General features: G+C 37.3%; 13 protein-coding genes and 3 non-coding genes across 26 annotated transcripts; 13 read left to right on the top strand and 3 right to left on the bottom strand.

The window, feature by feature from the left end:
• The first annotated feature begins 1,145 nt into the window (after positions 1 to 1,145).
• LOC111776237 (uncharacterized) lies at positions 1,146 to 5,649 on the top strand. 2 transcript variants are annotated; one of them, XM_087118268.1, is made up of 6 exons: positions 1,146 to 1,406; positions 2,693 to 2,905; positions 3,137 to 3,232; positions 3,829 to 3,974; positions 4,312 to 4,531; positions 4,673 to 5,301. In XM_087118268.1, the coding sequence occupies exons 1-6, from the start codon at positions 1,272 to 1,274 to the stop codon at positions 4,730 to 4,732; spliced, it is 870 nt and encodes a 289-aa protein (XP_086974394.1). In that variant the 5' UTR covers positions 1,146 to 1,271; the 3' UTR covers positions 4,733 to 5,301. The 2 variants fall into 2 exon arrangements, with proteins under 2 accessions (XP_086974394.1, XP_086974393.1); XM_087118267.1 differs by lacking the exon at positions 4,673 to 5,301 and adding an exon at positions 5,308 to 5,649 and having other exon boundaries at positions 1,149 to 1,406.
• Positions 5,650 to 6,690: 1,041 nt separating this feature from the next.
• On the top strand, positions 6,691 to 18,934 carry LOC111811385 (DNA repair protein XRCC4). 3 transcript variants are annotated; one of them, XM_087117940.1, is made up of 5 exons: positions 6,691 to 6,911; positions 6,997 to 7,139; positions 15,143 to 15,271; positions 15,960 to 16,082; positions 17,893 to 18,419. In XM_087117940.1, the coding sequence occupies exons 1-5, from the start codon at positions 6,761 to 6,763 to the stop codon at positions 18,040 to 18,042; spliced, it is 696 nt and encodes a 231-aa protein (XP_086974066.1). In that variant the 5' UTR covers positions 6,691 to 6,760; the 3' UTR covers positions 18,043 to 18,419. The 3 variants fall into 3 exon arrangements, with proteins under 3 accessions (XP_086974066.1, XP_023553968.1, XP_023553967.1); XM_023698199.2 differs by lacking the exon at positions 17,893 to 18,419 and adding an exon at positions 18,539 to 18,934 and having other exon boundaries at positions 6,696 to 6,911; XM_023698200.2 differs by lacking the exons at positions 15,143 to 15,271; positions 17,893 to 18,419 and adding an exon at positions 18,539 to 18,934 and having other exon boundaries at positions 6,694 to 6,911.
• Positions 18,935 to 24,230: 5,296 nt separating this feature from the next.
• LOC111776226 (7-deoxyloganetin glucosyltransferase) lies at positions 24,231 to 25,990 on the top strand. Its single transcript, XM_023655623.2, has 2 exons — positions 24,231 to 24,831; positions 24,915 to 25,990. The coding sequence occupies exons 1-2, from the start codon at positions 24,321 to 24,323 to the stop codon at positions 25,820 to 25,822; spliced, it is 1,419 nt and encodes a 472-aa protein (XP_023511391.1). The 5' UTR covers positions 24,231 to 24,320; the 3' UTR covers positions 25,823 to 25,990.
• A 2,458-nt stretch (positions 25,991 to 28,448) lies between these two features.
• Positions 28,449 to 28,520, top strand: TRNAM-CAU (transfer RNA methionine (anticodon CAU)). Its single transcript has one exon. It is a non-coding gene; the product is annotated as a tRNA-Met (tRNA).
• A 190-nt stretch (positions 28,521 to 28,710) lies between these two features.
• Positions 28,711 to 28,782, top strand: TRNAM-CAU (transfer RNA methionine (anticodon CAU)). Its single transcript has one exon. It is a non-coding gene; the product is annotated as a tRNA-Met (tRNA).
• Positions 28,783 to 28,972: 190 nt separating this feature from the next.
• TRNAM-CAU (transfer RNA methionine (anticodon CAU)) lies at positions 28,973 to 29,044 on the top strand. Its single transcript has one exon. It is a non-coding gene; the product is annotated as a tRNA-Met (tRNA).
• An 870-nt stretch (positions 29,045 to 29,914) lies between these two features.
• LOC111776227 (AP-2 complex subunit mu) lies at positions 29,915 to 37,321 on the top strand. Its single transcript, XM_023655624.2, has 13 exons — positions 29,915 to 30,186; positions 31,037 to 31,214; positions 31,422 to 31,512; positions 31,682 to 31,776; positions 32,081 to 32,170; positions 32,245 to 32,293; positions 32,369 to 32,507; positions 34,233 to 34,349; positions 35,492 to 35,582; positions 35,664 to 35,806; positions 36,259 to 36,373; positions 36,645 to 36,689; positions 36,881 to 37,321. Exons 1-13 carry the CDS (start codon positions 30,104 to 30,106, stop codon positions 36,959 to 36,961), a joined length of 1,317 nt encoding a protein of 438 aa, XP_023511392.1. The 5' UTR covers positions 29,915 to 30,103; the 3' UTR covers positions 36,962 to 37,321.
• A 1,462-nt stretch (positions 37,322 to 38,783) lies between these two features.
• On the top strand, positions 38,784 to 41,491 carry LOC111811132 (uncharacterized). Its single transcript, XM_023697872.2, has 2 exons — positions 38,784 to 39,159; positions 40,708 to 41,491. Exons 1-2 carry the CDS (start codon positions 38,962 to 38,964, stop codon positions 40,942 to 40,944), a joined length of 435 nt encoding a protein of 144 aa, XP_023553640.1. The 5' UTR covers positions 38,784 to 38,961; the 3' UTR covers positions 40,945 to 41,491.
• Positions 41,492 to 42,852: 1,361 nt separating this feature from the next.
• On the top strand, positions 42,853 to 47,051 carry LOC111776305 (ferredoxin C 2, chloroplastic). 3 transcript variants are annotated; one of them, XM_087117993.1, is made up of 7 exons: positions 42,853 to 43,181; positions 43,521 to 43,584; positions 44,138 to 44,226; positions 45,139 to 45,207; positions 45,556 to 45,600; positions 45,710 to 45,798; positions 46,730 to 47,051. In XM_087117993.1, the coding sequence occupies exons 1-6, from the start codon at positions 42,924 to 42,926 to the stop codon at positions 45,752 to 45,754; spliced, it is 570 nt and encodes a 189-aa protein (XP_086974119.1). In that variant the 5' UTR covers positions 42,853 to 42,923; the 3' UTR covers positions 45,755 to 45,798; positions 46,730 to 47,051. The 3 variants fall into 3 exon arrangements, with proteins under 3 accessions (XP_086974119.1, XP_023511496.1, XP_023511495.1); XM_023655728.2 differs by having other exon boundaries at positions 46,719 to 47,051; XM_023655727.2 differs by lacking the exon at positions 46,730 to 47,051 and having other exon boundaries at positions 45,710 to 46,015.
• A 1,269-nt stretch (positions 47,052 to 48,320) lies between these two features.
• On the bottom strand, positions 48,321 to 50,718 carry LOC111811156 (protein LOL1). Of its 2 annotated transcripts, none has more exons than XM_087117994.1 (6): positions 50,534 to 50,718; positions 49,958 to 50,153; positions 49,417 to 49,530; positions 49,225 to 49,338; positions 48,890 to 48,999; positions 48,321 to 48,700 (listed from the first exon to the last, which is right to left on the bottom strand). In XM_087117994.1, exons 2-6 carry the CDS (start codon positions 50,019 to 50,021, stop codon positions 48,668 to 48,670), a joined length of 435 nt encoding a protein of 144 aa, XP_086974120.1. In that variant the 5' UTR covers positions 50,022 to 50,153; positions 50,534 to 50,718; the 3' UTR covers positions 48,321 to 48,667. The 2 variants fall into 2 exon arrangements, with proteins under 2 accessions (XP_086974120.1, XP_023553673.1); XM_023697905.2 differs by lacking the exon at positions 50,534 to 50,718 and adding an exon at positions 50,311 to 50,521.
• Positions 50,719 to 59,010: 8,292 nt separating this feature from the next.
• On the bottom strand, positions 59,011 to 61,903 carry LOC111776297 (plant intracellular Ras-group-related LRR protein 5). Its single transcript, XM_023655719.2, has 3 exons — positions 61,304 to 61,903; positions 59,334 to 60,250; positions 59,011 to 59,261 (listed from the first exon to the last, which is right to left on the bottom strand). Exons 1-3 carry the CDS (start codon positions 61,836 to 61,838, stop codon positions 59,106 to 59,108), a joined length of 1,608 nt encoding a protein of 535 aa, XP_023511487.2. The 5' UTR covers positions 61,839 to 61,903; the 3' UTR covers positions 59,011 to 59,105.
• A 3,977-nt stretch (positions 61,904 to 65,880) lies between these two features.
• On the top strand, positions 65,881 to 68,979 carry LOC111811366 (aluminum-activated malate transporter 12-like). Its single transcript, XM_023698176.2, has 6 exons — positions 65,881 to 66,317; positions 66,416 to 66,556; positions 66,636 to 66,908; positions 67,754 to 67,875; positions 67,955 to 68,098; positions 68,175 to 68,979. Exons 1-6 carry the CDS (start codon positions 66,074 to 66,076, stop codon positions 68,808 to 68,810), a joined length of 1,560 nt encoding a protein of 519 aa, XP_023553944.1. The 5' UTR covers positions 65,881 to 66,073; the 3' UTR covers positions 68,811 to 68,979.
• A 408-nt stretch (positions 68,980 to 69,387) lies between these two features.
• On the bottom strand, positions 69,388 to 76,453 carry LOC111811509 (transcription initiation factor TFIID subunit 4b). 5 transcript variants are annotated; one of them, XM_023698396.2, is made up of 16 exons: positions 76,388 to 76,453; positions 76,195 to 76,277; positions 75,821 to 75,963; positions 75,612 to 75,720; positions 74,349 to 74,866; positions 73,870 to 73,965; positions 72,857 to 73,732; positions 72,287 to 72,408; positions 72,070 to 72,157; positions 71,845 to 71,980; positions 71,660 to 71,715; positions 71,528 to 71,584; positions 71,277 to 71,417; positions 70,815 to 70,880; positions 70,476 to 70,713; positions 69,388 to 70,085 (listed from the first exon to the last, which is right to left on the bottom strand). In XM_023698396.2, the coding sequence occupies exons 3-16, from the start codon at positions 75,857 to 75,859 to the stop codon at positions 69,913 to 69,915; spliced, it is 2,715 nt and encodes a 904-aa protein (XP_023554164.2). In that variant the 5' UTR covers positions 75,860 to 75,963; positions 76,195 to 76,277; positions 76,388 to 76,453; the 3' UTR covers positions 69,388 to 69,912. The 5 variants fall into 5 exon arrangements, with proteins under 5 accessions (XP_023554164.2, XP_023554166.2, XP_086974196.1 ...); XM_023698398.2 differs by having other exon boundaries at positions 70,821 to 70,880; XM_087118070.1 differs by having other exon boundaries at positions 76,195 to 76,289; positions 76,388 to 76,405.
• Positions 76,454 to 82,051: 5,598 nt separating this feature from the next.
• Positions 82,052 to 84,744, top strand: LOC111776247 (NAC domain-containing protein 71). The gene is made up of 4 exons (XM_023655649.2): positions 82,052 to 82,466; positions 83,661 to 83,938; positions 84,005 to 84,313; positions 84,396 to 84,744. The coding sequence occupies exons 1-4, from the start codon at positions 82,310 to 82,312 to the stop codon at positions 84,591 to 84,593; spliced, it is 942 nt and encodes a 313-aa protein (XP_023511417.2). The 5' UTR covers positions 82,052 to 82,309; the 3' UTR covers positions 84,594 to 84,744.
• Positions 84,745 to 86,189: 1,445 nt separating this feature from the next.
• Positions 86,190 to 91,077, top strand: LOC111776309 (protein ABCI7, chloroplastic). The gene is made up of 3 exons (XM_023655734.2): positions 86,190 to 87,139; positions 88,899 to 89,158; positions 90,500 to 91,077. Exons 1-3 carry the CDS (start codon positions 86,240 to 86,242, stop codon positions 90,819 to 90,821), a joined length of 1,482 nt encoding a protein of 493 aa, XP_023511502.2. The 5' UTR covers positions 86,190 to 86,239; the 3' UTR covers positions 90,822 to 91,077.
• A 6,313-nt stretch (positions 91,078 to 97,390) lies between these two features.
• On the top strand, positions 97,391 to 103,898 carry LOC111811924 (7,8-epoxymelianol synthase CYP88A154). Its single transcript, XM_023698989.2, has 8 exons — positions 97,391 to 97,654; positions 98,518 to 98,998; positions 101,108 to 101,374; positions 101,901 to 101,996; positions 102,087 to 102,165; positions 102,259 to 102,365; positions 103,271 to 103,395; positions 103,490 to 103,898. The coding sequence occupies exons 1-8, from the start codon at positions 97,431 to 97,433 to the stop codon at positions 103,581 to 103,583; spliced, it is 1,473 nt and encodes a 490-aa protein (XP_023554757.2). The 5' UTR covers positions 97,391 to 97,430; the 3' UTR covers positions 103,584 to 103,898.
• The last annotated feature ends 1,698 nt before the right edge of the window (positions 103,899 to 105,596 follow it).

The following is a 105,596-nucleotide window of genomic DNA, read 5'->3' as shown; positions in this document are numbered from 1 at the left end:
TTTTCAATTAGGTTCGGGTCACCATTCGAAGTAGTTTTTTTTTTCTTCGTACCATCCACTTTCACCTCCGTCGTGTTTAATGTTGCTTTACTTTAGTCATCTATAGCATACGTGCTTTGACAATATATATTTTATACATAGTAAATATGTTATTTGCTACTCACTGAATTAACGTGTTTATCCTGATATATTTTAATAATTAAGATTCATATGTCTCTTCATCTGAAACGGACAATTAAACCATCACTTTTGGATCGATGTCATCTTTAAACAGAAAAAAATAACACTCGTGGATCAATGTCCCCTTCAAATAAGAAAAAAAAAATCCATTAAAAGCAAGTGCACTCCTTAACTAAGCCACTGTCTATGAGTCACCGGCTCATTCTTCAACAGGCACGCAGTCAGAGGCCTAGTCTCCTCCCGCTGCTTGGAAGCTTATAGTTTCATGTTTTACTTCACTCCCCGATGGGAGTTCTTTTCACTATCGGTCACCCATGAGTATTTAACCTTGTAAGGTGGTCCTTGCTGATTCACATGGGATTCCACGTGCCCCATGCTACTCAGGTCAGAGCGTAAGCCAATGATGCTTTCGGCTACTGGACTCTCGCCATCTAGGGTGCAGCACTCCACCGCTTCGCCTAGCAGCACGACGCTTGTATTGCTCTCCCACAATCCCGTTTTCACGGTTTAGGCTGCTCCTATTTCACTCGCCGCTGGTATTTTTTGTGTTTTTTTTTACAGCAAAATAGAATTATCATATTACATAATGAGAAAAAATCCGACCAAAATAATATTTTACTAGTCGCAATATGAAAAGCTTCCATAAACTAATATAAAACAATAATCTTATCTAACAATTTTAATTAATTAATTTTTGTTTGTTGATAATATTAATTAATTTTAAGAAAAAATCCAAAATTATTTATTTTAATATAATTCTCTACCTACCTCAACGACATTGATTGAAAAACATTATTTTTTAATTTTATTTTCTATTCAAATAATGGAAGAGTAAATAATAATTCAAACAAAAAAACAAAATAAAATTAAAAAGGAAAAATTGCACACGTCTCTATTACGGCGTCGTTTAGTACAACTCGACGGATTAAAGCGAGTGTGCGGCGTATTTGCTTACGTGTTGAACCCGGCAGCTCTCACGTAACCTTCAAAGCCGCCTCTCCCATGGCTGCCACTGCCACTTCCTTCCGGTGTTTTAAAATTGGCTCTTCTTCCAATCAATCCATCATTGCCCATCCAAGAGACAGAATCAGATGGATTCTGGAGGGATTCTCGGTTTCCAATACGGCATAGTTCAGGCTCCGCTTGGACCTGATATCTCCGGTCCTGAGCTTGTTGCTGCGGTCGCCAATGCCGGCGGACTCGGTCTTCTCAGATCCCCCGATTGGGTAACTTACTGTCTATTATTCCTTATTGTTCAATTAGTTTTGTTGGAAATGAATGTAATCTGTTGTTGCGAAGCATCATCATCTGAGTTTCTCGTTTTGTAATGGATTCTGCTATTGATTGTTCGATCATATGTATGTCGTCGTCGGATTTTGGAACTTTTAACTGTCGATTAGTTTTATAGATTGGCGTTTTCTGATTTTTGCAACTGCTTATTGATTGTTTTTAAAGGAATGCGGACAATTTGGTGGTGATTTGTTGTGAAATTTTGGAGGAGTGTTGGGTTTAATGGGGACTTAGTCCGGGGAATCGATTATGTGAGTGAACAGTTGAAATATTGACGTTGTCTATCTGTTCATGTGGGCACTTTGTATTTGTTATGAATGTAAAGATTTCATTGAAACCTTCTTTTCCTTCGTTCTTTTATTAGTCTAGAAATTGTTTATAAAATTTGAGTATCAACGTGAGATCCCACATTGGGAGAAGAACGAAACATTCTTTATAAGGGTGTGAAAACCTCTCCCTAGTAGACGTGTTTTAAAAACCATGGAGGGAAAGCCCAAAAGGGAAAACCCAAAGAGGACAATATCTGCTAGCGGTGGGCTTGGGCTGTTACAGTTGGTATTAGAGCCAGGCACCGAGCGGTGTGTCGCCGAGGACACTGGGCTACGAAGGGGGTTCCCACATCGATTGGAGAAGGGAACGAGTGCTAGTGAGGACGCAACATTCTTTATAAGGGGGCTCCGAAAGGGGGTAGATTGTGTGATTCCACATCAGTTGGGGAGGAGAACGAAGCATTCTTTATAAGGGTGTGGAAACCTCTCCCTAGCAGTCGCGTTTTAAAAACCTTAAGGGAAAGCCCAAAGAGGACAATATCGGCTTAGCGGTGGGCTTGGGCTTGGGCTTGGGCTTGGGCTTGGGCTGTTACAATCAGTTTCATAACCATTTAGTCTTTGTTGCCGAAGAGCTAATGTGCTGCAGTATTTAGCTTATGTTTCTACTTTGTGCAATGGTTTTGAGATTTTAGCCAAATTTTAAAAAATCAATCAAATTTCTGGGAACTACATGTTTTTGGTTTGTGAATCTTGCTTTGATCTAAAAAATATATGCATGTATTCTGCACTGAACAGGCTTATCTTCTTATATTGAAAACATACAGTAAATTGATGATCAAATATAATGTCAAAAGGTGTATAGCTTGCTTCTCTTTTGTCCCAACTATTTATTTACATCTTTTCCTGTTTTCCACTCTAACCGAGTAGCATGGAGCTCATTTTATACGTACCAGGAATCGCCTGATTATGTACGAGAATTGATACGGAAGACCCGAGCATTAACAGATAAACCATTTGGAGTAGGTGTAATTTTAGCATTTCCCCATGAGCAAAATCTAAAGGCCATATTAGATGAGAAAGTAGCAGTTCTGCAAGTTTACTGGGGAGAATGTTCAAAGGCTCTTGTGGACCAAGCTCATTCTGCTGGGGTGAAAATTATTCCACAAGTGAGTGTTTTCTTGCAAATCACATCAACAATGCGCGGCCACACGACCCAATTCAAGTAGATTTTTTCATTTTATTATTAAACTTATTATTGTTCCAAGAATTTTTATGCGCATGGATGTGGAAGCGTTATCTGAAATCACCTTCAGGTGGTTCATTATTATGTTCTATGACGTTATCGGTCCTCTGTTCATATTGTGGTATGTTACAATTTTTAAAAACTACTTTTGCAGGTTGGGAGCGTCGAAGAAGCAAGCAAAGCAGTTGATGTTGGTGTTGATGCAATAATCGTGCAAGGTCGGGAAGCGGGAGGGCATGTTATTGGTCAAGTATAGACCTTCTTCTTCCCAGAAAACTTATTTAATTTGTGGTGCTATTGTGTTTGTTTCTAGGCTTCTTCCATCATAGTTTCTTTTTCATTTGCTAAATCGCTCGTGGGCTATGTTTTTGCACGGTTCTTCTCCTTCGGAAAAAACTTCTCTAAATTACTAGAAAATTAAAGGAAAAGCATCTGTTTCTCAATTCATTAAGAAACTGTTGTCGTAGTTCAGGTATCTCCTGACTTACCTGCTCCAAGTTCATCGTTCGAAGGGTATCGAGTTTGAAATCCCCTTGGAGAGAACTAGATTTTTTAATATTAATCTTTATCATAAAAGTATTTGGACATTCTTCCTTTTTGACATTAATCATGCATATACATTTCGATTACTTGCTACTCTTCTTCTTTAAATTTCACTATATTGTATGAACTGCTGGTGTTTTTATTTGTTGCTTCCAGTCAGTGATACTCATTTGGATCATGTTTTCATTAGTCATGTTCTTCACCTCTCTTCACATTTGTATTTCAACTATATCGTAACTTTTCTCAAATCATTATTTGAAAAAATGAAAATAGTCTACAGAAGTTTGACTTGATTCTTTACAGGAAGGTTTGATTTCCATCTTACCAAGGGTAGTTGATATTGTTGGGAATGAAGATATACCTATAATTGCAGCTGGTGGTATTTCAGATTCTCGAGGTTATGTTGCTGCCCTGGCCCTGGGCGCTCGTGGTGTCTGCCTCGGAACTAGGTTAGAAAAAGCTGAACTATGTCTGTTCGACTCGGAAAACATGTTTTTAAAAGTTGGCTGATCCATGCTACAAAATGGTGCTCAATTCGAAACAATACCCGGTATCGAAAATAGAATACTGTCGCACGTTCAGAGGCAGAAAGCCTTTTTTTCTTTGGTGTAATCCAAAAGTTGCTGTTATCCTTGCTATATCATATAATCTAATAACAAAACATGTCTCATAAATTTTAGATAGTATCACCATTGATCTTTTGCATCTTCTGAGACTTAAATTTTACTTTTTAAATGTTTGTTGTGAGAGTAATTTGAGTACGAAGAACTAAATGAAATATTGCAGATTTGTTGCTACTGAAGAAAGCCATGCTCACCCTGCATACAAGAGGAAGTTGGTAGAACTGGACGCAACTGATTATACGAACATTTTTGGGCGTGCAAGATGGCCCGGCGCACCCCAGCGTGTTCTACAGACACCCTTTTACGATGATTGGAAGTCGCTTCCTGCCAACGAAAACGAAAGCAATCAGCCTGTCATTGGCCGCTCAACAATTAATGGCTTGGTGAGCTCCCCCACCTTATTTCTTTTCTACTTAAACAGATGCATAAAAGAGATATTTATCTTCCATGATGTGAGATCCCACCTCGGTTAGGGAGGAAAACGAAGCATTCTTTTTAAGGGTGTGGAAATCTCTCCCTTGCAGATGTATTTTAAAAACCTTGAGGGGAAGCCCGAAACGAAAAGCCCAAGGAGGACAATATAGGTTAGCGGTGGGCTTGGACCTTTACAAATGGTATTAGAGCCAAGTTTTGGGCGTCAACGAGGAGGCTAAACCCCAAACTGGGGGTGGACACAAGGTAGTGTGTCAGCGAGGAGGCTAAGCCCTGAAGCGGGTGGACACGAGGCAGTATGCCAGCAAGGAGAAGGGAAGTAGTGAGGGTGGATTGGAGGGTCCCACATCGATTGGAGAAGAGAACGAGTGTCAGCAAGCATGTTGAGCCCTGAATGGGTGGATTATGAGATCTCACATTGGTTGAGGAGGAGAACGAAACATTCTTTATAAGGATGTGGAAACCTCTCCCTAGCAAGCTTGTTTTAAAAACCTTGAGGGGAAGCCCGAAAGAGAAAGTCTAATGAGAACAATATCTGCTAGCGGTGGACTGTTACACAGACATACATTAAAAAAATTAAAAAAAAAAGTTAGCTGCCATTTATTCTTCATGCTTGAAGAAACTCTGCAGTACTAAATATTTATGTTGAAAGTGAAGAAGTTAAGGATCTTCTCTTGTTCTTCTCTACATTAACATTCTTCATTTAATACATTCATGCTCGGAACAGGACATAGATGTACGGCGCTTCGCAGGAACCGTGCCAAACGCAACGACAAAAGGCGACATCGAGAGCATGGCAATGTATGCGGGGCAAGGAGTAGGACTAATCAAGGAGATACTACCAGCAGGAGAAGTGGTAAGAAAGCTGGTTGAAGGTGCTCAACATCTGATCCAAACACATTTGAGTAGTTTTGTTCATAAAGATTGATGCTCAGAGCTGCAATATTTTTTGTTTCCTGAAAGAAATAAGTTCAAAAATCCATATGTAGATGTAGATGAATGTCTGAAAAATTGAGCTTCACAAGTTAAATAAAAGTAGTAACTGGGATTTGCTGTTTTGTTCGCATCAGTATCAGTGCCATTTCAGGTCCTTATATCTTTAAAGCTTGTCTGGATTGATATCTTTTATGTTATTAAGGTCGTTTTTGTTGTGTTTTTGGGTATCTGTTCTTTGTGGACATGTGAAATTGATAGATTATGCCTAAGCTCCAAAGCTAAAACACATTATTCCCATAGATATTCCTCTTAGTCAGGTCGAATATTTCGTTTAATCGAGTTGTAATTATATAGTATATAACAAGAACTAAACACGAAGGTTAAAATTTGATATAAACAACTTTGCATTTAAAACGGCTTTAAATTTAAAACCGAATAACTCATCACTTCACACACTGATTATTTAATTTTACGTCCCAAATAATTGTATTTTACTAACTAAACAATTTTTACTGATTTAGTTAAAAAAAACTTTATTGTGTCATCGATTTTTTGCATAGTTCAATGAATTATTTTGTTTTTATCTTTCGTTTCTATTATGAGCTAAATTTCTACAATCAGAAGGCAAGTCTTCCTCTGTTATTTGTAAAAATTCGTGTCTAGCATTCAGAATTTAATGGGTCCGATATTCTCATTATGTTGCCTACTCCTCACTTCTCAAAAGCAAAGGTTATCTCCATAAACTAACACGAGTCATTCCAACATGTTTTATTTTTACTCGCATACATCCCAATAAAATTTATTAGAGATCACCAACATAGACCATAGCGTTGTTGTGGCTGAGTCTCTGAGAACGAAAGTGCATCTTGTTGATATAGATAATGACTTTCAATTATTTTAATTTCTTAGCTATGTGATCCTCAATATCGCTCTCACTCGGATGTGGTATCAGTTAATTCATGTACCACTCATTTACTTAGGTAACACAAATTTATTCTTAAAAAAACTTATTAAGATAAAGGTATTAAATTCATTTTTCGTTAATATTTTTACATGTTCATAGATTCGATATCGAAATAAGACATGAATATAATATAAATAAGTTTTTTAGCTTATTAAATTTTATTTAGTAATTTTAATATATATACTTTAATTTGTTGATTTTGTTTTTAAATATCTTGCACCCCACCTTGACTTTTAGCAACCTTCCTCCATTAGCCTCTTCAGAGACGAAGAAAAGCGCCATGGACGCGATCAGACACACATGCCTGAAGCTTCAAGTACCAACCGACGCGCAACCGGACGGAAGAGTCTCCATCTTCGTTAAAGGCACTTGGTATCCGCACCGCTTCGATCTCTCCATCACCGACGGCCTCAACGCTTGGACGTGCCATGGTGCCATTTCTAAAACCAGCACTGGATTAATTCTTCTTAGTTTCCTTCTTATTTCTATGTTTGACCTTGAATTTGTGCTGTACAGCGACGGAGGACGAGGTTCGGTTGCGCGCTGAACAATGGGACCAAGAACCGTCGGACTATGTGTCCTTGGCCGAGCGCTATTTAGGGTTTCAGCAGCCTGATTCGGTCTATGGCTTTGCCGATGTTGGAAATGGGGACAAGAGGGTTTGTGCTATTTCGATTTCATATCCTTATTTGTTTTTTTTTTTTTATCCCTTAGTCGATACTGAAGGGGAAATCGAAGATTTATCAGGCTTTAGGAAGAAACCATAGCTTCTCAATTTGACTTCAAATTCGCCTCTCTGAATGCCTTTATTGTTGTTGAAGAGTAATTGAATGGAAATTTGGCTGAATAGTTTTAGCTTCTAGGTTTACTAGTGAGTTATCAACAATTTGGCAATGGACTATTGAAAAAACAAATATTTTTTTTTTTGATAATGTAGGTGCAAAATAACCTTCCTAAGCACCATTAGGAGAAAGTAGGTTGTGACCCTCACATGTCAAGACAGACGAGGGGCGACCCTCAAGTGGCACCCATCCTTTCACGTGAAGGCTAAGATTGAAAAGTGTCATGATGCATGCGACGAAGGAGGACGGTGCATCATCTAACACACCAAGAGTGTGCACTGAAGCTAAGCCAAGCATATGCAAAATTCGAGAGAAAGAGGCAACACAAATGTCAAAGACAAACTTGAAAAGGGCTTGGTAGAGTCCTAGGCCATGACCTCAGAAGTCAGAGTTTCAGTCGATATAAAAGATAAAAGCTCACCAGATTTGATGTTAATCGGATACTCGACGGACTATGCACGAGGCTGTATGTCCATTCGTCAGAATGATGTTTACTCAAGAAAGATTGGAAATGTCTCAAAATGTACTATAGGGGGAGGCATGATGTCAGCTCTCCACCACCCCTGGGCCCTGTGGCCTAAGTGAGCTACCCTGTGGCACATGCGTGTGTCACAGTGAGGGCGGGCGTTTCGAGACGAATGTTTTGGGCAACTTTCTTTGAAATGGGGTTTTCAAAGACAATACTGGACAACACGAGGTGTCGGTATTGCACCCCAATCCATGTGTTGGAGGTTAGATTACGAACCCATTATTCAGAACGAATGTTGTAAATGTTCTAACATGGACACGGGAGAGTCCAATGCCCGATAAGAACTTGGATGGATTGATGTTTGGGATGTCCCGATGAGATGAGACGATGCATTGAGAGACCTTGGCCTCGAGTAGAGGCAAGGTCGAGTCAGATGACTTGGCCTAGTGTAGAGGCAAGTTAGTTGTGTCGCAGATGATTGAACATGCACGCGCAGGTGGCATGTGTGGCCGGACAAGTTTGGATTTCGCACAAGTGATGTTCGGTTGGTGAAGACAAACCTCGCCTAAAGTCTGACAAAGTCGCAAAGGCGCGCAAAAAATATATATGGGGTTTGGGTTCCCCTCAAGGCTGGTTGTGAGCGTGTCAAGATCACGACGCCGCACGGTTGAAAAAGTACGATTGTGACAGTTGGTATCAGAGCCACACTTTGTGTGTCTAAGTCAAACAAGACAAAGAACTCGAGGGCCGAATGAAGACTTTGCAAGTGCGTCGCGAGTGCCAGATTGGGCAGGACAGTTGTGAGTCAGAATCAAGAATTGCTTTATGGGTCAAAAGCTGGAGTCCTTGAGGAGGAGTCTTACTCGTCAATGGAGCACAAACCAAGTTTATTTGCCGAAGGCTTGGGAGTTCAAATGGGCAGACAGTGAACCAGAAGGTCTACCAGGTCGGTGGCTTCGAAAGAGCCATTCGTATTAGAGAATAATGCCAATGGTTACAAGCGAAGAAACTGGGGTCAAATGAGACATGCGCCGATTGAGTGCCAAATATGCACAACAAAAGTCCATATGGGTGGATGATGTTGCTACATAGAGACAACTAAGTTAAATGGGGGAAAGCCTGAGAGAATGGGTTGCTCACTTCGTAGAAGTGCTCTAAGAAGCACACATGTGTTCCTTGAGCCATTACCTCGTGCCCAAGGAGGATGACTTTACAAGAGTGTTGAGACCAGCATTCGCTTGAGAGGAGAGCATCAGGCTGAACGTGGGCAACACAGTAAAACGAAGCTACAGCAAGACTAGAGAAGTGTCAGTGCAACGTTTGCCACATGAAGGTGGCTAGTTGAGAAGTTGGTTAAAGTGTAGTGCCAACACAGGACTGAGTTACAAGCTTCTAAACTTTGCTTCCAAAAAGGGGTTGTGGCCTAATAAGAGAATGTTGAGTTACGGATCTCTATGCAACTCAGAGAATACGACGGTTTGGGCCATGATAGCTACGTTTGGGGTGCACTCCCTCTAGCTCAGGAGAGAAATACCGATGCTAGTTTTTGTCATGGTTTGTCTGGTGAGTCTAGGACCGAGTCCGAAAAGTAGGCGAAGTTAGGTCCATGGAGGGATAGCCCACATCCTTTGGGCAAGTTGTGTTTTGCCGTACTTATGCTGCGAGTCTCGGAGACCGAGAGAAGATCCAATAGTAGGATATCCCATAAGTAGTGCGCAAGTTTCTGTATTCATTCTGAAAACACGAGCAAATCAGCGGGTCGAGTGAACAACCAGTTCGATGTTCGAGTCGTCATTGGGACGATACCGAGATTAAGTGGGGAGAATGTCACAATCGACGATACGATTGTGCTCCCAAGAAAGTCATTGAGGACGATGACTAGGTAAATGGGGGTGAGTGTCAAACCTAACTAAGAGAAAGTAGGTTATGATCCCCACATGCCAAGAAAGACAAAAGGCGATACTCAAGTGATGCCAATCCGGCCACGTGAGGACCAAGATTGAGAAGTGTCATGATGTGACCGAGGAGGACAGTGCATCATCCAACACACCAAGAGTGTGCATTGAAGCTAAGTCGAGGCATATGCAAAGTTCGAGAGAATGAGGCGATACGAGTATTGTAGACAAGCTCGAAGAGGGTCGAGTAGGGCCCCAGGCCATAACCTCAAAAGTCAGAGTTTCAATATGAGTTTCGGCATGCAGCTTAGGAATTAAGTCCGTCAATATGAAAGATGAAAGCTCACCAAATTTGGTGTCTATCGAATACTCGACGGACTATGCACGAGACCGTATGTTTGCTCGCCAAAATGACGTTTACTTGAGAAGGATTGAAAATGACTCAAAATGTACTATAGGGAGAGGCATGTTGTCAGCTCTCTAGTACCCTTAAGCCTTGTGGCCTAAGCAAGCTACCATGTGGCACATGCGTGTGTCACAGTGAGGGCGAGCATTTCAAGACGAGTGTCTCAAACGACTTCTTTTGAAATGCATTTTTCAAGAATAGTACAAGACGGCACGGGTGTGCTGATATTACGCCCCAACCCATGTGTTGGAGGTTGGATAATGCACCCGTTATCCGAAACGGATGCCGTAAATGAAGCATGGACACGAGAGAGTCCAATGGCCGATAAGAACCTGGATGGATGGATGTTTGGGATGTCCCGATGAGATGAGACGATGAGATGCAATGTTGCATTAAAAGACCTTGGCCCCGAGTAGAGGCAAGGTCGAGCCAAATGATTTGGCCTAGTGTAGAGGCAAGTTGATTGTGTTGCAGGTGATTAAACATGCACGCGAAAGTGACATGTGTGGTTGAACAAGTTTGGATTCTGCACAAGTGACGTTCGATTGACGAATACAAACCTCGTCTAAGGTCTGACAAAGCCGTAAAGCCGGACAAAAAGTATATATGGGGTTGGGTTTTCCTAAGGCTGGTCCTGAGTGTGTCAAGATCATGATGCCACACGGTTGAAAAAGTACGACCGTGACACTTGGCATAACAAAAAGTGAGAACTTTTGTTGAAGCACTATTTTTTTCCTTTAAATCATAGAGATTACACAATTAGATGACATGTGTACTATGTGTTTATGTCACAATCGTACATTTTCAACCATACAACTCATGATCTTGACATACTCATGACAATTCTTAAGAGGAACCCAAGTTCCATACACATTTTTTGTCCATCTTTGTTGCTTCGTTGGACCTTAGGCGAAGGTTGTCTTCGTCAACTGAACACAACTTGTACGGAATCTAAGCTTGTTTGGCCACACATGCCATCCATGGGTACATGTTCAATCATCTGCGACTCCATTCGACTTGCCTTTACACTAGACCAAGCCATTAGGCTTGACCTTTCCTTTACTCAGGGCCAAGGTCTTTCACATGCGACACTGCATCTCAACTTGTCATCTTAATTTCCAATTAACACGATCCACATACCTTGATGCCATCCTAAGTCTTGGGATGTCATCAACTATCAAAACTCACTCATACATGTCCATCGAGAATGAACCCATGTATCGTTCATATTATCGGGGCTTCCCGAAAATCCATCCATCCGAGTTCTATCGAGGCATTGGACCCTCCAATGTCCATGTCAAATCATTTTCGGACTCCATATCGAATAGCGGGTGCATATACCAACCTTTGGCACATGGGCGGGGGTGCGTTCTTGGCACACCCATGACGTCCAACATTGTCCTTGAAAGATCCATTTTAAAGGAAATCGCCTAAGATACTCGTCCACAATGTTCGCCCTCACTGTGACACACGTATGATACTCGTCCACATGGGCGGGGGTCTAGGGGTGGTGGAGAGTTGACACCATGTTTTCCTCTTAATACATTTTGAGGCATTTTTGGTCTGTTAGGACTAGACATGATTTTGGTGAACAGTCATACGATCTCGTGGAGCGTCCGTTCAGCATTCGATCGACACCAAATTTCATGAGCATTCATATTTCATAAAAACATACTTAACTCCAGAGCCATATGTCCAAATTTCTTTTGGAACCTCGACTTTTGAGGTTAAGGCATGAAGCCTTACCCGATCGTTTATCGAGCTTGTCTTTGTCCCTCTTGTCTACGTTGCCTCCATCTTGCTTATGTCTCATCTTGACTTCAATGCACATCTTTTTGGTGTGTTAGATGATGCAATGTCCTCATCGGTTGCATCATGACACTCATCTATCTTGGCCTTCGCATGGTCGGATGGACACCACTTTAGGGGCGCCGCCTTATTTGTCGCATGTGAGGGTCACAACCTACTCTCTTCATAGTATGGTTGTGACATTCTCCCTTATTTAAACTAGTCATCGCCTTCCATGACTGTCTTGGGGGCACAATTGCTCTATGGATTATGACACTCTCCCCCACATAATCCGTTATTGTCCTCGATGACGTTATGAACTTTGAACTAGTTGCTAACTTAACCCGCTTAGCTTTATCATGCTCTAGAGTGAATACGGAAACTGCATACTACTTATGAGCTATCCCACTGACGGACCTTTCCTTGGTTTCCGAGACTCGCAGTATAATTACGGTAAAATAATTGCCCAATGGTTGTGGGCTATCCCATTTGAGGTCTCTCTTGCCCTTCTCTCGGATTCGGCCCAGGACTCACCAAACAAACCATGACAAAACTAGTGTCGGCATATCTTTGCCTAAGCTAGGGAGAGTGCCCCCATACGTGGCTATTTTCGACTTAACCATCGTATTCTTTGAGCCGCATAGAAATCTGTATCACGACATCTCCTTGTCATAGCCACATCCCTTTATGGTGGTAAGGTGGGTTTGTGTATCACGACTTTTTTCGTTATAGTCACAACCCTTTTTGGAAGCAAGGTCTTGAAGTTTGTGACACAGTCCCATGTTGGCACTACACTTCAACCAAATTCTCAACTGACCACCTTTATGTGGCAAAGCTTGCCTTGATACTTCTCTAGTCTTGCTGTAGCTTCATCTCTATGTCCACGTCTAGCTGGTGCTTTCTTCTTGAGTGAATGTAGGTCTCGACTCTTTTGAGAAGTCATTCACCTTAGGCATTAGGAGATGACTCAAGGAATACACGTGTGCTCACTCTTTGGAGCACATCCACGGGGTGAGCAACCATTCACTCGGGCTCACCCCCATTTTGAACTCGACTGCCTCTTTGCAGCTATGTGGTCCCCCCATAAGGACTTGCGTTGTGCTCAATTTGGCACTTGGTCGACACATGTTTTGCTTGACCCCCTATATTTTTGTTTGCAACCATTGACACTATTCCTCTAATGCGAATGGTTCTTTGGAAGACATCCGACCTAGTGTGCATTCTAATTCTTTGTTTCTCAATTCAGAACTCTCATGCTTCATTGATGGGTAAGACTCCTCCCCTCCCTGAGGAGTCTGACTTTAATTCACAAAGCTAATTTTGATTTTGGCTTGCAACTATTCTACCCACTCTGGCATTCGTGATACACTTGAAAGTCTTCGTTCAACCCTCGAGTTCTTTTCCTAACATCTTGTTAGATATAGACACAAAGTATAGCTCTGATACCAATTGTCACGATCGTACTTTTTCAATCGTGTGACGTTATGATCTTAACATGCTCATGACAAGCCTTAAGGAGAACCTAAGCCCCACATATATTTTTCGCCCATCTTTGTGGCTTCGTCGGACCTTAGCCGTGGTTTGTCTTTGCCAATTGAACACAACTCGTGTGGAATTCAAGTTTGTTCAGCCAAACACGACGCCTATATTCAATCATCTGCGACCATGTTCGACTTGTCTCTACACTAGGCTAAGTCATCTGGCTTGACCTTGCCTCTACTTGGGGCCAAGATCTTTCACATGCAGCGTCGCATCTCAATTCGTCATTGTGGTTCCCAATTAACATGACCCACATATCTTGATGTCATCCCAAGTCTCAGGATGTCATCGAGCATCAAAGCTCACTTGGACATGTCCATTGAAAACGGACCCATGTGTAGTTCATATTATTGGGGACTCACGAACATCCATCCATCCAGGTTCTATCTCGGCATTGGATCCTCCCGTGTCCATGCCAAATCATTTACCGACTCTGTATTGGATAGCGAGTGTTGAACTAGAACACATGGTTGGGGTTGTCGCACACTCGTGTCGTCTGACACTGCTCTTGAAAGATCCATTTCAAAGTAAGTCAACGCTCGTCTCGCAACACTCGCCTTCACTATGACGCATGTATGTGCCACAAGATAGCTCGCTTAGGTCATAGGGCCCAAGGGTGGTGGAGAGTTGACACCATGCTTCCTCCTAAGGTACATTATGAGGCATTTTTAGTCTGACAAGAATAGACATGATTTTGACGAACGGTCATACGTTCTCATGGAGCGTCTGTTCGGTGTCCGATTAACACCAAATTTGGTGAGCATTCATTTTCATATGGACGGACTTAACTCCAAAACCGCATGCCCAAACTCCTTACGGAACTACGACGTTTGAAATTAAGGTCCGAAGCCCTACTCGATCCTTTATCAAACCTATCTTTATTCCTCCTGTCTTCTTGTTGCCTCAATCTTACTTATGCCTCATCTTGGCTTCAAGGTACATCTCTTTGGTGTGTCAGAGGATGCAGCGTCCTCCTCGGTCACATCATGGCATTCATCGATCTTGGCCCTTGCCTGTTACTTGAGGGTTGCCACCTTATCTGTCACTATCTAAGGGTCACAACCTACTCTCTTCATAGTATGATTGTGACACTAGGCGCCTACCCGAAAGATTAACTAAATACAATGGCACACTTGAAAAGATTGATTAAATACAAGGGCACATTTTGGTCGCTAAGGTTGGAGATTGAGTATATTTGGTCCCTAAGGTTTTGAAAGATACACTTTAGCCCTTTTAAGTTTTGGAAACGGATTGAAATGGCCCCCAACTTCTTTGATCGTTAGCAACTAACGGCAAGATGATGTGACGATTAAATTGCTGACATATCTTGCTGATATGGCAAAATATATTAGTTTAACAACATTTTTTCATTTCTAAAATTTCTGTCTCCTTCCTTTCTCTCCGCTGGTGAATCTTGCAGCTGTTCATCGTCTCCCTTCTTATGAACTAAACTGTTTCTTTTGCACTTTGATGGACAAAATAGACACCAAAAGTGTAGTTTACTATTAAATCAGATTAAGCTTGGTTAAAACTTTTTTAGTCTAGAGTAAATTTTAGAATTTGATTATAATAATCAATCTCTTTGTGGGTTGGATGGTTTTGATATGGTAATCTTATGAACTCGGAAGAGGGATTCGATTATCTCAACGATAAAGTTCGAGGTTTCATTTTATTTTAATCTTTGGATGACATTGATTAGCACTTTGTTTTGGTTCTTTTGTAGCTTTCTTGGACATTTAACAAAGAAGGGATGAAGTTAGAATGGCGTTGGAAATGTCGACAGGCATCGGATAATAAGACTACTACAGCAGGAATATTGGACTTTCTCATGGATGCAAACATAAGGCTGAGCGTAATACTATGCCTTCTTGTTGTGTTTACAATGTTTTAGATTTTCTCAAGGTTACTTCTATTCAGCTGTTTGTCTGTACTTCTCATTAATTTCATGAGCATATTGTTCCATAGCTAATACTATGCCTCCTTGTTGTGTTTACCAATTCACTTCTTATGGCATTTGAGTTGTGACTTAGAGATGCTCTTGGGGAGGAGAACGAAACACCCTTTATAAGGGTGTGGAAACCTTTCCCGAATAGATGCGTTTTAAAGCCTCGAGGGGAAGCCCAAAAGGGAAAGTCCAAAGAGGACAATATCTGCTAGTAGTGGGCCCGAGCCATTACAAATGGTACCCGGGGAGGCTGTTTCCCGAAGAGGGTAGACACGAGGTGGTGTGCTAGTAAGGACGTTGGGCCTTGAAGGGGGTGGATTTGGTGGGGTCCCACATCGACTGGAGAAAGGAACGAGTGCCAGCGAGGACACTGGGCCTTGAAGGGGGGTGGATTGTGATATCCCACATGGGTTGGGTTGGAGAACGAAACACCCTTTATAAGGGTGTTGAAACCTTTCCTTAGCAGACACGTTTTAAACCCCTTGAGGGGAAGCCCAAAGAGGACAATATCGGCTAGCGGTGGGCCTGGGCCATTACATGGTCTGTTCTTAATTTTTTCCTATAACTTATGCCTGCTTGATTTTTGTATGAATAGGAAGAGGTTGTGAGAAAAACTCAATCATTTGAGAAGCTGAAAGTGGAGTCTGAGAAGTGTTTGGCTCAGAGCGAGAGGATTTGTGAAGAAAAGGTGGAGTTTGAAACTGCACTATATGCAAAGGTACTGAAAGTTTCATATACTTGTGATTTAAATTTCACCCCATCTGTTTTCTTCTTTGTCATCTCTGTAAGCGCTATACCATTCTGAATTATTGCTTCTTCAAAAATCATGCTACACTTTAGCTTCAAAAGTGAACATGATGCAATATGTACTTATTCATGTTACAAGTGTAGAAGCTTTGTTCTTTGCATTTGAAAATGTAGCATGATGTCTTGTTAATTGTGTTTTCTCTGTAACTAATTGTGAGATCCCACGTTAGTTGGGGAGGAGAACGAAACGTTCTTTGTAAGGGTAAGGAAACGTCTCCCTAACAGACACGTTTTAAAAACCTTGAGGGGGAGCTCAAAAGGGAAAGCCCAAAGAGGACAATATCCGCTAGCAGTGGACTTAGGTTGTTACAAATGGTATCAGAGCTAGACATTGGGTGATGTACCAGTGAGGAGGAGGTTAAGCCCCGAAGGGGAGTGGACACAAGGTGGTGTGCCAGTAAGGATACTGGGTTCCGAAGGGGGTGGATTGGGGAGTCCCATCGATTGGAGAAGAAAACGAGTGCCAGCGAGGACGTTGGTCCCCGAAAGGGGGTGAATTGTGAGATCCCACATCAGTTGGGGAGGAGAACGAATCATTTTTTATAAGGGTGTAAAAACCTGTCCCTAGTAGACACGTTTTAAAAACCTTGAGGGGAGCCCGAAAGGGAAAGCCCAAAGAAGACAATATCTCCTAGCGGTAGGCAAACCTTTCCTTTGGCATTAATCTACTTCACATGTTTTTCTGCTTCACTGATCAAGGTTGGTAGCCTCCAGAGGTATTCTTTTTCTACTTTCTGATTGGAAGTTCTCAGTTTTTATTCCTTAGTGAGATATTGAATGCTGCGGCATGCATTATTCACCAGACCAGACTTTGTTCAATATATAGGTAGGTCTAGCGAGGATGTTATGCATTGCGAAGGATGATACAATAGATCCCTAATTTCCCTAACTCCTATATCATAGCTAATCAAAAGAGTACTACCCACTCTTTACAATACGCTAGTAAATAGTATCGAGATCTCACCATTTCCGAACTAGGGCCTTTGAGGCCTACGAAAAGGGTCCTCAAAGGGCCTTTGCTATTTGGATGACAGCAAGTCTCTTTTACTGTGAGATCCCACATCGGTTGGGGAGGAGAACGAAACATTCTTTATAAAAGTGTGGAAACCTCTTCCTAGCAGATGCGTTTTAAAGACCTTGAGGGGAAGTTCAAAGAGGACAATATCTGCTAGCGGTGGGCTTGGGCTGTTACAGTTACGATCTTGTACCATATTTGAACCACGAACCCACCGTGCTACCAACTTAAGGTTTAACAAATACACCAGTGTTCCTCTTTCTATTTTGCTATGGTCGAAACTCGAAAAAAGGTATCAAGTGGATGCAGGGCAGGGATTTAAAGTTTAGGATACTCCGATGAGTTGATTTATGAAGTATTTTTAAAGTTTAGAAAACGTGTGTTTGATAATTATTTTAACTTTAGAGAAATCAAAGAATCTTATGAGGTGATCTGATAAGATGATTTTATATTTAGGGTGGAAAAGCAAGCTCAGCATATATTTTTTTTCAACTCTTTCATGAGATGCTAGGTGAAGCATATAATATTTAGAATATGTATTGTAAAAGTCCATGTGTGATATTCTTATTATCTTCTATCAGATTCCTGTTGAATTTATTACGAAAGTATCATTCAAATGTATTAAAATGTTCACGTGAGATCCCACATCGTTTGGGGTAGGAAACGAAGCATTCTTTATAAAAATGTGGAAACATCTCCCTAGCAGACGCATTTTAAAAACCTTGAGGGGAAGCCCGAAAGGAAAAGTCCGAAGAGGACAATATCTGCTAGCGGTGGGGTTGGGCTCTTACAAATGGTATCAGAGCCAGACACTGAACGATGTGCCAGTGAGGAGACTGAGCCCCAAAGGGTGTGAACACGAGGCGATGTGCCAGCAAGGACGTTGGCCCCCAAAGGGGTGGATTGAGGGGGTCCCACATCAATTGAAGAAGGGAACGAGTGCTAGCAAGGACGCTAAATCCTGAAGGGGTGGATTGTGAGATCCCACATCGGCTGGGGAGGAGAACGAAACACCCTTTATTAGGGTGTGGAGACCTCTCCCTAGCAGACTCGTTTCAAAAACATTGAGGGGAAGCCCGAAGATATTCTCATCTTACATCCTATTAGTTTTTAACGAATATTATATAAGTAATCGTGTTCTTGTTGTGTTGCATGTATGATGTGTTTTTGTGTCTTTCCCATATTGTTGTGATGAATGTACTCCAACTTTAATGCAATACTTATTGAAATGCAGCGTTGATGAACAAATAATAAATTTCCAGATCTGTTTGGATGAATGTTTCATGTATTACTGAAATGGCACCACTTGTTTCTTACTTGAAATCTGTAAATGTTGTTTTGATTGCTTCCAGTTTCTAAATGTCTTGAATACAAAGAAGGCAAAACTTAGAGAGTACAGAGATCAGTTTCCAAAACAGACCACAACTAGCAGCAAACTTAAACAAGATGATGAGTACTCTGATAAAACCGAATCGTTTGACGATGATAGCGATGCCGAAAAGAATTGACGAAGAACAACGTTGAGACTTAACACAAGGAATCTTACATGAAATAAGTTGGATTTGTTATCCATGTTAGTACGTTAAACATTTTCTTTGGTTTTCGAGTATGGGAGAGAAGATTTGAATCTCCAATATCGAGATAGATATATTTACGATGAACTAGGTTCATATTGACATTAGGGAACAACGACAAATACTATGTTCATATTGACATTCCTCAACCACTCGATGCATTCTTGTTCTTTAGCCACGAGATGCATTATGGTTTTTCGGCCCATTGATTTGAGCCTATTGCTCTTACAAGACATGCTGATACAGACTCAGAGTGGATAGAGCCAAAATCAAACAACACTCTCTAAAGTGTCCTAAGATAGACAAAATACTTGTGACTGTAGTGTTTGAGATTTTGACCTCGTGTCCAATAGTGACATAGATTCGACCTTGTTGCTGGGTTGGCTTACCTCGGGCTGATTGATATCGACGGTCATATTACCTAGAGATATCATAAAGCTACATGGCCCTCCCTGTGACAATTGAATCAAACCGTGTTCTCAAGATAATCCTGTGTGGCATCTTGCTCTTGTGTGGGTGCAAGCCTTCTTCTTTTGCTTTCTTGTCCAGCTCGGGTTCCACCGCTCCTTGAATCTCAGGTCTCAAGCTCATAATGAAACATTCTACTTTCTTTTCAACTATATCGACCGACCATGCCAGAGGAAAATTAGGACAATGAAGTAAGTCCTGATCGTACTCTTCCATTAACTTGTCTCCCTACTTGATCTTTAGAAATTCTTGCCGCTTTTTGCATCGCAACACTAGCTTAAAATATTTCTTGAGGATAACTCCCTTGAACTGTATTCGGGTGATAAGGTTAACATATGCAACTTGAGTCCTCAAGGCAGACCGCTACTACAATCAAGCATCTTTTCGACGTAGGAATGTAGCACAGTTTCGCTTTTGTCTTTCAGAGTACTTTATAGGATCAAATATTTCATCTATTAGACTTCTATATGCTATAAGTGATATAAGTTTGTTACTCGTCGACTATGATTAATCTTTTTAGATACCTTATTGAACATCAAAGTTCCATACCTATCCAATACCGTTCCTATAACTTTGTATTGAAGTATCACATTCCCATAATATTATAAACATATATTCACATTCCCACTTGAGGTTCACATTCCTGTCAATCAATTAGTCACTCGCCTTTACCTGAAAAATATTAATATAAAGATAAGTATTTAAAATACTCTGTAAATGTTCCTATAGTTGGAGTCGAAAAATGCTCTCACACATATGTATCGTGACTAATGAGACCTAATATTCATGACTGTTCGTTAGACTTTACTTTGTTTTATCGAGTAAGATTGAATGTGTTAGAATTTAGTGCAACTTATTGCTAGTTTGAATCAGTCAAGATATTCGTAATCAGTTAATATTTGAAGAATACATCAATTATGAAATACATCTTAAATATTCTATTCCGTTAATATTTTTCCTTTATGATTTATTTTATTTTATTTTCAAGATTTAGTTAGTTTATATTTTCCTTCTTTGTAGGTATCTATTTAAATTAGAACCTTCGATCCCAATTCTATTTCTCATTCTTAACTCTGTATTGTTTTCTTGAGTAATAATATTTTCAGATCTATTCCCACTTTTGAGGGTAGATATTGTGTCAAAATGCATAGTACATTTTTACACAGAGTTTTCGCACATTTACGTGGGTTCACTAGGCAAGCTTGTTAAAGAACACCCCAAACGCCCTAACTATAGGTAGCATACTCATGCTACCTAAAACCGACAGAAAAGAAAAGAACACAAATAATATCAGGATTGTACATGTCTGTACATTATATGTCGGAAAATTAATTCATGATCATGTAATATACAATATGCATAAGAACCCAAGTCAAAAATCATGTTTCAATGAGATGATACACGTAAATAACATGATATATGTCTCTTAAGAGACATGATATTTTAATTATGCTCATATTACATTGTACGCACGATGTCTCAAACGATATAAACATAGTCGTATCATCATATCAATCATATATAAAAACAAGACCTAAGGTAACAAACAATTTCATTCTTAATCTGATTCCGTAAGCTTATCATCTCTTAAACTCGACTTTGACAGAGTTTAATGTCACCTATCGAGCTTATCATCTCTTAAACTCCGTGTCAACTTTCGATAAGCTTTTCTAAAGATAATTCTGTTACTGTTACATGAGAGATATTCGTTTGAATGGCTCAAAATCAGAGTTTTTTCGGCATAAAAATGTGTGGCTTGCTTCGGATATCGTTGTAGAATCTCATGCCGATGTTAGCTTGCTTCGGGTTTGTAAGAATCAATCCCGTTTCTTTTTGCTTTTTCAGAGAATAAATTTGCCTTTCATAGGTAGGGAATTTTAATAAGCCCGAAAATTCAAAATTAGTCTTTTTTTTTTTTTTTTGCTTGCTTTATTATTATTTTTTTTTTGTATTTTATTATTATTTATTATTTTTCTCGACATAGTTATTTGATTCTCAAACATTCTTTTTTTTTTTCAAGTATTATAAATAAAGCATTCAACCAAACGACTCTATAAACGTGTCTATAGCGGTGTGAACAAGGACAATGAAACTCATATTTAATTATTTATTCTCGTAGTAAGTATCTAAAACAGAAAGAAAAAAAAAAAAACATGTTTTCTCCCCTCTTTTTTCTTTGATTCTCTCTTTTTAACATGTTTTTTTTTTCTCTTTTTCTTTTTGACTTTCCTTCCCGCTATCGAGGAGGAGGGTGTTCGTCGTTTGCGTCACCGCCTCTATCTCGGTATTCTCACTCTTTCAGAGGGCACTAAAACGTTGAATGATAGAGAGGGGTATGGAAGCTGGTTTAAAAGGGAGGAGATGTAGATTTCGTCTTGCAGAGACGTTTAGTTTAAAAATTCCCTTTATTTTTTTTCAACCGTTATATTATATACCCCTAAAAAAAACTTTCGTCCTTGAAAGTGTCAAATTCGTGCAACAACTCGGGATATTTTTCTCTTATCTCATCTTCTTGTTCTCGCTCATGCCAAGACGCTTCACCCTATTAAAGACGTTCACCTAATTCTTTCAGTAATTTTAATTCCTAATTTTCATAAAGTAATTCTCAAATATATTATAAATTATCTAATAAATGGTATGTCAGTGGTCATTGTATTATAGAGATATTGGGATCCCATATCTCGTGTAGAGGGGAATAAAACATTCTAAGGCTGTGGAAACCGACCTTAGAAGCCGTGTTCTTACAACCTTGAGAAGAATTTCGAAAGAAAAAGTCTAAAAATGACATCATTTCCAATGAAAAATGCTAACATAATGTTGGGAATGAATTCATTTATACAACGAAAATATTGAAATTGTAATGATTCGACTTTTTAGACAGGTTCGCAATTTATCCAAAAATTGTTAAAAAAAGAAAAAGTTTAAATGGAAACAAATTTCTTCAACCAAAATTTTCCGACTCCCCATAAATCCCTTTTCCACTCTGCTCGTCACTCCCGTCCTACAACCTTACATTTACCTGAAAATCAAAGAACAGGATGAATATTAAAAATATTCAGTAATACACTTTCCTACCAAGTCTGATATGCAAACTGTCATATACTTCATCAATCAAAATCGAGGGACCTAGTGGTTGATTACCCGAAACACATATGGTGTAATCTACTCACCAAAAACTATTTTCAACTATCACTCTTCAATGACTATTAGTGGCTGGCTACTTGATACACACAACGTGTCATCCTTACCACAAAAATAATTTTCAGCAATCACACCATTATTAGCGGGTTACTCAATACATGCAGCGTGTAATTCTTACGACATGCACTCCTCCAACTTGTATCCAGTATCTATTTATCCACTTCAAATAGTATTTCGAGTGATGCTCGGGGGTGGTAGCCGCAAGGACTGCGACCACCTAATAGACACGGAGGAAGATAGGGAGGAGAAGCTGGGTTGTGGACTCTTAAAAAGGTAGGTGGTAACGTCAGATGGTGAGCGACTTGTCCAACTCGCTCCAAAATCCAAAATAATCTAACGAAGCTTGAACTTAACTTTCCCTTGCGCCCAAATGAGAGGACTGCCTTTATTGGTGCTATAACTAAGAATACTTTACCCGAACTCGAACTCAAGATCCCTTCCATTTGAAGCTTAGTTGGTTTGGGAGTCTAAACACTATTTCCTAAGTAACTATGAGCATGATTCTTTGCTAACTCTTTGATCTCTACGGTGACGTCAAAATTTATCATATCCAAGATTATCAGTGTCATATCCATCACGTGGTTTGACACAGACACTTGACAGCCTTACGGGGGTCAACACGGACAACATAGAACACGGACAACATAGAACCTAGTGCTCTAATTCTATCCTCACATATTTAACAAAATTGGCAGAAATGAAAGAGTGGATAGAGTCAAAATGAAACAACACTCTTGCAAAGTGGGCTAAGATAGAAAAAATACATGTGACGGTAGTGTTTGAGGTTTTGACCTCATTGAGGCCGAACCTAAACCTGTGCTCGAGAATAATGGCATAGATTCCACCTTGCTACTGGGTCGGCTTCTAGGATAAGACTTGATCACTATCTGAAGCTGATAGGTATCGACTCTCATCTTACCCTAAGATATTGAAAAGCTACATTGCCCTCCTTGTGGCAGTTGAAGCAAATCCTATTCTCAAACCTATGTGTTGTAGCGTCGTCCACAATTAGTAAATAATTTCTCACAAGGATGGTCTTGTGTGGGTCTAGGTCCACCTTGATTGTGTGAGGTCGTGTTCGAGGCTCCACCTTCCTCTTTTACCCTCTTATCCAACTCGAGTTAGGAACCTTGTCATTTGTTGGAGGCTCATGATCATCTTTCGCATCTTCTAGTCAAAGTGTCGTGGCATAGTCAGGTAGCTCATGAGCAAAGACCACACGACGAACCACAGGTCTCAAGCTCATGATAAAACATTATATTTCTTTTCCTTTATGTCGACCATGCCAAGGGCAAATCAGGACAACCGAGTAAGCTCGTGATCGTAATCTTCTATTAACCTGTCTCCCAACTGGATCTTTAGAAATTCTTTCCGCTTTTTATATCGTAACACCAACTTGATATATGTCCTAAGGATAACTCCCTTCAACTATACCCAGTTGATCAGGTTAACATGTGCACCCAGAGTCCTCGAGACAGACTACTACTACAGTCAAACATCGTATTTCATTGATCAAATATTTCATCTATTAGTGACATAAAAGTTCGATCGATACATATCCATTTCCATTCCTATAACTTAGTATCACATTCCCATAATATTATAATCATATATTGACATTCCACCCGATATTCCAACTCAGTTTTTCAAAAGTACTTCGAAGACTATCGTCCGTTGAAATAAAAATATATAAATTTTACGTAAATAATTAAAATATGTATGGATAATAACTTTATTTGTATTTTTTTAGAACTATACTTGTCTTCTCATCATTTCAAATGGTGTCTTTTACCATAATGTTCATCTTTTTATGATCACCCTATATAAGATAGTGGAGTTGTTCAATCCCATTGTTCCAAAGCTAAGCAGGTTCCAAAAGAGAGATTGAAAGATGGGTTCAATCTCCAAAACTAGTAAGCCACATGTTGTATGTGTCCCATTTCCAGCCCAAGGCCATATCAACCCTATGCTAAAGCTGGCTAAGCTTCTCCACCATAGAGGTTTCCATGTAACGTTCGTCAACACCGAGTACAATCATAGACGTCTGCTTAACTCGAGAGGCCTGAACTCGGTTGATGGCTTACTAGATTTTCAGTTTAGAACCATTCCCGATGGCCTTCCCTTCTCCAATGCGAATTCTACCCAAGATGTACCTTCCCTTTGCCAATCCACCTCCAAGAATTGCTTAGCTCCTTTGTGTGATCTTATTTCTGAGCTTAATTCGATCATTGATGTCCCGCCGGTTAGCTGTATTGTTGGAGATGCTATCATGTCTTTCTGTATGTTGGCGGCTAATAAGTTTAAAATCCCTCATGCTTTATTCTGGACGGCTAGTGCTTGTGGCTACTTTGGTTACTTGCGTTATTGTGAGCCGATTAAGCATGGGTTGGTACCACTTGAAGGTATGATTCTTTTTTTCTTTTAAGCATAATATATTTTAATTTGAAAGTTGGGTTTTTTAATATTAGCTTCTTTCATGGTTTAGACTTGGAGAATACGATAGAATGGACTCAGGGACTGAAAAGTATACGTTTGAGGGACCTGCCTAGCTTTCTTCTTACAACGGATCCAGATGATATCATGCTAAATTTTATCAATCAAGAAATGAGTAGATGTCGAGAAGCTTCGGCGATTATATTAAACACATATGATTCGCTTGAACACGATGCTGTAGATTCTCTTTCTTCTATACTTCCTCCTCTTTACATAGTTGGTCCACTTCACTTGCTTGTCAACCAAATAGACGATGAAAATCTAAGAGCAATAGATTCAAATCTTTGGGTCGAGGATATGGATTGCATCGAGTGGCTTAACTCAAACGAACCCAACTCAGTGGTTTACGTAAATTTTGGTAGTACAACAGTGATGACTGAAGAGCAACTAATTGAGTTTGCATGGGGATTAGCGGATAGTGAAAAGCCGTTCTTATGGATTACAAGACCCGATATAATCGTGGGAGATTCAGCCATTTTGCCTGTTGAATTTGTAACACGAACCAAAGATAGAAGCTTGATAGCAAATTGGTGTTGTCAAGAACAAGTGTTGAGCCATCCATCTGTGGGAGGGTTTCTAACACATAGTGGATGGAATTCGAGTCTTGAAAGTATATGCGCTGGAGTGTCGATGATCTCGTGGCCTTTCTTCGCCGAACAACAAACGAATTGTCGTTATTGTTGCACCGAGTGGGGCATTGGGATGGAAATCGATAGCAATGTTCGAAGAAATGATGTCGAGGAGCTTGTGAGAGAGCTAATGGATGGTGAAAAGGGTATGAAAATGAAGAAGAATGTTATGGATTTGAAGAGCAAAGCTGAAGAAGCGTATAAACTTGGTGGATATGCTTCCAAGCAATTGGAAAAACTCATCAATGATGTTCTTCTACAAAATTCTTAACTTGGTTTGTTTTTCTTAAGCTTATATATTTAGAAGAGTGTGCTTATTCAATAAAATCTACTCAAGTTGTTTTGTAATATTTTAGTTGGAATCTTTGTGCAAGAACGAACGTCAAGAATAAGTTTGTAACGACTTTTTAAATGAAATATTTTTTATGAGCGTGTGGAACTCTCTTTCTATTAGATGCATTTTAAAACCGTGAGGCTGACGGTGATACGTAACGGGACAAAGTGGACAATATCTACTAGTGGTGGCTTTGGGCTGTTACAATGGTATTAGAGCCAAGCACCGACGGAGAGGTGATCCTCTGTGCTAGGGCTCTCGGAAGCCCACAACATCTGCTTCTGAGTGGCATTGGACCGAGGTCGTCCCTCTCATCGTGGGGAATTCCTTTGTCTCATCACTTGCCTTATGTCGGACAGTTCCTCTACCCCAATATGGCATCTCAATTGTGCCCCCAATGCCATTGGAGCACTCTCTGATACAAGTCGTGGGCATAACCAATTTAGGGACAGGGGCTTACCTTGAAGCAACTTCCAATGTCATACCTTTTGTCTCCCTTGCTTGCTGTCTTTTCATTCGGAATCCAGCTTCACCACTCTATCTCACTATGGCCACCCTGATGGAGAAGATTACTGGGCTACTTTCCGTTCGCTCCGGTTGCCATCTACGGATGCCAGGATTAACCCAATTGTATGGTACAAGTGATGTGCCAGCGAAGATGCTGGACTCCTAAGGGGGGTGGATTGAGAGATCCCACCTTGGATGGAGAGAGGAACGAAATATTGCTTATAAGGGTATGAAAACCTCTCCCGAGTAGACGCGTTTTAAAGGGAAGCTGATGGGGATACGTAACGGGACAAAACAAACAATATCTGCTTGCTAGCGATGGGCTTGAGTAGTTAAAAAAAAAAAAAAAAAAAAACTAACATATCGTCCTACAATGAAAAAAACCAAGTGCATAAACTTTCTAAAGATATTCGTTTTATGGTCTCCACAACAGAAGCCGCCATCTGTGAATTAGTCTCTTGTCTTTACCTAAAAATATTAATAAAATGATATATATTAAATGATCCCACTGTTGGAGTCAAAAAATGCTGTCACACACATGTATTATAACTAATGAGACCTAATATTCATGATTGTTCGTTAGACTATACTTTTTTTGTCGGGTAAAATTAGATGCATATTACTTTTTTACACACATTTTTACGCAAATGTACGTGGGTCCATTAGGCAATCGTGTTAAAGAACACCCTAGGCGGCCTAACTATCGGTAGCACACTCATGCTACCAAAAAACTGACAGAAAAGAAATGAACACAAATAATATCATGATTGTACACGTCTATATATTATATAGCGGAGAAGTAATCCATGATCATATAATATACCATATGTATGAGGTCCCACGTTAAAAATCATGTTTCAATGAGATGATACACATAACACTTCCGTAAATAACATAACATAAGTCTCTTAAGAGACATATGGTATATCGAAAAATATAAACATAGTCATATTATCATATCAGTCATACTATATATGGGAGTACATATATCATATAAATCAAACAATTAATACCATGTAAACAAGGTCACATGGTCCATTGTAACAAACAATTTCATCCAATGGTAATTTCACTTACCGCAAAAGCTCTAATGTTCTTAAGTCTCGGTAAACTTATCATCTCTTAAACACAGCTTTAAGAGAGATTGTAGGTTTATAGTTGGGTAGCGGGATTGTGGAGAATAGATTCAAATATAATTTTCAACTCTTAACTGTGAACGGGTACGGATGAAAAGATGTTTGAAGGATAGGAATCAAATTTAACTTTCAACTCTCAATAAGCTTTTCTAAAGATAATTTTGTTACTGTTACATGAGATCTTCGTCTAAACGGCTCACCATCAGCCACGTACTGCAAACAAAAAAGGAAACAAAAAAGGAAACGTAAAAAGCAAAGGAAAAAGAAACTTCCTTTTTGCTTTCTTCTTTTCGGAAGATAACCCACCGAGCCGGTTGTTTTGAGTTTTGGAACGGAAAAAGAGAATGAAAATGTAATAAAATTGTTGAAAATATTTAATTATATGAAATTTTGATAACATTTTCCGTGCCATACCAATCGTAGTTATTTGATTATCAGACAGCGTAGACGAAGTCTCCAACCAAACAACCTTATAAAAATGTCTGTAAAGGTGGGAACGAGGATAATGAAGCTCATATTTAATTCCTTGTTCTCGTGATAAGTAAGGATCTAAAAAAGAAAAAAAAAAAAAACGTGAAAAGAGTGTGTATAATACAAATCAATATTTTCTCCCACTTTAAAGTGGTTCAATTTTCTTGATTTTCGTTCATTTATTATTAAATTTTAAAGCATTCTAAAAACAAATTATTAATTATTAAGGCCTAAAATTTAAATGTTAGTTACATCATAGTTATAATTAATACTTTACAAGTAAAATAAAAATTTATAAATAAATTTTAAATTAGTGAAACACTTTTCAACGCAGCGGAAGCGGGGTGGGCCCATAACCCACAGGTCCAAGGATCGAAACCTGGCTTTGATATTTTTTTTCTTTTCTTTTTATAATCAATTTTCAGACATTACTGATTTCCTTTTCAGCAATCAGAGTGGCGCAGCGGAAGCGTGGTGGGCCCATAACCCACAGGTCCCAGGATCGAAACCTGGCTCTGATATTTTTTTTTCTTTTCTTTTTATAATCAATTTTCAGACATTACTGATTTCCTTTTCAGCAATCAGAGTGGCGCAGCGGAAGCGTGGTGGGCCCATAACCCACAGGTCCCAGGATCGAAACTTGGCTCTGATATTTTTTTTCCTTTTCTTTTTATAATCAATTTTCAGACATTACTGATTTCCTTTTCAGCAATCAGAGTGGCGCAGCGGAAGCGTGGTGGGCCCATAACCCACAGGTCCCAGGATCGAAACCTGGCTCTGATATTTTTTTTTCTTTTCTTTTTATAATCAATTTTCAGACATTACTGATTTCCTTTTCAGCAATCAGAGTGGCGCAGCGGAAGCGTGGTGGGCCCATAACCCACAGGTCCCAGGATCGAAACTTGGCTCTGATATTTTTTTTTCTTTTCTTTTTATAATCAATTTTCAGACATTACTGATTTCCTTTTCAGCAATCAGAGTGGCGCAGCGGAAGCGTGGTGGGCCCATAACCCACAGGTCCCAGGATCGAAACCTGGCTCTGATATTTTTTTTTCTTTTCTTTTTATAATCAATTTTCAGACATTATTAATTTCCTTTTCAGCAATCAGAGTGGCGTAGCGGAAGCGTGGTGGGCCCATAACCCACAGGTCCCAGGATTGAAACCTGGCTCTGATAAAAGAGTGGCTTCCGTTTATTTTTTTTTTCTTTTCTTTTTATAATCAATTTTCAGACATTACTGGTTTCCTTTTCTACTATCAGAGTTGCGCAGCGGAAGCGTGGTGGGCCCATAACCCACAGGTCTCAGGATCGAAACCTGGCTCTGATATTTTTTTTTTCTTTTCTTTTTATAATCAATTTTCAGACATTACTGATTTCCTTTTTAGCAATAAGAGTGGCGCAGCGGAAGCGTGGTGGGCCCATAACTCACAGGTCTCAGGATCGAAACTTGGCTTTTCTTTTCTTTTTATAATCAATTTTCAGACATTACTAATTCCCTTTTCATCAATCAGAGTGGCGTAGCGGAAGTGTAGTGGGCCCATAACCCATAGGTCCCAGGATCTAAACCTGGCTCTGATATTTTTTTTTCTTTTCTTTTTATAATCAATTTCCAGACATTACTGATTTCCTTTTTAGCAATCAGAGTGGCGTAGCGGAAGCGTGGTGGGCCCATAACCCACAGGTCCCAGAATCGAAACCTGGCTCTGATAAAAGAGTGGCTTCCGTTTATTTTTTTTTCTTTTCTTTTTATAATCAATTTTCAGACATTACTGGTTTCTTTTTCTACTAGTGGCGCAGCGGAAGCGTGGTGGGCCCATAACCCACAGGTCCCAGGATCGAAACCTGGCTCTGATAAAAGAGCGGCTTCCATTTCCTTTTTTTTTTTTTTTTTCCCTTTTCTCTTGCTTTTTTGTATTGCATTTTGGGACATGGGGCTCGGTCAACAATTTTGAGTTTCATAGTTGCAGAAGAATCATAGAAATCCTTTCCCAACAATTTCCACTTCTCCACCAAAACTTTCCCACCCCTCCAATTCCCCAGATCTCATCACTTCTTCATCTCCTCCCTGCTCTCATAGTTTCTCATTTTTGTTGGTGGATCAGACATGCCAGTGGCTGCTTCCGCCATTTACTTCCTCAATCTCCGAGGGGATGTTCTCATTAATCGTCTCTACCGTGACGATGTCGGGTAATTTTACCTCTTTTTATTTTCTGAGTTCCAATTTCTATTCTGGATGTTCACGTAAGAGGGTTCGTAGTGTGTCTATATTGCTTATAAGTCTGGATTATATGATTTCATTTATTGGGTCGAGCTTACAATTTAAGTTTTGATCGTTGGAAGGGTTTCTAAAGCAATGGGCATTGTTGAGATTCTTTGTAATTGAGTCTGAGGTGATCAACTGAATCATTTTTCAGCGAATTGTAGATCCTCGCTGTTACTTGTTTGGTATCAATCAGTGTTTTCATTGTACACTTAGAGCCTATGGTGAGGGGCGATGGGAGGTGCTCGCCTTTTGCGCGTTTTAGTCACAATGGTGCACGAGCACTTGCCTCAATCATGAAGAAGGGGAAGAGTCGAAAGAAGATGATTAGAGAAGAAAAATAAGAAGAAGATGAGTAGGGAGGGATGGGAAGAAAAATAAGATGAGTATAGAGAAAAGAACAAGGCCAAGAAGATGAGTTAGATGGTAATTTACGTTATGTCTCAATGTAGGAAACCCGTATACACGTGTGGATTATGTCATTTTTTTCGTCGGGTTATTTGATGAAGCCTTAGAGAAGCCCCTTTTAGACAAACTATTATGCAATCTGCATACCTTATGAGATAAAGATGGTGGTAAGCCAAAATGACTTTCTTAAGCTTCTAAAAGTGTGGTATGTAGTAATAGTTTCAAAGGTATTTAGTTAATTCTATTAGGCAGGTATTATTGCACGGATGGAATATTGCTTAATACAGCGTATGGATACAATTTTTATGCATCGTTGTGTTTTCTCGTTAAGTTATGCGGATTAACTTTTTACACCTAATAAATTCGCAGCGGAAATATGGTGGATGCCTTCCGAACACATATAATGCAAACAAAAGAACTTGGCACGTGCCCGGTGAGGCAGATTGGTGGTTGCTCTTTCTTTTACATGAGAATTAGCAATGTATACATTGTGATTGTTGTAAGCAGCAATGCAAATGTAGCTTGTGCATTCAAGTTCGTGGTTGAGGTAGTTAGCATTTTCTTCGTGGTTGTATGCTTTGGTGTAACATTCTTTACCTTCATGATTTAAGTTCCATGTTTGATTAATCAACTATTTTCGAGTTTATATTTAGCTTCCTTTTAGGATATTTGAAGAAGATTTTGCTCAAGTAGCTAAATAATAAAGGAAGCATATTTTATTTTGATGGAACTTATGATTTAGTTTTGCTTACAGGCTGTTGCACTGTTCAAATCTTATTTTGGTGGGGCTTTCGATGAAGATGCAATTCGAAACAATTTTGTTCTTATTTACGAGCTTTTGGATGGTATGTGATGCCTTCTAAAAGTGTGCACGTGTATTTACTAGAAGTTTATGTATAAGCTTACAATTAGACATACATGTTATATATGTTGCCTTTTTATTATTGTCTTAGAAATAGAGGCATTTGTGTCGTGGAAACGAGTTGAAGGCTGATATCTGCCTTGCAATTGCAGAAATAATGGATTTCGGTTACCCACAAAACCTCTCACCTGAAATTCTAAAACTATATATCACTCAGGAAGGAGTTCGCTCGCCATTCTCTTCCAAGGTTAGATAATATTTATATTTTCCAACAGATTTTGAGCATAGAATGCTTAGCTATAACGTTCCTGCACCTTACAATTTCTTTCTACATCTCTCTCTCACTCTTTGTAATTTTCTGGCCATTTGTATTTCTTAAGAGGATTTCTCGTCCTCTTATACTCGTGAAGTTCATCGAAATCAATTAAATTTTCTCTTGTAGCAAAAGTAAAAATATTTTAAAGAGGAATAAATGTCTGTTTATAAACAAGTGATTTTTACTGAAATCTTTTCATTTTGTTCCTTTTATTTTGCACCTTGTGCTAAAAAAGCCTTCAGATAAACCTGTCCCAAATGCAACTTTACAAGTCACAGGTGCTGTCGGTTGGCGAAGGGAAGGCCTTGTATATAAAAAAAATGAGGTGAATGATGATTCTTTCTTTTTTTGCTTGCACGAATTAAGAAACGAACTAAATTCTGAACCTTTTCTATGCAGGTCTTTTTGGATATTGTTGAAAGTGTAAACCTTCTGATGTCTTCAAAAGGTAGATAATAGCTTTTAAGGTTCCTTCTGTATCACATATCTGTTGTGGAACCTTATAAAATATTGGTGATCATAGGTAGCGTTCTACGTTGTGACGTTACCGGGAAGATTCTTATGAAGTGCTTTCTTTCTGGAATGCCTGATCTAAAGTTGGGTTTAAATGATAAGATTGGACTTGAGAAAGAGTCGCAAATGAAGTCCCGTCCAAATAAGAGGTAGTTTCTCATGGGAGATTTTAATGACACTCGACAACGATACTACTTTTTATTGATTTATCTCGGCCGTCTAAACCTACTTTATTTTTTCTTTTTCGTCGTACTTAATTAGTTATTTAGCATCATCAACTCTTCTCTGTTTCAACTGAATTTCGTTCGTTATTCATGATTATTTTTATCTGTGTTTGTATTGTGTGGCTGTACATTGTGCATCTTCTATGGTTCTTTTGGTTTCTTTTACTATATCAATGATAGTAACATGAAAGGAAGACGTAATTGTTTGTAGTTTGTTATGATTTTATTGTAGTGTTGTTCAAAAAACTTCTGATTTGCTTGGTAAGTTCTTTTAAGAAGTCTTAAAAATATTTCTTTTGTTGATTTTTTGTCGATGTCAATTTTCGAAGTCTTCTTAACAACTCAAAATTGGACTGGAGCATGTCACGTGCCTTAGTGCCCGTGTTAAAATGAAGAAGTTAACAACGTGGACTTATTTGATGGAAGATTGAAAGTTCAGTGCTAGACGTATTACTAATATAAATCTTTCAAAATTCATAGACTTAATAGACACAACCTCGAAAGTTCAAGGACCAAACTTAACCTTTTAAATAGGATATCTCATCAATGTGCCCAGTACATGGATGCAGGGTTATTGAACTAGGATGAATATTAGTTTTTCACATGTTGGTGTTGCTCTTTCTTTTTCGTTTTTTTTTTTTTTTTTTTTTTACAAGAAACAAATGGTCTTTCTCTTTCTTCATGTTGTATTTCTTCTTCTTTTTTCACCTTTTATTTGTTAAGAGAAAGGACGCTTAAGACTAGATTTGATGTTATCTTTGTGTATTAGTGTGAGATCCCACATCGGGTGGAGAGGGGAACGAAACATTTCTTATAAGGGTGTGGAAACCTCTCCCTAGTAGACGCGTTTTAAAACCTTTGAGGGGAAGCCCTTTAAAGGAAAGCTTGAAGAGGGCAGTGGTGGGCTTGAGTTGTTACAAATGGTAACAGAGCCAGACACCGCCCTTTAAAGGAAAGGTCGAAGAGGGCAATATCTACTAGTGGTGGGCTTGAGTTGTTACATGGTAACAGAGCCAGACACCGCCCTTTAAGGGAAAGGTCGAAGAGGGCAATATCTACTAGTGGTGGGCTTGAGTTGTTACAAATGGTAACAGAGCCATACACTAGGCAGTGTTCCAGCGAGGACGCTGCACCCCCGGGGGGGTGGATTATGAGATCCCACATCGGTTGGAGAGGGGAACAAAACATTCCTTATAAGGGTGTAGAAATCTCCTTAGTAGACGCATTTTAAAACCTTGAGAAGAAGCCCTTTAAGGGAAAGCCTAAAAAGGACAATATTTGCTAGTGGTGAGCTTGGGTTGTTACAGTTAGTGAGTCAGGTTTTTGCGCTTTTATTTAACTTCACATGTATCATGGAGCTATCCTTCTCCATTTTGGCTTAATCTGCAATCAAAATCAGTTGTAGAGAACTTTCATGTTAAACTAAGTTGTCTTGTGCAATTGATTCTTACTATTTGCCCGAACTTATATAAGAAGCAATAAAAACAATTATAAGTAGTTGAATGGTTCCACTTTTCTCGTCTTTTTCAATGTGATGGTGAACAATCTATCATATGATTGAAGAAGAAATTTTGGTTTCTCATGTTTCTTTTTGCTGTGATATTTCATCTAATAAGGTATGCATATTTTGTTTTATGATTTATTTTGCAGTGGTAAAACAATTGAGCTTGATGATGTTACTTTTCATCAATGTGTAAATTTGACGAGGTTTAACTCGGAGAAGACGGTCAGCTTTGTGCCACCCGATGGCGAATTTGAATTGATGAAGTGAGCTCAAATTTTTAATCTGTCTCATGTGTTGTTTAAAGTTGAGAACTTAGCTTTTCCTTTTAATTCCTTTGAGCATCTAGCTTCCATTAAGTTTAGTTATTACCAATATAGAATATACCATCTTCATTTTGATGAAGTATGGAAGTTTTCCACCCCGTGACGTTTATTGCCGTGCCTATCGGCGTGTCATGCGCGTCTGTACTTTATGTAGCGAATTTGAGTGCTTTTGCAATTATTTTAAATGTTAATTCAATTTCTTATCCGTACGTGAGTATGAGATTTATTAGTTGTGCCCTCACAGAACTTTTATTGTGCATCTCATGCAAAAATCATCCATGTGATCCATTATCTCTTATAAAGGGAAGGACAATGGACCCCACCATATGTGTAGAATGTATAGAGACAGAAAATGAATAACTTTTTGTTGGAGGGTGTAACGGCCCATGCCCACCGCTAGTAGATGTTGTCCTCTTTAGGCTTTCCTTTTCGGACTTTCCCTCGAGGTTTTTAAAACGCGTCTGCTAGGGAGAGGTTTACACACCCTTATAATGAATGCTTCATTCTCCTCTCTAATTGATGTGGGATCTCACAATCCACCCCCCCTTAGGAGCCTAGCGTCCTTGTTGGCACACCGCCTGGTGTCTGGTTATGATACCATTTGTAACAGCTCAAGTCTATTGCTAGCAGATATTGTCTGCTTTGGCTCGTTATGTATAGCCGTCAACCTCATGGTTTTAAAACGCGTCTGCTAGGGAGAGATTTCCACACTTTATAAGGAATGCTTCGTTCCCCTCTCCAACTGATGTAAGATCTCACAATCCACCCCCTTGGGAGCCCAACGTTCTCGCTGTCACACCGCCCAACGTCTGCCTCTAATACTATTTATAAAGGCCCAAGCCCACCCTACCAAATATTGTCCTCTTTGGACTTCCCTTTCGGGTTTCCCCCTTAAGGTTTTTAAAAGGCATCTGCTAGGGAGAGGTTTACACACCCTTATAAGGAATGCTTCGTTCCTCTCTCCAACCAACGTGGGATCTCATAGAGGCACACTGAGAGTTCATTCCATTTTCATGCTTACTCCCTCATACGTGCAAGGTATTTCTTCTATATCTAATATTGTTCATTTTCTTTTGATGCAGATATCGTATTACTGAGGGTGTTAATCTTCCATTTCGAGTACTCCCAACAATTAAGGAGCTTGGTAGGACACATATGGAAGTTAATGTTAAGGTTTGTGGTTCTCTAAATTTCATTATCTTAATGCATCAAGTTCTACAATGCTTCTTAAGTGCATTATCTACTGGCCTTCAGGTGAAGAGTGTCTTCGGTGCGAAAATGTTTGCTCTTGGCGTGGTCATTAAAATTCCCGTTCCAAAGCAGACAGCTAAAACTAGTTTCCAAGTGACATCCGGTCGAGCCAAGTACAATGCCTCGATCGACTGCATTGTGTGGAAGTAAGTATTTTCCATAGTTTCTGGTATTTTCTTCAGACAAATACGTTGTAACGCTTGCATATTGTATCATAGATATTCGTGCAGTTAGTCATCTTTGCGATATTATATCGTCTATAATTTTTCCATTTATTACAAATTTCTTCATTTTTTCGTTTTAGTTTGGGTTTAATCTTCGTTCTCACTTCGATTTCTGGATTCGTGTTTTGGTCTCACTTATTACGTGCTCGTGTAGTTGCTTTCTTTTTCTCATTATACATGTTCTTCATGCATGCATACTCTTATATTTGAGTAATGAGATAGGATTTATGCGATCCTTCTTATATTATCTACGATTTTCTCGATAGCTCGTAATTGATACACTATGATTTTCTTTATACGGCCTCTCATTATGTTCGGTCTCACGTTTAATGATATGCAGTTGTGGCTTAGATTTTTATTTGTGTCAATTTCAGGATCAGAAAATTCCCTGGACAAACGGAACCAACCATGAGCGCAGAAGTCGAGCTGATTTCTACGATAACTGAAAGGAAGGCTTGGACACGGCCACCAATTCAGATGGAGTTTCAGGTTCTCATAGATTTAACCTTAGCATACTAGTTTAGCAATGATGCATCGATGAATTTTCTTTTAACGGTATCGTAAGCACGTGCTTTCTGCTCCTGCTCTGTTGGGTCGATTTAATGGTTTCGTTACGCTCGTTCTTCATCGTCGTTTTGATGCGCAAATGTTCTTAGAACTGTTTCATTGGAACTTGCATGTTGTTAAAGAGTTAGCCTGAGACTGATAACTGTTCAAAGTATTTTATGTTCATAAAATATTTATCGTTTTCGGTTAACAGGTTCCCATGTTCACGGCATCTGGTTTACGAGTTCGTTTCCTAAAGGTATTTCTTGTTTTTTCCTATTTTTAAGCACTTGAAAAGTCATTCCAAACAGATTGGTACTAGAAAATTCTCGAGTAATATGAATGGAGTTCGAGCATATGCAGTTGCATGATAGTTTTAGGAACGTGAGTGCGAACTCTCTCAGGCTGTCGTTCGAAATGAAGTTTTTTGTTTTTCAATTTGTTCTTCAGGTGTGGGAGAAGAGTGGTTACAACACAGTCGAATGGGTTCGTTACATAACTAAAGCTGGATCGTACGAGATCCGATGTTAGAATTAACGAAGTGTAGAGAAAGGAAAATTTTGAATGGACGGATAGAGAACGTTCACAGCTTTCTCGCTGACACCGTGATTATTCGAGGGTATATAAGAGAAGCTTTCATGGAGAGAGTGATGATCTTTGATGGATCATATGAGCATTTTAGAAGTTGCTTCTGATGTTTATAAACCAAACTTCTATATTCTTTCCTCCTTCCTTCCTTTCTGCTTATTTTTTTCTGCATAACATAAACGAGATTGTTTCTTCTGGCTGCTTTCTGTTGTAATCAAGGCCTTGTAGTGAAGTTCTTGTTTGTTTTTGAATCAATTTCTTTGATGTTGGCTTCTGATCAATGTTATGATGTTTAAACGTCAAGTGTAAGTGTTGAAATTATATGCAATTGGAATTAGTATGTCGTGTTCGAACAATGTTCGTTCGAGGGTTGTTGCATCGGTTCGACGATAACAATGGTAAGAAGAGAATTAATCATCAAATTTTGGGATAATAATTGGTGTTTTGTTTGTACAGATGTCCGTTTTATTCGTGGAGACTTGCTTCGAATGAGAAGGGGATTTCTCGTTTAGTGAAAAACATTTTTTTCCTATTAGCTATATAGAGTCGGGGACGGTATTATATTCTCCCTCCCCACTCGATCTTTTGTGCTCCAATTAATATAAATATATTTTTAACACGTTTATATATATATATATATATATATTAGTTAGATTGTTTAATTCATATTGGTTTATTATGATTTTTTTTACCGTGTTTTTAATAAATATTAATATTGAAAAAATGAAGACTTTAAATTATTATTTAAAAAAGAATAATAAACGGAAAACAATTATTTGTTGGGAACCTGATTCTACAAATTTTATCGGGGGAGAATCCCGGCATCCCCACAAAAATAAATTTAAAATTTTTGAATCTCTACTCCGATCTTCACAAAAATAAATTAAATTTTTTCATAGGATAGGGAATGATCTTCACAAAAAAAAAATTAAATTTTTTCATAAGATAGAGAATGAAATAAGTGAGAAGATAAGAATGAAATAGGTGACAGAGATGAGACTGATCATTAAAAATTTATGAAATAGGTGGCAGAGATAACAGAGATGTGACTGAATAATTAGGTTATGAAATAGGTGGCAGAGATAACAGAGATGTGACTGAATAATTAGGTGACAGAGATGAGATTGATCATTAAAAATTTATGAAATAGGTGGCAGAGATAAGAATGAAATATGCGATAGAGATGAGACTGATAATTAAAAATTTTCATGGAATAGAGAATAAAATAGGTGGCAAAGATCAGAATAAAATAGGTGATAGAAATAAGATTGATAATTACAAATTTCATGAAATAATGAAATAGGTAGCAGTGATAAACTGATAATGAGAATGAAATAAGTGGCAGAGATGAGACTGATAATTAAAAATTTTAAAATTTGATAAAATAGAGAATAAAATGAGACTAATTGACTTTTTTATCACATTAAAAGCAAAAAAAAAAAAAATAATAATAATAAATAATAATAATAATAAAAATTGCTATTATGTTTAGAAATTTAATTTGTATTTTCTTGTTTATCAAAATATTTAAAGGTATTTGAACATTTAAGTTTCTATCTATATGAATTTTAAAAATAGTCTAATAACTCATTATAATTCTAATAACTAATTAGACATAACAATTTAATTATTTATTTTTAATTACGACAATTTTTTTAGTCATAAAATTTTAAAAAACTGACTTTTTAGAATAAAATATAAATAAATAAATAGAAAATAAAAAATAAAAAACCGAAGATTTTGTTATATTATTCGGTGTAGCATAAATTTCAGAACCTCGTTTACAGCGAGTTTAAAAGTATCCGTCGGAGAAAAAGCATACAAAATCTCCAACGATCCCAGAATTCAGAAACCCGGCAATCGAATTCCGCCCTTTTTCTTTCTCAACATCTCCTTCTCTCTCTGATTCAATCAATTCGATCCTTCATCGTTGCAAGGTGGAGATGCGGTTCTTCAGGAAGATTGCAGGAATTCTAGGGCTTTCCAAGGACGATGCTCACGACGTCAAGCACGAAGATGAAGACGTTGATTCCGATAATCAGGCTCGGCGGGGCTTTAGCGTCCCAGCTCAGGTCGCTGTCAATCGTCCGCAACCCGGTCCTGTTCTTCTTCCCTCTACTTCACGTGATGGTGGAGTTCAGGTCCATTCTATTATCAGTTTTTTTTTTTTTCTCTCTTTTAATTTTCGCATGACTGCTGGATTGTGCTTTCCGTTGTTTCATGAATTAATTTGGCAATTCATCCTATAAGGCGAGTCTAATGGTCGAGGTCAGCGGATTTATTTCCATAGTTCAAACCCGTTAGTTACGTCGAAAATCTTTTGTCGTCATTGTTCGGAGTAGGTCACTATGAGTTTAAATTTATGTTCTGCTTCTAATACGCATGTTGATTATTGGATTTCCTATCTTTTTTTTTTGTCTGCGATTCAATGAAAATGGGTTCGTGCATTTTTTTATGTGAGCTCAGATATCTTTTGACCATAACTTTGTTTGAAATTAGGTTCTTTTGGAATTTATGAATGTTGCTAACACAGCCTCGTTAAAGTAAATGCTTATCAACTGTTCTTAATCTTTGTTATTCCCCCCCTCATGTTTTAACGATTGAAATGATTCATATCCAAAGTAAACTAGAAGACAACGAAATAGCGTTCGTCTAGTAAATACTTTTCTGCAGGGAGGATGCTAAACGATTAGAGCCATTTAAGTTTCTGATTTCAGCTGTTAAGAGCTTCTTTGTGATATTATTGTCTTGCCAATGATTAATGAATGTGATGGATATCAAGTATACGTGAGTGATGAGACATGTTAAATCAATGCGTTGTGAATACAATGCAGATAAGATACATAAGCAGCAATTAAGGGGAAAGAAAATTGAGCCAGGGAAGAGTTGAACTTGAGCAAACAACTCTGTTTCCATTTTATTGATTCTTGTCTCGAACGATAGTGTCAGTTCAAAGGGACTTTATTAAAAGTTAAACAAACACCGAATCCTACTCCGACTATCTACAAGGGCCTTTGTAACTAAGAAACTGCAACAGTCCACCACCGGTAGCAGATATTGTCCTTTCTGACTTCTTCTAAAAGTTTTTTAAAATGCGTCTGCTAGGGAGAGGTGTCCATACCCTTATAAAGAAGGATTCGTTCCCTTCTCCAACCGATGTGGTATCTCACATAAACCTACTAATACTATGTTTCCATGGAAAACGTAACCTAAAGTCAGTTTAAGTTTCAATTGGATTCCGGGGTTATAATCATTTACATTCTAAATAAGCTTGAAATTGGAATCAAAAGAATTAAAACCATAGCCAAACAAAATGACTTCCCGTTTAGTTTCTAAAATAAAGAGAAACCTTTTGATGCAAACTTAGGGTGTAGGCTATTTCTTCTCCATTCACCAGAGTGATCCGCCAATCGAAATCATAATCTGATCCATCTGTATCATTATATATATATATATATATATATGCACTGAGGGATCTTATTCTAATGAGACCTTAACTCTGCTTCATCTACATGATGGGTGATCTCGAGTCACGACATGGTTTCTAATATTTGCAAGTTTTCCTTCCATTGTACTCATTCAATGGTACTAGGACTTTTTACTGGTGAAATGAAATGATGGGTTTTTTTCATTTGCAAGATTACTATGATGGCGTGTTTCTTAATTTTGATATATTTTCGCACATTCAGGGTTTAACATGGTATGCTAAGCGCCTTCGAGTTGATGAAGATGGAGATGTAGCCGAACAGTTCCTGGATGAGGTCTTACCTGAGATACCAGCCAGTACTACAGACCATCACAAGGCGTTTCCTCGATTTCAGATAAATAATAGAAACAGACCAGCTAAAGTAGAGAAGCAGGTTATATTGCAGGAAGGTAAACTTCAACAGTGTATTGAACATCAAGGTAGATTGCTATTGGTATGAAGGGGAAAAAAAACCTGAGAAAACTGATCCCTTCACGCATTCGTGTCCAAGGTTCGATATTTTAAGTTTATTTGCACATGATGGTCAAGTTATGAGGATGATCTGTGTCGGTTTTGATGACGAGAAAGCTTCGCATACAGTACCGAAGCTTGCATCAACTTTATTAAGGAGTCTACATTAGAGGCTTAGATACCCGGTTCTTTCTCAAGCGTTATGGTTGTGCTGCTGATCATTGAACCCTAAAGGTGGAGGAGGTAAAAGAGAAACAGAAATGGCCACTAACACACTAACCATTTGAATCTGCAGCTTTAAGTTGTTTAATCTGTCTTGTTCTTCACTTGTTCTTCACTTGTTCTTCACCTGTTCTTCACTTGTCATAGGGTTGCATTTCATGGATAGTCCTCTAGGTATTAGTTGTATGAATTGTATGATTTTTTTAGTATAGTGAGCTCAGATGGGTGTGGTGTGAATTCAAAATTCACTAGAATGTTTATTATGTGTGTTAAAACCATTCAAAGTTAATGATTTGATTCCATTTTTATTTCCAGTTTTCTTGATATTACACTCCATTGTTTTCGTTTTTTCTTTTGAAGTACCAAAGATTCAAACTTTGAACTCGAGCGGAGTATATGTTAATTGAGTTATGCTTATATTGTAGTTTGTATTAGGTGGTTTGATACTTTCATTCCTTCCCAATACCTCCCGATCCAAAATTATTTCCCGTTTTCTTGATACTGCACTACATTGTTTTCTTTTTTCTTTTGTAGTACCAAAGATTCGAACTTTGAACTCGAGCGGAGTATATGTTAATTGAGTTATGTTTATATTGTAGTTTGTATTAGGTCATTTGATACTTTCATTCCTTCCGATACCTCTCAAGTAAAATTCCAAATTGGATCCAAAATTATTTCCAATTTTCTTGGTGCTGCATTCCATTGTTCTCGTTTTTTCTTTTGAAGTATCGAAGATTCGAACTTTGAACTCGAGTGGAGTATATGTTAATTGAGTTATGCTTATATTGTAGTTTGTATTAAGTCGTTTGATACTTTCACTCCTTCCCGATACCTCCTCCCAAGGAAAATTTCAAATTGGATCCAAAATTGACGGGTTAGTGTGCGCTTATTCATGTGGTTATACACTCTTCGAATTGGAATCTATTTTATGAAAGATCATGTCTTTCGAGCATTGATAGGTCTCTAAAAGATTACACAAAATCTGTGCACGAATCTATGCAAACAGGGTTAAAAGCGGTAGATAGCCTAGTTCCTTTCAAACACAGTAAACTCGGATAGGTGAAGGATTGAATGAATTTATTCGACTGTCAAGCTGCTAATGAATTGATTCAAACACAGTAAGGGATAGGTTCAGTAGTTCAATCCCCTAAACCTCTACAACTCGGTTTCATAATTCCATTGCCTGCCCCTGGTAAAACTATTTTACGGTCGGTTCTCTTTGCTTTTCTTTCCCTTCAACCCTAGTAAACAAAGAAAGCCTCAACTCCTTATGAATGAGACGAATTTGAACGAGTTTCTGGTAGTAGATTCATAATAAAAAAAAGTAATTATGATTGTTCTTGAAGAAATCTACCACTCGAATGGCCCAATTGTTGAGTAGTTACTTCAAAGTATTTATGATTGTTCTCGAAGAAATCTGCGGGCGGAAGTATTTAACTAAATTTAAATTTGAAAATTTAGAATTCATTATCAATACAATAAAAATTATTATTTTTCCAAATTAAAAGAAACCTCTTATACTTGAAGAACTTATTCTAAATTAAGTTTTATAGTTAGAAAAACATTTGACTATGAAAGTCAACTAAATCAACGGTTGATAATGGTTCCTACAAATTCTTGGAATAGATTGTACAACAGCATATAACTGCTTCTCTTCCTCTTCCTTTGTTATTCTCTGATTACGTTATCTCATCACTGCACACAACTGAAACTCACTCGCCGGAGCTTCAAAAATCAACCTCACCAATGGACGTTCTTCTTCCCTGCACTTCCTTCCGTTCTGTAAATTTGAAGCCAAATTCCTTCCGAAGATTCGTCTCGACAAATCGAAACGGTCGATTCTCTGACATCTTGAAATGTCGCCGAAAAACGACGTCATCTGAGCTTCAGGCAGCTGTCGGCGTCGCAGTCCAGACCGACAGCGGTTCTCCTTCGATTCCCACTCATAAGGTCACCGTTCACGATAGAGAGAGAGGCGTTGTTCATGAGTTCGTTGTTCCTGAGGTACGGCGCCATTTTCACTTTGCTCTTGTAGAAATGGAACGAACATAAGTCCTTTTTCTTTTTATTTAATTTTTATTGCGTCGATGAGATTGTTTTCGCCTTTTGAATGAGATTGTTTTCGCCTTTTGAATGAGATTTCAACTTTGTAGATCGATTTAACGCGTTTCTCCTTGTTTTACATATTGTTGTGATCTGTCTTTGAAGAGTATAAATTGATTTGAGTTTGGGAATTCGAAGTTCTGAACTCTCTTTTTATTTCTAGTGTGTGCCAGTAGATGTTCTCTTATTGTTTAACGGTAATGACTTATGAGGCGCGGGTAATCGATTAAAAAATTGCAGGATCAGTACATATTACACACTGCCGAAGCTCAGAGCATATCTCTTCCTTTTGCTTGCAGGCACGGTATTGTTCCCTAATTCACCAATTATTGATGAACTTTGTCGTGTTTATAATTTATGTCAATGAGTAATACCATTGATCATAGAAAGTATGGGCGTTGTATCAGTAATTTCACTTGTTTGCTAGTGATCTTTGTCACTTGAAAGCTGAAATTTGTCATAAAAATTGTAGTTACTTCTGAAGATTGTGGATTTATGAACCCATAGACTTATTTTGGTAAGCATAGGCATCAAAATGGGATTCTAATGCGTGACGTTTTCGATAAATTAGCGCCATGATTCGAACAAAGTACACACATCCGTAGAAAATCTAACCATAGTTTTGATACATTTTAATGAATGTAACTGTACCTTCATGGTCACTCTGTGTAAGAAACCCAAATAACAGAATGGTTTACGACCAGATAAAAATCATTTACATTGAAAAAGTAGAACTAAACATTTTCCCCTGCCCTTCTTTTGACTGGTACTTCCTGCAAAGAAGCCATTTTATGATTCCTTTCGATCCCCATTGTTGGTTCATATGCCATATTCTGAAAATATTTGTTTCATCACAGGCTGTTGCACTAGTTGTGCTGTTCGAATAAAATCAGGCCAAATTAGACAGCCAGAAGCCCTTGGAATATCTGCTGAGTTGAAATCAAAGGCAATTTGTTTTACTTATTTCTGGACTTATTATTGTTTTTTGTTTTGGGAATAAATTTCTACCAAATGAAGAAGATGCTGTCGTACTTTAATGTTTTCCATTCAGAAATCACATGATTTCTATGTTGAATTTTCTTAAATATGAATTGATTCATTTTCTGGGGAAAAGCCATGAAGCAAAATCTGAGATTATGCATTGTGATGCTTTAGTAAACTAAAACTGGTACTCATTCTAGATATGAATTTTGGGTTTGTTAATCTTAGTTTTTGACCAGGTGAGCATGGCAAAGTTATTTAGTATAGGTATGTCTAGGTATGGTTGAAGCAACTGCTGCTCATTGAGGATGAGAATAACGTAGTTGAGTTTGTATTCTACAGGTTACAGGTTAGGAAAATGAAGAATAATCAAGACCTGGTCCTAGAATGCTTCTATTATTATGATTATTATTATTTAGTTGGATGAGTGGATTATAGCTACGTTTAAGCAACAAGTAGTTGTTAGGAATCACGACCCTCCGCAATGGTATGGTATTATCCACTTTGAGCACTTTGAGCATAAGCTCTCATGACATCGTTTTTGGCTTCTCCAAAAGGTCTCGTACCAATGAGTGGATTATAACTCAGGATCATTCTCTAAATTAGCCATCGTAGGATTCCCTTCCAATAATCCTCAACCGTAGCTATATGAATTATTCTCTTAAGAGTTACTTCTTTAAAGAACTTATTTGTCATGGTTGAACATGGTTAGAACTGGAGTAGTGCCAATGCAGGTCTCGCTTACCGGATTAGTAGTTTTTTTTTGGCACAATTTATAGAAAAGGATAAAAGAAGAAGAATACCGCAAATCATATATCTAATCATCTCATTTAAATGCATTTCCGATTGAAATTCGTTATTGTGCTCCAAACTGCAGGGATATGCACTTCTTTGCGTAGGTTTCCCAACCTCAGATGTTGAAGTAGAAACACAAGATGAGGATGAGGTATGGTTTCAAATTTCAATTTGAGAAATGAAGCAAATTTCTTTAGTTTTATAATTACAAGCTTGATAAGTCTATTTTCCCCTCGTAACTCTCTCAGTGAGCCAAATTTACGTTAACCAATCATTGATACTAAAGTTGGAATTGGTTAAATCAAAAGTTCTGTCTGTCTGGCCTAATTTTATATGTTGGGCATTTTGGAGTCCTATGATCATTTTTCATGCAGCGATTCTCGTGATGGAGGAATGGATGGGGTCATCGTTCCAAAACTCGAAGTCAAAATGTGAAAATGTTTGATAAAATGTTGCTCTGTTTGAGACTTTCTCTTTAAACAATCCCCTACGCATGCAGGTATATTGGCTTCAATTTGGAAGATACTTCGCTCGGGGGCCAATTGTAAGTTCTTTACTTTTAAATCTATATCAAAGTCTAGTGGGAGATGATAAAAGTAAATCTAAATTATCTTTGTTACAAGTTGTTTTAAACGATTTATTAAACTGTCCAGGAGAGAGATGACTATGCTCTAGAGTTGGCCATGGCTGATGAATAAACTAAACTATTGATCCTGGAGGATCCATGGACAGAGACATGAATGTACGAATCCTGTAGAGGAGCATTACTCTGCTCAAACCCTTCATCTTCTTTCTTTATCTGTATGGTTTATGACTGTTAATATCATAGGAGGAGAATATATTAGAATTACTTGACATTCTCTTTTATCACTAACCCTTCTCTTTATCCTGTTTGATGGGAAGTTTGTGTACTTCTTGAACACTAAAAATGAAGGCAGTTTATTTTGGAGGAATGCAAATACTTTTGATGGGGGGAGGGTTTAGTTTTAGAACCTGAATTGAAATAGCCAGGTTATATTCTGATTAATGTGTTCTTCATGGCATTGATCATGTTCCAATTAGAAATTGAGGATCAAGTTCATACTTTAGTCCTAGAGTTTTCGGATTTGATTCATCGGATTTGATTCAGGGTGGTATATGTACTCTTAAAATATTTACTTTTATCCGTGTCAAAATGGTCACTTTTAAAAAATACCAAGACCAGACGAACATTTTGGAAGTAGAGAGACCAAAATAAACATTTTAGATGTACACGAAAAAAAAATGAACCATATAAGAACCTGAAAACAGTGCTCTTGCTCGTCTCTCTCCTACTTATTGATTAGGGCAAGTCACTCAAATCCCTTGGCACTTATTCCTCTTTTCTTTTATAAAAATTCTAGAGTTCATGCGTTTTTTCGGAAACGCAAGTAGCTTGTCAAGCTAAAATCAAAGAGTTCCCTCACTTCAAAAGATATGTATTAGATGACATACTGATAGATCTATTTGTTCGATCTACAGGTAAAAACTCGGCTAATTTCATTGAACAAAATGATAAACTACTAGAACTCCTGAAATTATTGATCTAAAAGTTGTCTAATTGAAGTTGTTTGAGCTTGTATGATGGGGGGAAGCTTCTGTTGTTCATATTATTTGTGTTTGGTCATTCTTCTGTTTTCTTAGGTCAATGTCAGGCTGAAGAGCTTCAAGATAAAGAGGGAAAATCAAAGGGAAATCAGATTCCCATTTGAACAAACTCTTTGCTATTCAATAATTCAGGTCCCCCACTGCTTACCCAACTGGTTATAATGTTACATCTTCAAATCTGTGGTTGCTATTGCAAGATAACCTTGTTTTGTCTCCACTTTTGCCTCCTTCACATGTATGATTATGATCTTTTGTATGTGAACGATGATGACTTGTAGCATACTGTTCCGTTCTAATCAAAATATATTGTTGTATGTTACCATATCAAACCATCTATTTTGAGTAAAAGATCGAGTTTTTTCGAAACAAGTTGGGTTTCTGAAGATATTTGTGTCAAGGTTGTTTCCCTTGTTTGATACTAAAAGACATGATATGGTCTGAAGACGATCTAGCCTCCGAGATCTGTATCAGCTAGGATGAATTGTGCTCGAGGATTACGAGATCTTGATTGTTTCCCTCGTACTCAATGAGCTAGCTAGAAATAAATGGAGGAGGACCCCCTCCAGCCAATTTTCTGGTCAAATTAGATGAAAAGGACTATAATTTAGCTGAGAGAAACAAGAACTTTAAAATAGGCTTCAATACCTATCCATTCATTGGATGAAAGACATATATACATCGTGAAAGGTTTAGATATTATTTTGGTCTCGATACTTTCGGTTCATTTTGGAGGAAGGTTTGAAGGGTAGACATTGAACTAATTTGTGGGACAGGCAGTTTTGTTGGAGCATCAACAAGTACTGATCTGCTTAAAATTTGAAGGCAAACTATTGGACAATCACAGTGTGAAGATAGTGATCATTGTGTTATTATCTTCCCTATGTTCGTAGCTCTCCGAGCATACTCAACGCGTCATCGGGACCCCCTTTGTTACTTACTTTCTGGTCTAGTCCATGACGTTTTTTATCCAATGGGTTTCAAACTCAGGAAGGCTCACGTGTCGGTTTAAGTTAAAATGTAACAATTTTGGATTCCATAGGGTAGGAATCTGTGAGATCTCACATCGGTTGGAGAGGGGAATAAAGCATTCCTTTTAAGGGTGTAGAAATCTCTCCCTAGTAGATACATTTTAAAACCTTGAGGGAAAGCTCGGAAGGGAAAGTTCAAATAAGATAATATCTGTTAGCGGTGGGCTTGGGTTGTTACAAAGGGTAACAAAGTCAGACATCAAGCAATGGAGCCTCGAAGGAGGGTGGATTGGGGAGTCCCACATCGATTGGAGAAGGGAACGAGTGCCAGCAAAAACGCTGAGCCTCGAAGGGGGGTGAATTATGAGATCCCACATCGGTTGGAGAGGAGAACGAAACATTCTTTATATAAGTATGAAAACCTCTCCCTAACAGACGCGTTTTAAAAACCTTGAGGGGAAGCCTGAAAAGAAAAACCCAAAAAAGACAATATCTGCTAACGGTGGACTTGGACCATTACAGAATCGAAATTTAAAAGAGTTGAAGAATGGATGTTGTTTAAATTCAAAGGTTGCAGTTTAGTCATATCCTCTATCTATCTCTCTTTTGGTCCCAACTAAACAAGACTCACATGTATCAGGTCATTATGCAGTGATAACGAAGCAAGCAATTGACATCTCAAAAAGCTGATATCTGATATAAACCTTCTTGTGCAGTTCACAAAGAGAGGGTAAAAATTACACTCAGCTTAGTATAGAAAGTTGTCTGATACCATATATATTCTTTCCCCCCCAAGGAGGCCAAAACTACTTAAATCATACAAACATCATTCAAGCACTATGAAGACGAAAAAAGCAAACATTTAAAGTTCACACACAGAAATAAAGCTCTATACAAGTGAATACGAAAAAGAACCTCCGCTCGTTGAGTCGGACAAACACCGTGTAGACCGTTACGAATATTGCAAAGCCGCAGTTGTCGAATTTGGGACAACCATGTTTATGGTAACTTTAGCTATTAAGCTTTTTGATCGATCGCACTTGTTGTCATCTACAATGAAAGACATTAATAGTGTGAGGTACTACTACTAGAATGGACGGATTCTCTTCAGATTCGAGTAAGAAACGACAATGGAAATATAGAACTATCAAAGCTCTGTTGGTGTGTTCTGAGCTTTCAGATGATGCTTAAACTGATGAAACTAACAGTAATTCAATAGAATGAAAGTTTTATACTTACACCAATTGATGTCACAAAATTGCATACTGCACATTTCACTGAGCGTGCTCCATACTGATACATCAGTAGCATCCTGCAGTTCCCGCAGCTAACGTGTGCCACCTGATTTGCTGTAACGGTATACATTCGACGCTTAATGCACAGGAGTCGTGTCTTAAACCAAGGTTTGCATCCCCAAACAATCATCAGAAGAACGGATTCGAATATATGTTCTTAGTGAACAGAGAATGCTGATATTCATGATGGGAGCTAGCTAGGAAGGAGTTGTTCTAGGCAGCCAAAGAAATTTACCAAGATTTGTAGAATCACTCTCGAAACTAGTTAGATTTCCATACCTTCCAAAGCTAAGTTGACGGTGTGGCAACAAGAGCATTGAACGCTCGTGGCGCCGCGGATGTACATGAGAAGAGTATGGCAGCCTCCACACACCAATTGTGCCATTTCTGTGCCTGTTTTACAGCATAAAGTAACTAATACTTCCAATATTTCTTGCAGATGGTGAAAAAGAAGAGGAAGAACAGATATACCAGGAGGTGGAACGGCAGTGACTGCATTACAGACTGCACAGCAAACAGAGGTTGCCCCAACAGGATAAAGTAAAAGGTTTCTACATCCTGAGCACACAAGCTGGCTCTGTGTGGCTAATGACCAACAAAATCCACATTTCAAACACTGATCTATGAAAACACACACAAACACATAGAAAATCCAAACTAAGCCTGAAAACTTGAGCCATTCTTGCAGGGTTTCTCATAACCAATTTGGCTATGGATATGCTACCTCAAACAGTGGGGCTGAGGTCCATTGAATGGGAAAATCAATAGATTTCCCACTCGGAAAGTTGAAAAATGGCAAACTGTAACAGCCCAAGCCCACCGCTAGCAGATATTATCTTCTTTGGGCTTTCACTTTAAAACGCGTCTACTAGGGGGAGGTTTCCACACCCTTATAAAGGTTTTAATAAAGAGTGATCCGTTCTCCTCCCCAACCGACGTGGGATCTCACACAAACCAAATATATTCCTCAGCAACCAAACAATAATGTAAAGCTTTGAAACAGAGTGAATACCATTAGCAGGCTGTGAATAAGGTGCTGGAGGTGTTGGATATGGTGCAAGAGGAACCGGTGGCATTTTGCAGCTTGATAGAGGAAAAATCTTCCCTATTTCTCTCTTTCTCTTCCAACCCACCTCTTAAAACCTCACTGCCTCAGCAACAAACAATACCAGCTACTCTCCCATGGAAACAAGAATCTAGATATGAGCCTGATGAACAAATTCACAGAAAACCCTTAAACAAGAACAGATTAGAAACAAAATTACATCATGGGTTGGGTTGAAATTTGGATTGAAATGAAGCAAAACCCACAAAACAGAGTAAAGAACTATAATGTATGATTATTGAAGAAGATATGGAACAAACCAAATAAAGAGAAACCCAACAAGAAAGCTTGAAAAGGCAATGGAAGAAGTGGGGCAGATTCATAGAGTTGCAACTTGCAGAGGATAGAGTGAGGGAGAGAGAGAGAGAGAGAGAGAGAGAGAAAAAGGGGTTTATGTAAAAAAAACTCGAGAGATTTGACAAAGTAACCAAGCAAGAATGAGAGAGCCAAAAGGATGATTATGAAGAGAGGTGCTAGTTTAACCTGTCATTATCGATTCTTTTTGTATTCCAAACTTGTTTCCAATGGCTGCTCTGAATCCACATAGCTGCGGGGGGGTTTGGGGTTGAAGAGGAGGGGCTGCTCCGCCGATCAACCCCACTCATGAGCACTGATTTATGGATCGAATCGAGGGTTGTTAAGAGGTGGAGAGGCAGGCGGATGGATGGTAAGAAGAAGAAGATGAAAGGGGGTATTGTTAAGAATTGGGTTAATTTTTGAAGTTTGGTGATGAAGGCGTTGGGAACATGTGAGTGTGGGGGCGAAGGGCCACACGCTCCTCTCTATTGGGATACACTGATGGCTGTTGAGGAGCCGCGTCACACACACCCCCCCCCCCCCCCCCCCCCCCCCCCCCCCTCTCTCTCTCTCCATTTTACTTTTTTATTATTATTATTATTATTATTTTGCTATATTATTAAAAATATAACATTTTGGAGACTATATTTTCCAAGTGTATTCCAAATTAAATAGACTTTTTAATTTAATTTCTTGGATGTATTTAATTTTTTTTTTACAACTTTTAACTTTGATTCAAGGATATCTTAAATTAATAAATAAATAAATAAATTCTAAATAGTAAATATTTTATTTAAAAAATATTAAACTTCAAAAATATTTTTATTATTAATATTAATAGTAATATTTAAAAATTTAAAGATAATTTATACCGTGTATGATAGACGATTTTTGTTCATAATTAATGGTAAGAACTTTTTTGCATTTTTTTTTTTAATGATATATATGGGGTGTTAATGCTATTTTTAAAATTTTATGGGTATTTATGAAACAAAATACTAATGGTACCTGATTGAACTAAAAAAAATGTGTAAATAAGTAAGCAGTAACCTTGACATTAACGACCAGTGCACCCTCCACTGTGCGCATAATCCGGTGCAAAAGTACTCTCCCATAAACCGTACCCTATAGAGTACACGTACCTCGTAAGAACACCCATTACACATAAAAACACAAACACACTCATAAACCCCCTTCGGCATTGGCGCACAGTGGATGGTGCCCTACTAAACTGATCGTATCTCTGTAAAGTAAGTAAGCAAAACGTGTACTCTATAGGGTACGGTTTATGGGAGAGTTAATAAAACTTTTTAAACAAAATACAAACGGTTTTCATATAAAAATAACGGCAATGATTTTTTTTTAAAAAAAATTTGAAAGTATTAATGAAACTTTTGAAAGTTCACGGAGTATTTTTATTAATTTAACATAATATTTATCCAACTCACTTGGTTTTGCTTTTGGTTCTTTAAAAGGCTACATTACAATCGAGCTATGATCTTTCTTTTAGCTGTTGTGGTCTATGACTTCTTTATTCGACACTCAAGATTCTACTAACATGGGTAAGTTAGAGGCATAACTCTTATATCACTTGTTAGCGACAACATATCTCTATAATTATATGATATAGTCCACTTTGAATATACGTTCTCATAACTTTATTTTTGTTCCCTTAAAAATAACAATTATATTTTTTTTGGGTCCAAAATTTAATAAATCTTATTTATTTATAATTCCATTCAATAAAATTATTGAATAAATATGAGTGAGAAAAAAAAAAGGTAAAGGTGGAGAAATTAGAAAGAGAGAGGGCCATTAAATTATACTTTTGTTGGCTTTTTTTTTTTTTTTTTTTTTTTTTTTATTTTTTTATTTATTTTTTTTTTACATAGTGATAAGATAAGGAATCACTGCAAGGGGAGTAAGATTCGGATTACCTTGTTGATCGAATATCTCAAGGCAAGAACACTTGATTGAGATTCGAATTACTCCACAAGTAAGATCGATCATGTCTAGCTTGAATGATTCTTGTTGATCAAATATCTCAAACACTTGTTTGATATTCGAATCACTCCACAAGTAAGATTGATCATGTCGAGCTTGAATGATTCTACATGCAACCTAAACTACGTAGAATTGCAAAAAACTTAGTCATTGGCTAAAGAAAGCACAAATGCTCCTTTTATATATATTTTCCAAGTCTCCTTACAAATACAACATACATGGCTTTATATACCCTAAAAAATGAAACTATTAAAGGCATTCCAAGAGTTGTAACACTCATACTTTATGACCATAATTAGCCATTATGTAAATGTAACCTAAATTAAATAAAAAGTCTTAAAATACATTAATGAAATACAATAACTCTAAATTACTCTCAATTGTAATCTACACAAAGTTTATAATATGAAGCTTCTTTCTTCTTCAGTGTAACATGAATTGAAATATGTTTTGATAAGTTCAACAATATTTTCTTCACATATTCATTGAAGTATATTGTATGATTGATGTCTCTTGGTTCATATCACATCTTTTTTTTTTAAGTGTACGGAATTTAATAAGGTTATGTAACGACCCAATATACCAGATAAAAAAATTATAAGAATTACGAAATGCATGATATAAGAAAAAAAATATTGAGTACAGGTTTGTACGGATGATTTCAAGTGTATATAATAACAGAATGGTTAAAAAGTATGTTGTAATATTAAAATTTGAATTTTTAGAAATTAGGTTGGTATATATATGTGTTTGCTTATGAAATTAGGATTTTCTTAATTTTTTTTTTTATAAAGATTATATTAAAAAATGAGAATTTTAAGTATTTTTTTTTTAAATAATAAATGGGAAAAAATTTTCTGTGGGGAACGGATCTTAGCAAATTTCCTGCATGGAATCCCTGCTTCGATTCCTACAAAATAAATGGAGAATTTTGCAAGGATAGAGAATGAAATAGGTGTGGACGAATCGATCTTCGTCCCTGCCCTACCTCGTGGACATCTTTAGGTTAGATAGGGTCACTATTATGGGTCAGACAGTTTAGATATTGGCGTGGACGAATCAGGTGCAGTTTTGAGCTAGCAGGATGAGTCGGAGTGGACCGTCGGTCTCATGCACCCGTTGCACCTTTGAATCCAGATTGAAGCAGCCACACAGATTCATTTTTCGTTTTTCTAAAGCTAAGGCGTGGTCTCACTAGAACTCAACATTTGTCACCACCTTGCTAACTACGCTCGTCCTTTTTTCGCCTGCCACGTGTCTTGTGAGATCTCACATCGGTTGGTGAGGGGATTGAAACATTCCTTGAGAGTAAACCCATAATAGAAAGTCCAAAAAAAGACAATATCTGCTACGATGGACTTTGACAAATGGTATTAGAACCAGACATCGGGCAGTGTGTCAGCGAGAACGAAACATCGAAAAGACGATATGACATTCTAGTCCAAAGTTGTTCCAAAATATAAATCTTGACGTATAACTCCACTTTTTAGTCTGATTCTAAACTCGTGAGAGAAAACAAAACACAATAAAGCCGACCATGCGGTGAAGCCAAGTGTTATAGAGAATCGAATGCACTAAACACGAGCCGACCATGCGGTGAAGCCAAACTCAAATGGACATTGCTCCATAAGCTATTGTGACAAAGTCAAAACACAATAAAGCTAAACACGCAACAAAGTTGTGTACTAAATTATGAAACTAGTGACATGCCAAAGCTAATCGAGAAATTCTTACGAGAGCAGTCGAGTCAAGCTTGACTTTTGTAGTCGGCAGTTAGGGCTTTCGATTTTTCTCCCTTTTTAAAATTTTCGAAACGGTTACACTAACAATTTCTTCCTACCCAATTTTTCTCACAAACTTTTCATTACGAAGATCGACCTTTTTCGTGAAAAACAGAAAGCGTACGATTTAGAGAATAAAAGAAAAGTATTTCGAAAGAGGAGCATGGACATGGACATGAAAGAAGCAATTTGTGAAGCAAAAACAAAGTTGAGTAGAAATTCCAAAGAAGGGTTTGATGTGAAAGAACTATATCAAGTTTTGTTGAATCAAATGTGTACAAACATGGACCATTTGAAAACTACATTCACTTTGAATTCTCACTTTAAACACTTTGGCCTTATTCTTTCCCTCAATTTCAATCTACTTTGTACCCAACTCGAACTCGACATGTACCATTTTTTTTCAAAGTTCAGACTTTTTGCCTGAAAAAACGCTCGATTTTATTTTGTTTTGGGAACAAAGTAAATTCAATAGGTAAAATGATGTTGCCCGTTTGATGAACTTGTTTCCGTTCAAGATAATAGAGACACTCTTTATACTATTTCTTTCTAAAGTTGTAAGCGCTTGGATTTGAATTTAAAATTGATTTTAATATTTGCAGGTCTGGACAATTCATTCTTAGCCACGGAACTCTTTTATTTTGGAATTGATAGGTTTACAAGAAACATGACCGTAGATAGTAGACACGAGAATCTAGTTCTGCAAAAGGTTGTAGCTAACAAGAAAGTGTCGTTGATTTTATCACATCATTAGGCCACTTCGAAACATATATTATTGAAGAAAACTTGTTGAATAACTTGTCTCACATCCTTTGAACGTTGTTAAGATGGCTCATGATTTTACGTTCTAACTCTTTCTAGGAGACTTTAAACTTTCATATCACATTGTTACAATGCTCGTGATTCTATGTTTTAACACTGTTATGATGCACATGATTTTACGTTATAACCCTATTTTGGAGACTTTAAACTTTTATATCATATTGTTACGGTGCACGTGATTTTACGTTTTAACCCTATCTAGGAAACTTTAAACTTTCATGTCACATTGTTACGATGCACGTGATTTTCGTTTGCACTCTACCTTCATATCACACTGTTACGATGCTCGTGATTTTACGTTCTAACTCTACCTTGGAGACTTTAAACTTTCATATCATATTGTTACGATATACACGATTTTACATTTTAACCCTCCTTAGAAGACTTTAAACTTTCATATCACACTATTACGATGCACACGATTTTACGTTCTAACCCTACGTAGGAGACTTTAAACTTTCATATCACACTGTTATACGATGCATGTGATTTTACGTGTTCATCCTATCTAAGAAACTTTGAACTTTCATATCACACTGTTACAATGCACGTGATTTTACGTTTTCACCCTATCTAAGAAACTTTGAACTTTCATATCACACTGTTACGAAGCACGTGATTTTACGTTTTCACCCTATCTAAGAAACTTTAAACTTTCATATCACACTGATGCACGTGATTTACGTTTTCACCCTATCTAAGAAACTTTAAACTTTCATAGCATACTGTTACGATGCACGTGATTTTACAGTTTCAACCTATCTAAGAAACTTTGAACTTTCATATCACATTGTTACGATGCACATGATTTTACATTTTCACCCCATCTAAGAAACTTTAAACTTTCATATCACACTATTACGATGCACACGATTTTACGTTCTAACCCTACGTAGGAGACTTTAAACTTTCATATCACACTGTTATACGATGCATGTGATTTTACGTGTTCATCCTATCTAAGAAACTTTGAACTTTCATATCATACTGTTACAATGCACGTGATTTTACGTTTTCACCCTATCTAAGAAACTTTGAACTTTCATATCACACTGTTACGAAGCACGTGATTTTACGTTTTCACCCTATCTAAGAAACTTTAAACTTTCATATCACACTGATGCACGTGATTTACGTTTTCACCCTATCTAAGAAACTTTAAACTTTCATAGCATACTGTTACGATGCACGTGATTTTACATTTTCAACCTATCTAAGAAACTTTGAACTTTCATATCACATTGTTACGATGCACATGATTTTACATTTTCACCCCATCTAAGAAACTTTAAACTTTCATATCACACTATTACGATACACGTGATTTTACGTTTTCACCCCATCTAAGAAACTTTAAACTTTCATACCACACTGTTACAATGCACGTGATTTTACGTTTTCACCCTATCTAAGAAACTTTGAACTTTCATATCACACTGTTACGAAGCACGTGATTTTACGTTTTCACCCTATCTAAGAAACTTTAAACTTTCATATCACACTGATGCACGTGATTTACGTTTTCACCCTATCTAAGAAACTTTAAACTTTCATAGCATACTGTTACGATGCACGTGATTTTACATTTTCAACCTATCTAAGAAACTTTGAACTTTCATATCACATTGTTACGATGCACATGATTTTACATTTTCACCCTATCTAAGAAACTTTGAACTTTCATATCACATTGTTACGATGCACATGATTTTACATTTTCACCCCATCTAAGAAACTTTAAACTTTCATATCACACTATTACGATACACGTGATTTTACGTTTTCACCCCATCTAAGAAACTTTAAACTTTCATACCACACTGTTACAATGCACGTGATTTTACGTTTTCACCCTATCTAAGAAACTTTAAACTTTCATATCACACTGTTACGATGCACGTGATTTTACGTGTTCACCCTATCTAAGAAACTTTGAACTTTCATATCACACTGTTACAAAGCACGTGATTTTACGTTTTCACTCTATCTAAGAAATTTTGAACTTTCATACCACACTGTTACAGATGCACGTAACTTTACACGTTCTACCTCGATTTAGGAGACTTTTAAACTTTCCTATTCTAGTTGGAAGAAAGAGACGATGAAGTTGGAATCAAACAAAATCAAAACTAAATATTGTTGATTTCCTCCATTGCATGAGATTGAAGATGAGAATGAATTTTAGATGGGCCTACACAACTCTCTAAGATCTACTTGATTTGACAACATAAGGTTGACTATTTTAATGATATTATGAGAATGTAACTATTTGTGTCCCTTTTCACATCATTCATATTCATATTTATTCATATTACTCAAATTAAATTATATCTTTAACCCAATCCATTTCTAAACAAAGACATCCACTTGTTGGCCTTATTTCAATCCTAAAGGATTTCATCTTATCAAAACACTAACCCACTTTTTCTCATCATTTTTGTGTTAATTAAAAACCATTTTTTGATGTCACAATCGATTTCAAATCATATTCGATAGCAAAATGTTTTATTTATGTTTTGAAAATAAAAAAATCCCATAAATGGTAAGACGCTCGATGTGCAAGTTTCAGCCAACTTTAGCCTAGAACTATTTAATAAATGTATTGTAGATAAGCGTTAGCTTAGCCGTAATTCATTGTCTCTTGATTGAATGTATAAGAACAGGTTAAATAAATTTGGCGTGATTAGAATTATCTCTATTATATCAAGATTTAATAGGGAAGGAGCCTAAATCGACCCCTTTTTTTATTTGATAAAAAAAAAAATAGTACAAAGAGATTAGACTCTTGGATGAGACTTAGCAGCTACCGGACACGCTCCTGGCCTATCTTGATTAAGACCAAACAAACAGAACTTATAAAAAATGGAGCCTAGTTTAAGGTGTCAAACAAATAAATGAGAATGGAAAAATGATGAATATCCACTAGTACGAATATATTGTTGATTTCCTCCGCTGCATGAGGTAAAGAGAGTCGTAGATTCGTAAGAAAGGAGAGGAGCGAAGCTGCTTTACGGTCTGTAGATGAGCCCTGAATTTTAAAACTATGAATAAAGGCTAACACACTCCTACCATCTTTCTAAAACAAGCGAAAAAGTTGCTCCTTTTTCCTCCTTTTTCAATAACAAAAATGGAAAGAAAGAATTACCAACTATTAGAATATTAGTAAAGGTGCTTTAGCCTATCTCTCAATATAGGAAGGGACATTTTCTTGCTTGTTAGCGCTCCCTAATTCATGGATTACTCGGTAAGTATGCAGCGCAGGCACAAGACCTTTGAATGCAAACAAAGAATAGCAGGTAACCCCGAAAGGCAAACTCAACCACATTTTAGGAGTTGGTTTTATTCATTTGGTATGATTTGGAAAAAGAGAGAACAAGACGAAAACTTTCCTTTTTATATGATATGAGAAGACGACAATCACTTCCTTATCGCAACCATAGGGGCAAAGCAGCTCGACAAAGAAGAGGGGGCTTGGGCACAAGTTCAACTTCTTTGATTAGGCTACCACTCGAGGCTTGGTTACTTGAACTACCCTTACTTTACGTACTCAGTGAAGATGAAAATGCAAGCTTTTTGGTGGGCGACTCAAGGCGGGAATCAAAGGTATGGGTTCAAGACTACTATCATTGTCCGAGAAATGCTCTTTCCTCTTGTAGACTCGAACATAGATCATGGTCGTTCTTAAACTTAGAAAGAAAAAAGAAGTTTGGATCAATTTTTGAAGCCCATTTGTTCCACCAAACTTTTGAAGCCCATTCCTCTTAGCAAGCATTTTGTGTTTTTATTGACATTTTGGTCGAGTCGTATAGCCTCAAAAACATGCTTATAATTGACATATACACCTCGTTCAATTTTCATAACCTATTTAACACAAAATTAAAAGCCCCAGAGACTCATTAAACAAGTTGATCATACATTTTGTTCGTTTTGGTTGGTTCGTTTGATAAAAGTCCTCTAGTGGCTACTTCAATCAAGTAGTCGGTTCGGTTCGATTCAATTTTTTTCGATCCAAATGTCCGTTTTGGCCCTGCTTACCAAACTCTAATCTTTCTTCAGTAAAACCATAACAACACTTGTGAAACTATCATTCATCCACTATACACACAAAAACAAGGTTCCTTTAGCCTTATTTTCAATGAAAAATCAACAAATCAAAGCTGTAATTCAGTAGATAACCTGTGATTAGGCGCATCACTTGTTTTGGAGCAACATAATGAACAAAACCATAACCAAAACCCCTTCTCCTCTGTTGCCTCAGATTTTAAGTCCCCTTTTTCCACTGCATCAGCCATGAACTTCACAACAGCCTGACATAAACAAACTTCAAATTTGAATGATGGATTAATTATAACTTCAAAACTGATGTGTTTTTGCTTTACCTGAGCACCCAATTCAATAACTTCTCTTGGTGGTTCTTCTAATGGCGTTTCATCCGCTTGGAGAACTCTCAATTTCGATAAGAACCTGAAAGACTCCGGCAGGAATCGTATCTGGTCTGCACTTATGTCAAGCTCCTCGAGCATCTCCAGGTTCCCGATCGATCTCGGTAACGCTGTCAGGTCAGCAAAGTTCTTGCCGACGTTCAGCTTTTGGAGGCTAACAGCGAAACACAGATTTTCGGGGATCGTTTTCAGTTCGTTGAAGCTAATGTCTAGTTCCCTTAACTTGGGGAGATTTCCTATTGTTGTGGGAAGTCCTCTGATTCTATTGTAATGCAGGGTGAGAATCTCTAAGGATTCGAGCTTTCCGATTGCCTCGGGAAGAGATTTTATCTCGTTAAAGTCAAGTCGTAGCTCGACAAGTGACGAACATGATCCGATTGTGTAAGGTAAGTCCTCGAGCTCATTGGTTTCTACGTTTAACATCTTTAAACTAGTCAATGATCCAACGATTTCTGGTAAATGGGCAAAAAGGTTCGAACTCAAGTTGAGAGAAATAAGGTTTTTCAGGTTCCCAAAAGAAGCTGGCAGTGATTTTAGCCTGTTTGCGTGCAGGTCGACGACGGTGAGGTTTACAAGCTCCCCGAACGTGCCGGGAAGGTTTATTAATTGGTTGGAGTGAATGACAAACTTAGTTAACAATCTAAGGCTACTTAGTTCTGGTGGAAGTGCCATGATTTTGTTTTCTGATAGGTCTAATTCAACAAGAACAGATAACTTCCCAATGGAAATTGGAAGAAATTCCATATTATCCATCAACTTTCCCTTCAGATTCAGAACAGTTAACCCACTTTTAGCAATGTTTTCAATAAGATCAGCAACTTTCATTAAACTCAGTTTTTCAGTTTCTCCTTCACCTTCAACACAGATTAACAATACAAACTTAATAAGACAATGAAAAGAGATGGATAAGAAGTGAAGCTATTGAACTTTTCGAATCCATGGGAAACAAGTTCTATCCAAAACAAAGTTATGTCAACAGCATGTTTACGAAAGTTTGAACTTTATTCTACTGTAACAAGAGCAGATATTGTCCGCTTTGGCCCGTTACGTATCGCCGTCAGCCTCACGGTTTTTAAAACGCGTTTGTTAGGGAGAGGTTTCCACACCCTTATAAGGAATGTTTTGTTTCCCTCTCCAACTGATGTGGGATCTCACAATCCACCCCCTTGGAGGCCTAGCGTCCACGCTGGCACACTGCCCGGTGTCTGGCTCTAATACCATTTGTAAGAGTCCAAACCTTCAAGCCCATTGCTAGCAGATATTGTCTACTTTGGCCTGTTACGTATTACCGTCAACCTCACGGTTTTTAACACATGTCCGTTAGGAATAGGTTTCCACACCCTTATAAGGAATGTTTCGTTCCCCTCTCCAACCAATTGTGATATCTCACAATCCACCCCTTTGGGGTCCAGTAAGGACGCAGGCACATCGCCCGATGTTTGATTCTAATATCATTTGTAATAGCCCAAGCCCACCGCTTGCAAATATTGTCCGTTTTGGCTCATTACGTATCGCCGTCAGCCTCACGGTTTTGTAAACGCATCTGTTAGGAAGAGGTTTTCACACCCTTACAAAGAATACTTCGTTCCCCTCTCCAACCTATGTGGGATCTCACAACTACACTCTCTTCTATTCTATCAAATCATCTCTTCAAATATCAATCAACTAAAAAGTCGGGGCAAATTTTCTTATCCATCTAGTTGATTAAACTTCAGTAGCAACCTATGGATCAGGATTCAGACCTCAAATCAAAGCTAAACCTCCCAAATCACAAAGGAAATAGAGTACTATCACAACTTCATGAATCAAACTAAGATCAAATGCTAATTAATTACAGAGAACTTCATATCACAGAAAGATAATGGAAGAATGAATGAAAATCAACAGAGAGAGAGTTCGAAATCTACCTGAAGAAGATAATGGAGGAATGAATGAAGAATTCTGAACCAAATCCTTATTTCCATTGCTTTCAAATTCTTCATCTCCCCTGTTCTTCTCAAAATTTTGATCACTGATTACCGTCTCCTTTGCAATTTTCTCAACTGGATCACTCAAATTCAGAGACCTATGGCCCTGAGAATCGCCAGAAACCAAATCCGAAGCTCTCAGAATAAGTTCATCGAAGGTTTTCAGCATCTTATCGATCTCAATCAAACGAACGGCCTCTCGCCGCTGTTCATGGCTCTCGAACAACACCATCATCTTCCTCATCTGCTGCAAAATGGAGAAGAGCTCTTCAGGGACATTTTGAGGGACTTCCTGCTTTGAAATTTCCCCCAATTTGAAATCCTCGTCGTTCTGAACAGTATTGAGAATCGCCACGGCTGCTTCGACCTCTTCTATGGAGGGTCTGGCCGGAAGTGATCGGAAAATTCTAGTGATTTCGTTGACAGTGTCTATGACGGGAGATGGAAGTGGGTTTTGCTTGAAGGTCGCATCCATGGCGATTGGGGCTTCCAATTTGTAATTTGATATGAACTTTCAATTCACAATTCATTTCTTGATGTATATACTCATTAATAAAAATGCACTCCAATATATCATCAGTAATTTATGAGATGCTCTCCATCCATCTCTTCCAACATGATCATATTACCTACTCCTCGTTTTTTTGAAGAGTGGAGACTATCTTCACAAATCAATACGAGTACTTTCAAGATGTTTTGTTTTCACTCACATAGTAGAAAATTTCGAGGTCACCCAACATAACATTGTCCCATGTAAACTATCAAGTAAAGTATGCAGTTCTTATGATTAAGCCACCAATAAACGAACGTGCATCTTGTTGGTGTAGATAGATGAAAAAAAAAATCATTTAAAACGTTTCAAAACTATGTCGTTGATTTATACGTTAATAATAAAATTGTTAAAATAATTATAACAGAAAGCAAATAATGAAAATTTAAATAAAACAAAGAAAATAATAAAACAATATCTTGATCTAATTAAGGTTACAAATAACATGAAACACATATACCCTAACCTCAGTCCATAGCTGTCACTACAGCATTGTCATCCGTGTATAGGTGTCTTACCTTTACTTGAAAAATAAGGGTAGCACGTAACTGGAGTACTTTAAGAAATATCACTAGATGACCGCACTATTAGGGTCTGGAAATGCATATACAAACAATCATAGAGGGATCTATCCTTTTGTAAGAACATTTCATGGTATTGAACTCTACTTTCCAATCTAGGCTAAAAATTGGATGTGTAGTACTCCTCTACATACGGCTCATATCCGCACACATGGACCCCTTAAGCTTACCCATTAACTAGCGTATGCACGCTACTGGAGCCACGGAGGGAAAGGAGCTCGCGTGATATCACAGCGAACATAAATATCGTAATGTACATGCTCATACTCATCATAACAGAGAAGTATCTCAATGCACATGATTATACAAAAATGCATGAAGTCTCCAATCTTTAAATCATATGATATGCATATGGTGTATTCGTTTTTTATTTGGCATAACAACATTTCAGTCTTGAAAAGATTCTTGTTAACGTGGTGTGCATGACATATCATAGTATAACATGAATCATAACACATTATAACATAGTCATGGCATAACATAGCATAATATAACATAATATATGTCGTCTGTCATAAAATATGGCACATAGAGGGGTCATAGAGCACGTGCCGTTTATACTTCATTCAATTCATCAAACCATGCCAATAGTAGAGCCAATTACCCGAGTAATTTAAGTTGGAGTTGTTAATTCCAGCCCCTGTGTGCCTTGGGCACTTATGAAGCTAAGGATCGTTTATTTTACTTCGATTCTGAGCGTGGGATCTAACGCAGATTTCGAATGAATTTTCAATCTAAAACACATATGGTTACCGAAATAGCTTCCTTCCAATATCGATTCTTTGCTCACAAATGATGTTTAGAAAAAGAATAATTCGTTCTTATTTTTATACCCAAAAAGAAAAGAAAAAATGGGATGAAATAATAAGAGATGGGTTTATGTGGTAAGAAATCAATACTCATCTTTGATCACAAGCTACCCATGACCCCTCAACTCCCATAAAAACCCTAACATCTTTGTCCATTTCCATCCATTTCAAGCCCCATACTCATCTTTGTTATATCATCGCTTCCAACGTAATGAAATGTTAGTATAGCTATCGTTTTAGACAATTAATAATATTTAACATTGTCGAGGATTAGAGTTGGTTCAAGTTATCAATGAAGTCGTGAACAAAACTAGAATGAGGATGAACGATCTAGAGCTGATAGAAAAGTTAAGTTGGTGTAAGGTGTATGAACCTAAAATTTGAAGTAGGCAATAATGTATTCTTGAATGAGGCATAGATGAAGAGTGTTTTGAGGTTTGGACGTAAAGGCAAGTGACGTCCATGCTTCCATGGGCCTTCGAAATTTTAGATTGGATCAGACCGAACACGACTCTCCACAATGGTATGATATTGTCCACTTTGAGCATAACCTCTCATGGTTTTGCTTTCGGCTTCCCCAAAAGGCCTCGTACCAATGGAGATAGTATTTCTTGATTATAAACCCATGATCATTCCCTAAATTAGCCGATGTGGGACTTTCATCCAACACCTCCCCTCGAACAAAGTATATCTCCCCTTAATCGAGGCTCGACTCATTTTTCTTTTTGGAGTCTTAGTCATTTTTTACTATGCTTTCGAGGAGCCTTGTAGAGTCCTTTGTTCGACATTTGAGAATTCTATTGACATGGCTAAATTTTTAAAATAACACGTTAGAGTGATTGGCTTTGTCACCATCCCTGCATTACGTGTTCCACGTATCTAATCTCCGTAAGTGCATGACCAACTATACCTGTTTTGAGGTTCGAAATCTCTCATTCTGAATAAAATCCATAACTCAACTAGCTATAATATATATAAACTCGACCTCAAATAAAATCGTGAGCGGAAAACAGCGGAACGGAATCATTAGGGTAAAAATGAGCCATGCATGAGAGAAAGGAGCAAAGCTCGTGAAAGTTAAAAAAGGAGGGGAGTTTGTTTCTTTTTGGAGCTTTAAGTTTTTGTCATCTTCACAACGCTAAAAGGAGAGTTTTGTTTTGTGAAGAACTCTTTTGCCTTTCAAGCTTTTTCTTTGGTCAACCCTTGGACGGTGCACACCTAAACCAACACATTTCAACACTTTAATCATAACTAATCTCTCGTTCTCAACTTTAATCACGGTTCAAACGGCTCAAACTCACCGCTAACAGATATTGCTCTTTTTGGAGCTTTCCCTTCCTGACTTTCACTCAAGGTTTTTAAAACGCGTCGGCTAGAGAGAGAATTCCACACCTTTATAAAGAATGTTTAGTTCTCCTCCTCAACCGATGTGGAATCTCACAATCTACACTCTTAAAAAGAATGTGTCTGCTAAGAAGAGGTTTTCACACCCTTTAAACGTGTCTGATACCAACTGTAACAGTCCAAGCACATTGCTAGCAGATATCATCCTCTATGGGCTTTCCTTTCGGGCTTCCCCTCAAGGTTTTTAAAACGCGTCTACTAAGGAGAGGTTTCTATACCCTTATAAAGAATGTTTCGTTCTCCTCCTCAACCGATGTGGAATCTCACAATCTACACCCTTATAAAGAATGTGTCTGCTAAGGAGAGGTTTTCACACCCTTTAAACGTGTCTGATACCAACTGTAATAGTCCAAGCACATCGCTAGCAGATATCATCCTCTATGGGTTTTCTTTTCGGGCTTCCCCTCAAGGTTTTTAAAACGCGTCTACTAAGGAGTGGTTTCCACACCCTTATAAAAAATGTTTCGTTCTCCTCCTCAACCGAGGTAGAATCTCACAATCTATACCCTTATAAAGAATGTGTCTGCTAGAGAGAGGTTTTCATACCCTTTAAACGCTTCTTATACCAATTGTAACAATCCAAGCGCACTGCTAGACAATTGTCTTTTTTGGGATTTCCCTTTCGGGCTTCCCTTAAGGCTTTTAAAACGCGTCTACTAGAGAGAGATTTCCACACTTTATAAAGAATATTTCGCTCTCATCTCCAACTAATGTGGGATCTCATGACAACCCACCCTACCCAATGTTCTCGTTGAAACTCGTTCCTCTCTCCAATCAACGTGGGATCTCACAGTTCAAAACTCCCATGTTCATTATAATAACTTCCAACTACTTGCCAATTTCATTTTAGGCAACTCTTGGACGGTGCTCGTTTCGTCTCAATCTGATCCCTTCGTGTTTCTTAGAAACGATCCTAATCTCAATTTTCCTTCTAGTTTTTTTCATTGATGGTAAACAAAATCATCATGAAAATTTTGCTCGAGTAGTTCACCATTTGCAAGAGAAAATAGTTGTAAAAGCTTCCACTTTTGAGTTGACATTTGGCTTAAAAATGGCAACCTACCCTTCGAATACTTGTGGACTTTATTGCACTACATGTGACTCTCCATCTCTCTCTCTCTCGAGACATGAGCATATAAAGTGACATATCAAACCCACTACAAAAAACTTGGGGTTCTCTCAAAAACACAAGAACTTCCAATTTATTACACCAACTTAGATCAAAAAACATATATGTTGTCAAATTTTGTTCATCATATTGGTTATGTTTTAGCTTTTTTTAAGGTTTTTGTTCATTGAATTATTATTATTATTATTACATGTCATTGTTTCTTCCTAGAGTTGATGCTGAGAAGACCATAAGAAGATGCAAGTGAACAAACACATCCAAGTGACAATGGACAAAATCCAACACTTTCCTGTTTTGTGTTGGAAAACCTCCAAGAAAGTGGGAGCTGAAGATCCTAGGAGAATTATCCACTCTCTCAAAGTTGGTCTCTCTCTCACACTTGTTTCTTTGTTGTACTTAATAGAGCCATTGTTCAAAAGGCTTGGTAGCAATGCGACATGGGCTGTCATGACGGTCGTCGTCGTTCTAGAGTTCACCGCCGGTTCGTTCTTTTCTCTATCTAACTCGATCAGGGTCCGAGCAAAAACTAAAGTTTTCATTGTAAATTCGTAGTTAAAAGTCGTCGTGGTTTAATGGCAGGGGCGACTTTATGCAAAGGACTCAATAGAGGGTTGGGGACATTATTGGCAGGATCCTTAGCTTTTTTCATTGAGGGTGTTGCTAATAGATCTGGAAGAGTTTTTAGAGCTTGTTTCATTGGAGCTGCTGTTTTTCTTATAGGTAATTTTGTCTTTGTTTGTTCTTTTAAGGTTGTTGCTAATGATCCTTAGTTTATGCTAAAACTTGAACTTTGTCACAGGAGCTGCAGCAACATATATGAGATTCTTTCCCAAAATAAAGAAGAATTATGATTATGGAGTAGTGATATTTCTCTTGACGTTTAATCTTATAACCGTGTCGAGCTACCGAGTCGATAATGTCTTGAAAATCGCACACGATAGATTGTATACCATTGCCATTGGCTGTGGAGTCTGCCTTTTGATGAGCTTATTGATCTTCCCAAATTGGTCTGGAGAAGAGCTCCATAATTCAACAGTTCTCAAGCTTGAAGGGCTTGCCAAATCCATTGAAGGTACAAAACAAGAACACCTTGCTTTTAAGTATCTTCACGTGATCGTAATAGTCCAAGTCCACCGCTGGCAGATATTGTTCTTTTTGGGTTTTTTCCTTTTGGGCTTCCCCTCAAGGTTCCCTTTCGGGATCTCACAATCCACCCCTCTTCAAGGTCTAGAGTCATCACTGGCACTCGTTCCTTTCTCCAATCAATGTGGGACCCCCAATTCTCTCCCTTTACCCAGCGTCCTTGTTAGCACACCGTCTCGTGTCGACCCCCTTTTGGGGCTCAACCTTTTCGCTGGTACATCGCCCGGTGTCTAGCTCTGATACTATTTGTAACGGCTCAAGCCCACCTCTAGCAGATATTGTTCTTTTTGGGTTTTCCCTTTCGAGCTTTCCCTCAAGGTTTTTAAAACGCGTCTGCTAGGGAGAGGTTTCCACACTCTTATAAAGAATGTTTCGTTCTCCTCCCCAACCAATGTGAGATCTCACAATTCACCTCCTTCAGGGCGCAGCGTCCTTGCAGGCACTCATTCCTTTCTCTAATCGATGTGAGACCCCCCAATCTCCAGCGTCTTTGCAAGCACACCCACTTGTGTCCACCCCCTTCGGGGACTTCTAGCAGACACATCGCCCGGTGTCTGGCTCTAATACCATTTGTAACCGCCCAAGCCCACTGTTAGCAGATATTGTCCTCTTTTGACTTTCCCTTTCGAGCTTCCCTCAAAGCTTTTTAAATGCGTCTATTAGGAGAGATTTCCACACCCTTAAGATGCTTCGTTCTCCTCCCCAATCGATGTGGGATCTCACATCTGTCATGTGAGTGTAAGTAACTGATACTCGTAATAATCACACTTGCAGGCTGTGTTAACGAGTATTTTTTCGACACCGAGATCGACGAAAACAAAGAGAGCTGTTCAGGGGACCAAATCTACAAAGGTTACAAGGCAGTTCTAGACTCAAAATCCATTGATGAATCTTTGGTAGGAAAGCCTTTTTTTATACTTTTTTCTGAATGACTTTTGTTGCACTTTGTTCAATATTTGTTTGTAAACTGAGCAGGCATTACAAGCAAGCTGGGAGCCAAGACACTCAAGTCACTGCTACAGAATCCCATGGCAGCAGTATGTGAAATTGGGCGGCGTTCTTCGCCATTTCGGTTACACCGTCGTCGCTCTACACGGCTGCCTGCAGACCGAGATTCAGGTGCATCATATTGGTTCAAATTCTAGTACTTGCAATGATTGACACAATCTAAGAGTTTCTTTTTATGTCGTTCTAGACTCCACGATCAGTTCGAATCCTTTTCAAAGATCCTTGCACTCGTGTAGCGCGGGAAGTATCGAAAGCATTGATCGAACTCGCTAACAGCATACGTAATCGACGACATTGTTCACCAGAGATCCTCTCGGACCATCTTCACGAAGCGTTACAAGACTTGAACAAAGCGATAAAATCGCAGCCGCGGTTGTTCCTAGGCTCAAACAGAAACAAAGCCAGCAATATGCTAGCATTAGCAGCAGCAGAAGCAGGACAAAAGCGCTGCAGGTCAGGAGGATCGTTATCGAGCGTGAAAACCGACTCATCGGCATTGATGGAATGGAAGACGAAACGGGCAAGTGAGCAATCAAGGGAGGCTGAAAGGAAGGTGTTGAGGCCACAGTTAAGTAAAATAGCTATCACAAGCCTTGAGTTCTCAGAAGCACTTCCATTTGCAGCCTTTGCTTCTTTGCTTGTTGAGACAGTGGCTAAGCTTGACAATGTTATAGATGAAGTTGAAGAATTGGGCAGAATTGCTTGCTTCAAAGAGTTCATAAATGGTGATGATCATGAAGAACAACACATAACTGTCAAATGTGAGAAGCCAAAGATCAATGTGTCTCAAAATCAGCTGTCTTCTGTTAGTGGTGCTGAGTAATTGGGATTATCAATATCATTCATAAGAAGCCTTGGTTGAATTTACATATAATCGTTCACATTTGTAGCACCGACTAGTAAAAATATCATGTAAGTGACCTCACTATTGGAGTCAAAAAATGCATATACATGCAAACATGACTATATTATGACAGTATTGTGACCTAAAACCTAGTCTTGGATTCAAATTCACCTTTATAAACATAGTTTTAGAGTTTATCTATCTGTGCACACATAATTCACTATATGAGTATCACTTTCATACTTCCTAGGCCTTATCGTATATGCATCACATATCATATCTTATGTGATACAATTTCATAAAGTTCAAATATTCTTAATTTTTTTGAACACCTGTAATGGTTGCATTGAAAGATTTATAGAAGGTTCCAAACTATCATTAAACTATCATTAACGTGGAAAGATTGAGTTTGAAGGTTCCAAACTATCAAAACGTGTAAAGATTGAGCTTGGTAGTAGTATGAGTTAAACGGGTTATTGAGTCATACAAACACCTGTACTTGTAAGATGGGAAGACTTATATGAGGTTCCAAACCATCATTGAACTATCATCGACGTGGAAAAAAGAAGAATAAAATAATTTATCATCAATGACAAAACGCCTAGGAGCTTACATAATAGCACTCCAATAGCGTTAATATTCGGAACACACACACACACACATAGATAAACCATTAAAAAAAAAAAAAAAAGCTAAATCATGAAGGTGGTAAAGGGTGTATAGCCGATGGATTTGGTTGAAGCCAAACATCAACACAATCTTCTTCCATCTCATGAGCTCAAAGATCCGAATCATCACCCTCCCTTTCCCTTTTCAGCGTGTTGAAAACCAGAAACGAATCAGCGCCAAACTGTGGCAAATAGAGCTCTCTCGGGCAAGCTCTTGAGCCTTCTTTAATCTGTACAAGCTCTTCAGGAACTCCTTTTCTAATTGTTCTAGCAGCAGCTACCAACTTAAGCAGTTATATTTCAAAAACTATGCAGTTTATCATATAGCCAATACCATTAGTTCAGACAGACAGAACCCCGCCAAACGAACGCACGTCTCTAGGGATGTTAGTTTACCGTTGTTATAGTCAATTCTATTCGCCGGTGGCTTTGGAACGAACTTTGTTGAACAAACGATATATTGTGGTGGATCTGGACATCTGGGGTTCTCTTTGCAGCACGGCGATGACATCTTTAACAGAAATACTACGAGCCACCCTAGTTTGACTTGCATTCATTTGGTTCCTTCCAAATTTTTTGGAAGTTCCTGTGCAAAAAAACAAGTTAGATGTGCTTAAAATATTGCTTATTTTCTTTGTTCTCTCTCTAATTTAAAGAATGCGATCAAATTTAAAAAAAGTAGATGGATGATTATCATAAACAAGTTAAAATTAAGCTATTGATGCTGACAAGAGTTCGTGATACTCATTTCTCTGGAAACAAACTCGCTATAGCTCGACTTCCATATCATTTTATGATGTCCATGGGATATCTGTGATCTCTTTCTTTTCTTTTCTTTGTTATTTATTAATAAGATTTGTGGTGGCCAAAGGCACAAGCATGTTTGATTGTGACAACCCAAAATGATGAGACTATCTACTTTAGTTTGGACAAACATCCAATGCCGTATTAGATATGCTAAATGGAGTGGTGTTACCTTTCCTATCGCCTTCTTGGTTGTCCTTTCCATGTCTTCCTGCTGCTGATGAAGACTTACGGACAGTATCTTTCCCCGACTGAGAACCAGAAGCAGAATCCATTCCACCTTCACGTTTCTGTCGCGCCTGCTCAGCCATAAGTTGCCATTTTGATAGCATGTCATCTCCTCCAACAGCAGCACGGGCAGCAACGTTCGCTGCTGTTGTCCGCATTTTATCGTCCTCCTCTTTGTTTACCTAAACCACAAGAAAATATATATATTAAAACAAAATAAAATCGCCAAAGAATTCCGAATCAATCGAAATGTCAAAGTAGTATCAAGTAGCACTCTCAACACCTTAACTGATTTCATTCGACCTTCATCTTTGTCCTTGTCACCAGCAACATCTGAACCATCCTCAGGCTGCATGAAAAAGAATTTACAATAATGTGACTGTAGAAAAAGAGATATGGAGAAGGGGAAGAATAATAAAACTTCCCACCCACACTTGTGAAATTATTAATGATGCAGTAATTATATTATGTTTCTTCATACCAAATCCCATAAATATTTGACAGACAAGCTAAGTTTCGCAAAAACATAATCAATATTATTTATAGGAGAAAGACAGCCAATAAGAAGATAGAGAAGTCCTATTAAAAAATAAATATAGAGAACTACAAGCCAATACCAAACAAGTAGAAGAAAAGCTTACCAATGTACTACATTTTTCCTACTAATGCTATTTATACCATGTTCTTCACTATTGAACAAAGTCCTGGTTAGACCATAGGCAAGGAAAGCAAAAGAAATGCTTACATCATTAAGCTTACGGAGTTTTTCTTCTTCAGCCTGTTTCTTCTCCCATTCTTCTCTGGCCTTTTGGTTTACTAACATAATTTGTTGTCGAACATCTGAAGTAATATGTGTTCGGTGCCTTGGTTTCTCAGTGTCCACTCGCTGGAGAGATCAATCAAAAGTATGAACACACAATAACATACAGATTGTGATATTATAGTACAGAATGAGAGATATCGAAGAGAAGTTAAAATGAAAGGAAATACACTGACCTGCTTTGACAGCCTGATTAGATTACTTATAATCCCACGTAATCTTTCCTCCACACTCTGAAGATACAGTTATTGTCTATAAGGCTGTTAATGCACCACCTAAAAAAATGATTAAAGTGACTAGCATCTTACCAATGAGAGACATTTCTCAACGTCATTGCTCATGCTCTTCAAACCATATTTAGCCACTGCCACATACAAACACGCCAATTAGTATAAGTCACTGAAGAATGATGTTTCTTCCATTCAGTTGCCGCAAATAACCTCACATAAACAGAACTGCAAACCAAATATTAATTAAAGAATTGGACACTAACTGATTTCCATCAGCTTTTTCTGCAATGGGGCTTTCTGCAATAGCAGCCTCTCTTCTTCTTCTTGTACAACCTTCCGTGATGCTTCAGAAGCTCGACTATCCTCCTTTGCACTAGAAAATAGTTGTTCTTCTTCTTCCTGGTCAAAACCATAAATTTTTCCTTCTGAGCATTTGTGTTGGTACCAACTAGAACTAACCAACCATTCATGAAATATGAGAATTGTACCCGAATATTAACTCCACTGACTGCAGTGACATCGTTAAGTTGTTCAATGCTTTGATCCGAAAAAGCCCCAGATACCTTTTGCTTCTTACTGTTGGGTACAAGTCAATTATATTTGAAAGGACCAAGAAGGTTAACTGTGAATAATGATCCATTTGTTTCTAAAGATTCCAAAATAAACTTCACTTCCAGGACTTAAGACAAGTGAAAACAGATTTACCTTGATAAGGGTGGTGACGAGCCAAGTGCTTCAAGAGGCTTCTTTTGGCCCACGGCACCTTTTTTTTGAGGTGCCCTATTTTGCATTCCAGGAGTAGTTGCAGATGGTACCTGAGAGCTTAACTACAAATCCCAACAAGAAAAAAAAAAAAAAAAAAAAATTAGTCCGCAAATAGATGATACATCATAAGAGCAAGCCAAGGGCATAAGATTGAGCGATGTACATGCTTCACGAAGATAATATCAAGACATGGCAGAGGTAGGTACATATTAAATCATCTAATACATAAATAAACACTTACACAATTTGTTGCAACAGACTTGAAAAGATTAAGCAAGGAAATTGATGAACCAGGTGTAGAATAAACTACTTATCAATTATTTTTATTCAATAAATACAAAACAAAATCTATGCTCCTAAGTTATAACAAACAGAATGAGATATGAGGGCAGAAAGAAAGGCATAAAATTACTACCTGACATAAAAAGTGTGCAGTCGAACATTAGCATGCAATTTTAAATTTTACAAAACTAAAGGTAGGACAGCAACGTACACTCTACCAATACATACCACAGCACTAGACTCGTGTAGAGAATTTGCATCAGAAGAAATTGGATTTGCTGCGTTGGTTGATGATTGAGGCATAACATTGTTTGATGTAGGAAAAGCTACTTTAGAAGTTTGCTTTTCAAAAGGGTCCTTCGCAATTCCAGGGGTTGTGTTAACTTGTTCAGCCTGCATGCTAGGAATAGAAGACAATCCCTGCAAATTTGAATGTTGGGTTTTGTTCTGCTCAGAAACCTGATCAGAAGGTTCTTGTTTAATGTAACTCATTGAAGATAGAGGGCCTGTGTTCTGCTCTTTACTTGTTGAAGACTTCCAGGGACTTGGCTGTGAAGTTAAGTTATTACGTAAGTGTGAAACATTTCCACCCTGGACTCGCTTCGGATCATTTATAGAAACTTGCCTATCAAAATTGGGAGCCTGCTGGGAAATTTGCTTCGCTTGACCCTCATGGGGTTGGGGTTTAAGAGATAACGAAGAGGTATTTATATTTGATCCAGTATACGGGTGATAATTACCACTGTTTCCATACATGGGGAAAGATTTCTGTTGAAAGTGTAGCTGCTGCTTCTCGAGTCCTGGAACAGGAATTGAGGAGCGTTCCCTTTCCTGGATGGTGCCTGAACTGGATGAAGTCAATTGATTTGCATTACCATCTGTTCGCTGTTCTACTTCTCGTAGAGATTGCATATTTTTGTCCATGGCAGGATAGCCTGAACTACCCCGCCCTTGGGATGCTGAAGAGGGCATATATGATTGAACAGCAGGAGAATTCATGCCTTTCTGATGAAGTTGTGAAAATGGCCGTGGGTCAGAGAAATTTGGTGCACCAGGGCCCATAGATGGCATTCTTGGAGAAAGTTGCCTGACTGAAGGTGGAGGCTGTAAATGAAAAAGGTTAAGACTGGAACCTGAGGAATGTAACCATAATTCACGAACAGACTGATTTAAAGTAATCAATAAAAACATAATAAAATTTCATGACAATCTTCATTACAAGAAATCAATTAACTGCTGACCTGTGCTTGTACTTGACAAACTGCTAATCTGAGCATCTGATCACCCACAACACCCCTCATGAGACGTATAAAATCATCTTTGTTCATTTCATTCCTCTACAATACAAGTTCAAAGTATATGAGACAACCTATTCAATCATGAACCATCCAACCACTTCTTTAACGCATTACGTCAGAATTTAATATGATTGAAGGGAGAAAGACACTGTCACACGAATAAGACCCTAAGTAGAGAGTATATTCTAAGGGTAATTACCATAGGCATATATTGATCACTTCATTTTCTGTAACAGAGAAATTGATTTAAACCATGCATTTTATGGAGGAATATGAAATGCCAAAAATCAATGTGGTAAACAACCCTGTTACTTATCTGGTTAGTCCTTTGCTTAGGGCGGATTCATTACATCTAACCTACATTTCACATATACTGCACAGTTATAGGCAATAACAGAATGTGCTTTTATTCGCGTACTTACCTTCAATCGGTTAAATAAAGTCTGAAGCTGCATGGCTCTGTCTTTATCAAGCTGAGGCATCAATACAGGCATCAACGAGGCAAAGGGTACCTGTTTACTACGATTTAATGGGTTATTTGCCTGTTCTGAGACCATTGTCTGCTGATTACTCATCTTTTGTAACTTCAGGTATTGAGATTCATTGTCCCGATTCTGCATTCTGTTTGAATCATTCACAAGGATTGGAGCTTTTTCAGAACCTTGCAGCCCTGCTGTTTGAGAAAACTGAGCAGAAACTTGCTCTGCGTCCCCTTGTTCACGATCTGCTTGGGGTTGATTCTTTGAAGCTTGGAGGGGAGCAGCATTATGTTGCTGCTGATTTTCAGGTAATGATGAACATCGCTCTAGTTCCATCAGAGATGAATGTTGTTCTTGCTTCGGACGAAAATTTTGATCTTGTTGTGCATGAGATTCAGTCTTTTCGTTTTGACTAGCTTGTAACGAGAGGCTAGATGGACCATTGCTCCCTCGAGGGAAAGCTGCATTTTTAGACACAACATCAAATCAACTATTCCATATTTCAATCCAAACATCCATGAGCCACTACACGAAAAATTTTATGCTTGCTTTTGAACACATTTTTTTCTACATAGTTACAGAAAATTTTCATCGTCTGCAAGGGGACAAAAGTGCAGTTTGAACAAGATATGACTGTCTGTTTCAAGATCAAATAATTTGAAAAGCCAGAAGAAAAGCTCATGATAAGAAGGTGTGTGGAAATGAATTATGGGAACCTGAAATTCCCACATTTCAAAATCGGTGTTACACAGTGAAATCATCACAAAAGATTCAAGAAAAAGATGGAGGCGAAGTTATGACAATGAAGCAAGAACTAAGAATACAAAAAGGTAAGAATATCTTCACGCCGAAACTATAAATATATTTAGTTGCCACAAAAACAATACTAAAGTGGGCGTTTTCAAGTTGATTCAACATCCAACTCATTTTAATGGTGAAATAGCAATTTGTTCACTTAAATTAATACACTACAGAACAGGCATCATACGTGTATGTAACAAGAAACAAATTGAAAACACAGAAAAATGCTTTTATAGAAAACATGCTTCTATAGCAGCACATTTCAATATGATCTCTACCAATTTCAATCGCTTATTATTTATCCCGAAAAATGAGACCATACTCGATACAAAATTATGTAACACAAGATCTATGACTAAAACTTAAGACTTCTAAGAAAACTTCTAAGTTTAGGATGAAGTATACCTGCATCTGACTCAGGAGCCTGGGAAACAGCCGGAACATCACCTTCTATGTCTCTATTCAAGGCAGCCTGAAAAGCCTCCACAGCTGCACCCGAATGCATTGTTTCATCCTGTCCACAATTGAACATCCAACACAGCAAAAATTTACAAATGATATCCCCTCAGTCCTAGGATAAACGTTTGCACACAAGCACTAAAAGAGACAAAAACCTCGTCATCCTCCAGAAGCTTCATAATAGAGGGGTCCATAACAAGCTATGTGTTCAATCAACCTCGGTCACCTTACCTTGCTAACAGCTAATCCAACGATACAACTTCTAAAAATTGCTAGAAGATAACGAGTTGAAAAGTACCTTACACAACAAAAAAATCCACTTTCACTGAGGAAGAAAGACAAAATTAAACAATTATGATGGTAATGAACACGAAACCTAGCTAGTTCTTTTCATCCCATCGCAAATAGATAGAAAATCAAATGAGCTTGTTTGATCCGGTCTATACAATTAAAATTGAAATTCAAACTGATTGCAACATTAACAGTTTAACATAAACATAATACAAGTTTAGATACACCGATTTCCTACCATCCGAAGAAAAGTGCTGAATTCAATCCCGCGATGCCCAAAAGAAGAAAATCGCTAAAATCTTAGTAGGGAAACATCAGGAACTGTGAGGAGGACTGAACCAAACGAAACAAACAAACATGGAATCATGATTGCAACAATCGTAACCCGAAAAATCTTGAAAAGAACAGAACGCATTCAATCATGAACAAACCTTGACGGGAAGGAGCGAACGGAGAGAAGCTGGGGAGAGGCTAGAGAAGTAGACAGAGATTTATTTTTCCTTTTCTGAATGGGCTGGGCCCAAAGTCTATCTAAGGTTTGGGCCGTTTCGTTGGGCCTTAGACCCAAAGTCTATCTAGGGTTTGGGCCGTTTCGTTGGGCCTCGGTCCAAGTCTAAATATTTAAGAAAATTAATTATTTTTTAGGTAACAGATGACTAAATCTTTTTTTTTTAAATCGATAAATTTTCTAAATATTTAATGGACAAAAATACCCCTCACATACAAAATTGAATAATTAAGATATAATAAATCTAAGATTTAATGAATAAAACATACCAATAGATATTGTCTGTTTTGGCCTGTTATGCATCACCATCATCCTCACAATTTTTGCCTAAGATAAATTCAAGTCGAAATTTATGTCACATTAAACAAGAATCAGATTTCATTTATTCTTGTATGGTTACAAATTTTGAGTCGATGATAATCTAGAGTTATGATGTTTCATTAAATCACTACTAATTATGATGGTAAAATATGAAAGTTACTTGAAATGTCTCAGCACAGGTTCACGGTCTTCTTTTGAGCCTATATCAATTCATTTACGCTGTCATTGTAAAATAGACTTGAAAATATAGCAAAAAGAACATTAACGTTTTATTTTAGTGAAAGGTTAAGTTTGTTTATAATTTTATGTAGTTTGTGTTACATATTTGAATAATTGAAATTTGCCTTGATCGATTTTGTTTGTAGAGTAATTCGAATCTCAAATAAGGGTTTTTGCCTTGAAATATTCGATCAACAAAATAGATTGAACGAGGTGGAGAATCCCAACGAAAAAATAAATTTCCCCCATTAGTTAAACAGAATCGAAGTTGGGAACGGAGAACCGAGATTATATTTTCCATGTTGTTTCTACTCCAATTTCCCCCACACTCCCGCCCCACTTAAATAAACGGGTATTGAAATAGGAGCAGAGATAGAGAAAGTGTCCCCTCTCGACCCGTGGACATCTCTACAATCAAATATTTATTTTCTTAACTATGAAAAAATATACCGAACAAACGAGATAAACTCAGACAACTTTCATTCAAATCGTTCCAAATAAAATGTCAAGATTTTATCACAGTCAAAGATTGTTTTTGTCGGATAATTAGAACATGTCTCAAAATCATAACATAGTCGATAATTATAATATTGTTGTTCATTCTTGAAAGTCACTCCAAATCATTATAAAAATAAAATAAAAATAAAATATTATAATAATGTGTTTAATTCCAAAAATGTCACCAAAATTAAATTATAATTATTATTGGATGAAGTGCCAAATTTTGTCCTTAAAATATATTATTTTATTCTTCCCTAATCCAAATTAATAAAGTGGATATTGTGAGTTAATCAAAATATATATTTTTTATATTGATGTTGGGAACATGTCCCATACATTAAATTTTTTTTATTATTATTATTTTTTTTTTTTACTATTAGATTGAATTCTGAAATGAAAATTTTAAATTTTAAATCATAGTTTAATATATTATTATGTTTTAATTTTTTAAAAATTAATTGAATAATTAAATATAGATATAAATTTTATGCCTTGAATTTTGTGTTAAGTGGAATAATCAATTTTAAAAAATTAAAAAATTTGAGACAAATTTTGTAAATTTAAAAAATTGGATATGTAGTTGTACTATGTACTTGTACTAGACCCCAAGTAGACTCGTATACTTGGCCTTTATTAGCGTACATTCACACTATCGATATATCACGAAAGGAAGGGAACGTGTATAATATCATAGTTTTACATAATACTGTATTATAACATCGTAGTGTATGCATCTGTATTAATCATAACATGAATGTATTTTGATATATATGAATACACAATATGCACGAGGTTTCCATACAGATGTCGAATCTCAGTCTTAAACTCATTGAAATCCTTTAAATTCTGTCAGTTATTTCTTTCCCGTTCAATAGGAAACTGAAAGGGTTAAGGGCCCTTCCTAGCTCCTTTCGGTAGACAAATAACATTTAGGTCTAAAATAGTCTTACTGTCTCTCACATATTGTTGAACTAGACATAACGTCTCTACAAAATATATAATACTCTTGAGATTTAGCTTATCTATTTATAAATAAGGTATGGTCTCATCCATTTTTTATTTTAACTATCTCTCGAGATTACTGACAAAAGGCGATGGTAGTGGGAATGCCTATAAAAAAAACTTCGATGACTCAAAAAACTCGAACAACTCAACCTAATCGGTACGATATTGAGTTGGGTTATGAACTGACTTGAGTTGAGTTGGGTTCAAATAAATGAAAATTTTATAGATTGAGTTGGTTCATGGGTTCGGCTAATTGTATCGTAAGCGAAAATATATTTTTTTTAAACTAACCATAAATTTGAGTGGGTTCTATTCAATAAGTTCTATCGATTCTATATTCGTATATATATTTTATAACAACCAAACCAGTTACAGAGTTAAAATTACAAATAACTTGATCGATGCTACTTCCCAGAAGTGTTAGGGCGCTAAGGGAGTTTTTGCAGTGAAACGTAACAAAATATTACGGTCACGTAATAAAAGGGTCGGAGAAAGAGTTTGAACTCGATGCACCTGAACCCCGAACCATCTTGACCTCGACTAAGTTCGGAAAGAAACCCAAAAGTCTTGAATTTCCACCGACCAACAATTTTCCTTAACAACAAATATTTTATTTATTTTTATTACCATTTCTATAATATTTGACCTTTATTATGCTTTATTCATAGTCTTATAAGAATGGGTTAGTGACCCATTAAAAAAAGTTAGAACCAATTTGTAATATAAAAGCACTAGTGGGATGTCCTTTTATGATTATATTAGACCATAAAAATGACATTTCCATGCTTTTTGCATATAGGAAGCAAGGTATTCAACCATATTATATAAATTTATTATAAAGTTCATAATGTTAATAAAACCATATATTATTATTTTAAACATTATTCTAAAATTATTCTAATTAATGCCCCATAAAGGCTTCAACTTTCCATTATTTTTTACCCATTATTCTAATATGTAAAAGTAGAGTTGATTAAATACCAAAATAATTAACTCCTAAAAAGCAAGTTTTCGTATTTATTCATATTTATATCATAAATTAATATTTTTTTTGGAATGGATGTGAGTGAGGACAAAACATGTTGGAAGAGCTCGTGTACTCTTTAGAAGTAAGAAGTAGGTAACCTGATAGGGTGTAACAGATATTGTCCTTTTTAAATTTTCTCTTTGGGACTTCCCGCCAAAGTTCAGCCTTAGAATGCTTTGTTCCCCTTGTTGAGATATTATATTAGTTATGAAATATATCTTAGATATTCGTAATCCGTTAATATTCTTTTATGATTTGATTAGTAGTATATTATATTTTATTATCAATATTAATTAGTTTATATTTTTCTTATTTGTAGGTATTAGTTGGTAGACCTGTGGGGCTTCCCCGCTCACCCTCCAAATGCTTTGTTCCCCTTGTTGAGATATAATATGTGGAGAATATATTATAATATATTCGTAATCAGTTAATATTCTTTCATTTTATTCTCAATATTTAATTAGTTTATATTTTCTTTATTCGTAGGTATTAGTTGGTAGCTTGTATCCTATTTGAACGTTATGAATATACATGAGAATACACACCTTCGATCCTAATTCTATTTCTCATTCTTAACAACCCTCCAACCGATGTAGGATCTCACAATCCACCCTCCTTGGAGGCCAGCGTCTTCGCTAGCACATCGCCTAGTGCTTGGCTATGATACCATTTGTAACAGCTCAAGCTCACTAGTAGCCGATATTATTCTCTTTAGGCTTTCCCTTCTTGACTTCCCCTCAAGGTTTTAAAATACGTCTGATAGGAGAGGTTTTCACACACTTATAAGGAATTGTTTGTTCTCCTCTCCAACCGATGTGGGATCTCACACATGTAGAAATGTCCATTTTACCTGCAAGGTCGGGACCCTACGGAAACTCGTCCTGAATGGGAAGGGAATTTCCATTTAGACAGAGAATGAAGATGGGGTCGGGGATGAAATTATATTCCCCATCCTTGTTCTCGCCTACTTCCCCGCCCCGCTATATATATATATATATATATATTGAACACTTTGGCTTTTGGGAGGAAATTGGGCCCTACAAATGGCAAGGCTTCAAAAGGTTGGAAAGAAAAAGATAAGGCAAAGGTAGTTTGTCCGACTCATTATGATATGGATTGAACTTACACCGCAAGTACAGAACCTCTCAAAAGAACTATAAAAATTATGAAACAAAGGCCTCAACTCCTTGAATATCACCATCAACTTAAGATTTGAAATTTATACGTTCACACTATTATCGTCGTCTAATTTCTCTTTCATATATTTAACGGTATATCAATGTCTATTTTAAAGCGCGTTCGTCATATACTTAACGGTGCAGCAATACCCATTTTAGTGTGAGGTTCGGATGATATCACTCTCTCTTCATCTCTAACTCAAAGTTGAATATGAAAACGAGTGATATAATTTAAACTCAAGTTCATTCGAACGAACAAAATGACGGTTTCTTTGTCCCAATTCAATGGCTCATTCAAGAAAAATTGTGGGTTTTGTTTCTTCCTCTCGATTGACCACTCCCCAGGTCATCTTTCGAGGCTCACAACTTCTTTGTTCGACATTTGAGAATTCTATTGACATGATTAAGTTAAGGGCATGATTCTGATACATCACTGATCTCCACAATGATATAATATTGTTCACTTTGAGTATAAACTCCTGACATGATTAAGTTAGAGGCTTGATACCAATGAAAATAGTATTCTTCGCTTATAAACTCATGATTTTCCACTAAATTAGCCAAAGTGGGACTCCCTCCCTCCCAACAATCCTCAACCGAGTATACCATTGCAATGAAATAGTTTTTTTTTTTTTATCGAGCACCTTAAACATTTTTGTAAGATCGAACGAATCTAAGATTTTCTTCTTACTCATAAAGCACGAAATGCATCAGTTCATACATTAACAAATGATGTTCGGTGAACAAAATATTCAAAAGTGTCATAAATCTATCCCACATAAGGCAATCACATCTTCACTATAGACATGCAATGTTTGGATGTTTCATTCGTCCCTTGATTTCTTTTTTGTGAGATCTTATATCAGTTGGAGAGGGGAATGAAACATTTCTTATAACGGTGTAGAAACCTATTCCTAGCAAACGCGTTTTAAAATAGTGAGGCTGACGACGATACGTTACAAGCCAATGCAAACAATATCTGGTAGTGGTAGGCTTGAGCTGTTACAAATGGTATCAGAGCCAGACAACGAGCAGTGCACCAACAAGGACGTTGGACCCTTAAGGGGGTGGATTGTGAGATCTCATATAAAAGTGAAGAGTAGAACGAAACATTTCTTATAAGAACGTGGAATACGCTCGTAGCAGCCAAATTTAAAAAACTCGAAACCGGAATGAGTGTGAAATGGGTCGGAGTTTGTATGAGAGTGGGGCCTAAGACATAAGAATTTTGGGTGTACTTTGGACAAGCCATCTCAAACTTTCGGTGTATCAATAGACTGCTTGTTCCCTTACCAATGGCTATCTATTTATAAGCCCCACTTCTTCCCCTGTTTTTACACTCCTAAAACAACACAGATTTCTTTCAATCTCTTTTAAAACCATTTCAAAGTTCAAAACTTTCCTGTTTTTCTCACAAACCCCATCAAATTTCTTCAAAATCTTGGGGATTTGGTTAACTCAAAACCCAGAAAGTTAAGAACAGACAATGATTCTTGAACTAAACAGGTGCATCAGCAGCAGCCTGTTGAAATTTCACTCTATTTTCGACCAAAAAAGCATCGGATCTTCCACATTTCTTTGAAGTGGGTAAAGAATGGGGAGTGGTTCGCTTCCACCAGGGTTCAGATTTCACCCAAGAGATGAAGAATTGGTGGGTTATTATCTCAAAAGGAAAGTTGAAGGACTTCCAATTGAGCTTGAAGTGATTCCTGTCATTGATTTATACAAATTTGATCCTTGGGAGCTTCCAGGTATCTTTTTGCTTCTTGTTTTGGTTCTAAATGAATCTTTAAATTCTCTGTTCTTTGTTCTTTGTTACTGTTGATGTTTGGATTCTTCGTAAAGTGGAGCTTTAGAATGAAAGAAACTAAAGAGTTGATGTAACAGTCCAAGTTCACTGCTAGTAGATATTGTTTGTTTTAGCTCGTTACGTATTGTATTGTCGTTAATCTCACGGTTTTAAAATGCGTATGTTAGAAATGTGGTGCGGAGACACAATTCACCTCCTTGGGGTCCAACTTCCTCGTTGGCACACCGCTCGGTGTCTAGTTTTGATACTATTTGTAATAGTTTAAGCCCACTGCTATTAGATATTGTTTGATTTAGTCTGTTACGTATCGCCGTTAGCTCCACGGTTTTAAAATACGTCCGTTAGGGAGAGATTTCCACACCCTTTTAAGGAATATGGTGTGGAGACACAATCCACCCCCTTGAGAATTTAATGTCCTTGTTGGTACATCGCTCGGTGTTTGGCTTTGAAATCATTTCTAACAGACCAAGCCCATCGCTAATAGATATTGTCTGTTTTAGCCTGTTACGTATTGTCATTAGTCTCAGGGTTTTAAAATGCGTCTGTTAGGGAGAGATTTTCATACCCTTATAGGAAATGTGGTGTGGAGTCACAATCCACCCCCTTAGGGGTCCAACGCCCTCGTTGACACACCATCCACTGTCTGACTCTGATATCATTTGTGACAGCACAAGCCCACCACTAGCAGATATTGTCTGCTTTAGCTCGTTACGTATCGTCGTCAATCTCACTATTTTAACACACGTCTGTTCGGGAGAAGTTTCCGTACATTTATAAGAAATGTGGTGTGGAGATACAATCCACCCTTTGGGGGTCCAACGTTCTCGTTGACACACCATCCAGTGTCTGACTCTGATACCATCTGTAATAGCCTAAGCCCACCACTAGCAGATATTGTGTGCTTTAGTCCGTTATATATCATCGTCAGCCTCACTATTCTAAAACACGTATGTTAAGGAGAGGTTTTTACACCCTTATAAGGAATGTTTTGTTCCCCTCTTCAACTGACGTGAGATCTCACAATTTATTATATTAATGACAAATATTTTTTATCTACCAATGGAAGAACTTCTTTCTGTTTTGGCATGTTCTGTTCATGATTTTGTTGTTGTAACATTGTGTTACTATGTTACAGAGAAATCTTTTCTTCCCAAACGAGATATGGAGTGGTTTTTCTTCTGTCCTCGAGATCGAAAATACCCGAATGGATCGAGAACGAATAGAGCTACCAAAGCTGGCTACTGGAAAGCCACTGGAAAAGACAAGAAGATCAACTGCCAATTTTCTGTGATGGGATACCGAAAGACACTCGTTTTTCATCGCGGCCGAGCACCGTCAGGTGATCGAATGGATTGGGTCATGCATGAGTATCGACTTTGCGACGAGTTCTCTCATGGAACTCCTAATTTTAAGGTATATATTACCTATGAAGCAATGACATGATGCATATGTGCTAAGAACTAATGTTGTGTTTTTTAGGGCGCTTTTGCTTTGTGTCGTATTGTGAAAAAGAATGATAATCCTCAAGAACCGAAGGGTAATGTTGTTGGGAACGGTCGAGATAGTGAAGATTCTACGTCAACGAGACTAGTCGTTTCGAATGAATTTTCAAATATTTCAAAAGACGATTCGTCTCAGACCAATTTTCTCACAGACGAGAGTCGTTTGTCGAGCCCGATGACGAGTTCCTACGACACGAACATGATGTCTTGGTGTAGCATGTCGATTATGGAGACAAATCGAGAAAAAGTATGGATCTCACCTGATTTGATCCTTGACTCATCCAAGGTATGAAAGTTGTTCAACAAAAACTTGGTTGAGATGTTTCTAATTGACTTGCTCAAACATTTATTTCTTGGCTTTCTTGTAGGATTATACTGAAATGCAGGGAGCTATGTCTATATGCTTTCCTCGGTTTGATTATTCGGGTTCAACGATACCGTGGTCGTCGTACGAGTACTCGAACTATACAGGCAACGACATTGAGCTTGAAGACAATCTCAATCAAATTGGTGGTTGCATACCACCATATTCAACACATCTAAACCGGTATCCAAATTGCTTATAAAGAAAAATGACAACAAAGATCATCTAGGGTTTTTGTCAATGCAAGGTCGAAAATTTCGATGGGGTCCCGAAGCCAACGCCTTTTAATGTCGGTCTTCGATTCAGGAATAAAACATGTGCCATATATTCTGTAAAAGTATAAGTATTAATAAGAGTTTCTGTTTGTAGTCCAGGGTAATCTCGAGCCACATTTAGCTACTACTTAAGCTAATTTTAAAATGATTCGAAAAGTTTGATCAATTTTAAAATGTTCAAAAGAGATAGATTTCAACTAAAAGTTGCAAGTGTTTGTGCAAAGACACTAGAGACACCGTCAACAAATAGTTGCATGTGATAAGACAACCCTAATCCTTAGCCCAACGATCCAAGCTTTTGTTGAGGCAAGAACCCTTGAATCAAAGTAATTAACACCTCCTTATACAAAATTCGGATCAACCAAGAGATAAGGCTAGAATTAGATTACCTCTTATGATCGAAGATCTAGAAGAAAGATTTGGAAATCTTGTTCTAAATTGAGTCACTCCACGATCGAACCTGATCAAGCCTTGATGAAATGGCTCAGATGCAATTCTACACAAGAATTGCTTGATGCTTGGATTTCTAAGAGAAACGTCTCAATTTGAGATCTGAATTACATTCATCCATGAATCTGATTTTTACCTAACATATTGTGGGTATTTATAGTCTCCCGATAAGAGACATTTGTGGCCGGGATTTAATCTCGTTCCCCTCTAATCTCCACAAAAGACGAAGTCAAATTGACCATTTGACCCTTACAAATTTTATGCAATAAAAAATATGTAACTTCCTAACCAAGGTTAATGTGCTTTAGTGGGGAGATAGACTTTAAACCAATTGTGCTTTTGCCATGGCATTTTTGAATCTCTTAATGTTGAATCGTGTAATAGGTCCATTTGGAACACCGTGATTCTTATCGGCATGTGTCTGTTTAAGAGGCAATGAAACAAAGTCATAAACAAATTTTTTTCTTCATTTTAGTTATGTTTTCATTGTAACAAAATAATGTTTTTCCGATTTGATTCCATCTTACGGGTTGTTAAACTTTATTTCAACCATAATTCAATCATAAGAACGTCATGGTTAAACGTGTTTTATTTTAAGTAGTTCTATGTTGGGTGATCTCATAGAGATTTTTCTAGAATGCATGTGAGTGAGGACAAACATGCTAGAAAAACTCGTGTTGGTCTATGGTGATAATCTTCACTCTTAAAGTGATGAATGAGTAACGTGACCATGTCATAAGGGACATTGGAAAATGCGAAGGTCACCACGTGCCAAATTTGGATTCCAAATCCTAGACATGAGTCTTTACAAATGGTATCAGAGTCGTAATGTGACACTCGAATAAAGGAGAGGTACATGAATAAACGGATACTACATCCGAATGAGAGCGTTCCTAGGGATAGAATAGTTCAATCGTGGGAAATTCATAGATCAGTTGAATAGACCATGTGGCACGAGAATACTAGGAACGGTATGTATGTATGTATGTATGTATGTATGTATGTATGTATGTATGTATGTATGAATGACAGCCCAAAGGCCCAAATCAAGACGGAAGCTAAGTGATTAGCATCAAATCGATCATGTGACGTCCATTCTTCTACGCACAAACAAGCTTCTTCCATGGCGACCTTCACATTTACTCCCCATATCGGCAGGCTACCAACGCCGCCGTCTCCCTCATTTCCCACTTCTTCTTCAAAACGCAAACTCAAATTCAATTCCGTCGCCACCACCACCAGAGCCTCCCTTCAAACTTCCCCGCCGACACTCTCCGACCCCTTTGTTCTTCAACTCGCCGAAACTCTCGAAGACTCACTCCCTTCTTCTTCATCACCCTTTCCCCTCCACAAACTCAGAGAATCTTCATCGGAATCTCTTCTTTCCACTCCATGGCCCTCTCGCAGAGACGAACCCTTCCGTTTCACCGATGTTTCTTTCATAAAACAGTCCCAAATCCACCCAATCTCGAATCCCCCGCAATCTTCTGACCTATCGAGCATCCCTTTAGAAAACCAATTCACCAATGTTGTAATTGTTGATGGTCATTTTGTCAAATCGGTTTCCAATTTGACTGAATTGCCAAATGGGGTTTACGTGGGTAGCTTGATTGATCTCCCTTCTGAAAGTATTGCGAAGAGGGTATCTGATTTTGTTGATCGGAAGTTCGTGGGGGACTTGTTTTGGGCCATTAATGGCGTTGGAGCTCCAGATTTGACGGTGGTGTATGTCCCGGCGGGGTGTAAAGTGGAGAATCCAATCCATTTGAGGTACTTTTCGATTCATGGGGGCGAGGAGGGGTCGAATGAATTGGCTATTTCGAATCCTAGAGTGTTGGTTATGGTGGAAAATGGTGGGGAGATTGAAATCATTGAAGAGTTCTTGAGTGCGGATCAGGGTAGGTCTTACTGGGCAAATCCTGTTTTGGATGTGGTGATTGGAAGTGAAGGTAGGGTTAAACATTCTTATATTCAGAATCAGTCTTTGAATGCTGCTCATATCAAATGGACTTCTGTTCAGCAGGTACTCTCTTTGTTCATTATCTAACTTTGTTGGTCGGCTGCTCTGTTCTTTACATTATGCTCATAGCTTCATCCATATGAGACAATTTTGTCAGTTATTAAGCTTTCTGAGCTGAGACTTGAACTACCTTAGTTAAATTTGTTGGTATTTGAGCTTGGAATGTGGAGAATGTTGTGCGGAAAGGCCACAACGAAAAATGATCTGATACCCAATTATTGTGCCGTAATGCCACAACCAAAATGTTATGATACCAAATTGTTGTAGTGGAAGCGGAAGCAAGATTGATCGCACTCACACACTCACAAACAGAAATTAAACACAAAGACACAAAGACTTACTTGGTTTGGAGAGAGAAATTCTCCAATATCCATGAGGGTAGTTAAACACACCTCAAAACAATGCTAGACAAGCCTTTATATAGGTATAGCAATACTAATTCTCATACATGAACCAAATATATGAGAATATGAAACAAAATGTTTATGAACGAAATGAGAGTTAATAACCAAAATAAATGATAATAAGAAAGCAAAACGGTTATGAACTAAATAGAGAGTTGTATGGAGAGTTATGACAATACAGAGAAAAATCACGAGTATTATGATGGGTACTTCCCGATGTTGGATTCACTTTGATGGTCCTATGTAGGTTTTTCTTTTGGAAGCATCTTTTAAAAGTAACCTATGCTTATATCAAGTTCCAGCCAGTAGTTATACTATGTTATGTTGAAGATATAGGTCTTTCAATTGTATTAGTTGCTGCTTTTTCTCGGGTCTACGTATCTAATGTGAGATCCCACATTGGTTGGAACGAGTGCCAACTAGGACGCTGGGCCTTTGGGTGGATTGTGAGATCTCACATCAGTTGGGGAGGAGAACAAAACATTATTTATAAGAATGTAGAAACCTCTCTCTAGTATACGCGTTTTAAAACCTTGAGGGGAAGTCCGGAAGGGAACGCCCAAAGAGAACAATATTTGATAGCGGTGTACTTGGGCCGTACATGTAACGTATGGTTTCGGGCATGTAGCTTTGAGTCTTAGGGCCTCTCACCTTCTTTCAAGCTGAGGCTGCTGTTGGACGTCGCTTAGTTTATATGTACATTCCTCCCCCTTAAACCCGAGTTTTTTCTCCTTCAAACAAGTGAAAGTACATACACCACAAGGTAGCAATCCATATAGTCAAGCTCATGTTTTTGACACCTCTTGTCTGCCATGTGTTGTTTCTTGTGTGTAAAAATAGGTAGATGGTCCCATCGCTTTCCTTAAAGTGGTGGATCGAACTTCAGTCGTGTAACAAGATTGGATTCAAGATTGGATTCAGTTGGTTCCCTAGCAGCTGTCACTTTCTTATAAAGGTGTGGAAACAGACACCGAGCCGTGTGCCAATGAAGATGCTGGACACCCAAGGAAGATGAATTATGAGATCTCACCTTGGTTGGAGAGGGGAAAGGGATTGTGAGATTGGGAACAAAACATTTCTTATAAAAGTGTGGAAACTTCTCCCTAGCAGACACGTTTTAAAACTCTGAGGCTAACAGCGATACGTAATAGACAAAAGCGGACAATATCTGCTAGCGGTGGGCTTTGACTGTTAAATGGTATGAGATAATCAAGAACAATAGATTTACCGATGCTCTTTAACCGTCTTGATGCTACATGGTTTCATCATTATTTGCTCTCATTTTTCATGTCTTATACTCGACTTTGGTGCTCGAAAGGTTGAGCGTGCACAAAAATAATTATCTGAAACTATCACAGGAATCAACCAGTGCTTACGAGCTTGTGGAGATTAGCACTGGCGGAAGATTGAGTCGACACAATGTCCATATCCAGCAATTGGGACCAGAGACTACGACAGTATTATCAACACTGCACTTATCAGTTGGCAATCAAACACAAGATCTACACAGTAGCCTAGTGCTCGACCACCCCCGAGGATATTCTCGACAACTTCATAAATGTATCGTCGCCAATCCCCAAGGTCAAGCTGTATTTGATGGTAATGTAAAGGTCAACAGGTACTTCTTTCTTTCTCTTTCGTAGACTCGTTAATCATAGATCGGATTTCTTAACACAAGTTCTCATCGTCGTATAATTACAATCCTTGCAGTTCTAAGTCACTTCATGATTAAAAAAATGTGTCAATTTGTAACCGCCCAAGTCTACCGCTCCCTCTCGGGTTTCCCCTTAAGGTTTTTAAAACGCATCTGCAAGAGGGTGGTTTTCACACCCTTATAAAGAATGTTTCGTCCTCCTCCCCAACCGATGTGGGATCTCACAATCCTCCCCCCTTCAGGGCCCAGCGTCCTCGCTAGCATTCGTTCCCTTCTCCCATCAATGTGGGACCCCTCACTCCACCCCCTTCGGGGCCCAACGTCCTTGCTGGAACACACCGTATCGTGTCCACTCCCCTTCAGGGCTTAGCCTCCTCGCTTGCACATCGCTCGGTGTCTGGCTCTGATACCACTTGTAACAACCCAAGTCTATTGCTAGCAGATATTGTCCTTTTTGGGTTTTTCCTCTCAGACTTTCCCGACAAGAAGCTTCCACATCCTTATAAAGAATGATTCGTTTTCCTCCCCACCCGATGTGGGATCTCACACAATTACTTATAATCAAATATGAATATAGAAAACAAACATAGATATGCCAAGAAGAAAAGATAAGGCTCTTAGGGATAGTTCTACTATGAATGTTGATGGAGAAACTGGTTTACCTTTCACATAATTTTAAATTTTCTTGTGGTTTAAGATGAGATGATGACTAATATCGTAAACGTTTTCTTGGTTGCTGCAAGTACTGGTTGAATGCATATTGATTGTAACAGCCCAAACCCACAACTAGCAGATATTGTCTTCTTTGGACTTTTTCTCAAGGTTTTAAAACACGTCTGCTAGGGAGAGGTTTCCACACCCTTATAAAGAATGATTCGTTCTCTTCCCCAACCTATGTGGGAGATCCCACATCGATTGGAGAGGAGAATGAGTGTCAGCGAGGACGCTGGGCTTTGGAGGAGGGTGGATTGTGAGATCCCACATCGGTTAGGGAGAAAAACGAAACATTCTTTACAAGGGTGTGGAAACTTCTTTCTAGCATATGCATTTTAAAACCTTAAGGGGAAGGTTAGAAGGGAAAACCCAAAGAGGACAATATTTGCCAGCGGTAGTCTTGAGCTATTACATTCATAATTAACTAAGGCAAAACTTTATTATTTCGGGAAAATGACCGTCTTTGCCGTTCGTTTCTCGTGTTTCATTTAGTGCTTTACATCACTCTTTTCATTCTCATCTTGCTAACTAATAAGATCATTCTGTTGTCACTAATTTTCACTGCTTAATCCAAGAACTTGAATTTTCCAGATATGCACAGCAAACAGACGCAGGACAACTAACAAGGAGTCTTCTTCTGGAACCTCGAGCGACTGTGAACGTCAAACCGAATCTTCAAATCATTGCCGATGATGTCAAGTGTTCGCATGGAGCTGCTATAAGTGACCTGGAGGAAACCCAACTCTTCTATTTTCAGGCTCGTGGCATCGATTTGAAGACAGCAAGGAAGGCTCTGATATTTTCTTTCGGATCCGAGGTGATCGAACGCTTACCTTCCAGTTCCGTTCGCAAGAGAGTCGAGAATCATATAAAAGAATTGTTGAACCCCACACTTGAAACATCCCAACACTGACCACAGGCCTTGAAAATCAAGCATTTTTAGTTTCAAGTAAGTATTATAATCCCACCTTATCCTCCATTTGTAGCTTTGATGATATCATATCCATTGCTAACTTAAAATCCACAAGAACTGTTGGTAGCTCCCAAATAAATCCTTGTTTTTTTTTAAAATTATTATCTTGAGTTTTCTTATGTCCGGTTGATCGATGATATATGTTTGATATATCCTATTGATCGATGATATATGTTTAGTATGTCCTGTTGATCGATGATATATGTTTGGTATGTCCCGTTGATCGATATTATATGTCTGGTAGCATTTCAATACTTAAAAAAAACAAAATTTTGATTAATTTAAATTTTGGAAGATGGGTTTGAAGAACTATCCAAGTGGTATGATTATATATATATATATATATATAATGAAAGTTGTGAAATCCCATGTTATGTAAGGTGTTTGATGAAATGCCTAAATGAACAAGTGTTTGACTAAGAAAATGTCAAAGCTTTTATGCACATATTGAAGCTACAATAATGTTTTGGTATGCCATTTTTCTTCATTCTACCCAACATGACATTATCATACATGCTTTTAAGATTTCCAACTATCTTTTTAAATGGTTCGTTAGTCAACATTATGTATAATAATATATCATCTATCATATTTCATTCTATTTTCCGTGCTCATTGCTTTTCATTCTAGACTTTGGTGACTAATATAATAAAAGTTGACATTCGTCTATGTTCATAAGAAAATTGGAGAGTGGTATATATATGATCTATTAAATTAGTCAATATGAGCATAACTTATCGTAATTGATATATTCTTTTCTCCTGCAAGTTGTTCAAATTTAATGCTCGTTTATAATATGAATTGATTAGGCTTGTTTGTATGCAATATTGATTAGGTTTATTGGTCGAGTAGATTCTTAATGTAAGGAGCTTACTTTTTCTTTAAAAACAGAATAGCTTTGAAAACATTTCATCTATAAAATCGTTATGGACTTAAACGTTCATTAACCTTGAAAACATGGTAAAACTATAATCGATATAAAAGAAAAACATTTGTACATGACCTCCTTAGTGCGACCTTTGCTTTTGTCGGGAAAAATGACGGAGTGATCCCACCGTTGGTGGGTCTGAAAATAAAACTTCATGCAACATGTTTTATGACTAGTGTGATTATTTTTCATAACTGTTTTCGGGCTCGATTTTTTTTTTTTTAAGTAGGATTGGATGCATAATACTTCTCTGTCCACACACACATGAATCCATTAAGCAGACTTGTGTACGTGCTGCTAGGTATGACTATGGGTTAGCACACGCTCAATTGTCAAAAAATGTACGAGGTCCCGCATTAAGAATTATGGTTCAATGAGATGATACATACAAGTTCCTATGAAACATATATACATATTCGTGGAATCATTCATGTTTAACAAATAAGAATCAATAAATAGGAAGTACATGCATCACAAAAGTTTATTAGCATATCATATCATAAATAATAACACGTAAATAAGTCATACGTTACACATTATTCATGCGCCAAACAACTCGTCCAACCTAAGTTGAAGACGTTCCAACAATAAACTCCCTTACAATTTCAGACTCAATTTGGTGCTATCCTAAACGTGCTTTAGCCAACTATTCTTAGATTCTTCACATGATCCATATCTATCCATTCATAAAATTGAGTTTTAAATCTATCTATGAGTCAACATCATTAAATTATTCTAAAAAGAATTCTAAACCGTGTTAAATATTATAAATTGTCCAAAACAATGCCGTTTTCTAATCTTAATTGGATCGAAAATACTTCCAAAAGTGTAAAAAATGGATAAACTAAACCAACTGAATCCAAAACGAGCCAAGAAAGTTGACTATAAAAATGTACGTAATCGTCTTTAAATTTATTCTTTAAAACAACATTAATTCCTCCCAATTTTGGACACTTTCTTGACATTCTCTAATTTGTTGTCTTGTGTTCATTGTTCATCGAAGAAAAAGAAGAGAAAACAGCCAAAATATGAAGGTTGAACTTTAATGGAGTAGTTCTCCAAGTGTCACCATCTCCCTATTTTAATGACTTTATGAATATGATATACACATACAAAATTTGGTAACCCACTCTCACTAACAAACAACTTTGCAACGTCTCACGTTCAAAATTTAGATTAGGATTCGGACTTTGAGTTTGACAACTGATGATATTGCCCGTTTTGACCCCTTACGTATCACCAATCAGGATTGAAAACCTGAGTTCAACACCTGATGTGTAACAACTCAAGCCCTCCGCTACTAGATATTATCCGTTTTGGCTCATTACGTATCGTCGTCAGTCTCACAATTCTTAAAACGCGTTGATTAGAGAGAGATTTTTACCCCTTTATAAGGACTGTTTCGTTCTTCTCTCCAACTAATGTGGATCTCACATGATATAATCTTGACATTCTCCTGTGACATAGTAACGTTACTTATTTCTTATTTCTAAGAGTGAAAACTATCCCCACAGACCAACGCCCAACATAATTTTGCTCCAAAAAAAAAAGCATATTTAACTATCATATTCTCAAAATCGCTCTCTTTTAGATGGGGTTTCGGTTCAATCCTGTGCTCAAACGTCACAAATTCAAATATGTAGACCATGACATACATTGTCATTAATGTAATTTCCTTGTATTCCTCTACTATTTTGAACTATAGCATGACATCTCTCTTACTAAATGCTATCGATTTCATTGCGTATTATCATTGTCTACTACTCTCTTCTCCCCCTCGATCTTAAATCGAGGGAGATGAGCAAACACCAGACGACTACACTAGCCACGGACTAACTAAACCATTTTTTTCAAGCTTCAAACGTTCAAATGTCGAGTTTAAAAATTCAAGGATCTAAATACAACTGAATCCAACCGTTACGAACAAAAGTGTAATTTTTTTAATTAGTAAAAGGGTTCTTATAATTTTGCATAATCTTTGAGAAAACTAATTCTCAAATTTCAAATATAAAAAAAAAAAAAAAGATTTGAAAAGACTAAATCTAAAGGCGTTTGGTTGAAGAAATTGAAGAACAATGAATGCACGTAAAGAAAGCACATTAGAGTTTAAATTAATTAATAATTTAATCCTTTTTATGACTATTTCCTTAAACTTCCAATTAGTACCACTAATCATCTTTACCCAATTATTAATTCAATTTTAAATTAACTTAATCATGATTTGGATATGTGGTAGGTAAAGACTTCTCCTTCTCCCCCTTTAATTCTTTTTATTATTTATTTTTGTAGATAACTTAACGCTTTCAGTTTCACACCGCTCATCGATCTTTTGAACATCTTAATAATTACTGATATCGACACATGATAGATTCATGAATCCATGCATCTCGATTGGAAAAGAATCAATAAAAAAAGAAGGAATTGGGAATTGATCGATATATATATATATAATGAAACAAATGAAAAGGAAACGAAAGATGAAACATAAATCATGTATCAACCAATTCAAGTCCTCTCGGGACTTGCTTAAGAGGAACACCCTATTGGCTCGACCCATGAACCAGCTAAGATCTTTCTATACAGTAACAATATTTTAGTTATGAAGTTAGTGAGACCCCATATCAGTTTGAGAGAGGAACGAAGCATTCCTTATAAGTGTGTGAAATCTCTCTCTAGAAGATGCATTTTAAAACTGTGAGGCTGACCACAATACGTAACGGGCCAAAATGAACAATATTTATTAGTAGTGGGCTTGAACTGTTAAAACATAAATCACGGATCAACCAAGCTAAGTCCTCTCGAGACTTGCTTAAGAGGAACACCCTCTTTGGCTCGACCCATGAACCAGCTAAGATCTTTCTATACAATAACAATATTTAGATATGAAGTTATTGAGACCCCACATCAGTTCGAGAGGGGAACAAAGCATTCCTTATACGTGTGTGAAATCTCTCCCTAGAAGATGCATTTTAAAACTGTGAGGCTGACGACGATACGTAACGAGTCAAAACGGACAATATCTCTTAGTAGTGGGCTTGAACTGTTAAAACATAAATCACGGATCAACTAAGCCAAGTCCTCTCGAGACTTGCTTAAGAGGAACCCCCTATTTGGCCCAACTAGCTAAGATCTTTCTATAACGTAACAATATTAAAATATGAAGTTAGTGAGACCCCACATCGGTTAGAGAGGGGAACGAACAATTCCTTATATAGAAGATGCATTTTAAAATCGTGAGACTAACGACGATACGTAACGGGCTAAAACGGACAATATCTATTAGTAGTGGGCTTGAACTGTTACCACGAGGCCATAAGATTTTGAAAAAAAAATATTAATTTCTTGTTTAAGACGTAATTAATCGTATTTTCTTTTCATTTAATTATCTAAAACCAAAAGTGGGGAAAAATAATATAAAAGAGAAATCTTGAGTAGGTATTGCTTGACAAAGATGGATCTTCGTTGTCAATTTCATTAAGAAATAAAAAAAAATTATTCTTTTTTATTATCCAAGAACACAAATATTATTCTTTTTTTTTTTCTTATTAAATATAATAAGTGAAAAACAATTAAAACCACAAAAACATAAAGCAATAAATAATTTATCAACATTTTTTTTTTACTAAGAAAATAGTATACGACAATAATTATTGAGCTATATTTACAAGTTAAGTACGGTTGACTTTGACATTCAATATGTCTGTTTACGTATATATATTCAAAATATTTACTTTGATCACTATAATTTCAATTCGAGTTCGTTTTAGTCACTATATTTTTAAAACGTCTAATGGGATCGATATACTTTTAGAAATTGACTACGTTAATCCTCGTCTTGAAAATTTTAACACATAAATAGAGATATCTACGCAGCAGTAGCGTAGAGATGGGGAAGCCTTTTTTTGTCTCTGGCCTTATCATCTTTTTCAATCTTTATCTAAGTGAAAATTTTCATTTATTGTTATCAGAATCAGGGCATATATTTTTTTACGGGAAGTTCGTGGGAATTGGGTTCTTCGTAATTTTTTGAAAAATTAAGTAGAAACGAGAAAAATATAATTTTGAACCTCGACTCTATTTACTTAATGGGGGAGAAATCAATTCACCATTTTTCATTTAAAACATAAATTCTCTGTCTGGTTCAAAGTTAAGGCTTGCCGAACTTGGACTTGACCTCTCTAAACATAAATTAATTTATAATATAATTATGTATTGTTCGTTTATTTATTTATTTTTGGTAAAAAAAACTTAAATTCCAAGCTAATTCATTAATGGAAGTAGGTGGGAGGAAGAAAATGTCAAGCTTAAATAATGGAATCCACGTTCAAAATTTAATAATTTTATTTGCATGTGTGAAATCAATAAAATTTTCAAAAAATTTTAAATTTTAAATAAGAAATGTTAAAAATTTTATGTCGGGAAATAAATGGATAAATATATTGCTTGAGTTTAATTTAATTCGTTGACTTTTATTTTAGTTTATTTTAACTAGTTGACCTTATACATGTTGGAAAAATTAAATGGTAAAAATTAAATAAATTTGAAAAATATTCCACGAAAAATCATCCAAAAAACAAATATATATATATATATATATATATATATATATATATATATATATATATATATATATAAAATACATATAATATAGTCCAATTATATGAACATTTTACATTTTAATATTGTATGAGTTAGGTAAATTAACAAATGATCGTTAATAAATAAATAAATAAAAAAACAAAAGAATGAGATTATCCAAGTGGAGCCCGCCCAAACTTGCTATATGCGATATGATGTTGTCTACATTGACTGTCTCATGGTTTTAAAGCATGTAAACAATGTGGTGTCTTTCAATTTAGTCTCTAGGGGGCTCAACGTTCTTGCTAGCACACCGTCTGGTGTCTAGCTTTAATATCACTCTAACAGCTTAGCTTAAGCTTACCTTTAACAAATATCGTCCGTTTTAGCCCGTTACGTATCGCCATGAGCCTCATAGTTTTAAAACGTGTATGTTAAGGAGAGATTTCTAAACTTTTATAAAGAATGTTTCGTTTCCCTTCTCCAACTGACTTGAGTTCTCTCATCACATATGAATGTAACCAAGACATTCTAAGCAACCAAAAGGTAATATAAAAAAACCTTTAAATTGTAAAAATATAAGCTTTAAAGTTTAAGATTTTATTAGAAATAAAAAAAAAAAAAAAAAGCTTTAGAATTGTTTATTTTTATATTTAGTTGAATGAAAGAATTAAATAGATAATATTTAATTTATTAGGTGTTAAAAATGATGTAATTGCATTTTTCTTTGATTAAATAAATAAATAAATAAATAAATAAAATGAGATATATATATTTTTTTTTATTAAAAAAGACCAGATCTTGTACTTTCAATATAATTTAGTCTTAATTAAATCCAAAATAATAAATAAATCAAAACTAAGCCACCAACAACAACAATTAATTAATTAAAAAAATAAAATAAAAGGAAATGACGAAAGTAGACAAAAGAGGGAGTTGGTAGAAGGAAGCTGAGAAAAAACAGATTATTATAAATGCTTTTCGGATCCATTTTATTCTCAGCTCCAAAAAAAGAAAAAAAAAAAAGAAAAAAAAAAGAAAAAATGGAGGTTTGGGTATGGCTGGTCGGAGCTTTGGTCGGTGCATACATTTTTGTGTTTGGGATTCTCAGAAACCTTAATCAATGGCGGTTTGTCACCCGACACGGCGGCCGTTACAATCTCCCTCCCGGCGATATGGGCTGGCCGCTCGTCGGAACTCTTCTCCCCTTTCTTCAAGCTTTCCGATCGGGTCGACCCGATTCCTTCATTCATCACTTTGCCTCGAAGTAATTCTCTCTCTCTCCCTCTCGCCGGAGTCTTTGGATCCCAAATTCTTCTTAATTTCTTTCAATTTTCTAAGTTTTTTCTATTTATTTAAAAATTTTAATTTAATATATTTTTATTAGGCGGCGAACCAAATTTTCAAACAACTTTTATCAAATAATGAACTTATTCGACCCAAAATTTTATTCAATTATTTTTTTATTTATTTTTAAATATGTAATTAAGATGGAGTCAATAATATTAATTAAAATCATTTTTGACACTTAATTGAAGAATAAATAATAAAATAAATATATAATAGTGGACTTCAATCTAGTTTTAGGAGAATTTATGAACCAATAAAATACTCTATTTTTTTAATTTTTTTTTAAAATTTAATCTCAGTACGAATTAGGTTCTATTGATTGAGTTGGAATGTGTGAACGAACTAAATTCATAATTTTTTTTTTAATTTAACCCAATTTTTTGGTTTGGTTGATTGAGTTTGAATATATAAACAAATTAAATTCATAATTTTTTTTTTAAAATTTAACCCAATTTCTGGGTTTAGTGGATTGAGTTTGAATGTATTTTTTTAATTTAATCCAATTTCTGGGTTTGGTTGATCGAGTTTGAATGCAGGAACAAACTAAATTCATAAAATTTTTATTTTTTTAATTTTAATTTAATTTAATTAATTGAGATAGGTCGATTGAGTTTTTTTTAGAATTTAATTTTTTTTAAGGTTAATAAAATTTTCTATATTGTGGGTTTTTTTATTTATTTATTTATTTTTATCACTTTTGATCCAATATTAAATTAAAAAACATAGTAAAAAAGGAATTAAAATTTAATTTAATTTTAAAAAAATTGGATGAAATTTCAGGTATGGGAAAATAGGGATGTACAAGACATACTTATTCGGGAGCCCAAGCGTGATCGTATGCGTGCCGGAAGTGTGCCGGCACGTGCTAATGAACGACGAACAGTTCGCCTTCGGTTACTCAAAAGCCACCAGAATCCTCACCGGAAGCAAGGCTCTCAACACCGTCTCCAGGCCTGAGCACCGCCGTATACGCCGCCTCATCGCCTCCCTAATCAGCGGCAACGATGCGCTGTCCATCTACATAGGTCACGTGGAGGGGATTGTGATCACGTGCCTAGAGGAGTGGGCCACCATGAAGAAGCCGGTCGAGTTCTTGTCGGAGATGAAAACGATGGCGTTTAAGATTCTGTTGCATATCTTCATCGGAGCTAATACGGCGGCGTTTATAGATAAGATGGAGAAGCTCTACACTGATTTCCACTTGGGGTTCATGTCCTCCGCCGTCGATATTCCCGGAACTACCTTTAGCCGAGCTCTCAAGGTAACTTCGTACAAGATCGAACTTTCAACCTTAAAAAAAAAAAAAAAAAAAAAAAAAACTAAAAGATCAAAACACTAACTATATGTGAGTCGGGTCAAGTTGAGAGATTCAAACCATCAATTCTAACCTTCTAATCGATGATATATACACGATGCTAATAGAGCTATGCTAATGTGAGATTTCACATCGGTTAGGGAGGAGAACGAAACACTATTTATAAGAGTGTGGAAACCTCTCCCTTTTAGACGCGTTTTAAAATCGTGAGGCTAACAACGATACGTAACGGGCCAAAACGGACAATATCTACTAGTTGTGATATTGGGCTGTTAGAAATGGTATCAAAGCCATACACGGGATGATGTGCAATCAATCTGGGAAAGGAATGAGTGTCAGCGAAGACGCTGGGCTCTAAAGGGGGGTGGATTGTGAGAACCCACGTAGGTTGAGAATAAGAACGAAACAACCTTTTTAAATGTGTGAAAATCTCTCTCTAGCAGACGTGTTTTAGAACCGTGAGACTAACAGTGATACGTAACGGGCCAAAACAGACAATATCTGCTAGCTGTGATATTCGACTGTTACAAATGGTACCAAAGCCATACACGGGATGATGTGCAATCAATCGGGAAAAGGAATGAGTGTCAGCGTGAGGACGCTGGGCTCTGAAGGGGGGTGGATTGTGAGATCCCACGTTGGTTGGGAATGAGAACGAAACCTTTATAAAGGTGTAGAAATCTCTTCCTAGTAGGACGTGTTTTAAAACCGTGAGGCTGACGGCGATACGTAATGTAATATCCCACATTGGTTGAGGAAGAGAACGAAACACCCGTAGAAACCTTTCCCTAGCAGACGCGTTTTGAAACGGAAGCCCGAAAAGAAATATAAGTTTATGTTAAAAAATAGATTTTGGTTTTATATACTATTTTTTTTTTCATTTATTTGAGGAACATTCATAGTCTTACACAAGTCAAGGAGGTGGAATTAAGGGTTTAAAGATTAAAGTAAGGATTAAAATTAATTTCCACGTAGACTTATTTATTTTATTTTGATTTAACACGAAATTTTGTAGAGTATTTTATTACGTGTAAATTTGTATTATTTTATTTAATATTAAATTTATAAATGAGTATGAAAACGTAACGCATCTTAAACATGAAAATTTAATTTAATAACGAAAAGCCGGAAAATCTGACTCATGACATTCAAATGAATTTGTATTTATTATAAAGTAAATAAAATAATAATAATTTATTTTTAATTTTGAGTTTTTTCAGATAAATTAATAAAAATATTATTAAATTTTGATTACTTTAAAACATATTCCAAACCTTTGAAAAAAGTCTTAAAAAAATTATTTAAAGATAAGTACTAATGGTTTCCATTAAGAATATTTTTGAAATTTTTTTTAGAGCTTAGGCTCAAAGTGGACAATATCATACCATTGTAGAAGATCGTGTTCGTCTAACATCGTATCAGAGTCATGCCCTAAACTTAGTCGTGCCAATAGATTGGTAAATCCTCAAATATCGAACAAAGAACTCCAAAAGAATTTGGAGTCAGGAAAAGAAGCCAAGCCTCGATTAAGGGGAGGTGTTGGATGATGGAAGTCCCACATCGACTAATTTAGGGAATGATCATGGGTTTATAAGTGAGGAATACTAACTTCATTGATATGAGGTCTTTTGGGGAAGCCCAAAGTGAGAGTCGTATCTATCTAACAATTACTACAAAATTTAAGGATATTTTTATTAGTTTAATTTTTTTAACGGTTAATTTTGGTTTTTGTATTTTACGTAACATGCCGAACACATGATATACACATGTGGGATGAAAGTCCAACATCGGCTAATTTAGAGAATGATCATGAGTTTATAATCAAGGAATACTATCTCTATTGTTACCAAAGGCATGAGAGCTTACACTTAAAGTAGACAATATCATATCATTGTGGAGAGTCGGGTTTATCTAACATAGTATGAGAGCCATGCCCTAAACTTAGCCATGTCAATAGAGAATCTTCAAATGTCGGGATGAAAGTCCCACATCGACCAGTTTATAATCGAGGAATAATAAAATTCTTATGGGTTTTTTTTGTAATGTAAATTTCAGGCAAGAAACGAGTTGATAAGGATCTTTGAAAGTGTTCTAAAGGAGAAGAGGGAGAATTTGAAGAACAAAGTGGAAGAAAATAGAAAAAAAGACATGACTGATTTGCTGTTAGAAGTTAAAGATGAAGAAGGCCATGGCTTAGATGATGGCTGCATTATTGATCTATTGATTGGTTTCTTCTTTGCTGGCCATGAAACCTCTGCTCATAGTATCATGAGGGCTATCATGTTTCTCTCCGAAAATCCCGAAACCCTTCGTAAAGCTAAGGTTCGTTTCTTCTTCCTACGTTTTCAACCCTCGTTTAATAACCACATAAAGATTCGATTTTACGAGCGAACCAGTATTCTCACTTGATGTTTGGTTCTTTATGGTTTTTGTTAAGGGTGTTTAAGAAAGTTGGTGACTCGAAAAACTCGATCAACTTAATCTAACCCGTATGAGAAAGATTCGATTTTTACGAGCGAATCGATATTCTCACATGATGTCTGGTTCTTTATGGTTTTTGTTAAGGGTGTTTAAGAAACTTGGTGACTTGAAAAACTCGATCAACCTAATCTAACCCGTATGAGTTTGGTTGGGTTATTAACTTATACCGGGTTGAATCGAGTTTAAATAAATAAAAATTAATGCTATAATATAATTTTTAACTGTTTGGAAGGTAATTTTTTAAAATATAGGTTGAATTTGAATGGTAAATCTATTTTAAAGTAACATGAACCAATTCAACCCAAAAAATTTATGGTTGGGTTAGGTTAGATTGAGTTCATTATTTAAAGATCGACTTGTTGTGCAGGCTGAGCAAGAGCAAATTGTGAACGCAAGGCCAGCTAATGAACGACACAGAGGCTTGACCATGAAGGAAATCAAACAAATGGAGTATCTTTCTAAGGTTGATTTTTGTTTTGTTTAAAATATTATTATTTTTCGAGATTTATCTGGAACACACTATAATAACATGTTTTTTTTGTGGCTTAATTAGGTGATCGATGAGACATTGAGGAAAACGAGTTTGGCCTTCACACTATCGAGAGAGACGAGAAGTGACGTTAACTTAAATGGTTCGTGTAGGGTTTCATAATTTGTATTTCATTTCATGGATCAAAATAACTCTTTTCTTTGCATTTTGATTAACCATGGTGATTATTTTGTAGGCTACACCATTCCGAAAGGATGGAAAATCCTTGTTTGGACGAGAGCGGTTCATATGGATCCTGAAATCTACGAGAACCCCGAAAAATTCGACCCCTCTAGATGGGATGTAAGTAGATGGGATTTATACTACTCTCCTAATACATACATATTCCCTTCATTCACCCCACTTAGTTGTACGTTACTACAAAAAAGTAGGGTTACTGGTCACTGGTCTCGTTAGTTGTGAGATCTCACATCGATTGGGGAGGAGAATGAAACATTCTTTATAAGGGTGTGTAAATCTCTCCTAGCATATGCGTTTTAAAAACTTTGAGGGGAAGCCCGAAACAGAAAGCCCAAAGAGGATAATATCTGCTAGTAGTGGGCTTAGCAGTTACAAATGGTATCGGAGCTAGACACTGGATGATGTGACAGTGAGGAGACTGAGTCCCAAAGTGGGGTGGACATGAGGTGGTGTGCCAACAAGGGCGCTGGGCCCCAAAGGGGGTGGATTGTGAGATCCCACATCGATTGAGGAGGAGAACGGAACATTCTTTGTAAGGGTGTGGAAGCCTCTCCCTAGCGCATTTGAAAAACCTTCGAGAGGAGGTCGAAAGAGAAAACTCAAATAGGACAATATCTCCTAGCAGTGGACTTGGGCGGTTACAAATGGTATCAGAGTTAGACACCGGACGATGTGCCAGCGAGGGAGCTGGACACGAGGTGGTGTGCCAATAAGGACACTGGTCCCCAAAGGGGGTGGATTGGAGGGTCCCACATCGATTGGAGAAGGAAACGAGTGCCAGTGAGGATGCTCGGTGGATTGTGAGATCCCACATTGGTTGGGAAGAGAACGAAACATTCTTTATAAGAGTGTAGAAACCTCTCCCTAGCAGACGCGTTTTAAAAAACTTGAAAGGAAACCCGAAAGAGGACAATAATATCTTTCTTCAAAACAAGATATCGAGTCGGGTTTTACATTCGATTCGATTCGATGAATTAAACGTCTTATATTTTTGTTTTTGGTTTCAGAATCCAAAACGAAGAGCTGGATCATTCATTCCTTTTGGAGCAGGAATGAGGCTATGCCCTGGAATTGATCTTTCCAAGCTTGAAATTGCCATTTTTCTTCACTATTTCATCCATGGTGGCTTCAGGTGTTCTTCAAAGCAGTGTTCTTGTTCTTCATTTATGTCAAAATTAAACCAAAAAAATCATTAAAAACTTGACTTTTGTGTTGTTCTTGTGCAGACTTGAGAGAGTAAATCCAAATTGCCCAGAGAATTATCTGCCATTGCCAAGGCCTACAGACAACTGCCTTGCAAGAGTTGTAAGAGACTCATAAACGTTGAAATCAAAAGAGATCGTATATGCATATATATAACGTTATATAAATAAATCATCTCAATTACATGCTAGAGATGAAAGCCTTGTTAATTCTACTACAACTTATAGAATATTCATGCAAAAGATGCATGAAATCGAGCCCGACTTGATCGAATGAGGCAAGTCTAAGGGGAAGAATAGCTTAGATCGAGCGATTGGTGGATCTAGAACTTTATATATTCTAAGGAATATACGTTAATATTAGCTTAAACAATAAGTGTAGTCAGTCTCTAAAATTTTAGATTGGTATATTATCGTACCTAAGCTTTTAAAAGTTTACGTGTTACGTTCTTGAGCTTTTAAATTTATACTTGTTAAATCTTTAAGTTTGATGTATTCTCGAGAGATATTATATGCGCTGCTTCTGCCCAATGAGGCAAGAAATTGTTTTGCTACCCTGACCCTATCGTGGATTCGTTTTTTGGTGAGATTTTTTGACTTTTGGGCTAAACGGAGTCGAGTGCGACTTTTCTAAGAACAACGAAAACTATTCCGTCACCAATATATTTTAAAGTTGGGTGATGTGAACAAATTTAAATATATATGTAATAAATGGTCAAACGATACAAATGAAAATTAGGTTTGTATTTAAGATTGTAATAACTCAAAATTAAAAAGAAAAAGAAAACAAAAGTTGTCGGAGTTGGGTTGAGATGTCTTTAATTTTCTAAGTTAGAACAATTGTTTCCTTTTATCTCACTTGAGCGATTTGAAATTGGTTGAAGAATAACGGCTCCAAGTCGGATTTTTGACTAATCCAACTTGAGTCTAATGTGCTCAGATAATTTTCTACTAGTTTTAACTCTTCAGAAACATTTAATGTTAGTATGCCTATATTTTAGCTAGTTTAACGTTCATTCAAAATCCGATCGAGTTCATTTAGCGATTGAAAATTGAAGTCGAGAGAGAGAAAAACAAATATCTTTTCTGCGAAGAAATCTCTATAAGATATTTACCTATAGCTTGATTATTATTATTATTTTTTAAAACTAAATCAAGCTGAATAAGAATTTACAACCACATAGAAGAATTGGCGGGTAGAGGCTAAACTAAAGAACTATTAGAATTTTATGTGTGAATAATGTTTGATGTAACGACCCTTACCTTTTCTTTTAAACTAAGACCACTACTATTTGAATGTCGTGATTACTATGTGTAAAAAATCAGTTGAGTTGGCTATATGCACGTGGGATTGAGAATGAGCCATTGGGGCAGGTTCGTAGATGGGACGAGCTTTGCGTAGGCTTCGTGCGATGGGTCGTATGTTGATGGGTTCTTCGGTAGGTGTGGACTTGCTTAGGTTCGGGAGGTCTAGATTGATTTGAAGCTGAGGCTCACCTTGAGGTTCGGTTTCAAACTTGAGGGTCGAGTTCGAGGCATATTCCGAAGCTACTTCTTCAATTTTTCTTGCAATTTCTCCTCCTTCCTCCTTATTCTAGCCACTTTTCGATCACTTTTTCGTTATGATACGGTGGTGGATTCGTGACAAAAATTAAACGTAAGTACATTGTACATGTTTTGAATCCGATTTGAATCTCTTAACATAATTTATGGTCAACTAAGGATATATCTCATAATCACCTACTTGTCTTTGTTTATATAGATTTCATTCATGTTCATAAGATGCGAGTGTTACTTGGCTATGGTAAAGATGAGTTTAGTTACATATCGTATGATCCAACACATAAATTCTTAAAAGGTCAGACATTAAAATGATAGATAAAATAGAGTTTGAACATGTAACCGCTCAAGTCCACTGCTAACAGATATTGTCCGCTTTAGCCTATTACGTATCGCTGTCAGCAGCCTCACAATTTTAAAACGCGTCTACTCGGAAGAGGTTTCCACACCCTTATAAAGAATGTTTTGGTCCCCTCTCCAACCAATGTGAGATCTCACAATGGTTAGAGAGAGGAACAAAATATTTCTTATAAAAGTGTGAAAACTTCTTCCTAACCTACGTGCTTTAAAG

This window comes from Cucurbita pepo, chromosome 15 (assembly GCF_057944985.1).
Source record: "Cucurbita pepo subsp. pepo isolate OVF chromosome 15, ASM5794498v1, whole genome shotgun sequence".
NCBI classification, from domain to species: domain Eukaryota; kingdom Viridiplantae; phylum Streptophyta; class Magnoliopsida; order Cucurbitales; family Cucurbitaceae; genus Cucurbita; species Cucurbita pepo.
Note: the sequence above shows the minus strand (reverse complement) of the source record. Positions and strands in the feature narration are given on the sequence as shown.

What these genes read in the sequence shown, in the direction of transcription:
- LOC111776237 (XM_087118267.1), top strand. Translation starts at nt 1,272, where the DNA reads ATGGATTCTGGAGGGATTCTCGGTTTCCAATACGGCATAGTTCAGGCT. An exon ending in GAGGGCATGTTATTGGTCAA is followed by an intron (nt 3,233 to 3,828) that starts GTATAGACCTTC and finishes GATTCTTTACAG; the next exon opens with GAAGGTTTGATTTCCATCTT. An exon ending in GCTCAACAATTAATGGCTTG is followed by an intron (nt 4,532 to 5,307) that starts GTGAGCTCCCCC and finishes TGCTCGGAACAG; the next exon opens with GACATAGATGTACGGCGCTT.
- LOC111811385 (XM_023698199.2), top strand. Translation starts at nt 6,761, where the DNA reads ATGGACGCGATCAGACACACATGCCTGAAGCTTCAAGTACCAACCGAC. An exon ending in TTGGAAATGGGGACAAGAGG is followed by an intron (nt 7,140 to 15,142) that starts GTTTGTGCTATT and finishes GTTCTTTTGTAG; the next exon opens with CTTTCTTGGACATTTAACAA. An exon ending in ATGCAAACATAAGGCTGAGC is followed by an intron (nt 15,272 to 15,959) that starts GTAATACTATGC and finishes TTGTATGAATAG; the next exon opens with GAAGAGGTTGTGAGAAAAAC.
- LOC111776226 (XM_023655623.2), top strand. Translation starts at nt 24,321, where the DNA reads ATGGGTTCAATCTCCAAAACTAGTAAGCCACATGTTGTATGTGTCCCA. An exon ending in TGGGTTGGTACCACTTGAAG is followed by an intron (nt 24,832 to 24,914) that starts GTATGATTCTTT and finishes TTCATGGTTTAG; the next exon opens with ACTTGGAGAATACGATAGAA.
- LOC111776227 (XM_023655624.2), top strand. Translation starts at nt 30,104, where the DNA reads ATGCCAGTGGCTGCTTCCGCCATTTACTTCCTCAATCTCCGAGGGGAT. An exon ending in ATATGGAAGTTAATGTTAAG is followed by an intron (nt 35,583 to 35,663) that starts GTTTGTGGTTCT and finishes ACTGGCCTTCAG; the next exon opens with GTGAAGAGTGTCTTCGGTGC. An exon ending in CAATTCAGATGGAGTTTCAG is followed by an intron (nt 36,374 to 36,644) that starts GTTCTCATAGAT and finishes TTCGGTTAACAG; the next exon opens with GTTCCCATGTTCACGGCATC.
- LOC111811132 (XM_023697872.2), top strand. Translation starts at nt 38,962, where the DNA reads ATGCGGTTCTTCAGGAAGATTGCAGGAATTCTAGGGCTTTCCAAGGAC. An exon ending in CACGTGATGGTGGAGTTCAG is followed by an intron (nt 39,160 to 40,707) that starts GTCCATTCTATT and finishes TCGCACATTCAG; the next exon opens with GGTTTAACATGGTATGCTAA.
- LOC111776305 (XM_087117993.1), top strand. Translation starts at nt 42,924, where the DNA reads ATGGACGTTCTTCTTCCCTGCACTTCCTTCCGTTCTGTAAATTTGAAG. An exon ending in ATGAGTTCGTTGTTCCTGAG is followed by an intron (nt 43,182 to 43,520) that starts GTACGGCGCCAT and finishes AAAAAATTGCAG; the next exon opens with GATCAGTACATATTACACAC. An exon ending in AAACACAAGATGAGGATGAG is followed by an intron (nt 45,208 to 45,555) that starts GTATGGTTTCAA and finishes CTACGCATGCAG; the next exon opens with GTATATTGGCTTCAATTTGG.
- LOC111811156 (XM_087117994.1), bottom strand. Translation starts at nt 50,021, where the DNA reads ATGCCACCGGTTCCTCTTGCACCATATCCAACACCTCCAGCACCTTAT. An exon ending in CACTGCCGTTCCACCTCCTG is followed by an intron (nt 49,339 to 49,416) that starts GTATATCTGTTC and finishes GCTGTAAAACAG; the next exon opens with GCACAGAAATGGCACAATTG. An exon ending in ATTTTGTGACATCAATTGGT is followed by an intron (nt 48,701 to 48,889) that starts GTAAGTATAAAA and finishes CTTTCATTGTAG; the next exon opens with ATGACAACAAGTGCGATCGA.
- LOC111776297 (XM_023655719.2), bottom strand. Translation starts at nt 61,838, where the DNA reads ATGGATGCGACCTTCAAGCAAAACCCACTTCCATCTCCCGTCATAGAC. An exon ending in TCCTCCATTATCTTCTTCAG is followed by an intron (nt 60,251 to 61,303) that starts GTAGATTTCGAA and finishes TCTGTGTTGAAG; the next exon opens with GTGAAGGAGAAACTGAAAAA. An exon ending in TTATTGAATTGGGTGCTCAG is followed by an intron (nt 59,262 to 59,333) that starts GTAAAGCAAAAA and finishes TGTTTATGTCAG; the next exon opens with GCTGTTGTGAAGTTCATGGC.
- LOC111811366 (XM_023698176.2), top strand. Translation starts at nt 66,074, where the DNA reads ATGCAAGTGAACAAACACATCCAAGTGACAATGGACAAAATCCAACAC. An exon ending in CGTTCTAGAGTTCACCGCCG is followed by an intron (nt 66,318 to 66,415) that starts GTTCGTTCTTTT and finishes GTTTAATGGCAG; the next exon opens with GGGCGACTTTATGCAAAGGA. An exon ending in GCTTGCCAAATCCATTGAAG is followed by an intron (nt 66,909 to 67,753) that starts GTACAAAACAAG and finishes TCACACTTGCAG; the next exon opens with GCTGTGTTAACGAGTATTTT.
- LOC111811509 (XM_023698396.2), bottom strand. Translation starts at nt 75,859, where the DNA reads ATGGACCCCTCTATTATGAAGCTTCTGGAGGATGACGAG. An exon ending in CTTTATTTAACCGATTGAAG is followed by an intron (nt 73,966 to 74,348) that starts GTAAGTACGCGA and finishes CTTGTATTGTAG; the next exon opens with AGGAATGAAATGAACAAAGA. An exon ending in GTCGAATGAAATCAGTTAAG is followed by an intron (nt 70,714 to 70,814) that starts GTGTTGAGAGTG and finishes CTTGTGGTTTAG; the next exon opens with GTAAACAAAGAGGAGGACGA.
- LOC111776247 (XM_023655649.2), top strand. Translation starts at nt 82,310, where the DNA reads ATGGGGAGTGGTTCGCTTCCACCAGGGTTCAGATTTCACCCAAGAGAT. An exon ending in TGATCCTTGGGAGCTTCCAG is followed by an intron (nt 82,467 to 83,660) that starts GTATCTTTTTGC and finishes ACTATGTTACAG; the next exon opens with AGAAATCTTTTCTTCCCAAA. An exon ending in ATGGAACTCCTAATTTTAAG is followed by an intron (nt 83,939 to 84,004) that starts GTATATATTACC and finishes TGTGTTTTTTAG; the next exon opens with GGCGCTTTTGCTTTGTGTCG.
- LOC111776309 (XM_023655734.2), top strand. Translation starts at nt 86,240, where the DNA reads ATGGCGACCTTCACATTTACTCCCCATATCGGCAGGCTACCAACGCCG. An exon ending in AATGGACTTCTGTTCAGCAG is followed by an intron (nt 87,140 to 88,898) that starts GTACTCTCTTTG and finishes AAACTATCACAG; the next exon opens with GAATCAACCAGTGCTTACGA. An exon ending in GGTAATGTAAAGGTCAACAG is followed by an intron (nt 89,159 to 90,499) that starts GTACTTCTTTCT and finishes TGAATTTTCCAG; the next exon opens with ATATGCACAGCAAACAGACG.
- LOC111811924 (XM_023698989.2), top strand. Translation starts at nt 97,431, where the DNA reads ATGGAGGTTTGGGTATGGCTGGTCGGAGCTTTGGTCGGTGCATACATT. An exon ending in AAGTGACGTTAACTTAAATG is followed by an intron (nt 102,166 to 102,258) that starts GTTCGTGTAGGG and finishes ATTATTTTGTAG; the next exon opens with GCTACACCATTCCGAAAGGA. An exon ending in TCGACCCCTCTAGATGGGAT is followed by an intron (nt 102,366 to 103,270) that starts GTAAGTAGATGG and finishes TTTTGGTTTCAG; the next exon opens with AATCCAAAACGAAGAGCTGG.